Raw genomic sequence first — 144179 nt, 5'->3', positions numbered from 1 at the left:
GTATGCATACGTCATGAGTCCCGGTCCTGCGATATAACGCGGGGTCACACGGTGACCCCGCATCATATCGCGGCGGGCCCGGCGTCATAGTGAAGCCGGGACCCGCCTCTAATAGCGCGCGGCACTGATCGCTGTGCCGCGCGCTATTAACCCTTTAGCCGCGCGCTCAAAGCTGAGCCGCGCGGCTAAAAACGAAAGTAAAAGTGCCCGGCTAGCTCAGGGAGCTGTTCGGGATCGCCACGGTATAATCGCGGCATCCCGAACAGCTGTAGCACAGGAGGAGGTCTTCTTACCTTCTCCTGTGCTGTCCAATCGCCGAATGAATGCTTCAAGCCTGAGATCCAGGCTTGAGCATTCAATCGCCGAAAACCCTGATTGATCCATTCCTATGGGGATGGATCAATCAGAGTAAAAGATCAGTACATGCAATGTTATAGCCCCCTATAGGAGCTATAATATTGCATAAGAAAAGTGTAAAAAAATCATTAACCCTTTCAATTATCCCTTCCCCTAATAAAAGTTTGAATCACCCGGCATTTCCAAAAATAAAAAAACATTATGTAAATAATAATAAACATATGTGGTATCGCCGCGTGCGGAAATGTCCGAATTATAAAAATATACCACTTTTTAAACCGCTCGTTCAATGGCGTACGCGCAAAAAAATTCCAAAGTCCAAAATAGTGCATTTTTGATCACTTTTTATACCACAAAAAAGTGAATAAAAAGTGATCAAAACGTCTGATCAGAACAAAAATCATACCGCTAAAAACTTCAGATGACGACGCAAAAAATGAGTCCTCAAAGTGCCCTGAACACAGAAAAATAAAAAAGTTATAGGGGTCAAAAGATTACCATTTTAAACGTATAAATTTTCCTGCATGTATTCATGATTTTTTTCGGAAGTGATACAAATTCAAACCTATATAAGTAGGGAATCATTTTAACCGTATGGACCTACAGAATAAAGATAAGGTATCATTTTTGACAAAAAAATGTACTGCGTAAAAACAGAAGCCCCCAAAACTTACAAAATAGTGTTTTTTCATCAATTTTGTCGCACATTGATTTTTTCCCGTTTCACCGTAGATTTTTGGGTAAAATGACTAATGTCATTACAAAGTAGAATTAGTGACGCAAAAATTAAGCCATTATATATAATTTTAGGTGAAAATTTTTAAGAGTTATGATTTTTTAAAGTTAAGGAGGAAAAATTGAAAATGAAAAAACGGAAAAAGCCCGGGTCCTTAAGGGGTTAAATGGGCACTGTCACCAACTTTATTTTTTGATATGTTGTAGTACTTATGTACTAGAACATATCTCTAATATACTTTTATTATTTTTTTATTTTATTTAAATTGCTTAATTTACATTTGAAAACCGGCCACTAGGGGTCTCCCTCCTAGGGGCCCGGCTGCAGCCTGGCGTGACGTCACGCCTGAAAAAGGACCGATGCAGCCGGGCATCAGTCCTTTTTCATTCAGCCTGCGCTGGCAACCTGCCGGTCAATCAGACAGGCAGGGAGCGAGCGCATTGGCTCCCTGGCCACTGGCTGGGAGGCCACTCCTCCCGCACATCGCCGCCACCGCCTCCGCCCCGTCGTCTCCTCCACCTCGTCGCCGCCGCTGTCCCTGCATGCCCGCTGCCGGACTCTGCAGTAAGTGTAATGGGGGGGGGGGGGATGGTGTGATGGAGGGAACGGGGTATGGCGCGCGGGGGGGGGGGGGAGACGGAGGGGACGGGCGCCGCATGTAACTAATAGTTTATCTACACAGGGTGCCTCCAGCTGTTTCAATACTACAACTCCCAGCATGCCCTGACAGCCAATAGATGTCAGGGCAAGCTGGGAGTTGTAGTGATGAAACAGCTGGAGGCACCCTGTGTAGATGAACTAAGGGCGGAAGTCCCCCCCCCAGCAGGCATCAGTGACGTGGTGCCTGCTGGGGAAGTCTGCCTGGTAGTGAGTATTAAAAGCAGGGAGGGTGTTAGGGATAGATGGGCAATAGGCAGGGACAGAAAAAAAAATAGGATGGTGGGAGCTACCCTTTAAATACACATACAAACATCACAAAACGAAAGAAGGAAATGGTGACTAGGGGCTATCCCACCAGGAGGATGCTACTGGAATGAAGTAACTCTGGGTTTGGGGACCACCATACAAGGTACGGTATACTATATGGTACCGGGACACCTCAGGTTAATTTCCCATTTGCTCAGAGGTTTCAGAACAGCTGATGTTTAATCTCACTAATGGAAAGGGGGAGTTTTTCCTTACATTGTATGTCTATTTATTCAGGGTTTCATTACTGTCTTGTATGCCTTGATAAAGGGTGTTTCTGTGATTTCATTCCTTTTCCCCCTTTTTTTGTGATGATTTTAAAAACATGAATATAAAGCTTGCTATTTTTACCATATCCTGACTGGAATCTGGAGTGCTGGTTTCCTTCCCTTGGGAGTCACTTCCTACTGTTTTACTTTAAAATTCAAATATGGACTACAGACTTGTTAAAGTTTTTTTTCTGTTTAATAAAGTTTTAGCATACCAATATGATCGGTAGGGCTCTGACCTCTGGTTCCCAATTGTTCGTGAGAAAGAAGTGGATGCGATGCTGATTTAGGGCTGTGTTCCCATCTTCTCCCTGCACAGCAGAGTTATCACCCACCTGGCTGTGCAGAGAACTACCGCTGACCCCATTTAAGTGCATTCAATTCCATGAACAGTCCTTAACAGGTTAAAAAAGTACTCTGCCCCTAGACATCTTATCCCCTCTCCTTTGGAAAGGGGATAAGATGTCTGATCGCGGGAGGTCCAGCCGTTTGGACCCACCACGATCTCCGGCCCATTTATATTCAGGGGATGAGATGTTGAGGGACGGCGTACCTTTTTAGGACCAAACTGCTTCTAATACACAGAATAAATGCTTATTTCCACACACACTGGAACTGCTATCTTATAAATTGGATAGTAAGACGCTATTCAAATGAAAGAATGATTGATGAACTAGAGGTAAGGAATTCATATTCAGTATAAGCTATGTTATTCCTAAAATCATGGTATTCACTCTTCTTCTAAGAACGTCTCATTTTACTTATGAATAGAGAAATATGAATAGAGAAATATAAAAAAAACTTAAACAAGTATAATTCATTAGTACATTATTATGCACAAAAACAGATAGTAAGTTGTAGGTATTATGAAAAAAGCCAAAGCTGACTACAACTAGTTAATTTTACAGGATTTATGCAATAATGGATGATTGCAGATTTGTCTTTAATCTGTTCAAGCATCTGAAAGCAACATATTAACCATAAACCTAGAACACAGTAAAGCTCCCAGCAGAAGAGTGTAAATAACAAGCAAGCGGCCTAATATATCCTGTGTCCTCTTAAGAGTCCCAATCAACATCCCGCTGAGGCTGAATCTCTTACACATGGCTATAAATGTCCTCAGCTCGTTCTTCATTTATTTATGCAGAGAGAGTGTGTAAGGGCTTTCCATGTTGACAAACGTTGCATTTTGAAGGTCACTTGTAGTCAAGTGTTTACCGTCTGTATTCAGTCTTTCCTTACTGATGGAGATCGCATTACCTAAGGTAAAAAAGAAATACACATATAACCGTGAATAATATAAGAGATATTATAAACATATAACTATCCTCATATAAGGCTCCTTTCACACTATGACTGTTGCTCCGTTACAAGAGGACGTTAATGGCTCTTTTTTTTTTCTACTTTGGCTGCCACTAACGCCTATTGTAACGTAGCAAAATGGGAGTTATAACAGGCAAAGAGGATCCCGTATGTCCGTTATAAGTCCCATTATGATAGCGGGAGGAAAAGACGTGACATGCACAAATTTTTCTCCCACTATCTTCCTTACGGACGTCACCTACCGGATGAAAACGATAGTGTGAAAGGAGCCTAAAACTATTATACACAAATGATTGCTATTTAGAATGTATATAGTCCAGGTTTTTACTTGGATTGGATTGTTTTCTCCAATAGTTGTAATAATAATTTTTAAAGGGAACCCGTCACCAAGGAAATGCTGTTAAATCCCAAGACACAAGCTGGTGAGCTGTTAGAGTGACTGAGAGACTTTGGGAGCCATGGCTTAGTTGGTGTGGACTGTGGGTGCACTAACCCAGAGTAGAGCATTTGGTTAGAGACTGGCTGACCTGAGGCCAAGTCTAGCAGAGTGAGGGAACTGGGGTTGAGAGAGGGCAGTAATAAGCCAATTGTATTATTAGAGGACAAGTACGACTAAAAGTTAGATATCCTTCCTCCATGTATATGTTGAATATTAGGGGGGAAATGCATTAAAGTCTGCACCATATGCAGATTTGGGAACAGTTCTACATTTTTGTGCAACACTTGGCTGGCATAGATTTCTAAAGCTGTCGCACTCGGCAGATCAAGAAGTTGGTGTCTTTTGAGAAATCCCCTACAATCCTACACTGGCGGAAGTTTACTTTAGACCAGCATATGAAATGGTTTAGTAAACCTCCCCTATGTGTAGCACTGTTATCTTCAAGCAACATATTTAGAGGGGTATTCAGGAGGAAATTTTATTTTTTTCTTTCAAATCAACTGGTTTCAGAAAGTTAAAACAGATTTGCAAATTACTTCTATAAAAAAAGAAATCTTGCTACAGAGGAAGTTCTTTCCAGTCTGACCACAGTGCTCTCTGCTGACACCTCTGTTTGTGTCAGGAAATGTCCAGAGTAGGAGCAAATCCCCATAGCAAACATTTGACATAGACAGAGGTGTCAGCAGAAAGCTCTGTGGTCAGACTGAAAAAAATATATACAACTTCCTGTGGAGCATACAGCAGCTAATAAGTACTGGAAGGATTAAAAAAAATGTACTAGAATTTATAAATCTGTTTAACTTTCTGGAGCCAGTTGATTTGAAAAAAATATATTTAAAAAAATTGTACATTGTTATGCAACCTGCATGCTTGTACCTGAGAGTAATTAGCCTTTGAGTAAAAGGTAGAGATGTGGCAGCAACAAGAAGCAGGGTGGTACTGGTGCAATCCTGTGGGCAAGCTAGGGCAGAGAGTAATATCTAAGAGACCCATAGAAGCAGAGAAGGATGGGCTGATAGCGGGTAGTGCTTTTGGCACAACCACACTTGACCATACTTTGTAGGCACACTGTGAGGTTTCATACGTTGTATAAAGACCACTCAGTAAAGTCATTAAATTGTAGAGAGAACGTTATTTGTTCAAATACAATGGTCTATGGCATTCCGCGAGGAGCCGCTTTTACATTGATAAACATATCACAGTATTTTTTTTTTGCCTTATCCAAATTCAGGAGATTTTCCAGGTAGATATGTCAACATTGAACCCCAGATGTACATTTGACACACTTTAAGATTTCATTCTATAGAAATTTTGTTGTTTTTTTTGTGTTGAGCGCGAATATTCGAAATGTGAATTTTTATGTGAATATATATTCTTAATGACGAATATTAGTTTTTTTTTTGTTTTTTTGCGAATATATGCAATGTGCAAATATGTGAATATGCCAATATTCACGAATATCGGCACTTCCAGTCAGAGGACCCCTCCCTTCTTTTAAATGATAGATATAATCGCGCATGCGCACTATGTGAATTTCATTACGAATTTTCGTATGAAAAGACTAAAAGAGAACGAACATAGATAATATGCGACTTTCGTGAACATAGGACGAATATTCGTCCATATATTCGTGAAATATTGTGAATTCGAATAGGGCCTCTGCCGCTCATCACAATTTTTTTTTTCCATAAGAAATTGTTAAGGGAAAACTGATTCTTCTAATAAAGAAAATCTGAAACAATATTCTAATATTAAATACACAGAAAACCTTTCTGCTCAGCCCACATGGTCACTGCATGTGAAATCTAAGTGATTTACTGAGGAATCATTTGAGCGAAGCCTAAACGACACCACTATTCTGTGTGCATTTTACACAGGATGACAGTACTTTTCTATTTCTGCAGAAAATAATCTTGGATGGAACAGAAAATCAGAAAAGATTGATGGGATAAATTGTGGCAGTAATGTTAATTATACCAGAGTAGAAGACTGAAAATCTATTTCTTTCAAGTGGAAATAAAATGTTCCAAGCACTGACTCATCCCACCAGGGGTGAACCTAGAGAGACTGCTGTATGTCTGTTTGACATTCTGTTGGGTTACCGCACCTTGATTCAACAGCATGAGTTACGCTTAAAGGGGTATTCCCTCAATGAAAATCAAGATATAATCTACATAAAAAATTACTAATATATGGAACTAGTATCAATTTAGCAAATAACATCATTTTTAATAATATATAACATGAAAGAAAAAGATGAGAACTGTCCTGTACTCCACGGAGCTGGTCTTTGGAGCTTGGTGTGGATAGCTAGCAGGTGATACTTGATCCTGATGCTCAGCGTCCAAAATTAAACACAGGTTAAGTCCACAAGTTCCAAATAATAGATGTAGGACACACTACTCGGTATATGGTATGAAACACTTTATTTCTTCATATAATAGTAAAAAAACATACTTTAAAAGTAGTAAAGCATAGCGGGGAAAGAAAAACACAAGTGAAGCTAGGGAGCCAGTGGTTCTAACAGGCGTTTCATGCCCATAATGCACTTCAAACCGCCTCTGTCATACTCACAATACAGGTCCTTTTCCAAATATCTCAAATGGCTTCTGCGCCCCCCTACTAGTAGAATCTCTCACTTACACAAAGGACTAAGGTGACTTGATCAGGATTCTGAATGATTTTGAATGGCAGCAGGAATTTAAACTAGCATCCGTTGACGCTGAGAGCCTTTATACTCGCATCCCTTGGGATGCGGGTATAAAGGCCATTTGTAATTTTCTCACATACACGGACAAGTCAGTCCAGTTTATTGATTTGTTTGCGATGCCTTATATTTTGTTTTGTTCCATAATGCTTTTAGACTCGGTGAGGAGTGGTGTAAACAAACAGTCGGTACCCCAATGAGGACTCCAGTGTCATGCATGTTCGCAAACCTATTCCTGGCTGTTTTTGAGAGCATTTTTTGTTTTTTTCTAGTCGTAATCTATTTGTATCTAATCTCAAACTGTTTATATGTGGATGATGTCATTGTCGTTTGGGAGGGAACGGAGGAGCAGTTTTCTGCCTTAATTTCCTACCTGAATGACAATGACCAGTGGAACATGAGGTTCCCATATGTTTTTAGTGACCATAGCTTGGAATTTCTTGACATCAAGATAACTATTGAGAAAGATGAGATATTGATGGAAGGACATTGTAGAAGTATAGATAGGAACACGTTATTGCATTACACTAGCTCTCAACCATCTACGGTAAAAAAAAAAAAAAAAAAGCCATTTCATACAGCCAGTACTGAAATGGGTAAAAAGTAGCAATACAGTATATCAGAAACAGGTTTATGCTGGAAGATGACCCAGAGGTTGTTAGTGTGGCACAAAATAGACCCATAATCACATTCCGCAAGAACAAAATGACTGCAGATTTTTTGAAGAGAAGAATGAGTCTTAAAGGAAATAAGAATGGTAGTAGCTGGCTCAATAGAGCCACGCCCCTTGGAAATTTTAGCTGTGGGCAGAGCTTATTCTGCCATTTGAAATTGGGCACTAAGGTAATAAATCTGGGAGGCACTGTTATTACAGTTAGAAGTATGGTCACTTGTAAAACGGATTATGTTGTGTACTGTCTGCTATGCCCATGCGAGTACTACTATGTTGGCAAGACCATTCTCAAACTTTTTATTCGCATAAAAGAGCATTAACCCCCTAGATGCCGTGATCAATCCTGATCACAGCATCCATGGTGTTGACAGGGGGAGCGCTCTCCCCCTGTTCTCCAATGGTGGCGCCGCGATATGATCGCCGTTGGTTGCTATGGCAGCAGGAGGTCAGATCATGACCTCCCGTCTGCCTGCTACAGAAGGCTGTGAGATCCAGCCAGAGGCTGGATCGCACAGGCTGTAGTGTGTGCAGCTCATCAGGTCATACTGTGCTGCAGTAGAAATGTATTGCAGCATAGAATAACCTGCAAAAAGTGTAAAAACTAAAATAAAAAGCTCTTCAATAAATGTATGAAGTGTAAAAAAAAAAAAAAAAAAAAAAAAAAGACCCTTTCCCAATAAAAGCCCTGTATTATCACCAAAAAAGATCAAAAACACAAATCATATACAAAATAGGTATTGTCATGTCCGTAATGATGTGTACTATAAAACTATAATGTAAATTATCCGGCACGGTGAACGGCGTAAAAAAAAAAAAGCGCCAAATTCGCCAATTTTGGTACAAATAGCAGAATAAAATAGACCTTTCCCAATAAAAGCCCTGTATTATCACCAAAAAAGATCAAAAACACAAATCATATACAAAATAGGCATTGTCATGTCCGTAATGATGTGTACTATAAAACTATAATGTAAATTATCCGGCACGGTGAACGGCGTAAAAAAAAAAAGCGCAAAATTCGCCAATTTTGGTACAAATAGTAGAATAAAATAGACCTTTCCCAATAAAAGCCCTGTATTATCACCAAAAAAGATCAAAAACACAAATCATATACAAAATAGGTATTGTCATGTCCGTAATGATGTGTACTATAAAACTATAATGTAAATTATCCGGCACGGTGAACAGCGTAAAAAAAAAAGCGCAAAATTCGCCAATTTTGGTACAGATAGCAGAATAAAATAGATCAAAAGGTAGCATGTAGCACAAAAAGGATACCAATAAAAAGCACAGCTCATCCCGCAAAAAATAAGCCCTTACTCAATGGCGTCGGACAAAACATTAAAAAGTTACGGCTGTTGGAAAATGAATGGCAGAAAAATAATTTTGCTCAGAAAAGGAAAAAGAACATAGAAAGCTATATAAAATGGTTATCGCCATAATTGTACTGACCCACAGAATAAATATAACATCACTTTTACCGCACAGTGTATGCCATTAAAAAAAACGCCAGAAATTTTCAAGTTTTTCACAAAAAAATTTGCATGTGTCAACAAAAATGCACTACTTAGATAACATACAATATGTCACGAAAAAACTATCTCAGAATCGCTCTGCTGAGAAAAAGCGCTCTAAAGTTATTACCATTTAAAGAGATACATGTCAAATAATAAAAAAAAAGAGCCTGGTCATTGAGGTAAAAAATGGGTCTGTCCTTAAGGGGTTAATATATTCTGACGTCATCACTGTGGGTTGGTTTCCACTCCCCCTCCATTGTTAAATTGCACCTGTATTGTAAGACTAAGGCGGTCTGAAGAAGTGCATTATGGGCATGAAACGGCTGTTAGAACCACTGGCTCCCTAGCTTCACTTGTGTTTGTCTCTCCCCGCTATGCTTCACTACTTTCAAAGTATGTTTTTTACTATCACATGAAGAAATAAAGTGTTTGATACCATATACCGAGTAGCCGTGTCCTTCATCTACTATTTGGAGCTCGGGGATCATTTGTAATAAATTCTTGGCCTAGGTACCCCAAATCCTGCCATTGCTGTCATAGAGTTGCCACTGGATATGTACTGCTGCAGTTTTATGCAGTCCAGATATTCTAAGGGTGCGTTCATACTACGCAATTCCCGCTGAATTACGCGCAGGGAACTTTTACATCAGTGTGAATGTTTCTGCAAGACCCGTTCACACTGAGCAATTACAGAGTCGGAAAATTCTGTCGCTGAAATTGTCCCGCAGAGGGAATGAACATGTTCATTCTTTGTACGGAATTCCGCGAGCACTGCATAGCCGTCAATGGTGACTGCACAGTGCCGCAGGGTCCTATCACTGACGGCGGCTGCCAGGCTGAATCTCTGCTCTCTGAATTCTGTGAACGGAGATTCAGCGTTCACTCAGCAGTGTGAACATACCCTAAGTGGGCAACGGTAGCTTTCAATACCATGTGTACATACTAGCTCAGTGGTTCTTAACCTTGTTGGAGGTACTGAACCCCACCAGTTTCATATGCGCATTCACCGAACCCCTTTTAATTGGAAAAATAAAATATGATTTTTTCAAATTCAAAACATAGGAGGTATATATTTATACATAGGTGCACAAAATGAACAAAACCATTAAGAACAAAGAACAAAACCATGAAAACATGATTTTCACACAAAATCATAATGAATATTTACTGCAAATCAGTGTGACTTCTGCTGTTGTCTTTCAGAGACCAGTTCAGAAATGCGCGGCTTTACCTTGGCAAGTGCCACTCTCATGTAATTTTCGCAACAATGGCAGTGTTCCCCCACATTAGGCATGCAGTGTTCCCCCACATTAGGCAGGCAGTGTTCCCCCACATTAGGCAGGCAGTGTTCCCCCACATTAGGCAGGCAGTGTTCCCCCACATTAGGCAGGCAGTGTTCCCCCACATTAGGCAGACAGTGTTCCCCCACATTAGGCAGGCAGTGTTCCCCCACATTACGCAGACAGAGTTCCCCCACATTAGGCAGGCAGTGTTCCCCCAGATTAGGCAGGCAGTGTTCCCCCACATTAGGCAGGCAGTGTTTCCCCCCCATTAGGCAGACAGTGTTCCCCCACATTAGGCAGACAGTGTTCCCCCACATTAGGCAGGCAGTGTTCCCCCACATTAGGCAGGCAGTGTTCCCCCACATTAGGCAGGCAGTGTTCCTCCAAATTAGGCAGACACAGTTCCGCCACATTAGGCAGACAGAGTTCCCCCACATTAGGCAGGCAATGTTCCCCAACATTAGGCAGGCAGTGTTCCCCCACATCAGGCAGGCAGTGTTCCCCCACATTAGGCAGACAGTTCCTCCACATTAGGCAGGTAGTGTTCCCCCACATTAGGCAGGCAGTGTTCCCCCACATTAGGCAGACAGAGTTCCCCCACATTAGGCAGACAGAGTTCCCCCACATTAGGCAGACAGAGTTCCCCCACATTAGGCAGACAGAGTTCCCCCACATTAGGCAGGCAATGTCCCCCCACAATAAGCAGGCAGTGTTCCCCCACATTAGGCAGGCAGTGTTCCCCCACATTAGGCAGGCAGTTTTCCCCACATTAGGCAGACAGAGTTCCCCCACATTAGGCAGGCAGTGTTCCCCCACATTAGGCAGACAGTGTTCCCCCACATTAGGCAGACAGTGTTCCCCCACATTAGGCAGACAGAGTTCCCCCACATTAGGCTGGCAGTGTTCCCCCACATTAGGCAGGCAGTGTTCCCCCCACATTAGGCAGGCAGTGTTCCCCCACATTAGGCAGGCAGTGTTCCCCCCACATTAGGCAGACAGTGTTCCCCCATATTAGGCAGGCAATGTCCCCCCACATTAAGCAGGCAGTGTTCCCCCACATTAGGCAGGCAGTGTTCCCCCACATTAGGCAGGCAGTGTTCCCCTACATTAGGCAGGCAGTGTTCCCCCACATTAGGCAGGCAGTGTTCCCCCACATTAGGCAGGCAGTGTTCCCCCACATTAGGCAGGCAGTGTTCCTCCAAATTAGGCAGACATAGTTCCGCCACATTAGGCAGACAGAGTTCCCCCACATTAGGCAGGCAATGTTCCCCAACATTAGGCAGGCAGTGTTCCCCCACATCAGGCAGGCAGTGTTCCCCCACATTAGGCAGACAGTTCCTCCACATTAGGCAGGTAGTGTTCCCCCACATTAGGCAGGCAGTGTTCCCCCACATTAGGCAGACAGAGTTCCCCCACATTAGGCAGACAGAGTTCCCCCACATTAGGCAGACAGAGTTCCACCACATTAGGCAGACAGAGTTCCCCCACATTAGGCAGGCAATGTCCCCCCACAATAAGCAGGCAGTGTTCCCCCACATTAGGCAGGCAGTGTTCCCCCACATTAGGCAGGCAGTTTTCCCCACATTAGGCAGACAGAATTCCCCCACATTAGGCAGGCAGTGTTCCCCCACATTAGGCAGACAGTGTTCCCCCACATTAGGCAGACAGTGTTCCCCCACATTAGGCAGACAGAGTTCCCCCACATTAGGCTGGCAGTGTTCCCCCACATTAGGCAGGCAGTGTTCCCCCCACATTAGGCAGGCAGTGTTCCCCCACATTAGGCAGGCAGTGTTCCCCCCACATTAGGCAGACAGTGTTCCCCCATATTAGGCAGGCAATGTCCCCCCACATTAAGCAGGCAGTGTTCCCCCACATTAGGCAGGCAGTGTTCCCCCACATTAGGCAGGCAGTGTTCCCCTACATTAGGCAGGCAGTGTTCCCCCACATTAGGCAGGCAGTGTTCCCCACATTAGGCAGGCAGTGTTCCCCCACATTAGGCAGGCAGAGTTCCCCCACATTAGGCAGGCAGTTTTCCCCACATTAGGCAGGCAGTGTTTCCCCACATTAGGCAGGCAGTGTTTCCCCACATTAGGCAGGCAGTGTTTCCCCACATTAGGCGGCAGTGTTCCCCCACATTAGGCAGACAGAGTTCCCCCTTATTAGGCAGACAGAGTTCCCCCACATTAGGCAGGCAGTGTTTCCCCACATTAGGCAGGCAGTGTTCCCCCACATTAGGCAGGCAGTGTTCCCCACATTAGGCAGGCAGTGTTCCCCCACATTAGGCAGGCAGTGTTCCCCCACATTATGTAGGCCAGTGGTCTTCAACCTGCGGACCTCCAGATGTTGCAAAACTACAACTCCCAGCATGCCCGGACAGCCGGCGATGGAACTCTCTGTACGCCAGTGGCCTCCAACGACAGTCCGGGCATGCTGGGAGTTGTAGTTTTGCAACATCTGGAGGTTCGCAGGTTGAAGACCACTTATGTAGGCAGTGTTCCCCCACAGACAAACAGCCTCCAGCCATATACAGTGTATGGCTGGAGGCTGTATGCCTGTGTACTGCCCACTTCAGTGCTCCGACCATCGCTCCGGCTATAGCAGTAGACCTCAGGACCGGTGGTTGGAGCACCGAAGATGAAGTGCCGCTGATCACTTACCAAGCTGGCCACACGCGTTTTCCTCCTTCTCTATCCTCCGGTCCTCGGCGCCTTCATTTCCATGGGCGCACACACGGGCGTGCACACGTCCCGGCGTGGGCTATGTCCTGGCGCCCCTGCGTTTTTAAACTTAATGTGGGGCCGCAGGGAGTTAATAGTGATGGGGGAATTGCCCTGTCGCTACAGGATGGGCAAACACTGGCTCTGCTTGGGGCCCCAAGCAATTGCTTGGTTTGCCTGTCCTGTTGCGACCTCCCCTGCAGAACCCCCAGGACTGACTCTCCGAACCCAGGTTAAGAACCATTGTACGAGCTACATCCTGTGTAAGTTTAGGACATGGGCAGAACAATGTATGAAAGTGATGCATCCATTTTTTGAATGCTGGCTTCACACAGTGTGTTTATGGTATTTTTGCAGACGTTTTTGCTGGTCACAAAAGTTTAGTTTATTATGCATTATATAAGAATTCTTTTCAGTATCAGTTTAACTACCTAATATGTAATTGTACATTTTGGAAGGAATAAATAAAAACTGACTCAAAACTGGATTGCTTTCCCACAGCAATCAATCAGAGCTAAGCTTTCATTTTACCACAGCTTGTTAAATGGGCAAAAACTTTATATGTTGTACATCTTGGCAAAACATTAACTTTTCTAATATACAGTCATGGCCGTAAATGTTGGCACCCCTGAAGTAGTTCTCACAGAAAAGGATACCAGTAACACATGTTTTGCTATACACATGTTTATTCCCTTTGTGTGTATTGGAAATAAACCAAAAAAGGGAGGAAAAAAAGCAAATTGTAAATAATGTCACAACAAACTACAAAAATGGGCTGGAAAAAAATTATTGTCACCCTTAACTTAATATTTGGTTGCACACCCTTTGGAAAAAATAACTGAAATCAGTCGCTTCCTATACCCATCAATAAGCTTCTTACACCTCTCAGCCGGAATGTTGGACACTCTTCCTTTGCAAACTGCTCCAGGTCTCTCTTATTAGAAGGGCGCCTTTTCCCAACAGCAATTTTAAGATCTCTCCACAGGTGCTAATGGGATTTAGATCTGGACTCACTGTTGGCCACTTTAGAACTCTCCAGCGCTTTGTTGCCATCCATTTCTGGGTGCTTTTTGATGCATGTTTGGGGTCATTGTCCTTCTGGAAGACCCAATATCTCGGATGCAAACCCAGCTTTCTGACACTGAACTGTACAGTGCGACCCAAAATCCGTTGGTAATCCTCAGATTTCATGATGCCTTGCACACATTCAAGGCAGCCAGTGCCAGAGGCAGCAAAACAACCCCAAAACATCATTGAACCTCCACCGTATTTCACTGTAGGTACTGTGTTCTTTTCTTTTTATGCCTCATTCTATTTTCAGTAAACAGTAGAGTGATGTGCTTTACCAAAAAGCTCTATCTTGGTCTCATCTGTCCACAAGACGTTTTCCCAGAAGGATTTTGGCTTACGCAAGTTCATTTTGGCAAAATGTCGTCTTGCTTTTTTATGTCTCTGTGTCAGCAGTGGGGTCCTCCTGGTTCTCCTGCCATAGCGTTTCATTTCATTTAAATGTCGACAGATAGTTTGCGCTGACACTGATGCTCCCTGAGCCTGTAGGACAGCTTGAATATCTTTGGAACTTGTTTGGGGCTGCTTATCCACCATCCGGACTATCCTGTGTTGACACCTTTCATCAATTTTTATCTTCCGTCCACGCCCAGGGAGATTAGCTACAGTGCCATGGGTTGCAAACTTCTTGATAATGTTGCACACTGTGGACAAAGGCAAATCTAGATCTCTGGAGATGGACTTGTAACCTTGAGATTGTTGATATTTTTCCACAATTTTGGTTCCACAGTTCTCTTCTCCTCTTTCTGTTGTCCATGCTTAGTGTGGCACACACAGACACACAATGCAAAGACTAAGTGAACTTCTCTCCTTTTTATCTGCTTTCAGATGTGATTTTTATATTGCCCACACATGTTACTTGCCCCAGGTGAGTTTAAAGGGGCATCACATGCTTGAAACAATCTTATTTATCCACAATTTTGAAAGGGTGCCAATAATTTTGTCCAGACCATTTTTGGAGTTTGGTGTGACATTATGTCCAATTAGCTTTGTTTCCTCCCTTAATTCCAATACACACAAAGGGAATAATCATGTGTATAGCAAAATGTGTTACTGCAATCCTTTTCTGTGAGAAATACTTCATTTTCTTGAAAAATTTCAGGGGTGCCAACATTTACGGTCATGACTGTACTTCATAAGAAATGTGTAGATTTATAGAGAAGTCATAGCTTAAAAAAGACAACTACTGATCCCCATACAATCCAGACCATAATCCTGTCTGGCTGCAGCATCATCTTTGTCCTAGCTGAAGCACAGGCCAGGACAAAGTCCAAAGTGAGGACAGAACTAGAACTCCTCTGTGCTTACTCCTGTGCAGACTGCAGCATGAAAACATATAGAACTTGGTTAGAGAGTAGCCTGCAGTGATTGGATTAAGAGACCCAGCACAGTAGACTCAGGAAGAAAGTAAATGCATGGTGAGTGAAGGCAGGCTCAGTGCTTGTTTCAGATACGCCCCTTCCAGAGCAGAGGATGTCAGAATGAGTGAGCAGCAGAACAGAGTGATTTGTGAGCCAAATACAGAAGCTAAGCACATAGAAAAACATGTAAAGCATCTGCATGACCTATTGTGTAACATATATAAAAGCATTTTATTCTGTGATATGACAGGTACTCTTTATTTAAGTATGAAAGCAGGCTGTGATTGGTTGCTGGTGGAAAGCAAGAACATTGTGCTGCTAGTCAGTTTTTATTAATTTTTTGTACCACTTTGTTCCTTAGTCTAAGTGCAGAACATTACATTCTTCTACATTAAATGTCAATTACCATTTCTCTGCTAAGCCTTCACATCCCTCTTTAGTGTGATATTATCCTACTCTGTTCATTCTCTTACAGGGCTTAGTATCGTCTGCAAATATTGAAATACTACTCTGTAAACTGTCTACCAGATCATTATTAAATATATTAAAAAGAACAAATTAACAATGACCCAATTAGATTATGTTCCATTGATAACCACCCTCTGCTTCCTATGACTAAGCCAGTTGATAAGCCATTTACATGTATCCTCCTAGTCCTGTTATCCTCATTTTATGTACTAACCTTTTATGTGGCTCTGTAAGAAATTCCTTTGAAAAGTCCAGATACACAATAAACTAATTTAGAACTAATCTCCTGATAGAAGCTGATCAGATTAGTCAGGACTAATTCCCTCATAAACCTATGCTGGTTCTGTGTGTATTTTCATTGGTAAATAGCATCTCTAGGATAGCATCATTAGAAAATCTATACATGTTCTAATGGAAGTTAAATTATACATTTATTCGAGTTAACCCCTTAAGGACCAAGGACGTACCGGTACGTCCTTGGTCCTGCTCTCGTGATATAACGCGGGGTTACACGGTAACCCCGCATCATATCACGGCGGGCCCAGCGTCATAGTGAAGCCGGGACCCGCCGCTAATAGCGTGCAGCGCTGATCGCGGCGCCGCGCGCTATTAACCCTTTAGCCGCGCGCTCAGAGCTGAGCCACGCGGTTAAAAGTGAAAGTAAAAACTGCCGGTTAGCTCAGTGGGCTGTTCGGGATAGCTGCTGCGAAATCGCGGCATCCTGAACAGCTTGCAGGACATCCGGAGGGTCCCTACCTGCCTCCTCGCTGTCCGATCGCCGAATGACTGCTCAGTGCCAGAGATCCAGGCATGAGCAGTCAAGCGGTAGAATCATCGATCACTGGTTTCCTATGAGAAACCATTGATCAATGTAAAAGATCAGTGTGTGCAGTGTTATAGGTCCCTATGGGAGCTATAACACTGCAAAAAAAAAGTGAAAAAAAAAGTAAATAAAGATCATTTAACCCCTCCCCTATTAAAAGTTTGAATCACCCCCCTTTTCCCATAAAAAAAAACACAGTGTAAATAAAAATAAACATATATGGTATCACCGCGTGCGGAAATGTCCGAATTATAAAAATATATCGTTAATTGAACCGCTCGGTCAATGGCGTACGCGCAAAAAAATTCCAAAGTCCAAAATAGTGCATTTTTGGTCACTTTTTATATCATTTAGATCAATAAGTCCTATCAATGCAAAAATGGTACCGTTAAAAACTTCAGATCACGGCGCAAAAAATGAGCCCTCACACCGCCCCAAACACGGAAAAATAAAGAAGTTATAGGGGTCAGAAGATGACAATTTTAAACGTATTAATTTTCCTGCATGTAGTTATGATTTTTTCCAGAAGTACGACAAAATCAAACCTATATAAGTAGAGTATCATTTTAATCTTATGGACCTACAGAATAAAGATAAGGTGTCATTTTTACCGAAAAATGTACTACGTAGAAACGGAAGCCCCCAAAAGTTGCAAAACGGCGTTTTTTTTTTCTCAATTTTGTCGCGCAATGATTTTTTTTTCCGTTTCACCATAGATTTTTGGGCAAAATGACTGAGGTCATTACAAAGTAGAATTGGTGGCGCAAAAAATAAGCAATCATATGGATTTTTAGGTGCAAAATTGTGAGTTATGATTTTTTAAAGGCAAGGAGCAGAAAACGAAAATGCAAAAACGGAAAAAACCCCGGTCCTTAAGGGGTTAATTTTTTTTTTTTTTTAAAACTAACGCTCACTCTTGGTCCAACACCATCACTGCTTCAGAGTCCCTAGCAGAAGTGCTCCAGAGACATCACTGTCTACGCTGGGCTGTGGCCAATCACTGGTCATATGCAAGAAGAAGTGCACGTGACAGCGATATCATACATAATGTATGGCGACGTCGCCAGGGCACATCTGGAGTGAACTCTGGAGCAACAGCAGCACTCGAATGGTAGTGACAGCAGGGGGTGAGTATTTTTCTGTTTAAACAGTTTTTTATTGATTTCAAGAATGCAGTTACATGTAAGATTATCATTGTCATAATCAAAGAATGTTATCTAATAAAATGAGGAAATAAAACAAGTGTTAATAAGAAGAACTAAGAGTTACATTTGTTATCTCATATCCAAAATAATTGTTACATAAAGATATCGCCTCAACAAGTGAGTCTAAATAACGTCCAGCGGGATATATTGTAACATTACCTTTTGTCTTATGGTAAACCTATATTATACAAACTTAAATAGAGGAAATATTCCAACTTCATACTTAACCCTTAACTATATATCTGCCTCCTGACATGTTTTTTTTTTTTGTGGTGGCCCAGTAAAGGAGTTGCACCCCTGTACCCTAGCTGTCCTGTCTAGCAGACTCCATTCTGTGACCCCTGCGCTCCCCTTCACCTGTCTCCTATGTACATTCCCTTAAGTGCCTATGTTATCCAGTGTATTGTACATAAAATGTGTTATGCCTTTAAGTACTGTTGTCATGTGATTGTAACCAGGGAAAGTACTCAGTGACCATGTGACCTACAGGGTGACCTATGGGACTCCTCAGGAGTCTCCCCCATATAAGCCCTGGGTGGAGCTAGCTCACTCTTTCTTTTGCTCTTAGTTCCTGCTTAGCTGAGTGCAGCAGGGTAAAGTCCTAGGTGTGTGTCTGGAATCTAGAGGAGGCCTAAAGTCTACCACGCAGCCACGGATCCACGAGTCCACTACTCCCCAGGTCCAAGTAAAAGCCTGGTAAGCTATAAACGGGGTAAAAGTCTGTCATAGTCAGTCTCAGTCAAGTCAGTCCAAGTCAAGTCTATCTCAAGTCAGCATGACCCTGTATCAAATTGCCCAAGTCCACTATAAATCCCAACAAGCTCTGTGGTCTCTGAAGTCACTGGTCACCTCCTTAGGCCTAGACAAGCTGTATAGACTGTCTGTCTGACTCAGTAAAGCTGCTGTTGTTCTGTAACTTGGCGTCGGAGTAATTTTTTGCCCCCGTGCCTAACCCAGGATTCAGTGGCCTACCTTTAGGTGGTGAAGCCGTCAAACCACGCCCTGGCGTCATGAATACAAGGGGTTAATGCCATCTGCCCCTAGGGTAAGTCCATCTGCCCTCATCACACCCTAACCACAACTTTTGGCATCATGAACAGGATATGCAGGATATGCGTTATGCAAAAAGTACCACCCAAGTCTGAACTGTGTCCAGTGTTGCCGAAAATTTGCACGCAGATGCAAACAAAAATTGTGCCAGAAAGTGTACGGTACTTTGTCAGTGACAGATGTTTATTGCGAGGCGGTTGTGAAATAGAGGGGGAGTTGAAGAAAATACTGTAATCTGCCATTGTGAACTGTATAGAGTCTGTACCTGAAAGAGTTAATCTGGTCCGCGCGAGAGTGGTTGCAGCTCCGCCCACATCAGTCCGCCTCTTCAATCAAGTGAGGAGGAACCAAAGAGCCGCCCTGTGTTGCACAGGGGAATATTTTGCTGACCGGACCTAGACAGGAAGTTCCCTGGTCGCAGCCATCTTTGAGGTTCTGGCTGCTGCTCCCGTCTCCGGCAGTCAACTGCAAAGCCACGCTGAATCACAGGCTCTGCAACCATCACCGATCACCAGTATCAACTCTCCGGTGCCCGAATCTGTCATTACTGTCACGTTACTGTCTGTTCGCAAGACTGTTCATCACAGGGTACCTGCAAAATAGAGGGGGAGTGTCCACTGTAGTACCCACATCAGTCAAACCGGGCTCCACAGCACTTCATTAGTTCTCTTAAAGGAGAATGCACCTTATTCTTCTTAAAGCGACAGCGCACTCAAAAATCTACGGAATGTCTGAACCCAGCACCACAGATCAACCGGGCGCCAATGCCCCTTCATGTCCAGTGGTGAGGTCATCACCTCCTCCAGTAGCCAAGGTACTGTCCCCCTGCCTCCAGCAAGTATCAACAGTCCTGATATTTCCATGTCTGCACCTGTATTCATGGGGAACCCTGTCCTTCCTACTTACTATGGAGACCCCTTCACCCTGAAGGATTTCAAACAGAGGATCCAGAGTTTATTTTGTCTTTTACTCTTTCCCTCCAAACCAACAGGGGCAACTGTTAACAGGACAACTCCAGGGACCGGCACTAGAGTAAGTCTGCACCTGGCAAGCATCTGAAAAGGCGACGGTGTAGCAGATCTTAGAAGGACTGTACCAGGTATTTGAGTCACATTCTCCCTCAGAGGTACGTCTCCAGCTGTATGAAAGGCGACAAATGCCAGGTGAGACCTTGAGAGCGTATGCTGTAGCCCTACAGAATGCCCTAGAGACTGTCCAAAAGTTAGATGGCATAACTCCCGAACAGGGCAATAAAGTGTTAATGGACAGATTCATTGATGGAGCACAACAAGTGGGACAAGGCCCAATTGAGAATGTTAGCAGTCCAAAACCCTAACATGTCTTTCCCTGCTTTTAAAAGACTGGCTATCCAAGTGATCGAGTCCGGGACTGAGTTAGAGGAAGTTTGTACTCCCTTTACACCTGTTCAAGAGCCACTAGGGGTGGTAGCCAGGCCTATACCATCACAGTCCCCTGTCCCCGACCCAGTGCAACCTACCTTGCCAGCCACCACAGCCTTAGATCTACAGAGTGTTAGACAGGACCGACAGCGTACAGCTCAAGTTTCTGATGGATCCAGTGCTAACCCCCAGAGCCCTAGTGGCCACAGCTACAGGTCAGGGACGACACTACTCCAAGAGACCAGGTTAATGGAGTCATCAATGTCGACAAAAGCTATCACAAAGCTTTCAGCAAACATCCCACAGATTTCGTGAAGACTTTGATGATTCATCACCGTATGCTCACAGGCGACAGCCCGCCTATCAAGGAAAGACACCACCCTGTCGTGCCAGGCATGTACCAGACTGTCAAGAAGATGCTGACCGACATGAAACAGGCGGATGTAATACAAGAAAGTCAGAGTCCCTGGGCGACACCACTTGTTCTGGTCAAAAAGAAAGATGAAACCATCCGCTTCTGTGTCGACTACAGGAAGCTGAACAATGTCACACATGAGGGCGCTTATTCTTTGCCAAGGATCGAAGAGTCGCTTATGGCCCTCAGGTCTGCTGCTTACTTCTCCAGACTTTATTTGAACAGTGGATACTGGCAAGTGCCCATGGCCGTGGAGGATCGGGAGAAGACTGCCTTTGTGACCCCCATGGGGTTGTTTGAGTTTAAAAGTATGCTGTTCGGGCTATGTAATGCCCCTGCTACATTCCAGTATCTGATGGAAAGGTGCCTGGATCATTTAAATTTCCAAAGGGTCTTGTTGTACCTGGACAATGTCATTGTGTATTGCAAGTCTTACCAGGAACACCTCAGTCATCTGTCAGACGTCTTTCAAGTCTTGATCAAGCATGGGTTGAAGATCAAACCATCAAAGTGTCACTTGCTCAAACCTCAAGTCCATTGCTTGGGACATGTAGTCAGCGCAGAGGGAGTCCAGCCAAACCCTGAAAAGGTGGATGCTGTCAAGAACTGGCCTACCCCGCACATGGTGAAAGATGTCAGGAGCTTCCTAGGATTCTACTGCCACTTCATCCCACACTTGGCCCAAATTTCAGAACCTCTCACAGCTCTCCTACGGGGTACGGCGAAGAAGAATTACAGTGGAAGACTACCTATTGAATGGGCCGAAGAGCAAGAGACGGTGCTCCAAGCTCTTAAACGTCTGCTGACAGAACCACCCATCTTGACGTATCCAGACTGCAGTCAGCCGTTCCGGGTATATACTTATGCCAGTTTTGAAGGTCTGGGAGCTGTTCTGTCCCAAGTCCAGGAAGAACAAGAAAGAGTGCTTGCCTATGCCAGTCGTAACCTGTGAGGAGCAGAGATGAACGATGCCAATTACAGTTCATTGAGATTGGAACTTCTTAGAAAGTCTTTTTGGATATTTAAGTTATCCACTTTCGAACCGCATGGTCTGAACGAGGCCATTGAGAATGTCCGTTAGTTCCTATAGTGGGCGATGCGGTATATTGCCCCCAGATCTAACTCTTACTTTTTTTTGGGTTTGCGCTGGATCTTTGGCCATTTCCGTACACCAGTGCACTATATCTTTTCTATTTTATCGCTTCCCCTGTTCTTTTTTCTCTTTTTTTTTTTAATGTTGATTAATATTCAGTTTGTTTTATATACATATGTGGATGTCATATATTTGTTAAATGTGTATTTTTGTATGTGCATATGCGCTAATGCGTGTATTTATATATTTTACTACATGTATTTAGTTTTTTGTTATGTAATGTTTTGCATTTAATTCTCCATATATATTTTTTATGTGATATATTTAATATTTTTTCTTTTCAATTCACTAGTGTGATATATGGAATATATTGTATATCTCCTTCCCATCCCCTCATTACACTCACAGGGTTAATTGTTATCCCTATAAAGCTGTAAACCTTATGCTTCTTGTTATGCCCAATGAAGCTAAGAATCTGCAGTGAAACGTGCTGCATCTTGGGAATTAAAGTACCTGTGATTTTACTTTTCCTTCTCTGAGTATATCCTGCGCCTCGTGGAGCCAGCATCCACTTCGAAGCCCCACCGATCCTCCATTACCTTATAGCCAGAGAGCAGCGGATATCTCCACTATTTTATGTGTCTACCATTCTTGTGTATGCTGTTACACAACTTCTTGAGGTGAGCGGCTTTCATGCCTCCCTATTTTACTTACATATATCTCTTTTATGACACCAAGGAGCACTCTCCTTTCTCACTTTTAGATTCCCCGGATGTCTGACTTGCAAGGGAGTATGTTCCTGGCGAGGGGATCCACCCATCCATGGATTTCCCCAATGTTTTCTCCAAATCAGCCAGCATTCTTGTATGTGTCTCCAACCCCGGGACTAAGTCAACCAACGTTAGTCAACATGCCAGTCCCTGCTCTATCACCATTGGGTCCAGATTATACACCTGTCTCCAGAGCGCCAACAATGTCTCCGGTGCCAATGCCAGCGATCCTGAGTCCAGCAAGTTCTGAACCAATTCCAGCTCCTGAGTTCACTGAGGAAGAGCTGGCTGAAACTCCAGAAGCTCAGAGGGTTCCTGATTCTCCAGAGGTGGTCCTGCGCAGATCCCAAAGGTCTACACAGGGACAGTTACCAACCAGGCACAGAGAATAATAGTACCTTTGCACAAAAGTTATTTGTCCATAGTATACTCATATTCAGTATAGAATAACTAATTCTAGTGTACATAGTGTTTTATGTATATCAACTAGTTAAATGTCATGTCAAGTTAGGACTGTAACTAACCAGTTTATATTCCCAGTCCATAGCAGTCATCAATTGCCTATTTTCCTGTCCATTGTGTACAGGCAGGGCTGCCATCAGAAATTTTGGGGCCCCTTACACAGCTCAGGCCTGGGCCCCCTGGACACCCCTCACAGTACCGCCAATTGCACATATCGTGTTGCATGTCCTACGACGTATAACATGATACCAGTATCAGCATTACAAATTGGGCTGCTATCCCCATGCATTCTCCCCCTTGATCAACCTCCTGTGCCATTTCAACCACTCCCCACTGTGCTATATCATTTGCCACCTTCCTGATCCTCCCCATGCCACTTTACTTCCACTCTCTGATCCCCCCTGCCACTTTATTCCCCCCCTCTGATCCCACCCCCTGCCACTTTATCCCCCCCTCTGATCCCCCCTGCCACTTTATCCCCCCTCTGATCCCCTGCCACTTTATTCCCCCCCGATCCCCCCTGCCACTTTATCCCCCCCTGCCACTTTATTCTCCCCCCGACCCCCCCCCCTGCCACTTTATTCCCCCCGACTGATCCCCCCCCCCCCTGCCACTTTATTCAGAGATAATGGGGAAGAATTATCAGATCCTTTGCAGAGGGAAAGTGGAGCAGTTGTAGATCGCTTCTTTAATTTTTCAGATGCCTTTGAAAAAAATTATAATAATTGAACGATCTGGTTGCTATGGGCAACTGCTCCACTTTCCCTCTGCACAGGATTTGATAAATCTCCCCCATTATCTTTGAATTTCATGTGTGTTGTGTGCCTCTGCCTCTGTGCTTACTTGTGGTTTTCTCCTGATGCCTCATATACATGTTTTTAATTTGGTTGGTGTTAACAAAATAAACTTTTAGCGATATGTGGACACTTTTATTGTTTTGTGTAGGTACTTTGTTTTGGAGTTTTACCCTTACAGTTACAGTCGCCGGCAGATCAGCCAGGTATTGTGGCAGCAGTGGTGGCCGGTCACAGGGGGCTCAGTCATGATTGTGACAGCTGCGACCATGATATTTATACCACTTGTGTATTAGAGCCATAATACTTTTCATTTTCAACTTTCAGACCTATATGAGGCTTGTTGCTTTTTGTGCCACCAATTTTACTTTGTAATGGCATCAATCATACTACCATGAAATACACAGTAAAAAAAAACGCCATTTTGCAACTTTTGGGGGATTCAGTTTATACAAAAAGTAGTATACTTAAAATCATCCTCTTCTGACCCCTATAACTTTAGCTTTTTTTCATATACTGGGATGTGGGAGGGCTCATCTTTTGCGCTTTGATCTGTAGTTTTTACTGGTACCATTTTTGTTTTGATGCAACTTTTCGATCGCTTTTTTTTATTTATTTTTTTATGGTATATGAAATTACTAAAAATTAGCAATTGTGGACTTTGGTATTTTTTAACAATTATGCCATTGACCGTGTGGGATAATTAACATTATATTGGAATAGTTTGGACATTTATTTATTGATTCTTAAATCAATAAATGTGGTGGGTTTGTTAAATGCAGTGTGTGGGAATTATATAGTGCAGTGTTTTCCAAACAATGTATCTCACTCTGTTGCAAAACTATGACTCCCAGCATGCCCAGACAGCTGTTGGCTTTCTGGGCATACTGGGAGTTGTAGTTTTGTAACAGCTGGAGGCACACTGTTTGGAAAACACAGACATAGTAATTTGTGTGTGAGTATGAAGTATAGGTTACCATCACATGATACACATTCCCCTATACAGGAACTTCTTCCTGGGCCTCCATTGCATAGTAGTCAGGCTCCTCCCACCCATGTGACTGATCACATGGTAATGACATCACCAAAGGTCCTCTGCCTCCCATACACGGCCCGATGTTCGGCAGTTATCACTCCATTGTGCTTCTGTCATCTATAAGAGCCGTATCCAGGGAGGAGAGGACAGATGGCAGGAAGTATTTTGCAGCTGCCAGTGAAAGCAGGAGGCTGCTGCTTAAACAGCAGTATTCTGTGCTGGGGCTGCTGCAGGGGGGTGCAGCAGGGGCCCGGCCCCCCCCCTGGGAGATGGGGCCCCTTACTGGAGTACTGGCTGTACCCCTCTGATGGCGGCCCTGTGTGCAGGGTACTTTACTGGCCAGAGAGTTCTCCTGGAAGCCTAGGTAAACATGTGCAGTGACAGAGCTACTATGTGTGTAAGTAAAAATTGTTATATATTGTCAGAAAATGTGTATCTGTTTATATAATGTTCTGGGGAGAAGGAGCTATTGCCGAAGGGCCCCAGCAGCAAAAGGCATTCGGGTAGAAAGGCTCCGGCAGCCCAATCCGAATTTATCCTTATTTCTCCAGCAAGCAGTTACGAGTTCTAAAAACCTCACATGTCTAATTCCTGTTATTTTTCCCTTACCAAAACTGAGCATGTATGGACATTAACCTCATAAGGACGTAGGGCGTACCTGTACGCCCTGCGCCCAGTCCTGGTATATAACGCTGGTCACGCCATGACCCCCTGTCATACCGGGTCGGTCACGGCTGCTAATGATGGCCGGGACCCTGGGCTAATAGCGTGCAGCACCGATCGTTGTGCCGTGCGCTATTAACCCTTTATACGTGGTGTTCAAAGTTGATCGCTGCATCTAAAAAGAAAGTGAAAGCTTCCCAGCAGCTCAGTCGGGCTGATTGGGACCATCGCGGTGAAATCACGATGTCCCGATCAGCCAGAACGTGATCAGAGGTCTCCTTATCTGCCTCCGTTGCATCCGATCGGCGATTGATTGCTCCAAGCCTGAAATCCAGGCTTGAGTAATCGACCGCCGATAAAACTGACTTTTGCCGTGTCAATGCACGGCAATGATCTGTGTATGAGATCGGTATGTGCAGTGTAATAGCCACTAGGGGGGTCTGCAAAAAAAAAGTGTGAAAAAATAGTTAATAAAAATCATTTAACCCCTTCCCTAATAAAAGTAAGAATCACCCCTCTTTTCCCATAAAAACAAAAAAACTGTGTAAATAAAAATAAACATATGTGGTATCGCCGCATGCGGAAATATCCAAACTATAAAAATATATTGTTAATTAAACCGCACGGTCAATGACATACGCCCAAAAAATTCGAAATATCATGAAAAAATTAATAAAAAGCGATCAAAAAGTCTGATCAATATAAAAATGTTACCGATAAAAACTTCAGATTACGGCGCAAAAAATTTACCCCATACTGGCCCGTACGCAGAAAAGTAAAAAAGTTATAGGGGTCAGAAGATTACTATTTTAAACGCATAAATTTTCCTGCATGTAGTTATGATTTTTTTTTTTAAGTAATACAAAATCAAACCTACATAAGTAGGGTATAATTTTAACTGTATGGACCTACAGAATAAAGATAAGATGTAATTTTTACCGAAAATTGCACTGCGTAGAAACGGAAGCACAATCAATTTTGTCGCACAATGAATTTTGTGCGCTTCACCGTGGATATTTTGGTAAAATGACTAATGTCACAGCAAAGTAGAATTGGTGGCACAAAAAATAAGCCATAATATGGAATTTTAGGTGCAAAATTGAAAGCGTTATGATTTTTAGAAAGTGATGAGAAAAAAATAAAAATGCAAAAACGGAAAAACCCTGCATCCTTAAGGGATTAAAAGCAATGCCACATGGACTCTTCCGCAGTTTATTTGTTCATCAGCCCTGAGAAGAACATTCGCCAAATGCCCCAGGAACTGTTCATGTTTTCTCTAGGCCTCAGTGGCCACCTTCATGTCATCCGCCCTCCAGGACTGGGCACCGAGGATGGCTGTTCTTAAGAGGGGGAGTTTGTGGTGGTCCAATACAGGAGTTGCACCCCTGTACCCTAGCTGCCCTGTCCAGAAGACTCCTTTCTGTGACCCCTGGGTCACCTGTCTTCTATGTACATTCCCTAAAGTGCCTATGGTATCCAGTATATTGTACATAAAATGTGTTATGCCTTTAAGTACTGTTGTCATGTGATTGTAACCAGGGAAGGTACCAGTAACCGTGTGACCTACAGGGTTACCTATGGGACCCCTCCAGGGTCTCCTCCATATAAGCCCTGGGTGGAGCTAGCTCACTCTTTCTTTTGCTCTTAGTTCCTGCTTAGCTGAGTGCAGCAGGGTCAAGTCCTAGGTGTGTGTCTGGAGTCTAGAGGAGGCCTAAAGTCTACCACGCAGGCAAGGATCCACAAGTCGACTACCCCCCAGGTCCAAGTCAAAGCCTGGTAACTACAGTCAGCCCCAGTCAAGTCAGTCCAAGTCAAGTCTGTCTCAAGTCAGCGTGGCCCTGCATCAAATTGTCCAATATAAGTCCCAGAAAGCTCTGTGGTCTCTGAAGTCACAGGTCACCTCCTTCTATTTAAAAATCTTTATCCTTCAGTACTTATCAGCTGCTCTATTCTGGAGAGGAAGTTGTATTTCTTTCTGGAGTTCTTTTAAGTCTGACCACATTGCTCTCTACTGACACCTCTGTTCGTATCAGGAATTGTCCAGAGTAGGAGAGGTTTGCTATGGGGATTTGCTTGTACTCTGGACAGTTCCTGACATCGACATAGGTGTCAGCAGAGGGCACTGTGGTCAGACTGGAAAGAAATACAACTTCCTCTGGGGCATACAGCAGCTGATAAGTACTGGAAGGATAAGGATTTTTAAATAGAAGTAATTTTTTATGTTTTCCACTAGAGTAACCCTTTAATTAGTAAAATTTGTCTCTCCTAAAAGATCCATCTATAACCATAACTGTCTGGTTTTTCTCATAACAACCAATCACAGCTCAGCTTTTATATCTTAACGAGTTCTTGTAAAAAAATAAAAAAATAAAAAAAGCTGAGCTGTGATTGGTTGTTATGGGAAAACCAGATAGTTTTGGTTTCAGACAGATTGATAATCTTTTTGTAGTTCCACTACTGTAAATAATGATAGCACTCTATTCATTGTTCTTACAGCACAGGACTGTACAGCAGGACCTTAGGCCAGAGCGGTCACTTCACAATCCTACCACATTTATGTCCTTATTATGTAAATAGTAAAGACAGACCAGTATAGGGTTAGTGGAACATTTTATGATATTATTAACAGCCTGAATATGTACATCATTATCTTGTGTGACTTTTAAAAAGGGTTTTTCAAGATATTGAAAAAAAATTTGTCCAACACTAGAAGCACCTTTTTTTTTTATATATAGAGCCTTTCCTTCCAGGGTGCTGTACATATGATAAGGGCATAGGCGTGCGCAGCCTATTGCATTAGGGTGTGCACCCTAAAGCACAAACTCACTCTGCGCACGCGTGTGTGTGTGTGTATACATACATATACACACACACACTGCTGCTTGCATAGTGTAGGAGGATTGGATCCAGGGCCAGTTTTAGGCTTAGCATGGCCCTGGGCAAAATCAGAAGTGGGGTCCCAAATGTCGTAATAGTGCACTAATCAGATTAGCACATTTTTGTTCACTTCGAATACCATAAAAAATATCTAAAAAGCAAAAAAAAAAAAAAATGGTACCGATAAAAACTACAAATCACAGCGCTAAAAATGACCCTCATACATCCCCATATACAGAAAAATAAAGTGCTATAGGGATCAGAATAGTACAATTTTATATTTTTGTATTCACATTAGGTTGGCAGCATAAATCTCCCACATTAGGATGGAAATATATTTCCCCCACATTAGGTTGGCAGTATAGTTCCCCCACATTAGGTGCAGTATAGTTCCCCCACATTAGGTTAGTAGTACAGTTCCTCCACATTAGGTGCAGTATAGTTCCCCCACATTAGGTTGGCAGTATAGTTCCCCCACATTAGGTTAGTAGTACAGTTCCTCCACATTAGGTGCAGTATAGTTCCCCCACATTAGGTGCAGTATAGTTCCCCCACATTAGGTGCAGTATAGTTCCCCCACATTAGGTGCAGTATAGTTCCCCCACATTAGGTGCAGTATAGTTCCCCCACATTAGGTGCAGTACAGTTCCCCCACATTAGGTGCAGTACAGTTCCCCCACATTAGGTGCAATATAGTTCCCCTCATTAGGTGCAGTATAGTTCCCCCACATTAGGTACAGTATAGTTCCCCCACATTAGGTTGGCAGTATAGTTCCTCCACATTAGGTTGGCAGTATAGTTCCTCCACATTAGGTTGGCAGTATAGTTCCTCCACATTAGGTTGGCAGTATAGTTCCCCCACATTAGGTACAGTATAGTTCCTCCACATTAGGTGCAGTATAGTTCCTCCACATTAGGTGCAGTATAGTTCCCCCACATTAGGTGCAGTACAGTTCCCCCACATTAGGTGCAGTACAGTTCCCCCACATTAGGTGCAGTATAGTTATAATTGTAGGGAGAAGGACAAGTCTAGAATTTACCATGAGGCTTACGGGACTAATTCTACCCCTGATCTTATATTTGCCAAGGGGTTCAATGGGCGGAGCCAAAGGGTTGTCAAAATTAGCTTTTGCCTAGAGTGTCAAAAATCCATGCACCAGCCCTGACTAGACCTCCCACTTGTGTATATGTTTGCTGGTGTTTATAGGGAGGCATTTGATGTGGATTTGAAAAAAAATAGTAAGTTGAATGGTAAAACTCATGTTTTTCTTTACTTGGCAAACAGAAGAACGCTTTTACTATAAGATGGAGGCACAGAGGGGGAAATATTCCAAATAGAATTTTTTTTTTCACCAGATTGGTTGAAAAAGTGATGCGGCACCCAGCAAGCGTGGAGCAGCATGTACGTTGTAGTTTTGGGTCTGCAGCTGACCCAAAACTAGGACTCCCAGCATGTTGCACCATAATCTAAATTGTACTCCTATATAGTGCAAGATGTGTGGAGTTGTAGTTTTGGTCATCATAGATTGTATCAGGGCATGCTGGGAATTGTAGTTGGTAAATGCACCTCCCAGCATTGCATTCCTTCAAGGAATGCAATGCTGGGATTTGCAGTTACCAACTACAATTCCCAGCATGCCCTGATACAATATATGGTGACCAAAACTACAACTCCCATTATGTTGCACTATACTATAATATAGGTTATATGGTGCTACATGCTGGGGGGAGCTGTAGTTTCGGTTCAGCTACCGAGATATAGGCTGGAATCTGGATCACAGAAATTTCTTGATCCAGATTCCAGCCTATATCTCTGCAGCTGAACCGAAACTACAGCTCCCCCCAGCATGTAGCACCATATAACCTATATTATAGTATAGTGCAACATAATGGGAGTTGTAGTTTTGGGTCAGCTGAAAAACATAAGCTGCATCAGGGCATGCTGGGCATTACAAATAGTAACTGCAACTCCCAGCATGCCCTGATACATTCTTGGTCTGCTCTGCAGCTTTCCCAAAATTAATGCATTGCTTCCCCAGGACTCAGGAGTATAGTGCAACATAATGGGAGTTGTAGTTTTGGGTCAGCTACAAAACCATAGACTGTATCAGGCTGATACAGCCTATGGTTTTGCTGCTGACCCAAAACTAATTTTGGGACAGCTGCAGAGCAGACCGAGATTGTGTCAGGGCATGCTGGGAGTTGCAGTTAATACTAACTGTAATGCCCAGCATACCCTGATACTATCAGGGCATGCTGGGCGTTACAGTAGTAACTGCAACTCCCAGCATGCAACTCCCAGTATGCCCTGACCACACCACACATGCCCAGGCTCACAGCTCAGGACTACATCCCCATCATGTATGATTGTGACTATTATATGTAGCCTACATATAATAGACAATCACACATGATGGGGATGTAGTCCTTAGCTGTGAGCCTACATATAATAGACAGTCACAATCATACATGATGGGGATATAGTCCTGAGCTGTGAGCCTACATAATGTAGGCTCACAGTTCAGAACTACATCGCCATCATGTATGGCAGCAGGTCAGAAGCCACTTACCGTCACTTGCTGCTGCTGCAGGCCTCTCTCTCCTTAGCCGCCCTCTCCAGAAGCCCAGACTCCAGAGCTGGGGGCCCGGGCTTCTCCTGTCCTTGCCATGGCAGCGGGCCTCTCCTGTGCGGGCTCTCCAGAAACAGTGCGCACTGACGCCGGACCCATCAGCCCTCGCGCTCTTAAAGCGGCCCCGGGCGGCATGTAAGGTCAGTCAGTGTAGGGATAATGTGTGTAGTAGTGGTTGCGGCGCCGAGCGGGGGGTGGTGTGTGGGTGGGGGGTCGGGCTGGTGATGTCGGCGAAAAAAAAAAAGAGTCCTGCAGCAGCGGGCCGCGGCCGCGGTGATTAGGGTGTGCCTGTGCACACCCGGCACACCCCGTGCGCACGCCTATGGATAAGGGGTTATAAGTGGACATGAAACAGAGTAGGAGAAAGAGGGCACTGAAAGAGGTTAAGGGAGAAATACAATAGGTGTGGGTGACAGCTGAACATCTGTGGGCACCTGTCAGTAAGTGCCCCCCTATTAATTCCCCACTCCCTGCTAACCACCCTTCCCCCCACCTTAATTTTTAAGTGGTTGATGTTTTTTTCACACTTGTCTTCAGCTTACTGTCTGTGAGCTCCTGTGCTCCTGAGGGGGCGTTCCCAGGTGATCTGAAGCCCTGCTAGGGAGAACTTCCACCCTCTCTCATCTATGCTGCGCTCACACTCGGAAGCACAACATAGTAGAGGCAACCAATCCCAGCAGGCTGCTCCTCAATCCCCTCCTCTTTGCACATGCAATAAAGAGAGGGGGGGATCGGAGCAGACCTGCCACACTGCTGCACACAGAGCTCCCTCTCCCCTGCATGATTGACAGGGCAGAGAATGAGTGTTGTTCTGAGATCAGGTCCCATCCACATTTCCTGATTTTGGTCTCCTTCCAGGCCTGCAGGAGACCAAAACCCCAGCGTGAGAAGACAGGGAATGTGTCAGGACCTGAAAGGGAGACACCTAGTGGCCAAAAGTTTAGGGTTGTTTTCAACCTAAAAATATTAATAATTTTTAAAAGAAGTATATAAAAAAGTTTATTATTACAGTAAAATCTACAGCATATTAAAAATCTTTTTAATGACAGTGCCATTTAAATGGAATGTGTTCCCATATGATATGTTTTAAATATTTTTGGAAATCTTAAAAATCTTATTAACCCCTTAAGGACTCATGACGTACCGCTACGTCATGAGTCCGCTCCCGATCTATAACGCGGGGCCACGGCGGGTCGGGCCATAGCGGGTCGGGCCCGGCCTCTAACAACCGGGACCCGTGGCTAATAGCGCGCGGCATTGATCGCGCTGTCACGCGCTATTAACCCTTTAGACGCGGAGTTCAAAGTTGAACGCTGCGTCTAAAGTGAAAGTGAAAGCATGCCGGTTAGCTCAGGGAGCTGTTTGGGATAGCCGCGGTCAAATCGCGGCATCCCGACAGCTTACAGGACAGCAGAAGGGTCCCCACCTGCTTCCTCGCTGTCCGATCGCCGAATGACTGCTCACTGCCTGAGATCCAGGCATGAGCAGTCAAGTGGCAGAATCATCGATCACTGGTTTCCTATGAGAAACCGATGATCAATGTGAAAGATCAGTGTGTGCAGTGTTATAGGTCCCTATGGGAGCTATAACACTGCAAAAAAAAAGTGAATAAAGATCATTAACCCCTTCCCTATTAAAAGTTTGAATCACCCCCCTTTTCCGATAAAAAAACTGTGTAAATAAAAATAAAAATAAACATATGTAATGTGAATTTAAAAAAAATATCATTAGTTAAAGCGCACGGTCAATGGCGTGCGCGCAAAAAAATTCCAAAGTCCAAAATAGTGCATTTTTGGTCACTTTTTATATCAAGAAAAAATTAATAAAAAGCGATCAAAACGTCCGATCAATGCAAAAATGGTACTGCCCCATATGCAGAAAAATAAAAAAGTTATAGGGGTCAGAAGAGGACAATTTTAAACATATAAATTTTCCTGCATGTAGTTATGATTTTTTCCAGAAGTGCGACAAAATCAAACCTATAAAAGTAGGGTATCATTTTAATCGTATGGACCTACAGAATAAAGATAATGTGTCATTTCTACCGAAAAATGTACTGTGTAGAAACGGAAGCCCCCAAAAGTTACAAAATGACGTTTTATTTTAAATTTTGTCTCACAATGATTTTTTTTATGGTTTCGCCGTAGATTTTTGGGTAAAATGATTGATGTAATTACAAAGTAGAATTGGTGGTGCAAAAAATAAGCCAGCATATGGATTTTTAGGTGCAAAATTGAAAGAGTTATGATTTTTAAAGGTAAGGAGGGAAAAACGAAAATGCAAAAACGGAAAAACGCTGAGTCCTTAAGGGGTTAATCTTATTAAATTTTTCTTATATCCCACTGGTGACCAGTAGAGGGAGCTAAAATGAGAATGTGAAGAAGAAGTAACTTGAAACTTGGCTGCTACAAATTTGACCCACCCCTCTCCCTGCTGATGACTTCACACCTCCCTTCCTCACGTGTATATTAATTATATATATATATATATATATATATATTTATAGATAGATAGGAAGAATCTGCCGTGGATGCAGCATATTACGATATCAGTGGATGACATTTTAACAGATCTATTCTATGGTTCACAGTCTAGTGTAAACATCTCCCCCTGCAGTCAGTCTGCAGTGACCCAGTAAGGGACAGACATAGTCAGTGACGCACGCAAGCTCAGTACAGAGACACATGCAGACTTTGTACTGAGCATAGCTCTCACACACGGCTTTCCCAGGCTCCTGAAGGGCACGTGATATGCTTTGTACTGAAACATTTATAATAATTAAGGAACCTGGTAAAACTGTGTGTTACAGTTATGTCCTGTAATAACTCATGGCCCTGTAATGATAACAAAGCCTGACTGTCTCACACAGCTTTCCCAGGCTCCTTAATGGCCAGAAATGTTTCAGTACTAAGCAGATCAGGAGCCTTTTAACCCCTTAACGACGCAGGACGTATATTTACGTCCTGCGCCGGCTCCCGCGATATGAAGCGGGATCGCGCCGCGATCCCGCATCATATCGCGTCGGTCCCGGCGCTAATCAACGGCCGGGACCCGCGGCTAATACCACACATCGCCGATCGCGGCGATGTGCGGTATTAACCCTTTAGAAGCGGCGGCCAAAGCTGACCGCCGCTTCTAAAGTGAAACTGAAAGTATCCCGGCTGCTCAGTCGGGCTGTTCGGGACCGCCGCGGTGAAATCGCGGCGTCCCGAACAGCTGATCGGACACCGGGAGGGCTCTTACCTGCCTCCTCGGTGTCCGATCGACGAATGACTGCTCCGTGCCTGAGATCCAGGCAGGAGCAGTCAAGCGCCGATAATGCTGATCACAGGTGTGTTAATACACGCCTGTGATCAGGATGAGAGATCAGTGTGTGCAGTGTTATAGGTCCCTATGGGACCTATAACACTGCAAAAAAAAAGTTAAAAAAAAGTGTTAATAAAGGTCATTTAACCCCTTCTCTAATAAAAGTTTGAATCACCCCCCTTTTCCCATAAAAAAAATAAAATAGTGTAAAAAAAAAAAAAAAATAAACATATGTGGTATCGCCGCGTGCGTAAATGTCCGAACTATAAAAATATATCATTAATTAAGCCGTACGGTCAATGGCGTACGCGCAAAAAAAATTCCAAAGTCCAAAAAAGCGTATTTTGGTCACTTTGTATAACATTAAAAAATGAATAAAAAGTGATCAAAAAGTTCGATCAAAACAAAAATCATACCGATAAAAACTTCAGATCACGGCGCAAAAAATTAGTCCTCATACCGCCCCGTACATGGAAAAATAAAAAAGTTATAGGGGTCAGAAAATGACATTTTTAAACTTATAAATTTTCCTGCATGTAGTTATGATTTTTTCCAGAAGTGCGACAAAATCAAACCTATATAAGTAGGGTATCATTTTAACCGTATGGACCTACAGAATAATAATAAGGTGTAATTTTTACCGAAATTCACTGCGTAGAAACGGAAGCCCCCAAAAGTTACAAAATGGCGTTTTTTTTTCGATTTTGTCGCACAATGATTTTTTTTTCCGTTTCGCCGTGCATTTTTGGGTAAAATGACTAATGTCACTGCAAAGTAGAATTGGCGACGCAAAAAATAAGCCATAATATGGATTTTTAGGTGGAAAATTGAAAGGGTTATGATTTTTAAAAGGTAAGGAGGAAAAAACGAAAGTGCAAAAACGGAAAAACCCTGAGTCCTTAAGGGGTTAAAGCTGTGTGTGACAATCGGTGAGGAGGTCTACACATTGAGAAGGTCAGGGATGTGCATGGAGCTGAGCAGAGTGAGCTGAGAGGAGACCAGGGCAGGACTGTGTAATGTGTGTGACTGTGTGCTGCCCATCCCCATTCACCTCTGATGCTCTCTGCTCCATTGATAGGTCACTGTTCCAAAGGGACTTCAAGAAAATGGCTCTGGCTGTCCCTTTCATTTCACCAGCCTGTACTTTGCACATGTGCAGTAAGCAGTCAATGCTTTTCTATGACACACTCTCAGTCTTAACTTTGCTATGCCCTTGTGCCTGCCATAAAGCAACTGTGTAAGTGTTGTGAAGTGACACACCACAAAGAGGCTACAATATGGCAGTCCCCAGTACACACTTTATTAATAAACAACATTAAAACTACATTGTCCTAAAACGATATACATAAATGAAATGCTTTATCTTGATAGAACAATTATATACATATTAAAAAAATAAATTGGTGACACATTCCCTCTAAGGAAGCAGCCATACATAGGACAATACAGTAGCAGCAGGGTTATTCTAGGTTGTAGGCTTTCCTAAATAGATTTTTTTTAGGTGGCTTTTAAATCCCCAATAATGCCCAACAGGTTCTCTGATCAAAACCTTTTAAATCTACCAGTAATGTTCTGAGAAATTATTGTTTGCTGTGCGTTATCTGGTGGTTTGTATCATACCACTTGCTGCAGGCGTATGTGAATTTAAGTCTTGAATGTTAATATGAATGTTTTCTTGCTTTGGTTTATATGTGATATACAAATGGTGGAGGTAAGGACCCCTATCCAATAATGAATAAGAGCCCTTCCAATTGGAGACAAAACCAAACTTTAAATGCAAAGTCAAACATAACTTTGTTTAGCTATCAACGTGAATGAGCGTGCAACGATTAACACAGTGGCTTAGTAAAAACCCTTTTAATTTAGGACAATATTGCCATCTAGTGAAAGATTCATAGTAGAAACAGAGTTATCAGTGTGTTGTAAAGGTGTATTCAGTGTTCACTATACAAAATATTTTCTGCCAGATGACTTTGTATTGTAGCAGACTGTACTATTCCATACAACAGGGAAAAAAATACACCACTTTTGCCCTCCATTGGTTAAATTGCTAGCAGTGTATGATTTCCGACCAGTGGTGTAGCATGCGTTGCCAGCCCACAGAGCGAGACAAGAATTTGTGCCCCCATAACCAGCAGACCATTACCACCAATTGAGTTCCTACCATGGTAAAAGGGACTCAGGAGTGCTTTTTTCTATATTCATTCTGCAAAAAACAAATGTATATAAAATTCACAGTAATTTATATGTCCCCCAAAATCCAACATTGCACATTTTCTGCCCCTTATCCTTATTTAAGTATAACAATTAAAATTACATTTGTGGCTGCTTAAATGCAGAGAGGCAAACATAGAAAAAGTTAAGAGTAATACTACTTCTACTTTTACATGTGCCAGCATGTGCAGGTGATAGAGTTATTTGTATTTTGTGTTGCATATTATGTGTGACACATGTATACTGAGTACCAACCCATAGCAATAGTATTTTTTTTTTATTTTTTATTGTGGGCCCATACCACTTTCACAAGCCAATAATTTCTTTGTATATGAGGTGCCAGCCTGCAACAGTGGTACACCATGCGATAGACTAAGTCAATGAAATAAAAGTGTTGACTGTATGTCAGCCAGTGCTCTACTTGGCATGGCACATACGTGTGGTCTAGCATGCCATGGAAAATTATTTCCACTCTAATAATCAAATATACCAATTGTAAAGGCAGGTTATGTGAATCTACAACTCCCAGTATAAGCAATGCTTCAGACCTTACAAATGAGCATAGTACTGACAGAACACAGGCACAATACACAGATAAGTGACTCACATCTGGTCCAGACCACTATCACTCCTTCCAAGTACATCTTGCCTCTGGGAAGTTTTATGCCTGGACATCATTGGTTGCTTACTTTTGGTAGCACAACTTCATTCTGTATATGAAAACTAGCTCCTTATAGTGTCACAAACGGTGTCCTTTAAAAACAACAGCTCTGCAACACCAGATAACACTTGTGACATACTATATAATATACACTTTTAGTTGGCAATAATCAAGAAGCCAACAACTAATATACCCTTGCAGGCCACGGACCGTCATGCCGATGAAGCCCATGGGGCGTGATACGGTCCGTTGCCTGATGTCTGAACTCCCCCAGATCCACCTGCCGCCTCCCTGCTCAGGACCGATCCGGTCTATGGATTAGTCTCCTTGCCTGTCTGAAAACTACATTGGTGAGTGCTCCGTTTTTCTTTCCTTTTTTTGTTGCATAACTAATATACCCTTTTGTCTAATAGCTATATATACCATCAATTTTATAGCACATACTGTATATGTGGTGCATAATACGAGCATATGCTCCACTACCAACCCTATACAGGAGATATTACTAATATACATTTCTTTTATATATAATGATTGTCTAGAATTCATGGTGATGAGTCTTGAATAATTTATATCTACACTGTGGATCTTGTTTAGTTAGACACTTATTTAAATATTAATATTATTAAAAGTTATGTTTTCCACTTACCCATAAATTGAGGGTTAAATTAATGGGTAACAATATTGGTTCCTTTATTGTTGATTTCTTGATCTAATTGTGCTCTGCCCCAGGATTAATTTGGGTCTTACTTTTGAGTATTTTTTTATATTAATTATTATATTAATACGCAACATACCCCCATAAATTATTATAATATACAACATACCCCCTGATATTACTTATAATACACACTGTACACCCTTAAATTTATTATATTAAACACAAGAGCCACATATAAAATTGTTACATTAAATATGCATATAAGTCTCATGTAAAATTGTGTCATGTATAGTGCCCGATGTATGGTGCTCCATGTAAACCTGTGCCAATATAGAGTGCCCCCTAAAAAAAAGTGGCCTGTAAATACAATGAAAGTGGCTACAGACAGCAAGGGGCTGCAAATCCAATGGGATTTATAGCACAAGCCAGGTCCCCAAAGAAATAGGAAGATGACTGGAGATGGAGACTGGAGTCTCTACGTTCCTTGCTCCTTCACACCAGTTAGCGTGCAGCAAGGCAGTGCATCACATAGGCTGTCAGACAGAAGATATTTGCAGCCTGTGCTGTAAAAAAAAATGTACAGGGAGAAAGCATAGTACTGTACTCTATACACTCACTAGGGGACATGTATCATTATTTGTGTATGGTAGAAGCAGTTTACCCCTTTTGCTGAATTCTAAATTATGCGCAGAAGCGTTAAATTTATCAATCAAGACCAATGAGTTTCATAAATTGCAGGCAAATATAGTAATCTCCTCATACCTCCAATCTTGGCTTATATTTGCGTTAAAAATATGGTCATTGCGGAAGATTTCTGCGGGTAAATGAAATGTACGCAGTTAATAAATTCATGCGCTATAAATATGTCACTCCAAGGTACACCAAAACCTACACATCTGGAGGAAATGCTCCACCAGAATATACGCAAAAAAAGACGCGAAAAAACTGCGGGCGCAAAATTTTGCGCAAAAATTTTAACACAAAACAGGGGTAATATCTTTGATACATGTCCCCCACTGAGTACATGATCTTGTGATCTTATCACTTCACATTAGGCGGATGGGATGCAAGGCACAGTCAGCGTACTGTACCTAATTAAGAGCAGAGAAACTGACAGAGTTTGCCCAATAAGATTTTTACACCCAGGGCAACTCATAGTCCCACCCTCATGTTATGCCCCTGATTCACAGAAGTGTGTCTTGTAATTTTTGACTCTAATTCTGTATGAAAAATCTATGTGAAATCCACAATACATTCTTCAAAAATCTTTAAAATCTGCATCATGAATTGGCATATTAATTCTTGATGAGGTTTTTGCCATTGAAGTCAAAACAGGGTCAAAACCACAATATTTTTAGGATCCCACATTTAAATAGAATTTTATGGTATTTAGAGGGGAATTTTATTACCAAAAACATCAGAAATGTTATTCTTCAAAAAAGTGTGAAATTACCCCAAGAGGTTCCTGAAAACTGTGGTAAGTAGTGTGAGACATATTTTTAAAAATGTTGTGACTACTTATGAATTTTGTCTTCCAAAAAGGGATTGCAGAGGCCTACCAGAGGTATGGCTTTACTCATACAAGGCAAGTAATAAAAGTAAAATGAATGCTTGTAGCTTGTGTCTGCTTTAAAATAATAAACAAATAAAGGGGTACTCCAGTGGGAAAAAAAAATTCCCAAATAAACTGGTGCCAGAAATGTAAACAGATTTGTAAATTACTTATATTTAAAAATCTTAATCCTTCCAGTACTTATCAGCTGCTGTATACTACAGAGGAAGTGGTATAGTTCTTTCAGCCTGACCACAGTGCTCTCTGCTGACGCTCTTTTTATTATAAATATATAAAAACTTAACAAAACAGAAAAACAGGCTTAACTAGCATTAACAAAACACAACACAACAAAACCTGCCTAACTGGCCAGCCCAACTTAACTAAAACTAACTAAACACATAACATTATACCTACATATAAATTATCAAAAATACTATCACACACACATACCCACACATTCTTTACATAAACATAAAAATAGCTTTACTTAGCTTTAACTAAAAACAACCAGACTTGGTAAAACTCAACCACACATTACATTCACAACTAACCCACCCCAAAACCCCCACCACCACCACCCCCCCCTTTTTTTTTTTTATATATATGTTTTTTTATATATATATATTTTTTTTATTATTTATTTTTTTACTAAAATTACATTTTTTCCCTCACATATATACATATATATATATATACATATACATACATACATAAACATACACACCCTTTTTTTAATCTACACTACCATAATACAACCAATATTAAATTAAAGTAATATAAAAATGCTAACTAAATCTGATCCGACTGCCTATCCCCATCCCCTCAAATAAGATAACCAATCCATACTATATAATAATATATACAATACGAATATAAAAACACAAATACATAACCTAAATGCAAATACATACATAAACTATATACACCAACAAACCAAAATATACACCTACAAAACACATGACATCCTACACTAGACTAACCCATTACCCACACAACCACCCACATTGACATGGGTCAGAGTCCATAGTCCATGGATATCGAGTACAGTCCACAACTGACCCATGCCAGCCCCTCCAAACATCCACCAACCCACCAATTCCCCCACCCAACCTAATCTATACCCAAAACCAACTATACAAATACAACTTTATAACATAACATATACAAAACAATACAACCCACCTTAGGCCCAAGTTCGGTCGCCTGTAAGCCCTTTACGCAATCCATATTCTGAAAACAAAACAAAAAGACTAGGGTGTACATGCATAGCCCACCACCAGGAAGAAGGATGGCAATCCTGATGTTACTTTATAAACTCTCTCCACTAACTTTTCCCTACGACTCACCCTACTGTTATCCCTTCAACAAACTGACCCTGCACTCACCCTCTCTCTGTCCCTACATTGCTATCCCTAACCAGAAAAAAGGGGTACTCTACCCAAGAGGTCTAGTACCTAGGGCACATCAAATGAAAAACCTCTCCACAGGAGGGAAGCCCTGCTGGTACCAAGACTGCCATACTCCAAAGACCTGATCTTCCCGAGGTCACCGGTGATGTTCCTACAGACCTCCACCTCGGAGAGGACTTTCCGCTGTGTAGATACTAGACACCGTGCGTTCCACGTGTAGTACCTAACTACTAAGCTGACTACAAATAAAGTGCCCCGGTCTCGGCCACCCAGGTTCCTGAATGCCCCATAAGCCCACTCCGGATAGGTAAGGCCGGCAAGTTGACTCCAGCCAATGGAAGCACCCACCCGGTTGTAGACCCCTATATTAAAGGGACAATGAAGCAGGAAGTGGTCCATGCTTTCCAGCATGTCCTCGCACTCTTCTCTGGGACATCCCCGGTCATCAGAGCTCCTACACTTCAAATTGTCCCTCACATATAGCTTCCCCTGAAAGCAGCGCCAAGCCAAGTCCCAAAACTTCTGGGGGATCCTTTTCATGTTTAAAAGGTACAACCCCACCCTCAGATCCCGACCTGGGCAGTCCCTGAGCGCCAGAGGCTTCTGGAAGTGGGTCAACAGAACCCGTTTGTCAAGGAACTGCCTTGACTGGGTCCTGATCTCCCACACTCCCAGACCCCACCGACGTATCGCCTTCAGAGTTGGGGTAGCATAAGCCGGAAGATATCCGTGTGGCGTACGGAGGTCCTTCACTTGCCCTCCTGTCTCCCATTCCTGGAAGAAAGGCCGAAACCATTCGCTGCAGGAGATTACCCACGGAGGAGCCCTCTCTGACCAGAGGTTTGAGATGTTAGCTTTCAAGAAGGTGTTTGTTAAGAACACCACAGGATTTACCATAGATAAACCCCCTAGTCTCCTCGTGCGGTACGTAACCTCCCTCTTGACTAGGTTCATCCTGTTCCCCCATAACAGTTGGAAAAACAGGCTGTAGATCCTAGTGTAGTAAGCCTCTGGCAAGATACATACACTGCCCAGATAGATAAACAAGGGGAGCAGGTACGATTTGATCAGGTGTACCCTTTCCCTGAGGGTCATAGACCAACCCTTCCATTGGTCCACCTTCTGAGCGGCATCCTGGAGCTTACCATCCCAGTTTTTGGTGGGATAATCATCCTGGCCGAAAGTGATGCCCAAAACTTTTGCTGACTCTTGGGGCCCTGGAAGGGTGTCCGGGAGATCAAACGTGGGATCTCCCCCTCCCAGCCAGAGACTCTCACACTTATCCCGGTTGATCTTAGACCCGGATGCCTCAGAGTAGCGGTCCACTTCCGACATCACCACATCGACCTCCTCTCTCGAGGACACGAAAATGGTGACATCATCAGCGTATGCCACCACTCTCTGGGCGACATCCAGCTCCGCCAGACTCATCCCGACTCCCGCCAACGGCCCACAATCTACCCTCCGGACGAAGGGATCGATCGCAAACACGTATAAAAGCGGGCTCAAAGGACAACCCTGACGGACTCCGGACCCCACCTCAAAAGAGCGGCCAGACCAACCGTTCACAAGCGGGAAACTCTCTGCCCCTGCATACAAGATCTTAAGCCAATTAACAAAAGTACTTGGTAAGCCATATCTCAGTAGGACGGACCAGAGGTAGTCATGGTTCACCCGATCAAATGCTTTGGCCTGATCCAAGGACAGCATGTACCCCTTCCAGAGACCCGCACTACTCCGCTCCACTGCCTCCCTGACACTGAGGACAGCACTTAAGGTGCCTCGGCCTGGAACAGAGCAGTGCTGGGCCCCCGAAAGGAGCCGGGGTGCAAACTTCACCAGCCGATTAAACAGTATCTTGGCCAGAAGCTTCCTGTCCGTATTGAGAAGAGCTATGGGCCTCCAATTCTCAATCCGGCTAGGATCTTTACCCTTTGACAGGAGAATCAGGGCTGACCTCCTCATTGACTTCGGCAGAGTGCCCGAGGAGAGACACTCATTGAATACCTCAGTCAAGAGGGGAGCTAAAGACTCCTTAAAGGTCCTGTACCACTCGGATGTTAAGCCATCCGGACCTGGCGACTTCTTAGGGGCAAGCCCCTCGATCGCCAGTCTCACTTCCTCTTCCCTGATTTCTTCTGCCAAAACATGAAGAGAGGGGTCTACCCCTGGCTCAGGAAAGGTTTCAGCCAGGAAAACCGACATCCCGTCTCGATCTAGATCCTTCCTTCCCAAGAGGTGCGAGTAGAAGGATCTGACGACCTCCAAGATCCCCGATCTGGACCGATTCAGAGATCCTGTACTATCGATCAGTCCTGAAATGACTTTACTACTCACTGACATCTTACAGTTTCTGTAAGGGTCGGGCGAGCGGTACTTCCCGAAATCCCTCTCAAAAACCAAAAATGCGTGCCTATCGTACTGACACCTCATCAGCAAGGATTTCACTCTGGAGATATCCTCTCGGCTACCTCCAGTCGAGACAAGAAGCTCGAGTTTCCTCCTCAGACCCTGATACAAGCGATACCTGTTCAGGGACCTGAGGCTCGAGAGCTGGCGGAAGAACCCCGCAACCCGCTTCTTGAATATCTCCCACCACTCCAGCTTATTACTACAAAGATCCAGTAAAGGTACCTGACTCTGAAGAAAATCCTCAAAGGACTATCTTACCTCTGCTTCCACCAGGAGGGACGAATTCAGCTTCCAATAACCTTTACCCATCCGGGGGGTCTCTGAAACATTCAGGGAAAACAAAATCATACAGTGATCGGAGAACTCCACCTCAACCACGGACACTGCGGAAGAGACAGCTTCCTCCTTTAAATAAAACCTGTCTATTCTAGACCTGCGGCTACCTTGATGATAGGTGAAACCCGCGTGGCCCGAGGGGCTCCGGATGTGGGCGTCCTCTAGGCGAGCTTCTCTAGTTATGCTAATTAGTGCCACACTATCGCAAGTCAGTGGACCATTGGAGCCTCTCCTATCCTGGGACCTCGTGACATTATTGAAGTCCCCTCCAAAGATCACTTGCCGACTCGTAAAAAGAAAGGGCTTAATCCTCATAAAGAGATCTTTACGGCCCCGCTTAGTTTGCGGGGCGTAGATGTTAATGAGCCGGAGCTCTTGTCCCTTCATGAAGACATCAATGATCAGGCACCTCCCCATTTCTAGCTCAATAACCCGTCTGCATTCAACAGGAGCGGAAAAAAAGACCGCCACCCCACTATACGGCTCAGCCGCAAGAGACCAGTGGGAGGGACCGCGCCTCCACTCTCTCCTGGCTTTTACCAGGGAGGCAAGATCTGACAACCTGGTCTCTTGTAAAAAGAAAATGTCGGCTTCAACACGGCCGAGAAAATCAAAGGCTGCAAATCTAGCCGTATCCGACTTTATACTGGCTCAGTTAATAGATGCCAGCGTCAGTGGGGTGAGTGCCGCCATCATGGGTGATTGAGTTAGATGGCCTCACCCCTTAAACCTTCTTCCTCTCCTTCCCTCCACCCCCATCGGAATCAGAGGAAGACCCTTTACTTCTTTTTAAACTCTGGGACATATCCATCCCAGGATCTTTACCTCCGGCACCTGGTGTTACCTCTCCCCCTGAGGAAACTACCCCAGAGGAAGGAGGCTCGGTACCTCCTGGAGGCCGCACTGCCTCCTGACCCTCGAGAAGAGGAGGGGAGATGGTATCCCCGAGGGCCTCATATCGATTCGAAAGGACGATCAGAGGGTCAGAGACCGAGTTGTTCCTTCTATGGTCTGAGGCTACAATTGAAGAGGAGGACGGCGCCACCTTACTCTTACACTTCTTCCTCCTCTTCTTTTTCTGGCCACCATTTACTGTCTGCCCCTCCTCCTCCTCCTCATCCACAGTTTCGGATTCAGAGGTATGACTGGAGGAAGGAGCATCTTGACCTTCTTCCCTACGCAGTCTCCCTATCTCCTCGTCCAGTTTGGCCTCACCCAAAGCCTCAGAGTTATTCTGATCTCCTTCTGAGCCAGTGTCTGGAGTGGGACCCCGAGCTACCCCTGGCACCTGGGCATTCTCAAGGGCCCTCTCCAACCTGCGCTTCTCCTCTCGCCTCCGCATAGAGGGGGTCTTATGTTTTTCCTTCACTGGCTTTGGTGCCCCCTCTCCTCCACTGGTCCCCTCCCCCGCCGGGGCAACTGTTAGGCTTTCCCCAGACGGGGCGGTCACAGCATTAGAGAACGAGCGCGGACACCGGCTGAACGGGTGACCTAAGTCACCACACAAGTTACACCGAATCTGCCCACAGGTGGCCGCCAGGTGACCCACCCCACAGCAGAGGGCGCATATCTGCTGAGTGCAGTTGGCACTAAAGTGGTTTGGGTCACCACACCTGTGACACAGCTTCGGCTGCCCCTGGTAGAAGATCTGAATTCTGTCGCGTCCCAGGAAGGCGGCCGAAGGAATGTGGGTGACAGTGTTCCCGGAACGCCTGAGACGGACGGAAAACGTCCAGGCCCCAGACCATATATTGTGCTCATCAAAGTTTTTCCGGGGGATGTCCGTCACCTCCCCGTACCTGCCCAGCCAGGTCATAATGTCATAACAAGAAAGTGACTCGTTACGGGTCAAAACGGTCACTTTCTTTACCATACTCTGGCGAGATACCGCTTTTACAGCAAAATCTCGCCATCCGGGCTCGTTTTTCACCAGCTCATAATTAGACCAGAAGAGATCTAGTCCCTCCGGCCTAACAAAGCTGACGTCAAACTCAGAGGAGCCGAAAGGGTGGATCAGGGCAAAGATGTCCCTAGCCCTGAAACCCATCTGGAAGAGAAGCTCCACCACTTTGCTCCTTTGGGGGCACGCATCTTCGCCTTTCCAGACCAGACGGGCCACATTCCTGCGACCTACCTCCTGCCCGGGTGTCTGGAGGGACCATACAGTCTCCCCATTTCTCTGTCGGAATGCTCCCAGACCATGTCTCTCCACCCAGAAAGATAGGTCCATCTCCTTTCCCTCTACCTGGAGCGTCCTTTCTCCTCTCTTTAGTGCCTCCAGGAGGCGCCGTTGCAACTGACCGTCACCAGATACAGGAGGTAAAGATCCCACTGAACCCCCGGCCGCCACGCTGGCATAACTCCTGGCGACCGAGGGGGCAGCCGGACCAGACCCTGTCCCTACGGCCCCACCTAAACCACCTGCACTGCCACAAACGTCACTATTATACACACCACTACTACTCCTCTCATTCACTCCACTATCACCCCTCCCATCTGCACCACTCCCACTCATTCCACTACCACCCCGCCCATTCACTCCACTACCACTCCTCCCATCCGCACCACCACCACCACTCCTCCCATTCAATCCACCACCACCACTCACTCCACTACCACTCCTCCCATCTGCATCACTGCCACCCCGCCCATTCACTCCACTACCACTCCTCCCATCTGCACCACTACCACTCCTCCTATTCACTCCATTACCACTCCTCACATTCACTCCACCATCACTCCCACATACACTCCTTTCATCCACAGCACTACTACTCCCATCATTCACACACCTTGTAGTGACATTGCTTTTGGTTTTATTAGCAGTGTTTTTGGGATCAGCCGCTGCTTCACCCACTACCTCTGGGCTGGCCAGGACATGCTTTAGCTGGATCTCTGTCGGCGATGCTGATTCCTCCTCCATGTGGGATGTCACCGCAGACATCACATCCCGAGGCCGAGGCTGCCCCTCCAAGCGCACCTCTGCCCCTCCACCTGCCACTGACTTGCAGGGACCCTCCTCCCTCACAGGGGAAATCCCTACAGCGTCCATGCCACACACTGCGCCTGACTGCACGGGATCAGCAGCGGGTCCCGGTGCCTGGACACTCCCCCCCCTCTCAGGGGAGTGCCCTGCAGAGCTGATAACAATGCCAGGGACACCCACCATTAACCCATCCTGCTCTTCCCTACCAGCAGGATGCGTGACTGTAGCACCCACGGCCATGTTGGATGCAGCACTGTACCCCCCGTGCTGGTCCCGTTCCACAGCAGAAACTGGATCTGGCAGGGTGGGGGGCCCAGCAGTCTGAACCAACTTCTCAGGTGGCCCAGACTGCTGGATAGGGGAGAAAACAAACATGACTTGCTCCTCAGCCTTTTTCTTCCTCCTGTTCTTTTTCTTCTTCTGGCTCTCCTCAGGGCCCAGGTCCTGGCCAAAACTGAAATTTTCCAGACGGGTGGGTGACTCCTGCATCACTATGGCCCGCAGGAGCCCCCCACCGACTGGGCCGCTGTCACCACCATCACTACTGTCGCTTTCCTCTGAGGTGGTTGGTAAGGCGACTTGGGCAGGGTTAATATATTCTGCACTTGGGGTGACAGAGGTCTTAGGGGTACACGGGGTATCACACACATCCCCCTCACTCTCATCACCCTCACTGCCGCCATCTCCCTCACCACCTTCCTCCATCTTCTCCTCTGTATCACACAGGTGTTCTTCCTCCCCCTGGCTATCCTCTTCCTCCTTCACAGGGGTCCGCATGATTTTATAGCGGTCCTCGTTTTTTAATTTTTCTTTAAACATACCCGCTCCCTCTATGATCTGCATTCGGGCTCTCACCACCTCCTGCTCCTCTGCCTTCAGCTCGCACACTCTAGCAGCAAACTTAGCCCTCATGGCCTTGGCAGAGTTATCTGTCTGGTAGCGGGCAAACTTCAGATCCTCCCTTAACACTTTCAGCTTCTTTCCCAGCTGTTCGTATTCCACCAACTTTGCCTGCATGCGGGATCCAAACGTGGCAAGCGACTCCCTGGGTCCCTTCACCCCCCATTGCTGGGGTTCCGTAACATTAGAAACAGTCCCTGAAGACACAACAGTTATCTTCCTACCGTATGCCTTGCGGTTTCCAGCGATGGACGGGGGAGTGGGCTCCACATTACTGCGGAGCCTGCTGGATCTTCTGACCCCGTCCTTGGAATCGGCCGTAACTCTCTCACTCCCACCCCCCGCCGGCCTAGTACGGGAGGTGGAAGGCCGTGGGTCCATAGCAGGAGGCTCTTCCCAGGAGTCTGCCACCCTCCTGGGGAAAAGGTTGCTGGAAAAAACTCCTTCTCTCCTCTCTCTCTGGACAACTCTGGAAGTGAGACACACCCAACAGCTGCTGTGTTCCACAGGAAGTGCTCTGTGCTGACACCTCTGTCCATGTCAGGAACTGTCCTGTAAAGGAGATGCTTGCTATGGGGATTTACTTCATCTCTTGACAGTTCTTGACACGGACAGAGGTGGCAGCAGAGAGCACTGTGGTCAGACTGGAAAGAATTACACAACTTTCTCTGTAGTATACAGCAGCTGATAAGTACTGGAAGGCTTAGGCTTTTTAAACCAAAGTAATTTCCAAATCTAGGAACTTGTAGCTAAAAATGTCCAGCACAAACACAATACACAGGACATACAAAGTGATACGTTTCAGTGGATAACCTCCACCTTAGTCATAATTTACAAATCTGTTGAACTTTCTGGCACCTGTTGATTTGAAAACATTTGTTTTCCACTAGAGTACCCCTTTAAGGAATAGCAACTCTGTAGAATTTAAAATAATGCATTAAATATCTGCTATATTTGGGATATAGATACATTTATAGAGATAGAGAGAGAGAGAGAGAGAGAGAGAGATTATATCATAATATAATATTATATAATAAAATAAATGTATCATATATAATGTTGCACAAAAAAGAATCACTGGGACCGAATGTTCATTACACCATACCAGTGTTTTCCAAACAGTGTGTCTCCAGCTGATGCAAAAATGACAGTCATGTCGGGAGTTTTAGTTGTGCAAGAGCTGGAGACTCACTGAAAGACACTTCACTATACACATATATTAATGTCTTCTGGATTAGTAGGTCTTGTGGATTATTAAGGTTGTGTGTATTAGTATGGAATATGTGTGTGTGTGTATATAGATATATATATATATATATATATCCACTCGACTGTATCACATACATTTCTATGTCATATTTAACTGACCTGTATTTTTAATGCTGTGGTTGTCTCCTTCCTTCCTACTTGCACTCTTCGGTCATTGCCATTACTTACATATCTGCTAGTCGTATATATAGGACCCTCCATCAGTCAAGGAGTGGTCCGGTCATCAGATTTGGAATTGGTAGATTTATGTTGCAGGGTAAACACATACTAACTATCTCTGTTTTTCAGAGAAAGCGGCTTATTATTAAACTGTAATAAATCTACAGACTGTATAGATACTAATGGTTTACAAGACACTAGTCATTACGGGCATGGAACACAATGTTATCAGCAGCAGACCAGCGGCTGTGGAGGCAGTGTGGCATGATTGAGGTGACCATTTTGAAAACCAAATAATAGCAACCAAATAAAGCACACTGTGCCCATGGTTGTGTAGCCTCATTTAGCCATTTAATCGCTTTGAATATTAAATTTTAGCATGCCTCTTGTGCCCCAGCATCTGCCTTTAGGGGAGAACCATATACATGTTGGATTATCTAATGGCTAATGTAAGGGGTTCTCCATTTTGGAGAATCTCTACCTTTTTAAGGTCCCTTTTCTTTAACTGCTGACTGGCTGCTGAAAGTAATGTAGAAAGCTTCTGCTAAGACATAATCTCAGGCAAACAGCCGGGACCAGTCAAGGCCCTAATGATTTGATGACTAGGACCTCCGTAGGGTGATCAGAGAGTCCTGATCAGCTAATGTCGACACTGACGTGATTACCAATGTTCTGCATTAGCGGTAAATCCTGGCTGCTGACGGCCTAAAGAGATACCCGGAAAATTCCCGACAAGTCACTGAATCAATCTGTCAGGATCTGTGTGCACGGCAGCTGCAGCATCACACACAGGTCCTGAGACTCCTGACAGGCTGACACAGTGAATGGAGGTCTGGAGGCTACAGAAGCTGTACTTGGAGCTGTACAGACAGGCCACTCACCTTGGCCTCTACTCTCTGCCTTCTCACTGATCCTGGCTCCTCCTCCTGTCTACAGTCACTGCAGCTGCTTGGGGGAAGATCTTCTATACTGGGTGAGAGGAGAGGGGACCTAATGCTATTACTGTGTCAGGGAGGGGGGTTGAGGTCCTGTTATGTGGAGTGTGTGTGGGGGGGAGACCTGTTATGTGGGGGGCTGGAGAGGGGAGACCTGTGATGTGGGGGGCTGTAGAGGGGAGACCTGTGATGTGGGGGGAGGGCTGGAGAGGGGAGACCTGTGATGTGGGGAGCTGTAGAGGGGAGACCTGTGATGTGGAGGGCTGTAGAGGGAGACCTGTGGTGTGGGGTGCTGGAGAGGGGAGACCTGTGATGTGGGGGGCTGAAGAGGGGAAACCTGTGATGTGGAGGGCTGGAGAGGGGAGACCTGTGATGTGGGGAGACCTGTGATGTGGGGGGGGGGGCTGTAGAGGGGAGACCTGTGATTTGGGGAGCTGTAGAGGCGAGGACTGTGATGATGGGGGGCTGGAGAGGGGAGACCTGTGATGAGGGGGGGCTGTAGAGGGGAGATCTGTGATATGGGGGGGGGGGGGAATGTAGAGGGGAGACCTGTGATGTGGGGAGCTGTAGAGGGGGAGACCTGTGATGTTGGGGGGCTGGAAAGGAAAGACCTGTGATGTGGGGGGTTGTAGAGGGAAGACCTGTGATGTGGGGGCTGGAGAGGGGAGACCTGTGATGTGGGGGGCTGGAGAGGGGAGACCTGTGATGTGGGGGGCTGGAGAGGGAATACATGTGATGTGGGGGGCTGGAGAGGGGAGACCTGTGATGAGGGGGGCTGGAGAGGGGAGCCTGTGGTGTGGGGGGCTGCTGAGGGGAGACCTATGATGTGGGGGGCTGGAGAGGGGAGACCTGTGATGTGGGGGGCTGGAGACGGGAGACCTGTGATGTGGGAGGGCTGTAGAGTGGAGACCTGTGATGTGGGGGGCTGTAGAGGGGAGACCTATGATGAGGGGGTCTGGAGAGGGGAGACCTGTGATGTGGTGAGCTGTAGAGGGGAGACCTGTGATGTGGGGGGCTGGAGAGGGGAGACCTGTGATGTGGCGAGCTGTAGAGGCGAGACCTGTGATGTGGAGAGCTGTAGAGGCGAGACCTGTGATGAGGGGGGCTGGAGAGGGAAGACCTGTGATGTGGGGGGCTGTAGAGAGAAGACCTGTGATGTGGGGGGCTGGAGAGGGGAGACCTGTGATGAGGGGGGGCTGTAGAGGGGAGATCTGTGATATGGGGGGGGAATGTAGAGGGGAGACCTGTGATGTGGGGAGCTGTAGAGGCGAGGACTGTGATGTTGGGGGGGCTGGAGAGGGGAGACCTGTGATGTGGGGGGGGCTGTAGAGGCCAGACCTGTGATGTGGGGGGCTGTAGAGGGGAGACCTGTGGTGTGGGGGGCTGGAGAGGGGAGACCTGTGATGTGGGGGGCTGGAGAGGGGAGACCTGTGATGTGGGGGGGCTGGAGAGGGGAGACCTGTGATGTGAAGGGGCTGTAGAGGGGAGACCTGTGATGTGGGGGGCTGGAGAGGGGAGACCTGTGATGTGGGGGGGGGGCTGGAGAGGGGAGACCTGTGATGTGGGGAGCTTTAGAGGCGAGACCTGTGATGAGGGGGGCTGGAGAGGGAAGACCTGTGATATGGGGGGCTGTAGAGGGGAGACCTGTGATGTGGGGGGCTGTGGAAGGGAAGACCTGTGATGTGGGGGCTGTAGAGGGGAGACCTGTGATGTGGGGGGGGGGGGGCTGTAGAGGGGAGACCTGTGATGTGGGGAGCTGTAGAGGAGAGACCTGTGATGTGGGGGGCTGTAGAGGGGAGACCTGCGATGAGGGGGGCTGGAGTGGGGGAGACCTGTGATGAGGGGGGCTGGAGTGGGGGAGACCTGTGATGTGGGAGCTGTAGAGGGGAGACCTGTGATGTGGGGAGCTGTAGAGGGAGTGTAGAGAGAGGGGGGGAGAGAGAGAGAGAGAGAGGGGGGGGAGAGAGAGAGAGGGGGGAGAGAGAGAGAGAGAGAGGGAGAGAGAGAGAGAGAGAGAAGGAGAAGAAAAAAAAAAACAACACCCTGCAACATTGTAGGACTACCCCAGCATTCCAGCATTGTAGGCTGGAATATGCTTTGGCCCAGAGGCCTAGCGTGGGGGGTGCAGGGGGGCCGGCCGCACCAGGCGCAACATCTGGGGGGGCGCTCGCACTCGGAGCTCTCTGCCCCTGCCTGGCTCACACTCTCTCTGCAGTGCTGGCTGTGCGAATCCGATCCGAGCCGCCGGGTCGCCGCCCACTGTGGAGGCAGTGGCGGATCCAGGGGGGAAGGGGCCCCCGAGATTGTTGCCCCTCTTCCTGAACTATCGCATGGTGGAGCGGGAGCGGTCGGCTGTCCCGCTCCACCACCCCTTTCTCACGCCCGTCACCTTGCTATCACACGCCGCGGCTGCTCCATTACTGCAGTCAGTGAGAGCCAATCACGGCAGGCCGGTGCGGTGACATCACATCATCGCGCCGGCGCACGGAGATCACGTCCCCGCGGCTCTCACTGACTGCAGAAATGGAGCAGCCACAGCGTGGGAGAAAGGTGATGGGCGTGAGAGAGGGGAGGGGGGAGCAAATTATAAGTGAGAGGGGCAAATTATGAGTAAGGGGCACATGTCACGGGGGGCATTATATGTGGGGGCACATGACAGGACCCCCCCCTGTCCTGTGCCCCTCAGATATAATACCCCATGTCCTGTGCCCCTCACATATAGTGCCCTAATGCCCCCCCTGACATGTGCCCTTCACATATAATGCCCCCTGTCCTGCCCTCTCAGGGGGCATTATATGTGAGGGGCACATGTCAGGGGGGCATTATATGTGAGGGGCACAGGCCATGGGGCATTATATGTGAGGGGCACAGGACATTATAAGTCAGGGTCACATGTCAGGGGGGCATTATATGTGGGAGCACATGAAAGGGGGGGCATTATATGTGAGGGGCACATGTCAGGGGGCAATATATGTGGGGGCACATGACAGGGTCCCCCTGTCATGTGCCCATATAATGCACATATAATGCCCCCCTGACATTTGCCGCTTACTTATAATACCCAAAGTCATGTGCCTTGGATCATCTCCAGGGTATGGTTCCATTTTGATGTTTAGTTTTTGTTCTTGATATTTTTTGTCGTTTACGATGGTTGTGAGACGACATATAATAGCATGGCCCATGCTAGGTTACTACATTTGTAGATTTGTATTCATAGACCTGCTGAAAATGTGGAGAATGTGTCATGGATGTTCGCACTCAATAGAGTGTTTGAAAATAAACTTGTATTTAGATGCATTTTACTTTAATTACATCAGTATTTTCATAACAAACAATACATGTGCTTAGGGGGTAAGGGTTTCTTTAACTAATCTAGGGGAAGAGACTCCAGTGCTAAAATCCACGGGTTAGGGGGCGCAAATTACTTGCCTTGCCTCGGGTGCTGACAACCCACACTACGCCACTGCTTTGGCCCCTGATTAAATGAGCAGCCGTGTAACATCACTTCACCTAATCCAGAAGCGCTGGACACCAGGAACTGAGTTTTATGATTCTGGTGGCAGCGCAAGAGCAAGGGAGAGAGGGTTTTCTTTTTTTCTTACTGTCTTCCCCAAGTGGGTTTTACATAACATTAATACCAAATTTCTGTCTTGCGTGTTGCGGCTTTGCCCTTTGACTTCAGGGCGCTCCCACAACAAAGTTCTCTTATGGAGGCCTGGCAAATCAAATGCCAGGCTTCACTGTCCCTTCCCGGCAGCTGTCACAATGACACAATGCTCTGGGGCTGGTATGATCATTTTTCCAGGGCTGGTTTTTAGCCCCAGTCCGGCCATTACTCCCTGGCTTCGAGGCAAGCACAGATCCTGAGCTTGCCTCATAGTCCTGTAAGGGACGCAGGGTGTAAATGTTGGCCCTGCATCCTTAAGGTGTTAAGATATAATATTAAGGGGGGCATATATCATTGTTTGTTATGGTAAGCAAGTTCATAATTTGTTATTGTTGCTTAAAGGGGTACTCCGGTGGAAAACTTTTTTTTTTTTTTTTTTATGAACTGGTGCCAGAAAGTTAAACAGATTTGTAAATTACTTCTATTAAAAAATCTTAATCCTTCCAGTATTTATTAGCTGCTGAATACTACAGAAGAAATTATTTTCTTTTTGGAACACAGTGCTCTCTGCTGACATCTCGAGCACAGTGCTCTCTGCTGACATCTCTGTCCATTTTAGGAACTGTCCAGAGCAGCATATGTTTGCTATCGGGATTTTCTCCTACTCTGGACAGTTCTTAAAATGGCAGAGGTGTCAGCAGAGAGCACTGTGGTCATGTTGTCAGCAGAGAGCTCAGTGTTCCAAAAAGAAAATAATTTAATCTGTAGTATTCAGCAGCTAATAAATATTGGAAGGATTAAGATTTTTTTAATAGAAGTAATTTACAAATCTGTTTAACTTTCTGGCACCAATTGATAAAAAAAAGTTTTCCAAGGGAGTACCCCTTTAAGTTTTGCTTATGTGCTACATATTTATCATACTAGCACAGGGGGTTGATAAATTTGGAGCAGATAAGCAAAACACATAGGTCTCTATCACATATAACTTACTAATGTAATGTCATCACAGATTGTACTGATTTCAGTATGTTTTTGAATGAAATAAGCCTTACAGGAAGTTGTGTAGTTCTTTAATTTTCAAAGTGGTATTGTCTCCAGCTCCCTGGCTCCCCCTTTCTCCCAAGACAATGCATCATCCTCTGCTGTCTCAAGAAGCTTGGCTGAATCTTGTCTCTGAAATCAGACTCTGCCTCCTAAGTGATGTCATCTACTATGACTAGCCCCTCCAGCCTACATATACTGTACATATAAATCTTTATTGGGACATTTAACAAGAATGAGGTATGTTTAAGCATGTCTTGCACTGAACAATGTCACAGGCAGAGGAGCAGATAGGCAATGAATAGCAGATTCTAGGCAGGTGATTGGTGGGGAGTCTACATATGGCACCCCATAATGAGTTAGCGCTCGCAATACACAGTGAATGGAGCCAGAAGCAGTTGGCTTCATTAACTGGCTAGTGGTGGGGCTGTGAAACTGTAACTTAGCTCCTGAGGATAAGCCATCAATGGTACTAGCCCCCCCCCCCCCCCCCCCCCAAAAAAAAAAAAAAAAAAACAACTTTAATACATCAAATAAAAAACTTAGTTCCATCAAGTTTTTGAATGAGAAAAACACTCTTAACACCATTTTGTATGTGTTTAGTCCATTAATTTACAGTGCCATAACTACATGCTATAAATGTACAAAGAAATCATTAAGACATAGTTTAAGCTTCAGATTAAAGTATATTCATGCTACAATTGTACCTGATTTCAGGAAAACTTAGCTAATTGTGTGTGTATTACAAGATTATTACAGACCATAATTGTGTTACAAGACAGAGTTTTTAACTGTGCTGTTTATTATAGACATTGTTTACATTTTTTCAACATTGTAGTCCAGTGTTCCACAACCAGTGGCTTTTCCCCTTTTTGGGATGTCCACACCTATTGTATCTGCTGCTGCGCATGTATGGGAAGTAAATGTACATTCTGGTGCGCGAAGTACCGCCGCACCAGGACGTACTTTATGTTTGTGGTCGTTAAGGGGTTAAAGTAGGGTTATATGGGCCAGAATGATTGTCCAGCTGGTGTACTAAGTATTCACTAATACTTAGTGAATAAGATGACCTGTTAAAGTGACTTATCGCCTACAAAAGTTTTTTTGGACCAGAATTAATAACCAAAATATGCGCCAGTTATGCAGTTTTATTAAGCTAATACACACACATATATAAATATATATATATAAATATATATATATATATATATGTATGTCTATATAATTTTAAAGCAAGAGTGGATTTAGCAAAGATATCACATATATATAAATAATAGATGAAATACGTAGATCTCCGATGCTGCATGCTCCAGAACTTTTATTCTTATTCAGGACTCCTGACATTTCTTGGGTGTGAAAACCCGGCAACAGCAACTTAATAAGGAAGAGAAAATATTTGTAATAAAAATTCATGTTCACTTTTAAATATTTGAAAATATAAAAGATTATATAAGGCAATCAGGTGCTTTTACTTCTATCTAGTTCCATTATGCCTTGTTTGTTACTACAGTATTGTTCAGCATAATACAAATGGGCAACAGCACATATTACAGAATATTATATTAGCTGATTCCATTTCTTTTATAGTAGAGGGGAAGAAAACATAGAATATTTTAAAGGGAACCTGTCTCATTGAAAATGCAGCCCAGTCTGCAGGCATCATGTCATAGAACCGGAGGAGCTCAGCAGATTGACATATAGTTTTTTGGGAAAACTTACAGGGTAACTTGACATTCTGTGCTCATTCTGGGCTAAGTAGTCAAGTGGGCGGTCCTACCCAGTGATTGACAACTCTCTATATGCATGCTTATACACAGATAACTGTAAATCCCTAAGAAGAAACTCCCACGTGGCTACTTAGCCCAATTAACAGATGTTTACATGAATAAATATCCTTTTCCACAAAACTATATATATATCTCAGTCTGCTCAGCTCCTCCTGCTCTATTACATGGTGAATGCAGATTTTACATCATTTTACATCTGTTTTAGTTTAAAGGGGTTATACAGCAGCTGGAAGAGGGTTTCAAAAGTATGTCTATTGTTTGGGTATAACAAAATATACCTGTACTTACCTTCAGTGATCGTCTTTCTGTGCTGCAGCATGATTGTCGGGTCTAGGAAGCACCCGGGCGCAGTGTGTCAGTGACTCGCTGTCCAAGGTGGCACATTTTTGTGTCCAGCTATTCGCTGAAAAGCAGTATGACACACTGGGCCAGGGTGCTTCCCTGGCCCGACACTTCACGCTGCATCTCGGGAAGACGAAAGGTGCTGGATAAACCCTTTCCGGCCCTAATACAACTTACCCCCTAGCCAAAGGATAGGGGATAAGATGTCTGATCGCATGGGTCCCGATGATGTCACAATACTCCGATACTTCACACTTGGAGCCTCCAATGCTGCGGAGAGCTCCCAGAGGTGGGTGTGGAATGACAGATTGTGGGGACCAGCAGCGGGACCCCCCCAATCAGACATCTTATCCCCTAACCTTTGGATAAGGGATAAGATGTATTAGGGCCGGAGTACCCCTTTAAATAGGTTTTCTGACAAAACACATTAGTCACAAATCCTTGTGATAATCTCTAATACAGCTGTCTACAGTTGGGTGACTTGACTCCAGTCATGTTCTAAGGCTTCTTATAGGAGTCAAACACTGACTTAAAGGGAAAGCAACTGTCCAAATGACAAACTTCACACCTTTCATCATAGGATAAGTCATCAATGTGTGATTGGAGGGTGTTCAACCCCAAGTACACCTATTGATCAACAGAATTAAGTTTTTTTTTTTATTGTTTCTTTAGTCACAGAAGCTAACCTTATGTGTGTCATGGTTTGAAATATTTTATGTATTTTTATGTATAAATACGGTCCCTAAACACAAGAGCATTCAGAAGTTTTAGCACTTACCAGCTCATGAATAGCATACTAGTAAAGAGGGCCAACAGCAAAGCAAAGAGAATGGGCAGGATGGTGGTAATGACAATCATGGTAGCGCTGCGATTCTTTACTGAGGTATCAATTGAACGAAAATCTCTAGCTGCAAAAGACAAATGGTCACTATTAGAAGCACTGTATAAACTGACATATAAATACACATTAATACCCCTCTGGGGTTAGCTGTGGAGGACAAAATAGAAGCTATGCATAAGTTTACATTTTTGATTAGGTCTACTTGGTTTACTTTACATTTTTCCAGATACCTTTACTGTCCAGACCTGCAAATCCTTTCTACAGATGTCAGATATAACGTAATAGAGGTGAGATGGGGAAACCCCAATCCTTGAAGTATCACACATAGCTATGATATATTTTTATAGTTTGGACATTTATGCACGCGGCAATACCAATTATGTTTATTTATTTTTTTTACACAGTTTTTTTTAAATGGGAAAAGGGGGGTGATTCAGACTTTAATTAGGAAAGGGGTTAAATCACATTTATTAACTCTTTTTTACACTTATTTTTTTTGCAATATTATAGCATAGCATTGATCAGTGTTATCTGCGGTGATTGCTCAAGCCCCTGGATCTCAGGCTTGGAGCAATCAAACACCGACAGCCTCCTGCTGTTTGTTACGTCTGTGGTTGTTAAAGGGATTCTGCTGTCTCATTCACACTGCAGAATCTTGTAACCCTAGCCTATTATGCATATTTAACAGAGAAACAATGGGGGAGAAATAAATAAATTAAACGTTTCCAGACATGAAAACAGGTTGGAAAACCTACAAAATGGCTGTGAGTTTTGCTTCCAGTGAATTAATTAAAAGATTCCTCAATTAGGACCCTTTACATATATCAGTTGTCCGGCAGTGTTTCCCTCCAGTGTGCTCTGGACGGAAACTGATGCTAGAACTTATTTCTTTAATTTTAATGAGACATTTTACAATCATCCAGCATCTCAATTTTGACGCCGGATGGTTGGACACGCCGGATCGTCATCGTCAGGGGAATGCGTTCGCCCGTCCGTCATTCAGCAATAATGGATACCGGATATAACTGATGACAACTGATGCACGTTGTCATCAGTTGTAGCATCCGTTGCATTAAGATTGAGGCTGGGTTTACGCCGGAAACATGTGAACCTAGCCTTACAATTAGATTTTCCTAATGAACCTGACATAAATGAAAAGAGGCACGACTTAATGCATAAAAGCTTTATCCTAGGCATAAACAAACACAGTTCACCCAATTTATGGCACAAATTTTGAAAACTATTTGCTTTACACATTTACAGATTCATGCTGTTTCATTCATACACACACGTACCCTCCTTATCGGTGAATAGGCTGGTCCCTTCAGTCTCACTATCAATGAGGGTCTTGGCAGTTGAAGTCCCCACTAATGATACACCATCACTTTTAATGGTGTGAAAAGCTCCTAAACTAGCTCTATGAAATGCTCAGGTACATTTACCTATATGTAAGCTTTCAGGCTTTACAGAAAAGTGGTGTTGTCCGATTGCACATAGAAGGTTAGTTTGATGTCTGTGCTTATGGAGAGACAGATGATAGACACAAGATGTTAGGAACTAGTTAATAAAGGTTATTTACACTTTTTTTAAGTTGTGTTGCATTTTTGTATTCTTTTATTAGTTCCTTCGATGTAAAATGTCTAGGTATAAAAACAATTCTACTGAAAAAAAATGAAAAAAACACCTTTCTGATAAAGTCAATTTATTAATACTACAGATCACACAACCATAAAATAACAGCGTGATAAACATATGAGAGTGTGTAAATAAATTGTAGTGATAGTCAAAACAAAACAATAGTTAAATGACATTGAGAGGACATACATGCAGATACATACTTCAAGCTGGGTACCATTGTAGTAAAGATAACATCAATATTGGGTGATACCACCATCCAGATGGGGGTCCTATCTTTCCTTATCTGTCCCTTATCACCCTACCTGAGATAAGCAGGACTCTTGTCCTTGTGACAGAAGCCTGCACTGGAACCTACGGACTAGACCTAGGTTCTAGTGACTGTACACCGTGGTGTGCTCTATGGTGTGATAACCAAACTTAGAGCCAGTACTAGTCACAGCAGACAAGATAAGTATGTAGCAATGCAAAAAAGTAACTCCTACAATACTGGGATAAATCACCTGCAATGTATATATGTCAATCTAGCATCACACAGTGAGAGTGCAGTAACAACATAACTAAATACATTTTGGGTATAAATAGCCTTTCACAGGTGGGTTATAACAATCTCTGAGGGTGTCCCCCCCCCCCCCCCCCCCCCCCAACAGATCCATAAGAGCATCCATTTAAAGGATACATATCCAACGCGTTTCGCTGTTCTGTACACAGACCAGCCAGTTCCTCAGGGATTATTGGAAACTCAGGGGGTATAGTCACCCCTACAATATGATATCTACAATACAAAGATTGCACTGTCAGTGGCGGGAAGATAGGTCACAAAGGACGTCCTGGCCTATAGAGACCACTTGGTAAAGAAATGTCAGCCTTGTAGCCAAGATATTGTCCACTAGTGTACAGTATCCCCAGGGGGTATGTATATTTGGAATGATAGCGAATATTTTAATAGTCCGGCATTAATGCACCCAGATAGGTTGCATCATTCCAAATATATGTGTATACAGTCTCTGGAACCTAGGTCTAGTCAGGAGGTACCAGTGCAGGCTTCCGTCACAAGGACAAGAGTGATAAGGGACAGATAAGGAAAGCTAGGACCCCCTCTGGATGGTGATATCACCCAGTATTGATGTTAATTTTAATGAAGTATGCATCTGCATGTGTGTCCTCTCAATGTCATTTAACAATTGTTATGTTTTGACTATCACTACGATTTATTTACATACTCTTATATGTTTTTCATGCTGTTATTTTATGGTCGTGTGATCTGTAATATTAATAAATTGATTTTATTAGAAAGGTGTTATTTTCTTGATTTTACGTCATTGGGACACCTATCTATTCTCACTGGTCTTGTAACATTTATGTCCGTTACACCTATATGCACATTATAGAGATGGTCTGATTTATCTTGGTAAGAAATGACACCAGTATGCACTATAAGAAGAAGGCAGTGAGAACCTTTGGTTCTGGTACTCTTTGGGATCTTACTTTAACACATACTACTTACCAAAACATTGTCCCAGAGGAAGTACACCCTTTCATGCTAATAGCATTCCCTACTAACAGTGGCCTCTTTCAGTAGGATAATGCACCCTGTCACACTGCAAAAAATGTTCAGGAATGGCTTGAGGAACAAGAAAAAGAGGGAGATTTATCAAAACCTGTCCAGAGGAAAAGTTGCTGAGTTGCCCATAGTAACCAATCAGATGGCTTCTTTCATTTTTCAGAGGCCTTTTCAAAAATGAAAGAAGAGATCTGATTGGTTGCTATGGGCGACTCAGCAACATTTCCTCTGGACAGGTTTTGATAAATCTCTCCCAAAGATTTCAAGGTTGACCTGTCCTTCAAATTCCCCAGAGCATCTGTAGAATGTGCTAGGAAACAAGGAGGCGTCGGCTCACAACATGTATTGCTAATGGCTTTGTGCCAGAAACAACAAGAGGGTTTTATAGAGTCCACGCCTCAATGGGGTCAGGGCTGTTTTGATAGCATGAGGAGGATAAACACAATATTAGGAACATGTTTTTTTTTTCTCTCTGCTATGGCTGATGAACGTATATAACTTTAATAAAACTTCTCTGTACTCACGGTTTCGAAGTAAGATATTGGTTGATACTGTTGTTCTGCCTATTAATGTGCCATTACGATAAACTAATTGTATTACCCTATAGAAGATAAAAAAAATTATGAGGACAGGGTTAAAGTTCTAAGATGTGTTAGTACAACATATACACATAGGCCCAGATATAACTGAGAGAAAAAGTGGAGTGATTTTTCCACAGCGACCAATCACAGCTCAGCTAACAAGCTCTGGTAAAGTGAAAGCTGAGCTGTGATTGGTCGCTGTGGTAAGATTCCTCCACTTTTTCTCTCACACAGTTTCATAAATCTGGGCCATAGAGAATATAGTTACATAGTTACATAGTTAGTACGGTCTAAAAAAGACATACGTCCATCAAGTTCAACCAGGGAATTGAAGGGTAGGGGTGTGTCGCGATATTGGGGAAGGGATGGGATTTTATATTTCTTCATAAGCATTAATGTTATTTTGTTCCAGGAATGTATCTAATCCTGTTTTAAAGCTGTTAATTTTTCCTGCTGTGACCAGTTCCTGAGGTAGACTGTTCTATAAGTTCACAGTTCTAATAGTTAGAATGTTTGTGTCAAGATATTTCTTAAAAGCAAATCAATAGATTAAAGAAAAAAAAAATATATATATAATATGTATATATATAGAGAGAGAGAGAGAGATATATAGAGATATATACCGTATATATCAACCAGTTGAAAATCTCTCCTTTTGTTTAATTCTGCTCTTATAGATCTATATTTTTGCAAGGTCTTCACTGGTTATCTGTTTTCCCTATCAAGTGGACTCTGATGGGCACTTGTGATATCCCGGTGCAGAACACATCTGTCTTCCTGACCTGTCAGGTGGACATCACCTAGCGTGTTTGCTCCTGTACAACTACGCATGTCGAAATGTGTTATTTATTACCTTGCAATGTAATGTCAATGCACTTTTCTGCTGTTGTGTCCTAAGGGGTTAACCTGTCTGTGCAGGAGGATGGTAAGAGAATCACATGCTTGCGTTAGCCAACCAGGGCTGCGGTCCTGACTCCCCCCAAGTCTGCTAGACTGGGAAGAGCTAATCAGTGTAGTGTGAGGAGAAGAGAGTGGAGGCCACCTCAAGACCTCTGCTGTGGACCTGTATCTCACAACATAAGGACAGGCCTAAGAAAATCCAGTTGCTGCATTAAATTGTTCCAGAGCTACAGCACCCTTCACAGGATCCTGTCGACTAGGATTTCCACTCCAGCCAGGAGCAAGTCTGCAGTGGGGAGAAGAACCAAGAGAGCCCGCTGACGCCATTAGCAAAGAAGAGGATTACCGGAGCTAGAAAGCCTCTAGCACCTCCGGTCCATAAATTTAGAATTTTCACCTGGCATTAAGCCCTAATTCCTGATACCTATGTGGAGAGTAGAGTCAGGGTCTGTCCCAAATTTCCTATACGGTAAACACCCAAATCCAGAACAGCCTAAACATAATTAAGCAAGCAAGAAGCCAGTTAGTCAGCAAGGACTACAAGTCATATAGTGCCCTGAAGCAGCTATGATCCCTGAAGACAACTCCAGAGAACTTTGCACTACTGTTAAACTGTTCCAGATTTGCTGAGGGTGTTTGTCTTTATTTTGAAATATTGGAGAGTCTGCATTCTGTAATCTGTTGTTCATCACCCCTAGAGGGACTGTAGAAGTTGAGGAAAATATGGATGCTTTCTTCTGTAAACAGTGCCACACCTTTCTACAGGTTGAATGTAGTATTGCAGCTCAGTCCCATTCACCTTAAAAAGCATTTTTTATTTTGCTTTATAGTGCTGCATAGGCTATTTTAAGAGAATAATATAAAGGTTCTTGTTTATGCATTGTGCTTTCCTGTTTTAGCTGATGTGGCAGGCATGAGTTTAAAGCCATGTTGATTTCTGATTTAGAACAAAACTGAAATTGTAATGCTTCCTACATTTCACATTAACCCTTTAGCTTTGCAAAGAGAGGTAGTGGTTCAATTCACATAATATGACCAACCTTATCATCTTGTTACTCCAGCAACCAGTAGACAAGACAGCTGAGGCTTAGAAGTCGGCTGGTGTCAGTTCACACTGCATTCTGTTTGAATGCATTTTTTTTATTTAAAGTGCAATTTTTAAGAGAAATATTGCCATGAAGTGGTGATCAAGGTGTTATATGAAGAGTTAAAACCCTTAGGTTGTGTTACACTGATTTCATAAAATCTGACAAATGTCTTTCAATTGTATTTTATCACACTTATTTCACAGGGATATTCTCAATTTTAAAATAGACAAATAGGAAAATAATCAGTATAGGATTGACATTTCCATACATCATTTATGACTATTTACCTGTAAGGCCCTACGAAGGGAAGGGGGGCATTGCAATATGGTATGTTTCCATTAATCAGGCAAAAAACATTATCTCCAATTCGTAGTCCTGCGGGTAGATTTCCAGTTAAAGGACAAAGGTCCCTAACAGATCCACTTGTAGCAGCAAAAAAACCAGTGTTATTAAAATTGGAGAATAATGGTGGATTGATTGCATTGAACGTTAAACCATTAAGACTGTTTATACCTGAAAAACAGGAAGAAATAAAGACACATTACACATTAATAAGTAAGTTCTAGTCAGTTGAACAGTGAAGTATGGCAGCTAGGTTTGGTTATTACTTTCTATAATCCAAAAAGAAAAAAGGTACAGAAACAACACTTTCCTTGTGTATGGGCTGTGTCTAGTATTGTAGGTTTGCCCTAGTCACTTGAGACATTAGCTGCAGTACAATGCAGAGCTAATGGATAGTGATGAGTTGCATAGGCCATATTCGAATTTGCAATATTTTGCGAATATTTGGACGAATATTTGTCCTATATTCGCGAGTATTTGCATGCGTGATTATATCTTTCAACTACTTTCCTATTGGTTGCTAGGGATGTTGCTAACCTCTAACAACTGTATTTGCATCCTTCTCATTGGCCCACAAGCTTAAAGAAGGGAGGGATCAGTGTCCTCTGGAAGTGCCGATATTCGCATAATTTTCGCATAAAATTTGCATTCGCATATTCGCCTTCTTTGGACCACAAGCTGGAAGCAGGGAGGGATGATCACTTTTTATTTACACAGTACACATCATTGTGATGTGTACTGTGAAAAAAAAAAACGAAAAATAAAAAAAAGAATATTCATCATGACGATAATAATAAGTGATATTCTAAATATTCGCGAAATCGCGAAGTGACGATATTGGCGAAAAAATTTCGCAATTCGAATATTCGTGATCAACACTACTAATGGATAGAGGTGCCACTGTCAGTGTTTTCTAATTCTTCACAGCAATTAGCATTTTATACTATTTATGACATCACCTTACACATGTCAGTGTAATACAGGGACAGACTTGTGGTGCCATTTGTATGATAAGGGAAGATAATTAAATGGACTAATAAGGGTTTTAGTTAGATTAGAAAATTGGCTCTAAAAAATAATACTGTAATTGCACTGTAAATTTGTGTAATGTGTATATTGTATGTATCTTAGCACTTGGGCTGTGTATTTCTTATACGCAATAGTGTGATGCATAGTGTGATTACTGTTATTAAGTTGTTTAGGACAGGGAAATAACAACAATTTACATAGCAAAGTTACGAACAGGTCTCATTTTGAGGCATTAAACATCAGTTTTATATGTCAAAAAAAATAAAAAATCGACAGACTTTTTTGCCCCCCATTAAACTGTTCTTTAATTGTATGGCTGTAACTATAACAGCCATAAAATAAAGTGCAAGTGACTTGTCTGGGGCTGTATATGTTTCAAAAAACAGATAAAGCTTGGGCCATTTTTGGTCAGTTTTAGTTCATTTATAGCCCCAAACCATATGCTTTTGCTTTATCTCCACACATGCAAGTGTTAAATTGGGCAGCAGCTTAATTAGCCAAAAACAGGTGAAAAAAAGTCTCAAAAAATATTCAAATATAAAAACAATACCTGAAAATTTGAGACCCAGTTTTGCTTGTAAAATGATCCGTTTTTTGGATCATCACAGTATACTCTGTACAATGACTTATAATGAAAACAGAAGAACAACTATGGCTTAAACAACCAAGTAGTGTCCTATATTCAGTGTAAACTATTCTACATTACTATATATGTCCAATTTGAGGTTTGGGTCTAAATCCCACAAGCATCTTAATACTAATACCATAAAATTGTTTAGTCACTTTACTTACCATTGCCGAAACCCACTACGGTCACAATAGTGTCAGTTGGTAAAATTCTACTATCCTGGGCAATACAGCATGGGTTTTGTAATGTGAACGTAGAAAGCGTGGTTCTTCCAATTAGATTAGGTGCAGCAAGGTTTGGAACACAGTTGATTGTAAAAACATCTACTGGATGTACAAAGACAGATATTCATTGGTTTACAAATGAATTAAATAATACATGTATAGCTGCCATAATATATTCATAATATACTGTTTATTATTGAAGTTTTCGGTTAGTGGATCTAGGTACTGAATACTCATACTGTGTATTATATCTATCATAGTTACTTGTTCCCTAATTTTAGAGAGAGTTGGTCACAATACTGATGTACTGATGTGACATCAATAACAGTCTGCATCCTAACAAAACATACAAAAAAAAACACGAAAAACACATTTGTGGGATTTGTCTACATTTGTGGCAACAATCCAAAAAGTTAATACAGGCAGAAAAATAGTGAATTTGATGGGGACTTTTTAAATGCAGCCAAAAAGTCATTAATTTTATCTTTCTACGAAACATTTTATGCCAAAACATGATGTAAGCATAATAATAAATTATTTACACATAAACCATACTACACGCCACTCAATTCACATACATTGGTCCAGATTTATTTCATTTAGTCCCATCAGAGAACTTGAACATGTGACATGTAGATTGCTTCTATAATATACTGCAATACTTCTGTATTATAACACCGAAAAGCATCCTAAGAGACCCTGACCAAGTCTCCTAGATGTATTAAAGGGGTTTGGTATTAGGTTTGCTATTAGGATATGCTTCTACTCTGGACAGTTTCTGACATGGACAGAGGTGGCAGCAGAGAGCACTGTGGTCAGACAGAAAATAACTATACAACTTCCTCTGTAGTATACAGCAGCTGTTAAGTACTGGAAGGGTCAAGATTTTTAAATAGAAGTCATTTACAAATCTGTTTAACTTTCTGGTACCGGGTGATTAGAATTTTTTTTCCAACGGAGTACCCCTTTATGTTCCTCCATATGGGAAAAGAAGCATTACACAGTTCACTTTGAAATCAATATGCTGTTTATGTAATGCATAAACAAACTTTGTCTTTTCTAGTGAGAATCACTCTTTCTAGCCATTCTCTGGGCTGGCTTAAAGGAAAACTGTTAGATATTTTCTACCGCACTATCCACAGGTACTGGTGGATAGTGCGGGAGATGCTGATTAAAACGAGCCCTACCTTACCCGGATCCGCCCGGCCGCTTGACCGCAATTGTAGTTTAATTCTATGTGTATATCTTGCTGTAACTGGCACGGGCGGGGCTTCTGCAGGTTAACTGGAACTGACGTCAACGCCGCTTATGAATATTCATCCCCCCTCCCTCCAGTTCTCCCTCTCTTCGCCGCTCCTAACTGGAGGGAGGGGGGATGAATATTCATAAGCGGCACTGACGTCAGTGCCAATTAACCTGCAGAAGCCCCGCCCGTGCCAGTTACAGCAAGATATATACATAGAATAAAACTATAATTGCGGGCGAACGGCCGGGCGGATCCGGGCAAGGAAGGGCTCATTTAAATAAGCGTCTCCTGCACTATCCATCAGTATCTGTGGATAGTGCGGGAGAAAATATCTGACAGTTTTACTTTAATATATGCTTATTTTTAAAGTATATATTTCTTTATGAATATGTAAGTTTGGAATGACTGCTTATTTAGAATAATTACCAAAAATAGGTATTACTAACAAATGTATAAATCTGCATATATCATACTTCCAGGCTTGTATGTTCCTGGTCAGATTGCACAAAAGTCAAGTCTGTGACACCAGAAACAGGGTTGGGTATGTAGACTAACGTGTATGTCGAGGGTTGTAGCATTAAGGCTAAATTTCCACTTGGTTTTTTTTCTGTCAGTTTTTGGAATACTGCCACTGCAGTTTCTGAGCCAAAGTCAGAAGTGGATCCATAAGGGAGGAGAAGTGTAAGTCCTTCCTTTATATGTCCTATTCCTTTTGAATACACTTCTGGCTCTAGCTCAAAAACTGCAGTGGCAGTATTCCAAAAACTGCCAGAAAGAAAACCAAGTGGAAATTTAGCCTAAAGGGGTATTCCAGGATTTTTTTCTATTTGACTATGCTACAGGGGCTGTAAAGTTAGTGTAGATCATAATATAGTGTCTGTACCTGTGTGTGACGATTTTCTCACAATTCTTATCTGATTTTCGCCCCAATATTTATTTTTAACAGCATAAAAAATGTCTCATGTCACAGAGTTTCCCAGGTTGCAATGAGTTGAGACCTGACATCATTAGTCAGTTGTGCAAAGGAAGCTAGTCCTGCTTCAAGGGGTAGAGCGACAGAGAGATAATTTTGCAACAGCTGTAGGCACCCTGATTAGAAAACACTGGGTGGGGTGGCTGATGTGTGGGAGGGAGGAATGTAACTTCACACTTACAAACATGGAACTATGGGATGTGTAGTTTAAGAGACCATACTCCAACAGGAAATACCCAGATAGCCTGGCAGGTATGTACTAAAATCACCTTATGGTGATTAACCCCTTTAAGGAGCTTGGAAGGTGAAGGTGTCCCTAAATATATTTCTTTGTATACATGCAAAAAGAAACATCAAAAGTTTTATATTAGAAAAAGAAAAAATTGGTGTTTCGTAAATTTATTTGACATGAAATTCTAGTATGATGTTACTATTTTATTTAAAAATGCAATAATTCCAGGGAACACAGGACCTTCTGTAATACTTTAAGTTCTAACCTAAATGGAGAGATCCATTAGGACTACGGTACATTATTTTAAAAGGATGTCAGGTGGAATTTATGAAGGGTGGCATTGGTGAATGATTTTCTATACCTTAAAAGGTTATTCCAGTAAAAAAAACTAATGTTTTCTAATCAACTGGTGCCAGAAAGTTAAACAGATTTGTAAATTACTATTTAAAAATCTTAACCATTCCAGTATTTATCAGCTGCTGTATGCTTCAGAGGAAGTTGTGTAGTTATTTTCGGTCTGACCACAGTGCTCTCTGCTGACACCTCTGTCCATGTCAGGAACTGTCCAGAGCAGGAGAGGTTTACTATAGGAATTTTCTTCTGCTCTGGACAGTTCCTGACATGTACAGAGGTGTCAGCAGAGAGCACTGTAGGCAGATAAAAAAGAGCTACACAGCAGCTAAGTACTGGAAGGATAAAGGTTTTTATATAGAAGTAATTTACAAATCTGTATAACTTTTTTAGTTGATTTTAACAAATTTGTTTTCACTGGAGTACCCCTTACAATTTGCGTGGTGCTAATGTGTATGTGTGCTAAATGTATTAAATGGTTGCATGGTATGTAATAAATATGTTTTTTTTTAGTACATATGTATTTAAAATTACATATCAATACACCTTGGCAACCCGTAGCGACAAATTGTAAGACTTTTTAATAATGCTTGTCAGTTTTGGTAGCCAGGTCTGGGCTGGTGTAGATTTGAGACAAGTTGAGGGCTTTGTGACTTTCTTCCCGACCTTTCACCAAAAGTCGCACAAGATAAATTCATGACCACTGCAGAGAAACAACTTCATTTTGACATACCTACCCAATAATGAGAAAATTGTCTACTCTAAAAGTTGCAAAAAAGTCATAAAAAAAGCAACTGACAACAGATTTAAAGCAAAAATATAGTCTGCATGCAATAATTAATTCCCCCAATACTCTATATACAAAATTTATTGAGATCATTAAAATATTTCACAAACTATATTTTTTAATGTTGTTCCACATAATTTCTTGTAGAGGTAGAAAAGTACATTATACAATATATTAAATATAATGGAAACAGTATTGTTTGTATTTGTTGTGTTATAACTATGGTGAAAAGAGAGTTTTCTATAAATTGTCTATGGTAATGCATATTATACAATCTACAATAAAAAACTTGTGGGAACTAAAGGACATACATCAAAACATCCCCTAGGTTTAAAAGTATAAAATAATACAACAAACAATTAGTAAATAAATACAAAATAAACTTACCCTGGCCATTTACTGTGGAGACACAAAAAGCTACAAGTATCGCCAGGTACCACATTGTCGTACAGGATTACGTCTTTCTCTTTCACCAGTGCTACCTTCCGCCTCCCGTACCCTTTCCTCAGTTAAATAAAATATTGGTTCTATTCTCAGTTGATATAAACACCCAAAAACAAATAAAATATTAATTGCTGCACATTCAGGTCAAGTCTCTGCCCTCAGGAAATGGTGGAGTCATTAAAATGACTTCATAAAACTAAATGGTGAACGTGTTTGTACCAGTCGTACCTGTGTGATACATAGCAATCTGATAATTATTTTTTTACTACACACTTGAATGGAAATGAGCTATCTCCAAGGATATGTTGACCTACCTCTAGTCCCATAGGTGTGCTGAAGGATGCATGCATGTGCTGTAATAGGGCTTCCATAGAGGTGCATAAGTCCTCTACAATACCTCTGCATGCCTTAGATTTTAAACAGAGGCAGATGGTTTTTTATGTTGCATTTTGTACCAGTCCAACAGAAAGGAAATCTCATCCAACACTGTTCGTACTGTTGTTTTCTCACTAAGGGTGGGTTCTTATCACGATTTTACCATTCTACTTCTTCTCCCGATTTTTTTACCTTCAAATCGTACAAACTGTATCCATTGACTTCCATTGAGTAATTGTATCCAACACATACATAACTTATGATCCGCATCCGATTTTGCACGATTTTATGTCAGGGGTAAAATTGTGGTTGACCACGATTGTTTGCCCGGATTCAAAATTTGATTAAAATCGTGTGTGATTTTTAGATTACTATTGTCTGTACTATTACTATGATGTAAATCGCACTGAATTGTGTGACTGTGCGATTTCATAAGATTTATCACACTTTTTTTTTTTTTTCTTTTTTACTCATGCGCAGGATCATTAGAATACTCTGGAAAGTGCTAGAAACTTCTAGATTCTTCCTCCGAAAAGACACTGCCCTATATATAATGCATAACAGCAGCCTTGCCTCCACCCACCCCACACACACACACACACACACACAGAACCAGTCTTTGGAGCCTGGTTGCCATTTTGGTACACCAGCTACAAGGAGTGTAAAAATTGGATGAAAATGCTTTACATTTTCTACCATACAATTTTTGGTTCCGATTTTAAATCAGATGTCAAACAATTACCGTACTTAGAATATGATTGTATATGATTTCAGGAAATCAGTTTTGGTCCTATTTTACTGTCTGTTAATCGGACTGTAAAATTGTTATGTGAACCAAGCCATACAATAATATCTATGAAAATATGGCACCTGACAGAACCTGTAAGGCAGCACTGTAGGTCTATAATAAGGACCAATATGGCTTCCATGCACTTCTACACAATCTGTAAGCACTTGGCATGTTCATAAGCAATAAATTGCTCTTCTTTCATTTTTACCACCAATAATCCTTGACTTGGTATTGTGATCTGTGTAACACAATCTTAACTTTTTCTTATAGCATAATATTAAATAAGATAACCTATGGCTCAGTTTAAACTGAAAGTAAGAAGATGACTATTTCATTAATATTTAATGAAATTCAATTATTTATTTTTATAACGAAATTCTGGTGATGCTTTTGCTGCTTTATATCTCTATTTTAAAATAATTCTGAAATCTTGCAATTTTTTTTCTGGCCACTAAGCCTAATAATAACCTGACACTTACTTCCTGTTGTGTAGACAACCTTTCAACAAGCACCTCACTATCATCATAGACAGGATTACAATAAAAGGTAATACCTGTAATTAAACAAACCAAATCAAGCCATTCAAAATAGGTGATGGTCAAAGCGCCCCCTCTCCTCTGCAGGGTCGCCATCAGGGGGTACAACCCATACACTTGTATGGGGCCCGGAGCTTCAGGGGGGCCCTGTCGTCCCTGGACCATTTTTTTTTTTTAGTCGGTGAGGGCCACCCACTCCTGACAACTTACAGTCATCATGGGTCACACACACTCTGGTGGTGCCGCGACAATGCTGCTTCTGCACATGGGATACCTCCGGGGCCGGCCTGTCTCTTTAAATTTGCAGTGGCTGGCGGGAGGTACTACTTACTCCCGCACGGCGGCGCATTGATACAGCCGCCGCCTCACAGTAGCGCTGTGGCAGAGGCTGAGCAGAGGAGAGTCTCTCTCTCTCTCTGCTGCCTGCCTGCTGAGAAAATCAGGTGCGGCTCGCAGCTCCGCTCCGCTGGCTCTGGCAGTAAGGTGACTAGGTGAGTGGTGGGGTGGCAGTCCTAAATAAGCATAGTGCCGGTGTCATAATAAATGTACATAAAAATATATGATCATTTGGGGCTGGGGGGGGGGGGGCCCAGAGGCGAGCAGTCGCATAGCGCAGCAGGTGGCATTGGCAGCTGAGCTGAGCTGGGGAATGCTGCCAGTGCTTGGGCAAAAGATTTGATGAGGACTCGGAGGCATTCAGCCTCAGGCATTAACTAATGGGGGCAACAATTTGCAGCAAAAAGGGGTGTACAACAACTATATAGTGGAAGTTGTGCCCCGGCCCATATAGTTGATGTAGGCCCCTCTTTGCTAATAGTTCCCCCCCCATATAGTTGTATTCCTCTCTAAGAGGGGCATACCACAACTATGGGGGCAACTATTAACAGAGGGGCCTACCCAAATTATTTGGGGCCCCCTATATAGTTTGGGTAGGCCTCTCTGTTCATAGTTGCTTCTTGCTTCCATATAGTTTGGGTAGGCTCCTCTGTTAAAGGAGTAGTCTGGTGAAAAATAACATCCCCTATCCAAGGATAGAGATAAGTTATAGATCTCCTGCACTGGGCCCCGACAGTTTGCTGGAAGCTGATGTCTGTACCCCGCATGAAGCCGCTGCCGCCACATCCCCTCCATGTATCTCTAAGGGGGAAATGGAGGGGTGTCTTGGACGGCACTCCGTGTGTGGTACGGCACGCCCCCCTTCCAGCCAACTTCCGGGACCCCTTGCAGGAGATAGCGGGGGGGGCCCCAGTGCTTGGACCCCCCGCGATCTATAACTTATCCCCTATCCTTGGATAGGGGATAAGTTATTTTTTACCAGACAACTCCTTTAATAGTTGCTCCCATTTAGTTGTTGTAGGCCCGGGCCCCTCTCAGAGGCGCCGACAACTATATAGGAGTAAAACTACTAACAAAGGGGCCTACCCCAACTATATGAAACACATACCCTTAAACCCCTCTATATAGCTATTATTGCATAACTCCTTAAAGGGGTAGTCCAGTGCTGAAAAAACGTATCCCCTATCCTTAGGATAGGGGATAAGTTTCAGATTGTGGGGGGTCCCACCGCTGGGGCCCCCCTCGATCTCCTGAAGCAGTGGCTGACACACCCGCTCAATACAACTCTATGGCAGAGCCGGAGCGCTGCCTTCGGCAATCTCCGGCTCTGCCATAGAGTTGTAAGACCTATCACTTTTTCATTTTTCCGTATAAGCGGAGGTATGAGGGCTCATTTTTTGCGCCATGATCTGTACTTTTTATCGATACCATATTTGCTTATATAAAACTTTTAATTCATTTTTGCTAAAAAAATTTGGGAATACAATGCTATAAAAAAGCAGCTATTTTGGACTTCTTTTTTTTTTTTTTTAACGTTCACAACGTTGACCGTACAGTATCATTAACATTTTATTTTAATAGTTGGAATATTTACACACGCGGCGATACCAAATATGTAGATAAAAAAATGTTTACATTTTTTGGGGGTGAAATTGGGAAAATGGGACAATTTACGTTTTTATTGGGGGAGGGTTTTTTCTAATTTTTTTCCTTTTTACACTTTACACTTTAATAGTCCCCATAGGGGACTATTGATAGCAACTATTCGATTGCTAAACTGTTCAGTGCTATTCATTGGACATAGCACTCAGTGTTATCGGTCATCTTCTGCTCTGGTCTGCTCGATCACAGACCAGAGCAGAAGACCCGTGGAAGGCAGCGGAGGCAGGTGAAGGCACCTCCAGCTGCCATGCTGGATGATAGGATCGGCCGCGGCAGCGCTGCGGGCGATCCGATCATCCTTTTTAGTGTCCGCAATGCTGCAGATGCGGTGATCTGTATTGATCACGGCATCTGAGGGGTTAATGGCGGACATCCGCGCGATCGCAGATGTCTGCCATTACGGGCGGGTCCCTGACTGCTATCAGCAGCCGGGACCTGCCGCACATGACGCGAGCATCGCTCCGATGCTCGCAGTTATGCATAGAACGTAAATGTACATCCTGGTGCATTAAGTTCCAGCTCACCAGGACGTACATTTACGTCCTGCGTCGTTAAGGAGTTAATGAGCTTTATAAAAAAAAATGTTTTACTTTTTTTGTTTTGTTTTTTTTTAGACCCCATAAGGGGCTAAAACATGCAATCTTCTGATTGCATACACTGATCAGTACTATGCTATTGCATAGCATTGATTAGTGTTACCGGCGCTCTGCTACTCAGGCATGGAGCAGTAGCATCGCTGTTCGGACAACGGAGAGGCAGGTGAGGACCCTCCCATCATCTGCTATGTGGGAATTTTATGTAGTTAGTGTTAGTGTAGGGTCCTGCTCAAAAGAGTCTACCTTGTCGTGGGGGCAGGATTCATATTCTTTGGTCAAAAAATAATCCCTTACTGAAATCACTAATGAGGGTCTGTCTCACTTTTTACTGTCTTTGTAGTACTAAGTAGAAATAAAAAAAAAAATTGGCTGTGGGTCGTAGGGGAGGTCTAGGTGCCTATGGGCAGAGTTGGGGGGGGGGCAGCTGCGTGCGGGGGGGGGGGGGGGGGGGAGGTGTTAGGCCTTTAGCTGTCTAAGGGGCCCCAAAATTCCTGATTGCAGCCCTGCTCCTTTGTCTTGAACAACAATCATTATTATTATTAATAACATCTGAATGCTGTGCATTACATTCAGGCAATGTGTCTGCCCCCACATTAACGTAAACATTTTTAAAAAAATTACAATCGCACAGACACAGATTTATTTTACAGTCAGAATTTTTATAGCTTTAGCAAGACAATTCAATTTTTACAAGGCAGAAAATAGGGCCAAAATGTGTTCCCACACCATGTTTTCATCAAACAAAATGGACCAAAACAAGGAGCCATTTGATTTGTTTTTTTTCAGAAGATTTTTCTTTTTGTCCGTTTTTCCAGCGATTTCTGTTTATGTCCCAAAATATTGTGTGAACATAGCTGTAGGGCACATTCACCCACTTCTAACTGCTAAACCATTTCCATAATTAGAAAAACTGTGGCAAAAAAATTGGATAACTTGATTTATTTGCCACAGTTTTGTCATGGTCTAAACAGTACCTTTTTCAATAATAACCATATTTCGACTCTGTGGGATATCTGTGACAAAATTGCCGAGTGTATTATACCCTGAAAACTGAACTGTATGTGCTGACAAACTGGGTACCACAAAAGTAATAAAATAAGTAAATGAAAATAACATAAAATGATGATTTAGAGAACTGAAAATACTGGTACTGATAACTAATTAATCACTTCCATCAAATATTACTGCCACTTCTATGATTACGATCATTGATACATATTCATATCCATGTTACATTTATGAGATGTATTTATTGGTTTTGATGCAGAATTTCTCAGAACAAGAAGGTTTAATAATAGAAGCAATGACTACTAATAAAAAACAAATTACACTGTAGTCATCGCAATACAATTAGCTAATGATAGAAATATATTCATAATGTATGAGCTAAAGAATGTAGTCCATCAAGACTTGGAAATGCTGATATCAGCCTCAGCAGACAGAAATAAATAAGAAGGGTATTCCACATATTCTCCTCTCACATGAATCAGTGTGTTTCCCAAAATCTTATTGGTGCACATTTGCTATCATGTCATTTCACGTTGTATTACAGTAAGTGCTCTAGTGTTTGACAACTAATATCTGGTGAAGCCACCCAGAGGTAATGCAGAAGGTGGAATACCTTGGTTAGCTCTGTCACGAAAGGGTTAAACAAGGTTATCCCACACTCTGGCCCTCATTTACTTAGAAAATCGGGTTGTAAGTCTATGTTACTTTCTTACCCGACTGCTTTTTTCCCCTGATATTTATTATTATGTCGCATCCTGTTTGTCGCACGTGGGTTTTGTTGGTTTTGGTTTCCAACTCCTCTGAGTTGTCGGGAAAAAATCCACAACAATTCAACAAATTCGGTTTGGAAACCTTTATAAATACGTGGGAAAACTCAGAAATGTCGGGTTACGCCCCTTTTTCGGGTTTGGGAGAATCCACATCGGGTCCGTCGGGAAAAAATGTTCCATTGTGTCGCAGACTGGCGCACGATGTCTGCGACATGTCACAGACAAAGATGCGCCAAAAAAACCCGACAAAACAAGTCGGGTTTAGAATAGTAAATGAGGGCCTCTGTGGGCTGGCGCAGTAGAGGGTGCTGCACGGCAAGTGGGAGCAGTGCCAGCTCTGCCTATAGGCAAAAAAAGGCAGCCACCTAGAGAGCCCTCTTGCTGGGGGGTGCCGCTCTGCGCAATGCAAGAAAGTTAGACAACAAGCATCCAAACAACTTGTTCAGCCAGCAGCATGAGGAGGAGGTTTGTTACAGTGTGTCATGCCATTAGTAAGGAGATTACATGGGGAGGAGGTTTGTTACAGTGTGTCACCCCAGTAGTAAGGAGATTATATGAAGAGGAGGTTTGTTACAGTGTGTCACCCCAGTACTAAGGAGATTACATGAGGAGGAGGTTTGTTACAGTGTGTCACCCTAGAAGTAAGGTGATTACATGAGAAGGAGGTTTGTTACAGTGTGTCACTTCAGTAGTAAGGAGATTATATGAGGAGGAGGTTTGTTACAGTGTGTCACCCCAGTAGTAAGGTGATTACATGAGAAGGAGGTTTGTTAGTGTGTCACCCCAGTAGTAAGGAGATTGCATGAGGAGGGGGTTTGTTACAGTGTGTCACCCCAGTAGTAAGGAGATTACATGAGGAGGAGGTGTGTTACAGTGTGTCACCCCAGTAGTAAGGAGATTACACGAGGAGGGGTTTTGTTACAGTGTGTCACCCCAGTAGTAAGGATATTACATGAGGAGGTTTGTTTCAGTGTGTCACCCCAGTAATAAGGAGATTACATGAGGAGGGGGTTCGTTACAGTGTGTCACCACAGTAGTAGGGAGATTACATGTGGTGGGGGTTTGTTACAGTGTGTCACCCCAGTAATAAGGAGATTACATGAGGAGGACGTTTGTTACAGTGTGTCACCCCAGTAGTAAGGAGATTAAATGAGGAGGAGGTTTGTTACAGTGTGTCACCCTAGTAATAAGGAGATTACATGTGGAGGGGGTTTGTTACAGTGTGTCACCACAGTAGTAGGGAGATTACATGTGGTGTTTTTTTTTTTTTTTTTTCTACAGTGTGTCACCCCAGTAGTAAGGAGATTACATGAGGAGGAGGTTTGTTACAGTGTCTAACCCCAGTAGTAAGGAGATTACATGAGGAGGTTTGTTACAGTGTGTCCCCCCAGTAATAAGGAGATTACATGAGGAGGAGGTTTGTTACAGTGTGTCACCCCAGTAGTAAGATGACATGGGGAGAAGGTTTGTTACAGTGTGTCACCGCAGTAGTAGGAAGATTACATGCGGTGGGGATTTGTTACAGTGTGTCACCCCAGTTGAAAGGAGCTTACATAAGGAGGAGGTTTGATACAGTGTGTCACCCCAGTACTAAAGAGATAACATGAGGAGGGGTTTTGTTACAGTGTGTCACCCCAGTAGTAAGGCTATTACATGAGGAGGTTTGTTTCAGTGTGTCACCCCAGTAATAAAGAGATTACATGAGGAGGGGGTTTGTTACAGTGTGTCACCCTAATAGTAAGGAAATTACATGGGGAGGAGGTTTGTTACAGTGTGTCACCCCAGTAGTAGGGAGATTATATGAGGAGGAGGTTTGTTACAGTGTGCGACTCCAGTAGTAAGGAGTTTGCATGAGTAGGAGGGCCAATGGGTGCAGTCAAGTGGGTGGCAAAATTAGCTTTTGCCTAGGGTGACAAAAATCCTTGCACCAGCCCTGAGCGTGAGTGGTAATAGTTACCCTAGGGAAAACTATGTGCAGTGTCTGGTCTGATGGTATGTGTGGTGCCTGTGATGATGAGGTGCAGAAATAAGGCCATACACTGGTCATTAAGGTGCTGGAGTAACAGTGAACAAATATGTTTTGGAGCAGGAGGGTCACTTTTCTGGAAGTGAGGTAGACTGAGGTGCCAGAAACTGAGGCTTTTGCCTCAACTAGAAAACTATCTTTGTGTACATTTCTGTGTACCTACACAGTAGTTAGGCCCACCTCTCTGCCCCCATATAGTAGTTAGGCCCCCTCTTTGCCCATCATATAGTAAAGCCCACCTCTGTGCCTATATCATAGTTATGCCAACAATTGTGTTGCCATATAGTAGCTAGGCCTACCTCTGTGCCCCCATATAGTAGTTAGGCCCCCTTTGTGCCTCCATATAGTACGTAGGCCCAGCTCTGTGTTCCCATATAGTAGTTAGGCCCACCTCTGTGCTCGCATATAGTTAGGCCAACTTCTGTGCCCCCATACAGTAGACAAACCCACTTCTGTGCCTCCATATAGTAATTAGCCCCCATGTGATAATCAAGCCCACCCTTGGCCCCCATGTAGTACTAGGCCCCCATACTGACCCCTCTGTTCTCTTGGCATATCGAGCCTGCAGCATCTTTTCCCTCTAACTTCTAAAATCTCGTTTGCCAACTCCTGGATTGCCAGGAGGGCCCTAAATATTAACTGGGGGACTGACCTGGCCCTCCTAAACCACCCCCCCAACCCATATCCCCAGCCCACCATACCGTCTTAGAACTGTACTGGTCCCTAAAAAGAAATCTAATTTTAACATTTTCTTAACAATTGGGAAAATTGCTAATAAATTTAACAGCTCCATAACGTTCTAAAATAATCAAATAGATAAGTCAATAAATGAATAAATAAATAAGTGTGTTAAATAAATCATGTCATCATGAAGTAGAGCTATTGTAATTAATAACTAATTTATGTGGTATGACTTTCTATAATTCACACAGAGAATTTCAAATTTAGAAAAATGCTAATTATTCCAATTTTCACAACATTCTGGAGTTTTTCACAAACAACACTGAATGTATCCACCAAAATGTAACAAAGTACAGTATGTATGAAAAAAAGTATTTCAGAATGATTTAGGTTGTAAATGTCTAAGGAAGCAAAATCCCTGTTAATCTGGGTAATCTGTTTCTATGGATAGGGGGTAAGATGTCTCATCGCAGGGGTCCTGCTGGTGACGGACCCTCCCATAGACATGAATGGAGGGGGCGTGTCGTGGTCGTGTCGTCATGCTACCAACCCCCCCCCCCCCCCTCACCTCGTGATGTTACGACCACGGCCGCCCGAACCCAGCATCCAGAACACTGCGGTGCCTGCACAGAGATCGCAGGGGTACTTCACAGGAAATCATTTTTTTTAAGTTAACTGGTGCAAGAAAATTAAACAGAATTGTAAATTACTTCTATTAAAAAATCTTAATCCTTACAGTACTTATCAGCTGCTGTATGATCCACAGGAAGTTTTTCTTTTATGAATTTCCTTTCTGTCTGACCACAGTGCTCTCTGCTGACACCTCTGTCCATGGCAGGAACTGTCCAGAGTAGGTTAGGTTTGCTATTGCTCTGGACAGTTCCTGACATGGACAGAGGTGTCAGCAGAGAGCACTGTGGTCAGGCAGAAAGGAAATTCAAAAAGAAAAGAACTTCCTGTGGATCATACGGCAGCTGATAAGTACTAGAAAGATAATTTTTTTTTTAATAGAAGTAATTTACAAATCTGTTTAACTTTCTGGCACCAGTTGATTTAAAAAGAAATGTTTTCCAGTGGAGTACCCCTTTAAGGGTAAATGTTTTTTCTTCTTTATAGAGACAATTTTAGAAACATTTGCTTTTGAAACTCAGTAGTGTTCCAAGATCAAAGACTCCCCCAATGCGATTGTCTCACATGTATCTATGACACATACAGGTCTAGAGATCTTCCCCATATATGGCCTAATTCTTGTTCAGATGTAAACCAAGTTCTACAACCTACACCTAAAATTCATAAAATCTACTTCTGTTGCTAATTTTCCTAGTCATTTTTGGAGACAATCCACTGTGTCCTCTACAGCTTTGTGATAAATAAGGGGTTAACTTATACACTTGTATGCAGTACATTCCTCACAAGTGAACATCAATCAATAATTATACAGTCTCACGGAACATTGTCACGACAGCAATTACTTTTGTTAATGCTATTTTGATAATGGCATCACTAGATTTATTGTTGCAGTTTATAAAGCTAAACTATGACTAATAGTTTATTCTGTATTTTACATATTATTATCCTCAGGTGGCAGTGATTATTTAATATGATAGGCATGAGGTTATCCCCTGTACAGTGCGGCTGTAGCAAACACATCACAAGAATAATATGCATCATGCCTTCATAGACACATACAGTTGGAATCTGGCAATTTTTGTGTGGGTTACTAAAAAAGGCTTATGGTGACTCTTTTATCTCTTTGTAGCTTGTATGACCATTTTTTTTTTTTTTTTGTAGTGTCCCAGTACAACTCTTCCAGCTACTATACCACGAAAGTTGGCAGGTGCCTGAGAGTCAAAAGGTTTTGCGTAATGTATAAATATGTATACGGTACCTGAGAGTTAATGGGAATGTATTCATTACCCCTTATTTATTGCACACACAGAGGTCTCAGAGTGTAAAGGGTTAACATTCTTTCATTTACAGAATACAGAAGAATGAATCTTTGGTTTAAACAAACCTCCCACCAGTGGTTGCTAGTACAGTTTCTAGTACAACCACTTTTCCAGTAGAAGGGGTGTACCTAACCCTAGTAGAGCCAGTTGAGGCCTGACTATTGACAGAGCCACATGTCTCTCCGCTAAGTTCCTGCTGTGAAGACAAGTATGTGGTGTCCTGGTACCGTATTGCATCCAGTACCTAGTGTAGAGGTCCCCAAAGTCAGAGTAACTACGTTCAGGTAGGGTTCCTCAGGTGGGACAGCCCCTGGTCGCCTCTCCTTAAATCTAACTTTAATATTAATAAATGTATATATTTAATAATTATATCTATATTCTATAGAAATGTATAGTACTTCCCTTGTTCAGTGTCGCAGGACCTTCGGTCATGTGACCATGCTAGTAACCTCTATGGTATGTTGCAGGCAGGACCTTAGGAGGTCCTTGGACCACGTGTTACCCAGAAATCTCTGTAAAGGTGATTGACATCCGTTTGGACCAATTAGCGTTAGTCCAGCCCCTGCCCATATAAGGGAGCTGCGTCCAATTATCGCTCTCTTGGGTTGCTGCTCTCGTGGATGCCGGACTAACAGGACGGTGTGCTACGCAACTTTCAAAGACACACTAGGCCTCAAAACCTACAGCCTCAGCAGAACCAAAATCGTGAGTTCTAATCTAATTCCTGCTAATACTAGCGTGACTACTGGACCGCAACTAATTCCCCTAAATCCAGTGGAACAGCGCAATAGACTAAAAGACTCTTAAAGCTAAAGTCTCAACCATTGTAAATCTCCAAAGGAAGCTGTTGTTATGATAAGAGACTGTTGTGTTGATGAAGTGTACAGAAAATCTTCAGTAAAAGTTAACGCTGTTTACAGAAGCTTTCCGGTTGTGAACAATCCATTATTATCTATCCCAAACCTATTATCATCTACCTCCCTATCGTTCCTGGGAAGGGCGGCGGTAGGAAAAGCTTTATTGAGGAGCCCACACCCTGGCATCACGAATAGCAAGGGTTAACAAGCACCCTTTAATTACCGCACAGCTACACTCCCCATACCCTACTTCCCCCACAAGCTTACCACAAGTACTGTAAAGTAGTCTGGGCCTGGTACCTTGCCAGATCAATATCAACTAGCCTTGCACTTGCTGTGTATTTCTGTCAGACAGCAAAGTGTGCGTATTTCCTAGTCCTGCTATCGCTAGGCATTACCTACATCTAGACCACATGTCTAGGTCACAGGACCACTATTGAACAAAGAGAACACCGGGTTAGTGACACCACCCTGGCACATGATACACATAGAGAACTACAACTCCTAACAGCCTGCACCAATACCCCTATGACTTTTATACTATATTTGTACTTTTAGTAAAATAGTAAAACTTTAAAAAAGATATCCATATACATGTTTAATGTTAGAGTATGACTGATCACCACGTTTTTGCAATACAGTTTTGATTAAAAAAACAGATTCCTCAAAACTGGACTAAACCTTTTCAAAATGTGTGTACAAATTTTTTTCTGTATACTGTGGAAAACGGTATACAGTTTGAAAAATGATGTCCGGTTGCATCCGTTTTTTAAGAAAAAACCTTATACGTTTTAACTTTTCACTCCATTATGAATAAAGTTTGATTGAAATTCCCCCAAAAAAACTGAGCAAAGCCAAAAACCGTATCGTGAAAACCGGATGGAACCGTACAGTTCTGTAAGGTTCTCATTGACTTCCATGTTAAAAAAAACAAAAAACGTATACGGTTTAATACAGTTTTTCACCTGGACCAAAAACCGTGGTAGGCCACGGTTTTCTGTCCGGAAAAAAAAAAAAGTAAAAAACCGTATGGTTTGAAAAACGGAGATAACCATATACATTATGGTGCATACGGTTTTGAATGGGAAGTCTATGGGCACGGTTTTCTGCACGGTTGCATACGTTTTATGAAACCGTATAGTAAAATCGTGGTGTGAACACACCCTTACACTGTGTCTTGCAGCATCTGTCAGAAGCCTGCATTACAACATCCAACAAATCCTGACCAATACCACTGGAAAGGAGACCAAAATGACACCCTTATGGCCTCTGTTGGACAGTAGAAGTCTATGGATATGTTTTAAATCTATGCCAGGACCTTTCCGGAAACAAGGTAAATGTCCACTAAGAGTGTGCAAACACCTGCTGTTCTCCCTACTTCCAGAGGTTTAAAAGATTAAAGCGGTACTCCCGTGGAAAACTTTTTTTTTATGGTGCCAGAAAGTTAAACAGATTTGTAAATTATATAAAGTATATAATCACTGGCGCAGGGATGGTTCCCTTTTAGGCAGCCAAGATACAACAATAAGGGTCCTGCTGGGGCCCAAAAAAATGGAATGAACTCAAGGATAAATTATATTTGTGTATCGGCGCACATAAAAGGAACACACATATGGGAACAAACTTACTAATGCAGTTGATTTATTAGCATCTGTATAGGATAAGAAGATTCTGAGGAGTGAGCTGGTATTGGTTTCGTTCACTAGGCAGAGAAAATAAAAAACTGCTTTTGAGTAAACAATCCAGGTACTGTGTCTGTCATAGGATTGTATCGATTTTGTACTGCTAAGTACTGTAGCAAGAGAACTTACTTTTATCTTGTTAGAGTTGATCTATGATGAAAATAGGTGCCGTCCCCCCACCTCAATGACCGTAGTTGACGTAAAAATTCTGTCTCACTCACTACATATGTTTGTAAAATAAATATGATTAAGTGATTTGTATATAATACAATGTGCTTACATGCAAACAGTAATAGTAAGGTGTAAATCTGTATATGGTACCATGTATTAGGCGCTGTAAGTGGTCAAAGGTACCTGTGGTCTGAATGCTGGTTTGCACAGATTGATCCACGGAGCGTTGTTTGTCGTGAGTTGCGGTGAAGGATGCCAGTATGCACGATACAATCCACGGAGCGTTGTTCGTCCAAAGGTATGGTGTGGGTGCTAAACACAGTCCCCTCCAGGAGCCCCCAGAGAGACGATATGAAGGACAGTCCAGGTGAACAGCGGGTGAAGGCACCGGGAGATCTGCTCCGGCCATGAGCGTCTCACCGGTGCGACCACGCTGTGATAGTTTGCACGGAGATCTGATTACTGAACGTGACGTCACGATTGCAGCTACAGCAAGGCGCAGGAGCCAAAGAATCAGCTAACTCGTTTCGGTCAGTACGCTGACCTGTCATCTCTGACGAAGGTCAGCGTACTGACCGAAACGCGTTAGATGATTCTTTGGCTCCTGCGCCTTGCTGTAGCTGCAATCGTGACGTCACGTTCAATAATCAGATCTCCGTGCAAACTATCACAGCGTGGTCGCACCGGTGAGACGCTCACGGCCGGAGCAGATCTCCCGGCGCCTTCACCCGTTGTTCACCTGGACTGTCCTTCATATCGTCTCTCTGGGGGCTCCTGGAGGGACTGTGTTTAGCACCCACAGCATACCTTTGGACGAACAACGCTCCGTGGATTGTATCGTGCATACTGGCATCCTTCACCGCAACTCAGGACAAACAACGCTCCGTGGATCAATCTGTGCAAACCAGCATTCAGACCACAGGTACCTTTGACCACTTACAGCGCCTAATACATGGTACCATATACAGATTTACACCTTACTATTACTGTTTGCATGTAAGCACATTGTATTATATACAAATCACTTAATCATATTTATTTTACAAACATATGTAGTGAGTGAGACAGAATTTTTACGTCAACTACGGTCATTGAGGTGGGGGGACGGCACCTATTTTCATCATAGATCATAGGCGTGCGCCGGCCTATTGCATTAGGGTGTGCACCCTAAAGCACAAACTCCCCACATTAGGTGCAGTATAGTTCCCCCACATTAGGTGCAGTATAGTTCCCCCACATTAGGCGCAGTATAGTTCCCCCACATTAGGCGCAGTATAGTTCCCCCACATTAGGCGCAGTATAGTTCCCCCACATTAGGCGCAGTATAGTTCCCCCACATTAGGTGCAGTATAGCTCCCCACATTAGGTGCAGTATAGCTCCCCACATTAGGTGCAGTATAGCTCCCCACATTAGGTGCAGTATAGCTCCCCACATTAGGTGCAGTACAGTTTCCCCACAGACATACAGCCTTCAGCCATATACAGTGTATGGCTGGAGGCTGTATGTCTGTGTACTGCCCCACTTCATTTACAAACATATGTAGTGAGTGAGACAGAATTTTTACGTCAACTACGGTCATTGAGGTGGGGGGACGGCACCTATTTTCATCATAGATCATAGGCGTGCGCCGGCCTATTGCATTAGGGTGTGCACCCTAAAGCACAAACTCACGCCCCTCGCGTGCATGTGTATATATATATATATATATATATATATATATATATATACGCATACACACAGTTAGTATAGTTCCCCACATTAGGTGCAGTATAGTTCCCCACATTAGGTGCAGTATAGTTCCCCACATTAGGTGCAGTATAGTTCTCCCACATTAGGTAAAGTATAGTTCCCCCACATTAGGTGCAGTACAGTTCCCCCACATTAGGAGCAGTATAGTTCCCCCACATTAGGTGCAGTATAGCTCCCCACATTAGGTGCAGTATAGTTCTCCCACATTAGGTAAAGTATAGTTCCCCCACATTAGGTGCAGTATAGCTCCCCACATTAGGTGCCGTATAGTTTCCCACATTAGGTGCCGTATAGTTTCCCACATTAGGTGCAGTATAAGTCCCCCCACATTAGGTGCAGTATAAGTTCCCCCACATTAGGTGCAGTATAAGTCCCCCCACATTAGGTGCAGTATAAGTTCCCCCACATTGGAAGTATAAGTCCCCGCACATTAGGTTGGCAGTACAGTTCCCCCACATTAGGTTAGCAGTACAGTTCCCCCACATTAGGTTAGCAGTACAGTTCCCCCACATTAGGTTGGCAGTACAGTTCCCCCACATTAGGTGCCACCTAATGTGGGGGAACTGTACTGCACCTAATGTGGGCGAACTGTACTGCACCTAATGAAGGGAAACTGTAGTGCACCTAATGAAGGGAAACTGTAGTGCACCTAATGAAGGGAAACTGTAGTGCACCTAATGTGGGGGAACTATACTGCACCTTATGAAGGGAAACTATACTGCACCTAATGTGGGGGAACTGTAGTGCACCTAATGTGGGGGAACTGTAGTGCACCTAATGTGGGGGAACTGTACTGCACCTAATGTGGGGGAACTGTACTGCACCTAATGTGGGGGAACTGTACTGCACCAGTACAGTTCCCCCACATTAGGTGTAGTATAGTTCCCCACATTAGGTGCAGTATAGGTTCCCCACATTAGGTGCAGTATAGTTCCCCACATTAGGTGCAGTATAGCTCCCCACATTAGGTGCAGTATAGCTCCCCACATTAGGTGCAGTATAGTTCCCCACATTAGGTGCAGTATAGTTCCCCCACATAAGGTGCAGTATAGTTCCCCCACATTAGGTGCAGTATATTTCCCCCACATTAGGTGCAGTATAGTTCCCCCACATTAGGTGCAGTATAGTTCCCCCACATTAGGTGCAGTATAGTTCCCCCACATTAGATGCAGTATAGTTCCCCACATTAGGTGCAGTATAGTTCCCCCCACATTAGGTGCAGTATAGTTCCCCACATTAGGTGCAGTACAGTTCCCCCACATTAGGTGCAGTATAGCTCCCCACATTAGGTGCAGTATAGCTCCCCACATTAGGTGCAGTATAGTTCCCCCACATTAGGTGCAGTATAGTTCCCCCACATTAGGTGCAGTATATCTCTCCACATTAGGTGCAGTATATTTCCCACACATTAGGTGCAGTATAGCTCTCCACATTAGGTTGGCAGTATAGCTGCCTCACATTAGGTTCAGTATAGTTCCCCCACATTAGGTGCAGTATAGTTACCCCACATTAGGCGCAGTATAGTTCCCCCACATTAGATGCAGTATAGTTCCCCACATTAGGTGCAGTATAGTTCCCCCCACATTAGGTGCAGTATAGTTCCCCCACATTAGGTGCAGTATAGTTCCCCCACATTAGGCGCAGTATAGTTCCCCCACATTAGGCGCAGTATAGTTCCCCCACATTAGGCGCAGTATAGTTCCCCCACATTAGGCGCAGTATAGTTCCCCCACATTAGGTGCAGTATAGCTCCCCACATTAGGTGCAGTATAGCTCCCCACATTAGGTGCAGTATAGCTCCCCACATTAGGTGCAGTATAGCTCCCCACATTAGGTGCAGTACAGTTTCCCCACAGACATACAGCCTTCAGCCATATACAGTGTATGGCTGGAGGCTGTATGTCTGTGTACTGCCCCACTTCATTTTTCCGACCACCGGTCCTCCGGTCCGGGGTCACGATCTACTGCTATGGCCTATAGACCATAGCAGTAGGTCCCGGGACTGGAGGACCGGTAGTCGGAAGACTGAAGACGACGTGCTGCCAGATCGTGTTGGTCACTTACCATTCCGGCCAGCGCGCGCATAGTCTTCCTTGAATCTCAGCGCCTCCGTTGCTATGGGCGCACGCACTGGACGTCAATGACGTCCCTGCATGCGCTACTTCCCGGTGGCCCCTGTGTTTTTAAAGTTAACGCGGGGGCCGCTGTAGAAAGGTAACCGGGACATCGTTGTGTCCCGAAAAGATCTTTCGGGACACAGGGATGTCCCTAATGTGACGGGGGGTGTTCTCTGCGGGCTGCTCAGTGGTGGCCTCGGATGCCCCCCTGGGCTTGATTAGGGTGTGCCTGGGCACACCCGGCACACCCCGTGCGCACGCCTATGTCATAGATCAACTCTAACAAGATAAAAGTAAGTTCTCTTGCTACAGTACTTAGCAGTACAAAATCGATACAATCCTATGACAGACACAGTACCTGGATTGTTTACTCAAAAGCCGTTTTTTATTTTCTCTGCCTAGTGAACGAAACCAATACCAGCTCACTCCTCAGAATCTCCTTATCCTATACAGATGCTAATAAATCAACTGCATTAATAAGTTTGTTCCCATATGTGTGTTCCTTTTATGTGCGCCGATACACAAATATAATTTATCCTTGAGATTTGTAAATTACTTCTATTAAAACATCTTAATCCTTCCTGTACTTATTAGCTGTTGAATACTACAGAGGAAATGTTTTTTTTTTCTTTTGGAACACTGAGCTCTCTGCTGACATCATGACCACAGTGCTCTCTGCTGACATCTCTGTCCATTTTAAGAACTGTCTAGAGCAGCATATGTTTGCTATGGGGATTTTCTCCTACTCTGGACAGTTCTTAAAAGGGACAGAGGTGTCAGCAGAGAGCACTGTGGTCATGATGTCAGCAGAGAGCTCTGTGTTCTGAATACTACATAGGAAATTCTTTTCTTTTTGGAACACAGAGCTCTCTGCTGACATCACGATCACAGTGCTCTCTGCTGACATCTCTGTCCATTTTAAGAACTGTCCAGAGTAGGAGAAAATCCCCATAGCAAACATATGCTGCTCTGGACAGTTCTTAAAAAGGACAGAGATGTCAGCAGAGAGCACTGTACTCGTGATGTCAGCAGAGAGCTCTTTGTTCCAAAAAAGAAAACCGTTTCATCTGTAGTATTCAGCAGCTAATAAATACTGGAAGGATTAAGATTTTTTAATAGAAGAAATTTACAAATCTGTTTAACTTTCTGGCACCAGTTGATTTAAAAAAAGATACATTTTTTCCACTGGGGTACCCCTTTAAACCTGCTCAAATAGATCCATGTATAAACTGGAGTAACAGGTTAGATTGTTGGAGCATTCTTGCTACTATTATCTATTTTTTCTGGCCAAGTTAGTTTATATTATATACATATTTATTCATTTATGTTTTTTGCTGATGGGCCAACTTTGAACCAGCCTTGTCCATGACCCTTTTGAAATTCACATATTGAGATATCACACTGAACTGTGTACAAATGACAAACACTGTTCTATTACCATCATAAACATAGCTCTGTAATACCTGTATAAGACATTATTACTCAATATATCCATATGTCAGGCGCTGTGCTTAATTTTATTTACAGTTAATGGATTCTTGAAGAAAGAAAAAACTATGGTACAATTTTATTATCAGGACTTGTTATTGGTCATGGGAAATTCTTTTTAAAGGGGTACTCCAGTGGAAAACTTATTATTATTTTTTTTTTTTTATGAACAGGTGCCAGAAAGTTAAACAGATTTGTAAATTATTTCTATTAAAAAATCTTAATACTTTTGGTACTTTTTAGAAGCCGTTTGCTACAGTGGAAAATCTTTAATTTTTTTTGTCTTGTCCACAGTGCTCTCTGCTGACACCTGATGCCCGTATCAGGAACTGTCCAGAGCAGGAGAAAATCCCCATTGCAAACCTATGCTGCTCTGGACAGTTCCTGACACGGACAGAGGTGTCAGCAGAGAGCACGGTGGATAAGACAAAAAAGTAATTCAAAAAGTAAAGAATTTCCTCTGTAGCATACAGCTGCAAAAGGTACTAAAAGGATTAAGATTTTTTTTAATAGAAGTAAGTTATAAATCTGTTTAACTTTCTGGCACCAGTTCATTTAAAAAAAAAAAGCTTTCCACCGGAGTACCCCTTTAAAGTGTCTCTCCCATTATAAAAACACAGAGACATGTCAAAAGTTTTGATTGGTGTGGGTCTAAATGTTCAGACCCCCACCAATCTCTAGACATATCCAGAACCACGTGACTGCATGCCACTCTCCATAGCTTCCTGCTATCTCCGTCACACTGCGTAGACTTATAATACAGCGTGTGCACTTTTACCATATTTGTAGAGATCAGTAGGGGTCTGAACACTGGGATAACACTTTATCTTCCCAAATTGACAAGAAAATGAACAAATCATATCTGCAGTTTTTACAATGTGTACCCACATTAATGTCATACAGTAATACTTCCAAGTTATACAATAAAATCCTAAATAAAATGATAAGTGAAAAAGAATATATTGTTTTTACTTTACAAATCATCTTTCACAAATTCAAACCATTGTATGACATGTAGAATCATAACAAGCAAGAAGAAATGACATTAAACAGAGGCTTACTATTTGGAAACAGGAGGTGGTAATTGTAGCACTCCAGGAGTATAGTAGTGATGCCCATTACTAGTTTATTACATTTTCTTCTAATAATATTAACCCCTTAAGGACCAGGCGTTTTTTGGTTTTTGCTCTTTCGTTTTTTCCTCCATGTCTTTAAAAAATCATAACTCTTAAAATTTTGCACCTAAAAATCTGTATTATGGCTAATATTTTGGCGCCACTAATTCTACTTTATAATGATATCAGTCATTTTACCCAAAAATTTACGGCGAAACGGGAAAAAAAATCATTGTGCGACAAAATTGAAAAAATACAGCCATTTTGTAACTTTTGGGGGCTTCCGTTTCTACGTAGTACATTTTCCGGTAAAAATGACACCTTATCTTTATTCTGGAGGTCCATACGGTTAAAATGGTACCCTACTTGTATAGGTTTGATTTTGTATTGCTTCAGAAAAAAATCATAACTACATGCAGGAAAATGTATATGTTTAAAATTGTTATCTTCTGACCCCTATAACTTTTTTATTTTCCGTATTCAGGGAGCTATGAGGGTTAATTTTTTGCGCCGTGACCTGAAGTTTTTGACGGCCCATTTTTGCATTGATCTGACTTTTTGATCGCTTTTTATTCATCATTTCATGATATAAAAAGTGACTAAAAATACGCTATTTTGGACTTTGGAATTTTTTGCGCGTACGCCATTGACCGTGCGGTTTAATTAGCGGTATATTTTTTTAAATCTGACATTTCCGCACGCGGCGATACCACATATGTTTATTTTTATATTTATTTACACTCTTTTTTTTATTATTGGAAATGCCGGGTGATTCAAACTTTTATTAGGGGAAGGGATAATTCAAAGGGTTAATGATTTTTTTACACTTTTCTTTTGCAATATTATAGCCCCCATAGGGGGCTATAACATTGCATTTACTGATCTTTAACTGTGTTCAATGCATCTCCATAGGGATGCATTGAGCAGGGTTTTCGGCGATTGATTGCTCAAGCCTGGATCTCAGGCTTGAAGCATTCAATCGGCGATCGGACTGCAGGAAGGAAGGTAAGAGACCTTCCTCCTGTAGTACAGCTGTTCGGGATGCCGCGATTATACCGCGGCGATCCCGAACAGCTCCCTGAGCTAGCCGGGCACTTTTACTTTCACTTTTAGCCGCGTGGCTCAGCTTTGAGCGCGCGGCTAAAGGGTTAATAGTTATTAAAGGGTTAAATAATCATTAAATGCTTGATAAAGGCTTTACGCCGAAACGTTGCACATTCACTTTGTGGAATAAACTCAGAAGCCATTCTTTAATATCTTGGATCTCTGACGCCTCATTTGCTGTGTCTCATTGCTGCTAAAGGGTTAATAGCGTGCGGCACCGCGATCAGTGCCGCACGCTATTACAGGCGGGTCCCGTCTTCACTATGACGCCGGGCCCGCCGTGATATGATGCGGGGTCACCGTGGGACCCCGCGTTATATCACGGGAGCAGGACCAAGGATGTACTCATACGTCCTTGGTCCTTAAGGGGTTAAAGGGGTATTCCAGGAATTTTTTTTGTGTGACGATGCTACAGGGGCTGTAAAGTTAGTGTAGTTCATAATATAGTGTCTTTGCCTGTGTGTGACGGTTTTCTCACAATTCTTCTGTGATTTTCACCTCAATATTTATTTTTAACAGCATACAAAATGACAGTTGTCTCTGAATTTTTCCCAGCTTGCAATGGGGCCGAGACCTGACTCACTAGTCAGCTGATGACAGGGACCTATCTGCTACAATGGGTGGAGGATTCAATCTGCAACTAATGTAACAGCTGTAGGCATCCTGATTGAAGACCACAGGTCTGCAGCTCATTTGTTTCAATGGGTGGGGTAGCTGATGTGTGGGAAGGAGGAAAATGGTATCATGGGATTTGTAGGCAAACAAGAAAACTGAAAACAGGAAATACAAGTTCACAGAAAGCTAGCCACAGTGTTCTGGTAATCTCACAGCATAGCCATTTAGCCCAAGACAAGCGCAGATCCTTCCTAAGCATGTCCATTACTGCCTGCCAGGTACGTACTAAAATCACCTTATGCTGGATAACCCATTTAAAGAAATCTATGTCACTAAGACCTGTGATACAGGTGAAATATCTCCTAATGAATGAACATTCACCAATAAATCATTCACCAGTATTTAGTGCCCAAGTCCTGCAGGAACGCATGGGGATGGAGTTCCTGCACTTTTTCCACAGCAGAGACACTGCTCCCATTAGCAGGAGTCTGAAGGACCAGCCCTTAAAGGGGTAATCCCCTGGAAAACTTTTTTTTTTTTTTTTAATCAACTGGTGCAGATTTGTAAATTTCTTATATTTAAAAATCTTAATCCTTCTACTACTTATCAGCATCTATTTGCTCCACAGGAAGTTATTCTCTTTTTGAATTTCCTTTTCTGTTACTACAGTGCTCTCTGCTGACACCTCTGTCCATTTTAGGAACTGTCTGGAGCAGGATAGGTTTGCTATGGGGATTTGCTCCTACTTTGGACAGTTCCTGACCTGGACAGAGGTATCAGCAGAGAGCACTGTGGTCAGACATAAAAGAAATTCCAAAAGAAAAGAACTTCCTGTGGAGCAAATAGAAGCTGATAAGTACTAGAAGGATTCAGATTTTTAAATAGAAGTAATTTACAAATCTGTTTAACTTTCTGGCACCAGTTGTTTTAAAAAAATGTTTTCCAAGGGAGTACCCCTCAAAGTGTAAATATTGGGTGAGTTTCCACACTTTTGTACAAGGACTTGACCCCTGCCCGTATCACAGAGCAGTCCCCTGAGCTGCATGCTGGGTAACATATGATTGGAACAATTTGCATATGACCTGACATAGTGCCATGGAAGTTTCTTTATATTATTACTATTAGGAAACAAACATAGGAAAAGGAATCATCAGTATAGCTGACAATTAGGCTTTAGGACTAGCGTATAGTTCAAGATCAGGATTTCCAGGTACAACATGTGTTTTATAATCCTTTATATTCAAAGCTGGAGGAACTTCAAAAACAGGGGTTTCCATGTTTTCATTCTTTTTGCAACAAATTATGTTTTTCCTAAAAAAAAAAATAATAATAATAATAATACATTTTTTATATATTATGCAAAATAATTAGAGAATTTAAATACTTTTCAAATGTTATTAATTTACTTGTAATAAAATAGTTTTTTTTTGTTTTTTTAATGAAATCAAGTGAATTAAATAAAGCCTTATATAATATTTCCCAAATGAAAACCTTAACACTTTACACTTTAAAGTCACAGTTTTATTGTAGATCCGTCATGCAAGACCATGGCTATCACATTGCCTAAATTGTCCCTTTATATTATTGAGTTCAATTAAACCCAATAGTAAATCGACTTATGACACATGTATTAACCCCTTAAGGAATCAGACCGTTTTCACCTTAAGGACCTTAAAGAATTTACATTTTTTCCTCCTCATCTTCTAAAAAATCAAAATGTGTTCAATTTTGAACCTACAGACCCATATAAGGGCTTGTTTTTTGGGTCACCAATTGTCCATTGTAATGACATTACTTATTTTATAACATAATCTGCGGCAAAACAAAAAAACAATTATTTGTGGCTTGAAATGAAAAAAAAACACACAATTTTTCGAATTTTTAGGGCTTCCGTTACTACGCAGTGCACTTTTCGGTAAAAATGACACATTATCTTTATTCTGTAGGTCCATACGGTTACAGGGATACCCAATTTATCTAGGTTTTATTTATTTATTTATTTTACTACTTAAAAAAAATGATAACTACATGCACCAAAATTTGTAGGTTTAAAATTGTCATCTTCTGACCCCTATAACTTTTTTATTTTTCACATATGGGGCTATATGAGGGCTAATTGTTTGCGCCGTGGTCTTTAATTTTTATTGGTACCATTTTTGTTTCAATGGGACTTTTTGATTGCTATTTTTATGGTATTTAAAGGGACCAAAAATTCACGATTCTGGACTTTGGTATTTTTTTACATGTACGCCATCGACTGTGCGGTTTAGCTAACCTTATATTTTAATAGTTCGGGCATTCACGCAAATGGTGGTACCACATATGATAATTTTTTTTCTTTATTACATTATTTTATTTAAAAAATAGGAAAAGGAGGTGATTAAAAATTTTTTTTTTTTGCGGGGGGGGGGGGGGGGGGGGCTAGGGGGGTTATTCACATTTACCGTAATCTCTTATTTTTTTTACCCCCTACCATGTAATCTACTTAGGGGGGCTATACCATGCAGTAGATGGAGCAGTAGATCGCCGATCGGACGGTGAGGAGGCAGGTGAGGACCATCCCGTCGTCCAGTAAGCTGATCGGGACATCGCGATTCCGTCGCAATAGTCCCTATCAGCTCCGCTGAGCTGCCGGGATAGTTTCACTTTCAGTTTAAAGGCTGAAATCAACTTTGATCGCGGCGTCTAAAGGGTTAATGCGGTGCCCGGCATTAGCCGTGGGTCCTGGCTGACCGTAGCAATTGGGACCCACGGGATTTAACCCATTCTCCGCAGGTACGCCCTGAGTCCTTAAGGACTCGGGAACAGGGGGCACTGCATCCTTAAGGGGGCATACAGGAGGAAAAAAATGTTTTAATCAACTGGTGCCAGAAAGTCAAACAGATTTGTAAATTGCTTCTATTAAAAAATCTTAATCCTTCCAGTACTTATCAGCTGCTGTATACTACAGAGGAGGTTGTGTTGTTCTTTTCTGTCTGACAACAGTGCTTTCTGCGGACCCCTCTGTCCATGTCATGAACTGTCCGGAGCAGGAGTGGTTTGTTATGGGGATTTGCTCCTAATCTGGACAATTCCTGACACAGACAGAGGTGTCAACAGAGAGCACTGTGGTCAGAAACAATCAACTTAACTTCCTCTGGAGCATAAGGGTATGTTCACACTACAGATTTAGCACGGAATTCTGCACCCTGAATTGCGCGTCAGAATTTTGAGGTGTGAACTCCTACCATTAGTCTGAATGGGTCTTCCGCGAACCTGTTCACACTGCGGAATTTCAGCGGCGGACAATTCTGCCGCTGAAATTGATCTGCGCAAAAAAAAAACATGTTCTTTCTTTGCGCGGAAATCCGCGAGCACTGCATACATAGCTGTCAAAGGTGACGATGCAGTGCCGGGTGGCTGCCAGGATGGAACTGCTCGCGGAATTCTGCGAGTGGAGATTCCGTTCGAAATCCATAGTCTGAACATACCCTAAAACAGCAGCTGATAAGTACTGGAAAGACTAAGATTTTTTAACTTTAATTTTTTAACTTTCTGGAACCAGTTAATATGAAAAAAAAATAAAAATTCCATCGGAGTACCCCTTTAATTTTATGGCCATAATTGTTACAGCCATAAAAATAAAGTGTACGTCAACTTTTGTCAAAATTTTGACATGTTGTGATTGGAGGGGATCCAGCTGATCACTAAAGTGAAAGGACCCCCACTGATCACTATATGATCTGTATATCACTTGTATCCCCATTCCCTGTCCACACGTATTGTAGTGAGGGCAAGGGGTTAGACCAACGCAGGTAGGGTTGGTCAGGTTACCAACCTGTATCCTACACCCCTCCCCTGGATTTGTGTTCTTTATTTAGTGTTATATATGATTTGACACTTTTTGAGCACTTTTTTGTGAGGCATTGTCTTTCTTTTATTGTAATCTTTAATAAAAGTAAACATTTTAGCCTAGTGTGTATATATTTGTGGCCTCATTGGTAGATTCCAGTTGATTTACTACTTTGCTAATTATCTCCAAGGGCGTGTATATTATTGGTTGAAGGACCATATATTTTCTCTTCTTGGCTTTTTGTTCCCACTGATCACTAGTGTTGCTCGCGAATATTCGCAAATCGAATATTATTCGCGAATATCGCATATTCGCGAATTCGCGAATTTTGCGAATATAGCGCTATATATTCGTAATTACGAATATTCGTTTTTTTTTTTTTTTTTTTTCTTCACAGTACACATCACAGTGATCATCCCTCTCTGCTTCCAGCTTGTGTGGTGTAAAGAAGGCTGTAATACTACTGTGTGAGACTGGCGCACGAAAATTCACATATGCGAACATTAGCATATGCGAAAATAAAACGAGGATATAACGAATATGCGAATATTCGCGAATATATGACGAATATTCGTCCATATATTCGCGAATATTCGCGAATTCGAATATGGCCTATGCCGCTCAACACTACTGATCACTAGAATGAAAGGACATAAGAGCTCGGCTCAAAGTGTCTCTTCTTTTTCTGCTCTTCTTTCCTAAGAAAGCGGAGAACTCAGACTGGATGCCACAACAGTCTCTATGCAGCTCTATGAGTCTGTCATGCTGTTCAAGGAAAACTGAGCAGAAACAAAGGTTCACAGCACCGAGCCAGACCGCCACCAATAACCACATCTGACATGTCTCTAATACACTGCTCAAAAAAAGAAGGAACACTTAAACAACACAATGTAACTCCAAGTCAATCGCACTTCTGTGAAATCACCCTGTCCACTCAGGAAGCAACACTGATTGACAATCAATTTCACATGCTATTGTGCAAATGGAACAGACAACAGGTGGAAATTATAGGCAATTAGCAAGACTCCCCCATTAAAGGAGTGGATCTTCAGGTGGTGACCACAGACAACTTCTCAGTTCCTATGCTTCCTGGCTGATGTTTTGGTAACTTTTGAATGCTGGCGGTGCTTTCACTCTAGTGGTAGCATGAGATGGAGTCTACAACCTACTCAAGTGGCTCAGGTAGTGCAGCTCATCCAGGATGGCACATCAATGCGAGCTGTGGCAAGAAGGTTTGCTGTGTCTGTCAGCGTAGTGGCCTGAGCATGGAGGCGGTACCAGGAGACAGGCCAGTACATCAGGAGATGTGGAAGAGGCTGTAGGAGGGCAACAACCCACCAGCAGTACCGCTACCTCCACCTTTGTGCAAGGAGGAGCAGGAGGAGCACTGCCAGAGCCCTGCAATATGACCTCCAGCAGGCCACAAATGTGCATGTATCCACTCAAACTCACCCTGTGCTCTTCACAAATGAAAGCAGGTTAACAATGAGCACGTGACAGACGTAACCGAGTCTGGAGATGCCGTGGAGATCTTTCTGCTGCCAGCAACATCCTCCAGCATGACCGGTTTGGCGATGGGTCAGTAATGGTGTGGGGTGGCATTTCTTTGGGGGGGGGCCGCACAACCCTCCATGTGCTTGCCAGAGGTAGCCTGACTGCCATTAGGTACAGAGATGAGATTCTCAGACCCATTGTGAAACCATATGCTGGTGTGGTTGGCCCTGGGTTCCTCCTAATGCAAGACAATGCTAGACCTCATGTGGCTGGAGTGTGTCAGCACATCTGGGACATCATGTCACACTCCATCCACCAATGCCACTTTGCACCACAGACTGTCCAAAGTTGGCGGATGCTTTAGTCCAGGTCTGGGATGACATCCCTCAGGAGACTCATCAGGTCATACGGGCACGTGGAGGCCACACACACTACTGAACCTCATTTTGATTTGTTTTAAGGACATTACATCAAAGGTGGATCACCCTGTAGTGTGGTTTTCCACTTTGATTTTGAGTGTGACCCCATATCCAGACCTCCATGGGTTGATAAATTTGACTTCCATTGATCATTTTAGTGTGATTTTGTTGTCAGCACATTCAACTATGTAAAGAGGAAAGTATTTAATATGATTAGTTCAGATCTAGAATGTGTTATATTAGTGTTCCCTTTATTTTTTGGAGCAGTGTATATCACAAGCTGTATAAAAGTTAAGGCGTCAAGCCTTTAACATGCCAAAATTTGCCTGTAAATTTACCTTTGAGGCACAGATAGGTCGGAAAACTGTCACCATCACATGCCGACGTATCCATGCTCGGACAGGCATGGGCCCTATAAATTTCAATGGCCTGAGCGGACTCAGCTAGTGACTACATTTGGGTGATTTTCTAAACATATCCAAGCTTTGTTTCGGACTGAAAAGTGCTTCAAGCCATGCTTCTCATTCCAAGCCAACACTTTTATATACTCTGGAAATAACTCTAATGTAATCAATAGATGACTTGCCCGGGCCATAAAAATGAATGGGGCTTGTGCCTGTCCTACCATGGATATGTTGGCATGTCATTTTCACCAAAAAAGAAGTTTAACTATTAACAGTTTAATGTTATTGTGCAGGTAGGTACAATTACAACAGTACCCAATTTAAATAGCTTTTGTTATGTAATCTACACGATTTTTATGTTTGATGGAACATTGTGTTCTGCTGTACAGCCTTTGTTGGGTGCTATGTGGCCCTATGTACTAGAATCGGAGCCCAGTTTGACTTCATATAAAATGCTTGAGTACATGAAGTCTAATTTGCTTTAAAAAAAATAAAAAATAAAGTGTTGCCTTCATTTATTTTTCCTGCCCTTGCTTTATTCGTATAAAATAATGAAATGTGTTTTGCCTTGTGAGCCCTGTATTACAGTTTCTATTTATGAAAGATCAATATAAATAGAGTACAGTGAGGCATATTTAGTATTGCAAATGCCCCAAAATTCTGCCAAAATTTGTTCCAGCAGCTATGAAAGGTTTGTAGGTACCTTAACACAAGTAAAATAATACTTTCATGAGTGTTAGAGGCTGTTCCACCACATGGAATAGTGATATGTAGTCATTCATTACCTTCCCACAATAAATGTCCCAATGAGACAAAGCAAAAAGGTAGCCAGCAGGACTGAAAGGATGGAGGTGATGACGATCATCCCCCCGCTACGTCTCCCAGGCCATGTATCAATTACTGATGACGTCTTTCCTGTTCAGTGGAAAAAAAGAATAAATCAATACAAAAATAAATGTGAATTAAAATATGTTTTCATTAAAAATCACATGAAGAAACAAAAGAGAAATATTCAGAAAACAAAAGTTATTAGCACTGTTTATCCTATTTACTGGTATTCATGCCTTACTATTGCTATTGATTGCTATATATGTGGACTGTGAGCCATTATCACCCATTATAGCCTGTTATGAACAACAAACGTTATTTGTGACGGGAGAAAAAACATTACTTGCACTAATTTTTCTCCCATCACAAATGACGTCGTTATTCATAACAGGCTATAACGGCTGATAACGGATAATCAAAAAATCCCATAGACTTGAATGGGATTTTGTAACGGCCGTTTAACAGCCGTTTTTAAGGGTTTTCTTAACGGGGCATTATAACGGGTCTTTAAAACGGAGCAACATATTGCGTGAAAGGAGCCTTACTGGCAGGTGTTTTTCCACCACAGAATTCAGTCTTTTTTCACTGGAGTCTTGCTGTGAATATCTATAGATAGATAGATAGATAGATAGATGGATATATATATATATAGATAGATATATAGTGTGTGTGTAAATACATATTTTATATGATTTTATCATGTTTGTAATTTATGCTACTTAAATAAAGATTATTACACTTCTTGGTTTACCTATGCGTTAGTGGATATTTCTTTAGAATTATAAGAAAAAGATTGTGTTCTTTCTTTCCAGGGGCACCATAGCAGACACATGGGCTGCTTTTAGGCTAAGCATGCTATTCACTCCAATTTGTACTATACCTTTTTTAGCATTACTGATCACACTTAAATGGACTTTGCCATTGGTCATTTTAGAAAACATTTGAGATATATATATACATATATATATATATATATAGAACAGAAAAGCAGCACTCCAGGGTAAAAAGTGCACGGGTGCCTACTGTGCCAGGTCCAGGTTGGGGACCCCTCCAAAATACAGAAAAATAGAATAAACAGTGGCACACCAAGTGTCAGCAAAAAAAAAAGCTGATTTATTCAAAAAAACGTGTAAGGCAACGTTTCAGCTGGCTCACCCAGCCATTTTCAAAATGGCTGGGGGAAAATGGCTGGGTGAGCCAGCTGAAATGTTGCCTTACACGTTTTTTTGAATAAATCACCTTTTTTTTTGCTGACACTTGGTGTGCCACTGTTTAGTCTATATTATATATATATATATATATATATATATCTATATATATATATACACATATATATTATAGAGACATTTCAAAAGTTGTGATCAGTTGGGGGCTGAGTGTTCAGACCAGACCAATTACAGTGACCCCCCCCCCCGACCTACGATGGCCCCGATATAGTATATTTCCAACATGCGATGGCCTCTCAGAGGCCATCGCATGTTGAAGGCAGCAACAACATATGATGCTTTTGTATGTCGGGGCCATCGCATAAACGGCTATCCGGCAGCGCTGACTACTTCAGCTGCCGCCGGATAGCCGTTTACGGTGCCCCGTGTGCTCCGATGATGGTCTCCTACCTGTCCTTGGGACTCCAGAGTGTCCTCTTCGGGATCGCATCCATCGTCGGCGTTCTCCATCATTGTCATCACGTCGCTGCGCACGCCGCCCCGTTATCCAATAGGAGCGGCGTGCGTAGTGACGTGATGACGGCGACGTGAGAGCGATGATCCCGGGCAGCAGAGATGTTCCGGAGCGGCGGGGACATCATGGGGACTCAGCGACAGAGATGGAGCGCAACATCCAGGGCAGCGGTGACGGTCCGGAGCGGCGGGGACAGGTGAATACAACTTCCTATACTTTGCATTGCACGGATCCCTCAACACACGATGGTTTCAACAAACGATGGTTCATTTGGAACGGATTACCATCATATGATGAGGGATTACTGTACTAAAACGAGCCAGGAGAAGTATGCGCTTAAAGCGTTCTCTCCCAGCTCTTTGTCACATGACCAAGATAGTCTCATAATAGAAGTCTGTAGGACCATTTTGCTCACTATTGAGATTCTCGTATTCTAGCCAATACAGGTTAGAAAATCTATTTACTTAGTGCTCATAGTATGTGGTGGATCCCATATTATATAAGTCTCCATTTGCATCATTGCATTCATAGGCATACAGGAGCATACTCTACCCATAAGCTACCAAAAAAAATAAAAAAAATTTTTTATAGCATAACTATGAAAGGTAGTGCTCAAACTTTATATATGAATATAACATATTCTTTGCTAATGGTTATGATGTATTACCTTGGCGGAGTGTGATTGGGGCAGACCAGCCAGTCTGATCCAGTAGAACATTTGCAGAATTCAGAACAACAAATTTAACTCTGAAAAAAAATAACACATCACAAAACATTATAATTTTTTATTTTCAATTTTTTTTTATATAAATAAAGCTGTAATATGTAATATTAAAGGATAAGTATCATGAATAAAAACTTAGCCCCTCTCCGTAGGAGAGGGGATACTTTTTAGATCGTGGGGGTCCAAGCACTGGGGCGCCCCGCGATCTCCTGTTTGGAGCCTCGGGTCTCCATCACAGGAGCATGTCACGACCCCCGCCCGAAGCGGGAGCCACCATGCCCCTCCATAAAGCTCTATGGGAGAGCCGAAGATTGCCAAACGGCTCTCCCATCATCTTCGGCTCTCCCATAGAGCTTTATGGAGGGGCGTGGTGGCTCCCGCTTCGGATGGGGGTCATGACACGCTCCTGTGCTGGAGACCTGGGGCTCAAAACAGGAGATCGTGGGGGTTCCAAGCACTCTGACCCCCCCGTGATCTAAAACTTATCCCCTATTCTTTGGATAGGGGATACGTTTTTAATCATGATACTTGTCCTTTAAGTTATCTGCTGTCTTAATATAAAAAAAATGTAGAGGTGCAGTAAAACACTTTTATACTGTAAATGTAAATATATAAAAACCACCAGAAGTGAAACGTGAATTTCAAAACAAACAGGAATAAATAATATAAACAAATAATAACCCAAATACAGGGCCTAAAAATAAAATGCTAGCTACAGTACTACTGATTCCTACAGTCTAAAGACATGGAGGGGAAATAACCTCCTAAATAGCATGGAGAAATTGCATCCTATGCTGTAAAGCCATAGTAATTATTGTCAACCTTTAGGACTTGTTCCTTATGTATAATTACTACAAGTTAGATCCCCCTTTTAGATGGACTCCGCTTTAACTCCTTACATGTTTTGAATTTAGTCCCTTATCAACTGGCCTGTTGGGAACCTAAAGGTGCTGGTTAGGTAGACAGGGGAGGCCCCAGTGGGCTTTTAACTCTAGGACCACCTTATATAAAAGGACACTTAGGGTCTATAAGTTGGTACCCTGTATTACATTTACCCTTTTAGATTGTCATGGTTCCCTTCATTATATGCAATGAGAGGGAGTAGGCAATTGAAATAGGATCTTAGGGACAACTATAGAAAATACAACTTCTTGGGGAATTACCCCCTCAGAGATAACTCTGAATAAAGAACTCCCTAATTAATATTTTAAACTTAACCTTTATTTCAATAGTAAAAAGTTGAAAAAATGTGCTCAGTGGCCACTAGATAGCAGTGGTGCTTTAAAATTACAATTACTATGTACTTTTTACATTCCTCTAATCAATTTCTTTTGAGTCTGTTACACAGACTATTAGGAATGGACTGCTTGGTATGTATTATACAGTCTACAGACTAGTATAATGAGCAGACCATTTGTTGTGGAACAAAGACAGAGTTGCGCTAAAAACATATTCCTCCCTGCTCTCCTAACCTTTCTCCAGCTGAGCCAGCTTGTTGAAATGTATGAGGCAACACACAGCTCTCTGCCCCTCTCTGCAATACAATGCTGTAGACAGTCACTGGGAGGTTAATGGCTGCAGTAAAATATATTTTCTGTTCAAAAACGCATTGCTCTCTGTCCACCAGAACACTCACGTGGCTAGGAGGTGAAACGCAGCTGGAAAAAGCTTTTCTTTGGAACACACAGCGCTGCCTTTCCTATCTCTCTGCAGTGAAAGGATGAAGTGACTAGCCGGGTCAGACAGAAAAGAATACACAACTTCCTCTGGAGCATAAGATTTTTATGTAGAAGTAATTTACAAATCTGTTTAACTTTTTGGCACCAGTTTATTTAAAAAAAAAAAAATTCCACTGGAGTACCCCTTTAACCCCTTTAACCCCTTAAGGACCTAGGGCATATGGATACGCCCTGGCTTTCTGGTACTTAAGGACCCAGGACGTATCCATACGCCCGTTGGAATTTCTGTCCCCGCTGCGCGCCGGGCGGGGACCGGACCGGGGTGCCTGCTGATATCGATCAGCAGGCACCCCGCGCAAATGCCCAGGGGGGTCATCAGACCCCCCCCCGTGTCAGCGATCGGAGCAAATCGCAAGTGAATTCACACTTGCGATTTGCGCCGATTCGGGTCTATGGTGACCCGATGACCCGGAATAGAAGGGGGATCGCGGGTGTCCAAGACACCCACGATCCCCCTGAAGCGATAGGAGTGAGGTGGCAGGGGTGCCACCCCTCCTATCCCTGCTATTGGTCATCAAGACGCGATGACCAATAGCATATCGGGGGCGGGGGGCTTTACTTTCGGTTTCCCCGTCCTGCCCACCCACAATAGGCGGGGCAGAACGGGGAAACGACACAGGACCGGCGCCGAAGTCCACTCACCCATCGGCGACAGCGGCGGGCGACGATCGGCGGCGGCAGCGGGCGACGATCGATGGAAGAAGAGGACGGCGACGCAGCTCCGTGGATCTTACGGAAGCCGGTGAGTTGCTTAGCAACATGTGGAGGGCTACAGTCTGAGACCACTATAGAGTGGTCTCTAAACTGTAACCCTCCAGATGTTGCAAAACTACAACTCCCAGCATGCCCAGAGAGCTATTTAGGCATGCTGGGATTTGTAGTTTTGCAACAGCTGGAGAGCTACAGTTTGAGACCACTGCACAATGATCTCTATACTGTCGCTCTCCAGATCTTGCAAAACTACAATTCCCAGCATGCCCACATAGCAGTTTGCTGTCTGAGCATGCTGGGATTTGTAGTTTTGCAACATCTGGAGGTCCACAGTTTGGAGATCACTGTGCAGTGGTCTCTAAACTATAGCTCTCCAGATGTTGCAAAACTGCAAATCCCAAAACTGCAAAACAGCTGTCTTGGCATGCTAGGAGTTGTAGTTGTGTACCTCCAGCTGTTGCATAACTACATCTCCCAGCATGCCCTTCGGCGATCAATACATGCTGGGAGTTGTAGTTTTGCAAAAGCTGGAGGCACACTGGTTGGAAAATACTGAGTTAGGTAACTGAAGGTTTTCCAACCAGTGTGCCTCCAGCTGTTGCAAAAGTACAACTCCCAGCATGCGCGGTCTGTCAGTACATGCTGGGGGTTGTAGTTTTGAAACAGCTGGAGGTTTGTCCCCCCATGTGAATGTACAGGGTACATTCACACAGGCAGGTTTACAGTTAGTTTTCTGCTTCAAGTTTGGGCTGCGGCAAATTTGTCGCCGCAGCACAAACTCCTAGCGGTAAACTCACTGTAAACTAGAGGTGCACCGAAATGGAAATTTCAGAACCGAAACGAAACCGAAATAAAAAAAAATGTCCGGCCGAAACCGATACCGAAAATTACTTCTCCCCGTTTTCTGGTAAAATGCAGCGCTCCGCTCATTAGATTGGATTCCCCCACATTAGATTGCCAGCTCCCCCACATTAGGTCTGGAGTTCCCCCACATTAGGTCAGCAGTTCCCCCACAATAGTAGGCAGCTCCCCCACAATAGTAGGCAGCTCCCCCACAACAGTAGGCAGGTTCCCCACATTAGGTCAGCATTTCCCCCACAATAGTAGGCAGGTTCCCCACAATAGTAGGCAGCTCCCCCCAACAATAGTAGGCAGTTCCCACACAATAGTAGGCAGCTCCCCCACATTAGGTCAGCATTTCCCCCACAATAGTAGGCAGGTTCCCCACAATAGTAGGCAGTTCCTCCACAATATTAGGCAGCTCCCCCACATTTGTAGGCAGCTCCCCCCCACAATATTAGGCAGCTCCCCCCAACAATATTAGGCAGCTCCTCCCAACAATATTAGGCAGCTCCCCCCCACAATATTAGGCAGCTCCCCCCACAATAATAGGCAGCTCCCCCCACAATATCAGGCAGCTCCCCCCAACAATATTAGGCAGCTCCACCCCAACAATATTAGGCAGCTCCCCCCACATTTGTAGGCAGCTCCCCCCCCCAACAATATTAGGCAGCTCCCCCCACATTTGTAGGCAGCTCCCTCCCACATTAGGTCAGCAGTTCCCCCACAATAGTAGGCAGCTCCCCCCCCACATTAGGTCAGCAGTCCCCCCCCCCACAATAGTAGGCAGCTCCCCCCACAATAGTAGGCAGCTCCCCCCCACCCCACAGACATACAGCTTCCAGCCATATACAGTGTATGGCTGGAGGCTGTATGTCTGTACTGCTGCCCCCACAGTGTTCCGGTCACCGCTCCTCCGGCCCGGGGTCACATCTACTGCTATGGCCTATGGACCATAGCAGTAGGTGCCGGGACCGGAGGAGCGGTGACCGGAACACTGAAGAAGATGACGCGGTCACTTACCAGGCCCCGGCCAGCGCGCATTCTTCTGCGACGATCCTGCGGTCCTCCTGCGTCTCTATGGTTGTACGCACGGGACGTCAGAGAGGTGGAGAAGCGAGGGACCGAAGGAGGATCACAGGAGGACGCCGGGGAATGGTGAGTGACCGTCGGACATCCTTATGTCCCGAAAAGATTTTTCGGGACACAGGGATGTCCGGGATAGGATTAGGAATACTTCTTTTTATGTGCCCGGGCCGACTCCCGTGTGTGGCTGCAGGCGGGGGCCGGCCAGAGCATATAAAAACTAATACTGTATACTAAAAACCAGGGGGCCTCCAGCTGTTGTGAAACTACAACTCCCAGCATGCCCGGACAGACTTTGCCGGTCCGGGCATGCTGGGAGTTGTAGTTTCACAACAGCTGGAGGCCCCTTGGTTTTTAGTATACAGTATTAGGTTTTATATGCTCTGGCCGGCCCCCGCCTGCAGCCACACTGACTGTCCAGGCATGCTGGGAGTTTAGCAACAGCTGGAGGCACCCTGTTTGGGAATCACTGGCGTAGAATACCCCTATGTCCACCCCAATGCAATCCCTATGAAGTCCTCAAATGCGCATGGCGCTCTCTCACTTCAGAGCCCTGTCGTATTTCAAGGAAACAGTTTAGGGCCACATATGGGGTATTTCCGTACTCGAGAGAAATTGCACTACAAATTTGGGGGGCATTTTTCCTTTTACCCCTTATGAAAAGGAAAAGTTGGGGTCTACACCAGCCTGTTAGTGTAAATTTTTTTTTATTTTTTAAACTAACATGCTGGTGTTGCCCCATACTTTTTATTTTCATAAGCGGTAAAAGCAAAAAAAGACCCCCAAAATTTGTAACGCAATTTCTCCTGAGTACGGAAATACCCCATATGTTGGCGTAAAATGTTCTGCGGACGCACAACAAGGCTCAGGAGTGAGAGTGCACTATGTACATTTGAGGCCTAAATTGGTGATTTGCACAGGGGTGGCTGATTTTACAGTGGTTCTGCCATAAACACAAAAAAATAAATACCCAGATGTGACCCCATTTTGGAAACTACACCCCTCATGGAACGTAAAAAGGGGTATAGTGCACCTTAACACCCCACAGGTGTTTGACAAAATAGTTGGATGGGAAAATGAGAAAAAAAATTTTTTCGCTAAAATGCTGGTGGGGAAAATAGGAAAAAAGTCCCCCAAAATTTGTAACCCCATTTCTTCTGAGTAAGAACATACCCCATATGTGGATGTAAAGTGCTCTGCGGGTACACTACAATGCTCAGAAGTGGAGCGCCATTGGGATTTTGAAGAGAAAATTTGTCCAGAATTGAAGGCCACGTGTGTTTACAAAGCCCCCATAGTGCCAGAACAATGGACCCCCCCACATGTGACCCCATTTTGGAAAATACACCCCTCACGTAATGTAATAAGGGGTACAGTGAGCATTTATGCCCCACAGGTGTCTGACAGATTTTTGGAACAGTGATCCGTGAAAATTAAAAATTACATTTTTCATTTGCACAGCCCACTGTTCCAAAGATCTGTCAAACGCCAGTGGGGTGTAAATACTCACTGCTTTACTTATTAAATTCTGTGAGGGGTGTAGTTTCCAAAATGGGGTCACATGTGGGGGGGGGGGTCGACTGTTCTGGCACCACGGGGGGCTTTGTAAATGCACATGGTCCCCGACTTCCATTCCAAACAAATTCTCTTTCAAAAAGCTCAATGGCGCTCCTTCTCTTCTGAGCATTGTAGTGCGCCAGCAGAGCACTTAACATCCACACATGGGGTATTTCCATGCTCAGAAGAAATGGGGTTACAAATTTTGGTGGTCATTTTCTCCTATTACCCCTTGTGAAAATGTAAAATTTGGGGAAAACACAGCATTTTTGTGAAAAAATAATTTTTTTCATTTACACATCCAACTTTCCCAAAAAGTCGTGAAATACCTGTGAGGTGTTAAGGCTCACCGTACCCCTTGTTACATTCCTTGAGGGGTGTAGTTTCCAAAATAGTATGCCATGTGTTTTTTTTTTTTTTGCTGTTCTGGCACCCTAGGTGCTTCCTAAATGCGACATGCCCCCCAAACACCATTTCAGCAAAATTTGCTTTTCAAAAGCTAAATGTGACTCCTTCTCTTCTGAGCATTGTAGTTCACTCGCAGAGCATTTTACGTCCTAACATGGGGTATTTATATACTCAGAAGAGATGGGGTTACAAATTTTGGGGGGCATTTCCTCCCATTACCCTTTGTAAAAATGATAAATTTGGGGAAAAAACTGCACTTTAATGAAAAATTATTTTTTTTCATTTACACATCCGACTTTAACGAAAAGTCGTCAAACACCTGTGGGGTGTTAAGGCTCACTGGACCCCTTGTTACGTGCCTTGAGGGGTGTAGTTTCCAAAATGGTATGCCATGTGGGAGTTTTCTGCTGTTCTGGCACCATAGGGGCTTCCTAAATGTGACATGCCCCCCAAAAACCATTTCAGCAAAATTCCCTCTCCAAAATCCCATTGTTGCTCCTTCCCTTCTGAGCCCTCTAGTGCACCCGCCGAACACTTGACATACACATATGAGGTATTTCCTTACTCGAGAGAAATTTGGTTACAAATTTTGGGGGGATTTTTCATCTATTACCCCTTGTAAAAATGCAAAAACTGGGTCTACAAGAACATGCAAGTGTAAAAAATGAAGATTTAGAATTTTCTCCTTCACTTTGCTGCTATTCCTGTGAAACACCTAAAGGGTTAACAAATTTTCTGAATGTCATTTTGAATACTTTGAGGGTGCAGTTTTTATAATGGAGTCATTTATGGGGTATTTTTGATAAGAAAGCCCTTCAAATCCACTTCAAAACTGAAGTGGTCCCTGAAAAATTCCGATTTTGAAAATTTTGTGAAAAATTGGAAAATTGCTGCTATACTTTGAAGCTCTCTGGTGTCTTCCAAAAGTAAAAACATGTCAACTTTATGATGCAAACATAAAGTACACATATTGTTTATGTGAATCAATATAACATTTATTTGGAATATCCATTTTCCTTATAAGCAGAGAGCTTCAAATTAAAAAAAAATGCAAAATTTTCTATTTTTTCATAAAATTTTAGAATTTTTCACCAAGAAATGATGCAAGTATCGACAAAATTTTACCACTAACATAAACTAGAATATGTCACGAAAAAACAATCTCGGAATCAGAATGAAAGGTAAAAGCATCCCAGAGTTAATAATGCTTAAACTGACAGTGGTCAGATGTTCAAAAAATGGCCGGGTCCTTAAGGTATATTTGGGCTGGGTCCTTAAGGTATATTTGGGCTGGGTCCTTAAGGGGTTGAGGTTGTATTTACACATGCAGTATCCTGCACATATTTGATGCCCAGGATTTGAAGCTGTGTTTCGTCTTTTAGTTTACAATGAACTTTGCAGCATACAATCTGCAGCTTAAATTCTGCGCATCAAATAAGCACAATATACTGTACATGTAAATACACCATTAAGGTAAGGTCACACATTACGTATATACAGCATATTTTAAGCTGCGCAAAATCTGCTGCACAGCGAGAAATACATTCTGTATTCTCCTATGAGCAGACACAAAGGGCTAGCGGCCACGTCCCTGTGTGTGCAGTAAGGTTTGAAGACTGGCCCGCGCATCACAGTATACTGCACACACAGAGCTGCCGTCGGTAGCCTTGTGTGTCTCCTCATTGGAAAAGATGCAGCTTATCTCCTGCTGTGCAGCAGGTCTTTCGCAGCTTGAAATATGCAGCATACACTCAATGTGTGACTCCACTCTTAAGCAATAAAAGTGTATATGTGGACACAGCCTTAATAAATTGGTGGGGTTACTAGGGAAAAGGTCACAGTTTCCTTGTGTCTGGTCAGACCTTCACGATTCAGCAATACCAGACAGGACCCATGGACAAGAGTGTCACTGTTCTAGTGATAAAAAACTGACCCTTATTTATAATATTAGCGAAAACCTTTAAGTTCTGCATTTTAGTCAAGTAACCCAAAGATAGGTTCTGTACTTACCGGTATGGGCCAGAAGAAGGTAAAGGTCCATTGCAGTTGTTAGGGTCAGAGCAGGAGGCATCATTGCCTACTCGAATGTAGTCAGCTACATTGTTACATGGGTAAGTATCTGCAGTGGTGCGAAGGGTGCGATAGTATCCCGAGGATGGAAATAAATAATAAGGAGCATTTTGTGACAACTTAGTGTTATCCAATTGTACTGCAAGGAAAGAATGACAATTATAAAAATACAACAAAAATAAGAAAACAATTGAACTTTTTAACTCCTATGGGAGCTATAGCATTGAAAAAAAAAAGTGGAAAAAAAGTTAATAAAGATCATTAACCCCTTCCTTAATAAAAGTTTAAATCACCCCCCTTTTCAAAATAAAAAAAACTGTGTAAATAAACATATGTGGTATCGCCGCATTCGTAAATGTCAGTACTCTAAAAATATATAATTAATTAAACCACATGGTCAATGGCGTACGCGCAAAAAAAATTCCAAAATAGTGTATCTTTGGTAACGTTTTAAACCATAAAAAAGGAATAAAAAGCAATCAAATGTCAGATCAAAACTAAAATGGTACTGATAAAAACTTCACTGCGCAAAAAATGAGCCCTCATACTGCCCTGTACTTGGTAAAATAAAAAAGTTATAGGGGTCAGAATAGGACAATTTTAAACGTATACATTTTCCTGCATGTAGTTATGATTTTTTCCAGAAGTACGACAAAATCAAACCTATATAAGTAGGATATAATTTTAATCGTATGGACCTACAGAATAAAGAGAAGGTGTAATTTTTACCGAAAAATGTACTGCGTAGAAACGGAAGCCCCCTAAAGTCACAAAATTACATTTTTTCTTCCATTTTGTCGCACAATAATTTTTTTTTCTGTTTCGCTGTAGATTTTGGGGTAAAATGACTGATGTCATTAAAGTACAATTGATGGTGCAAAAAATAAGCCATCATATGGATTTTTAGGTGCAAAATCTAAAGGGTTATGATTTTTTAAAAGGTAAGGAGGAAAAAAGAGTGCAAAAACTGAAAAACACTTGGGGGGAGATTTATCAAAACCTGTGCAGAGGAAAACTTGCCCAGTTGCCCATAGCAACCAATCAGATCGCTTCTTTCATTTTTAGGAAGGCCTGTGAAAAATTTAACAAGCGATCTGATTGGATGCTATGGGCAACTGGACAACTTTCCCTCTGCACAGGTTTTGATGAATCTCCCCCTTGGTCCTTAAGGGGTTAATATTAGTTCCAATTAGGAATTGCAAGAATTCTTTACCTGTCTGGTTAGCTACGATTAACCACACAGTAAGAGTTGAGTCCTGGCTGAAGAGGCACTGTGGTTTGTCCAGGATAAATGTTGTAGCTGTCACCCTTCCTTGAAAAGATTTGCCAGTCAGTTGTGGGATATAAGAGGTATAATCTAAAATAAACAAAAAAAAAAACACAGAGATGCATCTTTATACATCAGGTTGAAAATGGTGCCCATTTGTTAAATGTATAGGGAAATCTCCAGACGCATGTAGCAAATGTACCCATAGACTCTGCTACTGAAACATTCCATCAGATAAGCACTCATTCATAGACTTTGTATGGTATAGCACAGCATGTAGTACTATGTTGTCTTGTAAAATGCTGAACACCGTGACTAAAACTTGATTGGCCTCATTAAAGTCAAAGAGGGTCTGTCGGGCACCATTGGCAGGGGATCCAGCACCATGGAAAAAGTAATGAATGCAGCCTTACAGACAGGGATCTCCTTATCAAAATAATTATCACAAATGTCCCCTTTAGCTGTATGCCAGCCAAAACATCCAGTTTCAAAACTCTTCATCTATGAAATGTATAATGGTTTCTACTAATGTTATCTAAAAATGTCAATGCCACCCATAGTGTTCCCTAAAAATCTTAGTGCCACCAATAATAAAAAGCCACATACATTCCTCTCTAGTGAAAATATTGCCACATATAGTGTTCTCTGAATGTCTTATCACTAGACAGGGCCCCATTAGAATATTTCTTAGTTACAAAGTACAATTGAAAAACACACATGTCCATCAAGTTCAACCAAGGAGATGAAGGTAAGGGGTATTGGTAAATATGCTGTATTCAAGGGGTATTCCAGGATTTTGTTTTATGTGACTATGCTACAGGGGCTGTAAAGTTAGTGTAGTTCATAATATAGTGTCTGTACCTGTGTGTGACAGTTTTCTAACAATTCTTATGTGATTTTCACCCCAATATTTATTTTTAACAGCAAACAAAATGACTGTTGTCTCCGATTTTTCCCAGCTTGCAATGCGGCCGAGACCTGACTCACTAGTCAGCTGATGACAGGGAGCATGTCTGCTTCAATGGGTGGAGCAGTATATAGCGGAAAAAAGCGGAGGTAGCGCCGGGTGCAGTGCAGGTCTCTAGCCGGTGTAGGTAGGTACCCGGGTGGAGGGTAGCGTGTCCCTTGCCGGTGATGGTAGCTTGGTATGCAGGCCTGCAGCGTGAGGACGGAGCCCAGGGGTGGGTCCGTATGTAGAATGCAGAAAATGTAGAAAAATGCTGCGGTGGCGCTTCCAAGGAATTAACCCAAAGTCGTGGGTATTGATATAAAGTAAATCATTTATTTTTACAGCATAAAAGAAATCAAAGAAAATAACTAAATAAATAAATAAAGCAAGATGCGTTTCGGGAGTCACAGCTCCCTTTTTCAATTGCAGGTGGTTGCTGTATCCACCTGCAATTGAAAAAGGGAGCTGCGACTTCCGAAACACGTCTTGCTTTATTTATTTATTTTCTTTGATTTCTTTTATGCTGTAAAAATAAATTATTTACTCAATGGGTGGAGGGATCGCTTGGTGGGAGAGAGATCAATCTGCAACTAAATCAACAGCTGTAGGCACCCTGAAAACCACAGGTCTTTTGAATGGATGCAGCTCATTTATGTTTCTATGGGTGGGGTGGCTGATGTGTGGGAGGGAGGAAAATGGAATTATGGTATTTGTAGGCAAAGAATGAAACTCAAACAGGAAATACTAGTTCATAAAAAGCTAGCCACAGTGTTACGGTAATCTCACAACATAGCCATTTAGCCCCAAGACAAGCGCAGATCCTTCCTAAGCATGTCCATTACTGTCTGCCAGGTACGTACTAAAATCACCTTATGGTGGATAACCCCTTTAATAGCATATGTTGGGCCCCTGACAATTGTGACACATTTGCTGTCATTGCTCTACCTACTGTGGTGAGGTTGTGATGCAGGGCAGATGGAATTATCCTAGGGGCAGATGGCATTAACCCCTTGTGATAGTGACACCAGGGTGTGGTTTAACCGCTTCACCACCCAAAGGTAGGCCGCTGGATCCTGGGCTAGACATGGGGGCAAATAATGACTCTGATGCCAAGTTACGGAACAACAGCAGCTTTACTGAGTCAGACAGGTGTAACAGTCTATACAGCTTGGCTAGGCCCAAAGTGGTGACCAGTGACTTTAAGACCACAGGGCTTGCTGGGACTTTTTGATGCACGGCCACGCTGACTTGAGACAGATTGACTTGGACTGACTTGACTGAGACTGACTATACCCCATTTGTAGCTTAGCAGGTTTTGACTTAGACCTGGGGGGTAGTGGACTTGTCGATCCATGGCTGCGTGTTAGACTTTAGGCCTCCTCTGGACTCCAGACACACTCTTACAGGACTTGACCTTACTGCGACTCAGCTAAGCAGAAAGAGAGCGAACAGAGGCTCCACCCAGGGCTTATATGAGGGAGACTCTGGAGGGGTCTCATAGATCACCCTGTAGGTGACATGGTCACTGGCACCTTCCCTGGTTACAATCACATGACAACATCTCTTAAAGATATAACACATATGTACAGTACATTACATAACATAGGCACTGGTGGTGATATATACAAGACATAGGTGAGGAAAGGCCCAGGGGTCACAGGATGGAGTTTGCCGGACAGGGCAGCTAGGGTACAGGGGTGCAACTCCTGTACTGGACCACCACACTGCTATATTAGACTATTTGGCTTAAACATTGAACATTTTAAGAAGTAGACTTCTCTACCACCCTTCTTGGCTGTCCAACCTGTTTCTTTATAATTTAATGTGGAAGATGAATAGACAAGCCCTTAAAAATGTTTGTGGATTTTGTCAGATCTCATGTTAGACCCTCTTGTCTGGCTCTCAGAGTAAATACTTCACTTTGTACCTGCACCATTTTCAAGCAATAAAGGCTAGGCAGGAAACCAAACAGGGATTCCTTGCACCCATCTGCCCTATTATTAAACTCAATTGTATCCACATCCTAAAGATATGAATATAGTTAAATGTGGGGGGCTTCTGGGTAAGCATACCGCTTCTTTCCAGTTCTGTAATTCCGCTCTTATTCTTCAATAGTGGAATTTTAACCCAGGCAGCAACCAATTGATAGCTGGTAGTGTAATATATCTAATAGAATCACAAGTAAAGAAGAGACGGAGCAACTCACCCAGGTAACCGGAGACTGTGCGGCTTGTCAGATCGCGATCAAGCGAAGCTTGATCGCGATCTGACAAGCCGCACAGTCTCCGGTTACCTGGGTGAGTTACTCCGTCCCTTCTTTACTTGAGATTCCATTGCCATTTGTACTGTTCAACGTGCAGCACCACCCATTGAAAACTATGTCTGTTAACACAGATTCCACCATTGAACATACCTATTGCTTGGTTTAAAGGGACAGTGCCGGATTTTTTCTTTTTTTAGTGGTTGCGTAATATATCTAATCTTCTGTACAAAACCACATAGCAAATGTCACGATGCCGGCTGGCAGGAGGTGGATCCTCTGTGCCAGAGAGGGATTGGCGAGGACCGCGCTAGTGGACCGGTTCTAAGCCACTACAGGTTTTCACCAGAGCCCGCCGCAAAGCGGGATGGTCTTGCTGCGGCGGTAGTGACCAGGTCGTATCCACTAGCAACGGCTCACCTCTCTGACTGCTGAAGATACTGAAGATAGGCGAGGTACAAGGGAGTAGGCAGAAGCAAGGTCGGACGTAGCAGAAGGTCGAGGCAGGCAGCAAGGATCGTAGTCAGGGGCAACGGCAGGAGGTCAGGAACACGGGCTAGGAACAGACAAGGGAACGCTTTCACTAGGCACTAAGGCAACAAGATCCGGCAAGGGAGTGCAGGGGAAGTGAGGTAATATAGGGAAGTACACAGGTGATCACACTAATTGGTAATTGGGAAGATTGGGCCAGGCACCAACATTGGTGCACTGGCCCTTTAAATTGCAGAGACCCGGCGCGCGCGCGCCCTAGGGAGCGGGGCCGCGCGCGCCGGGACAGGACCGACGGAGAGCGAGTCAGGTACGGGGACCGGGGTGCGCATCGCGAGCGGGCGCCACCCGCATCGCGAATCGCATCCCGGCTGGAGGCGGTACCGCAGCGCACCCGGTCAGTGGATCTGACCGGGGCGCTGCAGCAACGAGGATGAGGCGAGCGCTCCGGGGAGGAACGGGGACCCGGAGCGCTCGGCGTAACAGTACCCCCCCCCTTGGGTCTCCCCCTCTTCTTGGGGCCAAAGAACCTGAGGAAAAAAAAGTCAATTTTTCCGTGATGAGGTCCGATGCACATTAGGAGGGGTTCTGTGCGGAAACGCATGAGACAGTCCAATCTTTTATTGTTAATACAATAGATGTAGAGGGGTCTGGCGAGACTGGTCACAGGGACATAGAACCTGTTGATAAGAGAGGCCAAAAAAAATTTTCCTGCAGATCCGGAATCCAAGGAGACCATAGTAGAGAAGGAGAAGGTAGAGGCAGATATCCGCACAGGCACAGTAAGGCGTGGAGAAGCAGAGTTGACATCAAGAACTGTGTCACCTTTGTGCGGAGTCAGCGTACGTCTTTCCAGGCGGGGAGGACGGATAGGACAATCCTTCAGGAAGTGTTCGGTACCGGCATAGTACAGGCAAAGATTCTCCATGCGGCGTCGTGTCCTCTCTTGAGGTGTCAAGCGAGACCGGTCAACTTGCATAGCCTCCGCGGCGGGAAGCACAGGAACGGATTGCAGAGGACCAGAGGAGAGAGGAGCCGGGGAGAAAAAACGCTTCGTGCGAACAAAGTCCATATCCAGGCGGAGCTCCAGACGCCATCCGGAAGAACGCATGTCAATGCGAGTGGCAAGATGAATGAGTTCATGTAGGTCAGCAGGAGTCTCTCGTGCGGCCAGAACATCTTTAATGTTGCTGGATAGGCCTTTTTTAAAGGTCGCGCAGAGAACCTCACTATTCCAGGACAACTCGTAAGCAAGAGCACGGAACTGAATGGCGTACTCGCCAATGGAAGAAACACCCTGTTCCAGGTTCAGCAGGGCAATCTCGGCAGAAGAAGCTCGGGCAGGCTCCTCGAAGACACCACGGACCTCAGCGAAGAAGGACTGGACTGTGGCTGTGGCAGAATCATTGCGGTCCCCATCAAACTTGTCCGGCAGGGACAAGCAGGGGTTAAGAACGGCCGGTTGCTGCGGAGGAGTTGCAGGAGCCGGCGGAGGAGATGGTTGTTGCAGCTGTAGCTGTGACTGAAGTTGCTGTATCTGCGGCAGCAGCTGCTGTGACTGAAGTTGCTGTATCTGCGGCAGCAGCTGCTGTAACTGTGACTGAAGACGCTGTGTCTCGGAGATCAAGTATGCCAGCTGTTGATCTCGTTGGGCGATCTTTACGCCAAATTTGTCCGGCAGGGACAAGCAGGGGTTAGGAACGGCCGGTTGCTGCGGAGGAGTTGCAGGAGCCGGCGGAGGAGATGGTAGTTGCAGCTGTAGCTGTTGCTGTATCTGCAGCTGCTGTATCTGTGACTGAATACGCAGTGCCTCGGAGGTCAAGTATGCCAGCTGTTGATCTCGTTGGGCGATCTTTAGGGCTAGCTGGGCGACCAGTGTAGGATCTTCAGCGGGATCCATGGCCGGATCTACTGTCACGATGCCGGCTGGCAGGAGGTGGATCCTCTGTGCCAGAGAGGGATTGGCGAGGACCGCGCTAGTGGACCGGTTCTAAGCCACTACAGGTTTTCACCAGAGCCCGCCGCAAAGCGGGATGGTCTTGCTGCGGCGGTAGTGACCAGGTCGTATCCACTAGCAACGGCTCACCTCTCTGACTGCTGAAGATACTGAAGATAGGCGAGGTACAAGGGAGTAGGCAGAAGCAAGGTCGGACGTAGCAGAAGGTCGAGGCAGGCAGCAAGGATCGTAGTCAGGGGCAACGGCAGGAGGTCAGGAACACGGGCTAGGAACAGACAAGGGAACGCTTTCACTAGGCACTAAGGCAACAAGATCCGGCAAGGGAGTGCAGGGGAAGTGAGGTAATATAGGGAAGTACACAGGTGATCACACTAATTGGTAATTGGGAAGATTGGGCCAGGCACCAACATTGGTGCACTGGCCCTTTAAATTGCAGAGACCCGGCGCGCGCGCGCCCTAGGGAGCGGGGCCGCGCGCGCCGGGACAGGACCGACGGAGAGCGAGTCAGGTACGGGGACCGGGGTGCGCATCGCGAGCGGGCGCCACCCGCATCGCGAATCGCATCCCGGCTGGAGGCGGTACCGCAGCGCACCCGGTCAGTGGATCTGACCGGGGCGCTGCAGCAACGAGGATGAGGCGAGCGCTCCGGGGAGGAACGGGGACCCGGAGCGCTCGGCGTAACAGCAAAGCTAGAAAGCAGAAAGTTGTCGCCAGGATTTTTCTCTTAAAAAGGAACAATGTTCCTGCACCCGAGTGAGCCCCTCAGCTTCTGTATTATGGCTTTTATCATAATATACTGTATGCATTGCACTTCATTTACTAGTATATAAAAAACAGCTTTACATCTAATACAATTGGCAATGCAGAAGGTAAGCAGCACATGCCCGTGGAAGCAGGATTCAGCAACAGTAAAATTCCAACATAAAGCTTAAAACGAAATAATATCAATAATCATGCTTCCGGAATGTACAATAACACAATACAATAACATTTACATTGATGCTAGGGATGAGTAAGCGCTCGTGTTGAATTTTCTGCTCTAATGACAGAAGCAGAAGGCAGACTCCATTATTGGGGTGGGTTCGCTAACCAAATTATCGGTGCCCTCTGCCAATGTATCAGGCTTGCAGACTAAGCTGTTTTTAGGATTTGAATCCAATGCTTCTGCACTAGAACACTGAAACAAAGATGTTGCACACATCAAGTAGCCAAGAATAAACAAACACATATACTTACCTGCTACCACAGCAGATATCGTAACAAGCAGCCACAATTGGATGGGGAGAGACATAGTAATGGAGTTCCTTCAGAGCCTGAAGTGATGGTGATCACGGCCACTAAAGTAACTGAGTGAAGTAAGGAAAGCATGCCAACACCTTTCTCTGTAGAAGATCCCCAAATAGCTAGTAAGATGCCTCAAATATCTGAATTCTTCACATTCATGCTGTTAGTAAACATGTTCTTCTTGTTTCTTACTCTTTAAGCCATTGTATTAGTGTTCCTTTAGCTTTGGCTCATTCTTCTGTTTTCTTTTCTTTGAAATGTCACCAAACCTGTCTGGTCATCTAAAACACCCCTAAAGAAAAAAGTTTCAACTTTTTTTTTTCCTTTTATCAAAAACTTTTGCAAATACATATTTCTTCCTACCTGTAAGTCAGTGTTATCTGTTTACAATATTACCATACAACTGTAAAATGACTGTAGAATATATAGGTTGGCCAGTGGTGTAGGCTCAGTATCAGGGATATGTTGTTCAACCAGCTGCAAATTATGGGTCTGGCCTGACCGTGGGTTGAGACATGATCTTACTAGGAATTTATAGAGGCATAAAATTACAGTTTTTTTTATATATACTCTAAAATCTCATTAGATTTGGCAGCTGATGCTTGATATTTAAAGAGTATCTGTCATTTGCAAATACTTTTTATACAATCTGGATAATAACATTATTTGTAAATTTGTAATATACATTAGTTATAAAATGTGTATTTTTTTGGGTGAAAAAATGCTGTCTTGTCCCTGCAGCTATTGCTGGGACAAAATACAAGAAGTGTGGGTGGGGCAAGCAGGGCTTTGTGCAGGCTCCTGGCTTGTCAATCAGCCTGCTGTGTGAGCCTGTGCTTGTGCTTGTCCTCAGTGCACAGAGCTCTGCTTGTCCTGCCCAGACTAACTGTATTTTGTCTCTGCACAGAGACACACAGGCAATAACTGCAGGGACAAGACATCATTTTTTTCACCCAAAAATATACAAATTTTTTTACCATTGTATATTACAAACATACATATATTGTTGTTATCTACATTGTTTTAAATTTTTTTTTCTTTGCAAATGACAGTGCCCATTTAATACTTCTGATTAGCTTTCCTGTAAATACTATACCCTAACTTCTTCTGTTCCATTAACCACAGTTTTATTCCATATTATCTCCAGTATACACATTAACATCATTACTGCAGCTTAGGTGTGTTACTATACATTTATCAACAGGATCTTTTGTATATTTTCTGCAGCCGATTTTGCTACGCATAATAGGTAGCCAAACCAGCTGCACAAAATATGCAGCGAAGACATGCAGCAGATCCTTTACGTGTGAATGCACCCTTAAAGTTCATCTGTCATGTTATTGCCCCTGCTGACAGCTTATCTGATTCTGTGTTTTACTTACCCTACAAAGCTTTGTATCATGTGCAAAAACTGACACTTTTAGTTCCATCCATAAAACCATTAATAAAAAGGGTAAAAAGAATTGGGCCAAACACAGATCCTTGTGGTATTCAACTGTTAACTTAAAGGGGTACTCCGGTGAAATTTTTTTTTAAATCAACTGGTGCCAGAAAGTTAAACAGATTTGTAAATTACTTCTATTAAAAAATCTTAATCCTTCCTGTACTTCTTAGCTGCTGAATACTACAGTGGAAATTATTTTCCGTTTGAAACACAGAGCTGTCTGCTGACATCATGAGCACAGTGCTCTCTGCTGACATCTCTGTCCATTTTAGGAACTGTCCAGAGTAAAAGGAAATCCCCATAGCAAATATATGCTGTTCTGGACAGTTCCTAAAATGGACAGAGATGTCAGCAGAGAGCACTGTGCTCATGATGTCAGCAGACAGCTCTGTGTTTCAAAAAGAAAATAATTTCCGCTGTAATATTCAGCAGCTAATAAGTACAGGAAGGATTAAGATTTTTTAATAGAAGTAATTTACAAATCTGTTTAACTTTCTGGCACCAGTTGATTAAAAAAAAAAAAAAAAAAAAAAAGCTTTTCACCGGAGTACCCCTTTAACCCCTTAAGGACTCAGCCCATTTTGGCCTTAAGGACTCAGACAATTTAATTTTTACGTTTTCATTTTTTCCTCCTCGCCTTCTAAAAATCATAACTCTTTTATATTTTCATCCACAGACTAGTATGAGGGCTTGTTTTTTGCGCGACCAGTTGTCCTTTGTAATGACATCACTCATTATATCATAAAATGTATGCCGCAACCAAAAAACACTATTTTTGTGGGGAAATTAAAACGAAAAACGCAATTTTGCTAATTTTGGAAGGTTTTGTTTTCACGCCATACAATTTATGGTAAAAATGACATGTGTTCTTTATTCTGAGGGTCAATACGATTAAAATGATACCCATTATTATATATATTTATATTATTGTTGCGCTAAAAAAAAATCACAAACTTTTAAACCAAATTAGTACGTTTATAATCCCTTTATTTTGATGACCTCTAACTTTTTTATTTTTCCGTATAAGTGGCGGTATGGGGGCTCATTTTTTGCGCCATGATCTGTACTTTTTTTTTGATACCACATTTGCATATAAAAAAACTTTTAATACATTTTTTATAATTTTTTTTTAATAAAATGTATTAAAAAAGTAGGAATTTTGGACTTTTTTTTTTTTCATTCACGCCGTTCACCGTACGGGATCATTAACATTTTATTTTAATAGTTCGGACATTTACGCACGCGGCGATACCAAATATGTCTATAAAAATGTTTTTTACGCTTTTTGGGGGTAAAATAGGAAAAAACGGACGTTTTACTTTTTTATTGGGGGAGGGGATTTTTCACTTCTTTTTAACTTTAACATTTTTTTACATTTTTTTTTTACACTTGAATAGTCCCCATAGGGGACTATTCATAGCAATACCATGATTGCTAATACTGATCTGTTCTATGTATAGGACATAGAACAGATCAGTATTATCGGTCATCTCCTGCTCTGGTCTGCTCGATCACAGACCAGAGCAGGAGACACCAGGAGCCGCACGGAGGAAGGAGAGGGGACCTCCGTGCGGCGTTATGAATGATCGGATCCCCGCAGCAGCGCTGCGGGCGATCCGATCGTTCATTTAAATCGCGAACTGCCGCAGATGCCGGGATCTGTATTGATCCCGGCACCTGAGGGGTTAATGGCGGACGCCCGCGAGATCGCGGGCGTCGGCCATTGCCGGCGGGTCCCTGGCTGCGATCAGCAGCCGGGATCAGCCGCGCATGACACGGGCATCGCTCCGATGCCCGCGGTTATGCTTAGGACGTAAATGTACGTCCTGGTGCGTTAAGTACCACCTCACCAGGACGTACATTTACGTCCTGCGTCCTTAAGGGGTTAAGCATATTTTGAGTTTCTACTATTGACAACAACTTTTTGTTTTCTCAACTAATCCTTTACAAATTTAACGCCTGCGATCTTGAACTTAACACAACATCATGTTAGCTCTCGCTATTGGGTAGGTGTGATGTAGACTTGCACCCCTTACTGTGACTTTACTAGGGTGGATGTGAGATGTGATGTATGTAACTTTGTGTGCTTTGCTGCTCACCACAGGGACACAAGGGGAGGGGGCTAACTACAATGAAGGGATACAAGGGAGGCCTAACTACAATACTGGGACACAAGGGGAGCCTAACTACAATAAGAGGGCACAATGAGGGGATTAAAGGGGTTCTCCGGTGCTTACACAATCTTATTCCAGCTATCACGCCCCCTCCCGTAGGCTTGCATTGAGGGGCGAAAGCGGGACGTCACACGCCGCCGGCCCGGTGGTCGCCGGTAATCAGACCCTGAGTGAACACGTTCCGGGGACTGATTACAAACGGGGTGCTGCGTGCAAGATCACGGGCGTCCCCAGCGGCGGGACTCCCACAATCAGGCATCTTATCCCCTATCCAAAGATGTGTAAGCACCGGAGAACCCCTTTAATATGTACCTGTCACCATGAAAATGCTATGTAATCTATCAGCACCATATATATATATTTGTGGGGAAAATGTAACTTCATGATTGAAATCCCTGCTCCTTGGTTAACGAGTGATCCTATCATTATGTGGCACTGTCCACTGGAATTCTGTCCTTTACACATGTTTATATTTTTCTATTATGGTAAAATTCAATAAAAAACAATTGAAAGTAGAATAGTAAGAGCATGGATTTCAATTAATACAGTAAGTTACAGGTTATACTGAATCTTATCCCAAAGAGATATATATTAATCTGCTCATCTCCTTCTGCTCTGTTGTTGGGTTATGGATATCTGCCTTTTACTGAGGAGGGTGCAGATGTTATAACACGCAGACAGTATGGAGCAGAGTGGAGTAGATGCAGTGTAACCCTTTGGGAGCCCTGTTGCCTTGCTGGGAGTTATGGTGCTTTTCACAAAATTGATTAATACTGGCTTGATATAAGACTGAAGATTCTCAAGGCCGGCTAGAGTTCTGACAAGGTCCTGTTACTTTCTCTGCCAGGGCTTGAATTTCGGCTGTACGGGGGATCACTTGCAGAATGGCTGGATAGGATTGGGAATTGATTCATTCTTGGGCCTCCTTTAGGATTTCTCCAGACAAAACTTCACTTCTTTACCACACTTGTGCTCAATACAAAACTGGGGAAGAACTTAGGCAACTCCTCCCCCACTACACTTTATACTACAGAATTTAGGGGTTCCCATTGAGCAGGCAGGGTCACATGGATTACACTTCTCTGCTCTTAAAGGTATAAGACACATAACATATTTTACAGTGCATATAGGAAACATTACACCCTGTTCCAAATTATTATGCAAATTATATTTAAGTGTCACAAAGATTAAATATTTTGTTTTTCAGTTTAACTCATGGATGGCATTGTGTTCAGGGCTCTTTTGATCACTTAAAACAATCTCGGACACCTGTGATAATTAGATTGCCAGGTGAGCCTAAATTAAGGAAAAACTACTAAAGGTGGGTGCTCCACATTTTCAAGCAATATGGGGAAGAAAAAGGATCTCTCTGCTGCCGAAAGAGTAAAATAGTTCAATGCCTTGGGCAAGGTATGAAAACATTAGATATTTCACGAACACCTAAGCATGATCATCACACTGTTAAGAGATTTGTGGATGATTCAGAGCACAGGCGGGTTTGTGCAGATAAAGGCACATTGAAGATTTCTGCCAGATCCATGCATCGGATCAAGAGAGCAGCTGCTAAAATACCATTACATAGCAGCAAACAGATATTTGAAGCTGCTGGTGCCTCTGGAGTGCCACGAACATCAAGGTGTAGAGTCCTCCAGAGTCTTGCAACTGCATAACAAGTGCATAAACCTTCTATTCGGCCACCAATAACCAATGCTCAGAAGCAGAAACGGCTGCATTGGGCAGAAAAATACATGAAGACTAATTTTCAAACAGTCTTGTTCACTGATGAATGTCGTGCAACCCTAAATGGTCTAGATGGATGGAGTAGCGGATGGTTGGTGGACGGCCACCCTTCCAACAAGGGTGCGACATCAGGAAGGCGGTGGTGGAGTCATTTTTTGGGCCCCTTTAGGGTCCCCTAAGGTGTAAAGATGACCTCTGCAAAGTATGTGGAATTTCTGACTGACCACTTGGCCACCGACCACCTGGTACAGCATCTCATGCTGCAAAAAATACCTCTGCATCAATGGCTGCTATGGGGATGAAAGGAGAAAAAGTCATGGTGTGGCCTCCATCCCTGACCTCAATCCAATTGAGAACCTTTGGAGAATCCTCAAGCAGAAGATCTATGAGGGTGGGAGGCAGTTTACATCCAAACAGCAGCTCTGGGAGGCTATTCTGACATCTTTCAAACAAATTCAAGCAGAAACTGTCCAAAAACTCAATGGATGCAAGATTTGTGAAGCTGCTATCAAATAAGGGGTCCTATGTTAAAATGTAACGAGACCTGTTAAAATGTTTAAAAAGTTAAAATGTTGTTAAAAGTTTGATTGACATAGCTTTTGATTTCAGTAAATATGCTGCAAACACAACAAATAACAATTTTCAGTTCTTTGCAACCTATAAAGTGTTTTGAAACTTACTGTACGTGAGAAATTTGGAACAGTGCATTGTAAATTTTTTATGTAAAAAAAAATCCTGTTATCATTAGGAGGTTTGTTCAATAAAATTTGAATTGTACTCTTGATAGTTGATAACATGAGAATTATGCTGACTGTTATTTACATCAATTATTTAGGTAAATGAGAAAAATATAATTTGCATAATAATTTAGAACAGGGTATACAGTGGTCCCTCAACATACGATGGTAATTAATTCCAAACCAGCCACCGTTTGTCGAATCCATCGTATGTTGAGGGATTCGTGCAATGTAAAGTATAGGAAGCTGTACTCACCTGTCCCCGCCACTCCGGACCTCGTCCCGCCGCTCCCGATGGTGTCCCTGGGCCTCCGCTGGGCTCTCCTGGTCTTCTCCGGTCCTCTGCTGGGCTCTCCTGGTCTTCTCCGGTCCTCCGCTGTCTTCTCCGATCCTCCACTGTCTTCCGCAAGGCCTTACTGGGCCTACGTAGCGACATCATTACGCTGCTGCGTACGCCGTTCCTATTGGATGACGGGACGGCGTACGCAGCTTCGTACTGACGTCACCGGAGAGGGCCGAGAAGACACCAGAGGACCAATGCTGGACCAAAAGGGCCCCACGGATCATCGTGGAGGGGTAAGTAATACTTACTGCACCACACGGGGAACATTAAGCTGCTATCCGGCGGCAGCTTAAGCATTTTGCGCTGCCGGATAGCACTTAATGCGGTGCCCCGACATAAAAAAGCATCGTATGTCGATGCTGACATCGAGATGCGATGGCCTCTGAGAGGCCATTGTATGTCAATTTGATCATATGTCGGGGCCATCGCGTGTCGGGGGGTCACTGTACAAACATATGATAATGCGGTGTCCCAGCACCAAAGGCTATACTGTGGGCTTCGGACTTCCTCGGGCAGACCTGCGGCACAGGTGTTGAGCCCACTAAAGGACTGGTTGCTATAGATATTATGTTCAAGCACTTTATCAAATGGTTATTATATTTTTCATAAGCACTATGTTATCTGTTATTTATATATGTGTTGTATCTTTAAGAGTTGGAGAGCAGCATAGGCCATGTGACCCTGGTTGTCAATAGGAACCCCTAAAATGTTAGCTATATAGAATAGTGGTGGAGGAGTTACTTCAGATCAGTTCTGAGCTCAAGTGTGGTAAAGGTGTGAGTTGTTATGTGGAGAAGCTCTGAGGGAAGGCCCAGCACAAAATCTGATCTCAAGTCTTATCCAGTGATTCTGCAAGGAATCCCCCGCACAGAGGAAATTCTAGCCTTGGCAGAGAAAGTCACAGGACCTTGTCAGAAACCTAGCGACCTGGAACAATTTTCAGTCTCATATCAAGTCATTATTAATTCAGTGGGTGAAAAGTACCATAAGTCCCAGCAAGGCAACAGCTCTCCCAAGGGGTTACATTGCATCCTCTCCACTCTGCACCATACTGTTGGTATGTAATAACATATGCACCCTGCTCAGTAAAAGGCAGTTATCCGTAACCTTAAGTCAGTGTGTTTCTTTACTCCCCGTGTCTGGCCCAGGAGAAGCTGTCTCCAACCTCGGACCGTGTATAGGCTAACGGTGCCCTGGCATCACAAAGTGATCAGGTATTCCTTGCACCCCTGTGGCACCACAATAAAGTGCTCAAACATATCAAATAGAACGGACAGTCACTCAGTGGACTCAACACCTGTGCAACAGGTCTGCCTGCGTAAATCCGCTGTCCAGTTTCCTTTAACTACAAAGAGGGATCACAAAGGAGGCCTGGTTACAATATGGGGTCCTAACTATAATGCGGGGGCATGAAGGGAGTTGGTTACGGTATGGGGGCACAAGGGGTGCAACTACAAGAAAGGGGCATAAGGGGGCTTATTACAGTATAGAAATGAGATGAGTCATGGATGGACGAAGTCTTCATGATGGGCTGGGCTGAGTGAAGAAGGAGAGGGAAAGTGAATCACTCCAATCAGAGAAAATGTCACATGTCAGTCCCCGGACGTCACTGTAATTACATTTCCAGTCTTCATGACACAGAGCTGATATTTACTAGTATATGGTCACTATATAGAGGCAATATCGATCAATGAATTACCGTATACTTTTTTTCAGTAACAGTATGGGGCTATTAATCAGGCATTGGGCCTCATTTACTTAGGCTTTTTTAATGGTGATTTTTGTGTCGCATGTGTCGTGCGACAGAATTTCCAACAAAAAAAATTGCAAAAAAACCAATAACTCTCCAATTTACAAGGGAAAAAAGGATGTACCTCCAATAAAACCTACAATTTAGAAATTTACAGATCCCCAAGTACAGGAATTACAGTAAGCTGTTGTGAGATGTGTATGCCAACAGCATTAAAGTCATATTTGCAGATAAAGTTCACAGTACAGTATCAAATGATTTCTATGAAATCTAGATATATTGAGGTGGCCCAGTAGGTATTACCCCGTGCTCCTGCTGTCCTGTCAGGCAGCGACCTTCAATGTCCCCATGGCCCCCTGCACTTGTTTCCCCATTGTAAATATGTTTTACCATGTAAAGTGTTACAAAATGTAATGTTGCTTTAAGGCTACGTTCAGACTACGGAATTTCCGCCTGCAATTTTGCTTTGAAATTGCAGGCGGAAATTCCGCTTTCTAAAATGTATAGTTTAGTGAATGATTTTCCGTTCACAAATTCACACTTGGGAATTTGTGAAGCGGAAAATCCGCTTTGAAAATCTGCTTAGAAATTTCCGCCTGAAGAAAGGCGGTGCTCTTTCTTCAGGCGGAAACCCGCGCGGAACACATTGCAGTCCATTGGAGACTGCAGTGTCCGCGCGGTCCTAGCGCCGACTGATTCAGCCGGCGCTGGCCGCACTCGGAATCACCGGGCGGAAATTTTCTGCCTGGATATTCCGTAGTCTGAACCTAGCCTTAGAGTTATACCATGTGATGTCATGTAATTGTTATCCAGGAGGTACAAGTGACCAGGTGATCCCAAGAGTGACCTATGGGCTCCCTGCTAGTCTCCCCCATATAAGCCCTGGGTGGAGCTAGCTTTTCTCTCTTTGAGCTCTGCTCTTCTGCTAAGCTGAAGTCCAGTGCAGTCATGCCTAGTGTGTGTGTCCAGATTGTAGGAGACCTCAAAGTCCAGTCCTGCAGCCACAATCAAATCAAGTAAGCTAAAGTCACAGCTTTATGAGTCAAGTCGAGTCAGTCCCTGTCATCTGTCAAGTCAGCGTGGTCTGCATTCAATTGTCCAGTCCTACTACAAGTACCAGCAAGCACTTAAGGTCTCTGTGTCACTGGTCCCCTCCTTGGGCCCTGGCTGAACTGTATAGACTTTACCAACTGTCTACCCTCAGTAAAGCTACCGTTGTCCGAAACTTGGCATCGGAGTCTTTATTGCCCCCCGTGACTAGCCCAGGATCCAGCGGTATACCTTCGGGTGATTATAGGCTAATCCACGCCCTGGCATCACGAATACAAGGGGTTGATGCCATCTGCTCCTAGGTTAACAACATCTGCCCTGCACCACACACCCTGCCACCACATATCATATTAGACTCATGATCAACATCCAGATTTGCAGTTATCTTCTTATAGAAACCAATTCTGCTGTTTTGTCACAACCTGTTTTCTTTAATTAAAACTTTTGCAGTTCATATCTTCAAATATTTTACATACCACAGATGTCACACTTACTAGAATGTACGGGCTCAGTTTCCCCTACAGTTGCCGGGGGAAAAAATAAGTGAACACTTTGATATTACCAGGATTTTTACATTTACTATGAATAAAAAGAGGCCTGATTATTATCTACATTAAGTCACAATTATAGACCAACATAATCTAACTATATTAATAACACACAGTCAGTTGTACTGTTCATGTCTTTTGTTGAGCACAGTATGTAAACATCCACAATGCAGAGAGAAAAAGTAACTGAACTCTTTAATTAAATAAGCAGTAGATCCCTCTTTTGCAGCAGTCACCTTCAACAAATGCCTCCTGGATAATTCTTCCCTGCAAATGTCAATTTCATAAAAACCTATAGCTTATGCCTCTAGGACCTCACCAATGGTGCATAATGGTATGGACAAAGATAGATGTAACAGCGTTTAATCAAAAATTGCTTTTAATTCAGATATAAAATGTAATATATTTATAAATAAAATAGTAGCAAAATATCAAAATAGTGGTAAAATATCACATTACACTGGCATTGATCTAATGAAAATCTCACTGGGCCCTAGTGAGGTATCAAAAAATGTGTGAATTAATATTTAAATAAGTCCATGAATCTGCAGATAAAAAAAATATAAAAATAAAAATACCAATATAAAAATGAGTCCGTAAAAAACGTATGGATATTGTAACAAAGTCAATGAAGAAATTAATAAAAAAGTTGATGACTGAATGATACGGAGTATCTCTCACCACTGCTTCTGGCTTGGTCTGTTGTAGTGGATGGATCGCAGCCTCATAATCCTTATGTGCCCCAATGAGTGGAAGGGGGGCACAGATTGATAGATCTCCCTTAGCAGCCCCGTTGGCAAGGGGGCGCAGATGTTGCGTGTCGTGGGCTCCGATGGCAGGGGAGCAAGCGGCAGTTGTATATAATATATACACATTTCTACTGAAGAAGGGGTCGGAGGTCTTTGTTTCCCAGTACCCCGAAACGCGTTTAGAAATCTGGCACTATTCACACAGTTATCATCAGCGTCCATCTGCAAATACCTCGGCAACCGAGGAGTTAAATCTGTTCTACTCCGCCCTGCCTGGCTGTAACCTTACCATCCATTGCATCTCATAGCCTCATCTTCTGCCTCCACGTGGGACGCCAATCCCAGACCTTCCATTGCTCCCGGAATACCATCACCAGCAGACCCGTTGTCGCACCCGAGCCGACTGACACTCCTGCCGGAGTGCCAAACTAGTGCCGTCTGTGCTAAGCCGGTAAGCGAACGAGGTCCAGAGCGCTGCAACTGCCGCTTGCTCCCCTGCCATCGGAGCCCACGGCACGCAACATCTGCGCCCCCTTGCCAACGGGGCTGCTAAGGGAGATATATCAATCTGTGCCCCCCTTCCACTCATTGGGGCACATGAGGATTATGAGGCTGCGATCCATCCACTACAACAGACCAAGCCAGAAGCAGTGGTGAGAGATACTCCGTATCATTCATTCATCAACTTTTTTATTAATTTCTTCATTGACTTTATGTTACAATATCCATACGTTTCTTACGAACTCATTTTTATATTGGTATTTTTATTTTTATATTTTTTTTATCTGCAGATTCATGGACTTATTTAAATATTAATTCACACATTTTTTGATACCTCACTAGGGCCCAGTGAGATTTTCATTAGATCAATGCCAGTGTAATGTGATATCTTACCACTATTTTGATATTTTGCTACTATTTTATTTATATATATATATATTACATTTTATATCTGAATTAAAAGCAATTTTTGATTAAACGCTGTTACATCTATCTTTGTCCACACCATTATGCACCATTGGTGAGGTCCTAGAGGCATAAGCTATAGGTTTTTATTAATTTACATTATTGTTGCCGGTGGGGTCCGGCTTTAGCTTTAACTGCCTCGGTCCTTCTGTTGTGAGCTGCACCTTATTTTTTAGTTTTTTAAATGTCAATTTCAGTTCATGATTATTTCTAGAATTCCTTCCATACACAACCCTCTTTAGGTCATTTTACTTAATAGGGTTAAGGAAAAGATTGAATAAGAGTGCTTAGAGTTTTTTACTTATTGCATGACTTATTGTCAGCTTGAGGTCACTGACTGATGCCCTTACTCTCTCCTGTGAAATCAATGATGCTCCCTCCACTATGCATCCTAGTTAAAATGGATTTTTACTGTTAGTGTGCAGCATTGCACATCTCTGCAAAAAAAAATATATATATAGAATTTTTTTTTTGTCCCAACAACATAGAACCAGCTTGCCTCTTACAAACTTAAGATGAGCCGTGATGTTTTGTTTTGACAATGTTTTTTTTTATAGTATTTTTCATTAAAAAAAATAATTTGTAAGCTTTACTGTAGGCCCTCTGCTTTTCCCTTTAAAGGGGTTATCCAGGAAAAAACTTTGTATATATATAATATATATACCAACTGGCTCCAGAAAGTTAAACAGATTTGTAAATTACTTCTATTAAAAAATCTTATTCCTTTCAGTACTTATGAGCTTCTGAAGTTAAGGTTGTTCTTTTCTATCTAAGTGCTCTCTGATGACACGTGTCTCGGGAACCGCCCAGTTTTGAAGCAAATCCCCATAGCAAACCTCTTCTAAACAGGGCGGTTCCCGAGACACATGGCATCAGAAAGCACTTAGACAGAAAAGAACAACCTTAACTTCAGAAGCTCATAAGTACTGAAAGGATTACAATTTTTTAATAGAAGTAATTTACAAATCTGTTTAACTTTCTTTAGCCAGTTGATATATATATATATATATATATAAAAAAATTTTCCTGGATAACCCCTTTAACCCCTTAACGACGCAGGACGTATATTTACGTCCTGCGCCGGCTCCCGCATCATATCGCGTCGGTCCCGGCGCTAATCAACGGCCGGGACCCGCGGCTAATACCACACATCGCCGATCGCGGCGATGTGCGGTATTAACCCTTTAGAAGCGGCGGTCAAAGCTGACCGCCGCTTCTAAAGTGAAACTGAAAGTTTTCCGGCTGCTCAGTCGGGCTGTTCGGGACCGCCGCGGTGAAATCCCATACTTCCCATCTCATCTTCTTCAGGTTTAGTTTCCACTTTCTTTTTATACCAGAAAAACTCCCAAAAATTGCCACAGTTTTTTCCTGCATTTTGGCAGTTTTTCTGGTTCGTAGAAACAGCCATTTTGTACCCTGTGGCAGTTTTTCACTGTCTTAAGGGTACCACTCCATGGGTTGGATGCAGTCTAAACGAGGTAAGGAGTAATGCACAGCATCACTACCCATCTCCACCGGCCATACAGTATGCATAGGTGCATAGTGCACCGATTTACACTGCACAGGAGCTGGAAATCCCATCACTATATGGACAGGACTTCCTGCTCCTAGCCTGCCCAGAAACAATATACACTAAAAGCAGTGATATGTAGAGATCGCTGCTCTTGACATGAGCAGTTGTTGGCCATAGTGCCAGCAAGGAAAGAGTTAACCAGCACTACAGAGGGCTGCACAGCAACCCTTTGAGGCTATACAGTATACCCAGCTATCTATAGATAGCTGGATATACTGGATACAGAGGCCGACTTCCACTTATCTCCCTGGCTGCTGCTCCAGTGCAGCTCTGCCCCTAGTGATGACATCAAAGCCCAGGAGCCCATTTGGTGGTACAGACAAGGCTCTGTTCACATTGTTCGTTTTGTGTAACGTGAATAACAAGAATAAACCCTTCTGGCAGTTCTTTCCTAAACAGGGAGACTCCGATTGCTACTAAACTACAACCCCCATCATTCCCAGACAGCCAAAAGCTGTCTGGGAATGATTAGGGCTGTAGTTTAGGAACAATTGGAGGCTCCCTGTTTGGGAAGCCACAGTATTATAGGCGTTCTCCCCTACCATTTTTCGTGCATTTATTTTCTTGTCATTTCAGAAGTATGAAGTGGATGGCTTCAATTCCTGCTCTACATTGCTCACATTGCTGGTAAATAGCTGTTAGGGTGCTTTCCCACTGCGGTCACTGCCGAAAATACTTTGACGGCTGTGCAGTGCTAGCGAAATCCGCGCAAAGAATTCTTTCTTTGCACGGAACAATTTCAGCAGCGGAATTGTCCGCCGCTGAAATTCCACAGAGACCCATTCACACTAATGTAAAGTTCACACTGTGGAATTCCGCGGGGATTCCGTAGTGTGAACGTACCCTTAGGCTGAGAAGGCACATGGTACCTTTTATATATCTGTCTGTGCTTTCATAGCGTAAAATATGCTTTAATTTTCCTATGCAAAGGGTCAAAAAGGAGTTCACATGTCCCTAAAGTGTTAATGTAATTTACATTGAGTGTTATTTATTCAGTGTTGTCACTTAAAAGATACAATAAAATATTTACAAAAATGTTAAGGGAATGTTCCCACTTTTCTCTGGTTACAGACAAAGGTTCCCGAAACGCATAGTTCTAAGGCAAAAAGTCTTGGAGTATCTGAACCTTGTATGTTTAGACAGCACTTTGGAGTGAGGGTACCAGCACAGCTTCTGGGATACTGTTTATCATGGTATATACTGTATCTCTACATTCCCAACTGAGCAACCTAATATTGTACAACCTAATGTTGGCTGACTTGATAACATGATAACAGTTTGATTGGAGGATCTCTGCGGCCTATGCAGTGAATAAAGTTACATGGAGCCAATTGTTCCATAATGCCTCAATACATTGTATATGTATGACAGCCGGCCAGTCACTTAAAGGAAAACGGTCAGATATTTTCTCCCGCACTATCCACAGGTACTGGTGGATAGTGTGGGAGACGCTGATTAAAATGAGCCCTACCTTGTCCGGATCTGCGCCGCCATTCTCCCGCAATTGTAGTTTAATTATCTGTTCCTGTAACTGGCACTGGAGGGGCTTCGGCGCATAACTGGCACTGACGTTAGCGCTGCTTATGAATATTCATCCCCGCTCCCCCCAGTTACGAGTGGCAAAGAGAGGGAGAACTGGAGGGAGGGGAGATGAATATTCATAAGCGGCACTGACGTCAGTGCCAGTTAAGCGCCGAAGCCCCGCCCGTGTCAGTTACAGGAAGATTTCAACAGATAATAAAACTACAATTGCGGGAGAACGGCGGCGCAGATCCGGACAAGGTAGGGTTCATTTTAATCAGCGTCTCCCGCACTATCCACTAGTACCTGTGGATAGTGTGGGAGAAAACAAGTGACAGTTTTCCTTTAACATTCTCCAGACAAAATGCCAGGCACCCAGCCTGGCAAATATGCTGTGTACTTTAGATTCCAAGGGTTCCAAAATCTGTCAGAGTTTGTGCCCCTAAGAATTTTGCACCCAAGGCAATATATCTTGAAGCAGGGATGTAGTCTTAATATAATAATAAGTAATGCCTGGATCCTTAAAGGGGTACTCCAGTGGAATTTTATTTTTATTTTTTAAATCAACTGGTGCCAGAAAGTTAAGCATTTTTGTAAATTACTTCTATTAAAAAAAATCTTAATCCTTCCAGTACTTATCAGCTGCTGTATACTACAGAGGAAGTTCTTTTCTTTTTTAATTTCTTTTCTGTCTGACCGCAGTGCTCTCTGCTGACACCCCTGTACATGTCAGGAACTGTCCAGAGTACAAGCAAATCCCCATAACAAACCTATCCTGCTCTGTATAGTTCCTGACATGGAGAGAGGTGTAAGCAGAGAGCACTGTGGTCAGATGGAAAAGAACTCCAGAAAGAAATACAACTTCTTCTGTAGTATACAGCAGCTGATAAGTACTGGAAGGATTAAGATTTTTAAATAGAAGTAATTTACAAATCTCAAGGAGAAGATGTGATATTCGGCACTGCTCCTACTGGCTAGACTGGATTGTACGGTGGGCGTGTGACTAGGACAAACCAATAGAGATGTGGTGGTGCTCTGACGTAGTAGCAAAGTTCAAATCTTCAATACAGTAGAGAATAGAATAACATCGGCACTCACCGGTCTTCTCTTTAAAAAGGCATCTTTATTAATACATACTCACAACATGAAATGCAGTAAGGGAGAGGGACCCATGCAGGGGGGGTAAGTAGTAGGCAACAGACTCTGTTTCACTCGTTACACGAGCTTCATCTGGCCATATCTACCTGGAATTCTGTGCTGCTTCTTATACAGGTGGGCGGCCAATCGCAAGCGCTCCGGACCGCCCTCCTCTCCTGACACACCTGGCGAGTTCTCGTTAGAGTCTCACCATTGGCTAACCATCGCCATTTTTGGAAGTGCGTCAGTATAAGAAAGCATATAGAAAGACATGTGCGTATTAAAAACTGAAAATTTAAAAACATGGTGCATAATCAATTTTATCATTCAATCCGAGAGGACCTGCTGCTGCTGTTTGTACGATCCAATATGTTTCTCTTTGCAATAGGTATTGATCCAAACTTATCCCCGGTTTGGGTTTAACTCTTTCTATCCCAGAAAATTTTAGATGATCCAATTGTCCTTTGTGGGCTTCCATCATATGGGCAATAAGACGCGGTGCTCCTTTCAAGGTACGGAACGAATATAGATGTTCCCTAATACGAGCACATAATTGTCTTATAGTTTTGCCGATATAATAGAACCCACAGGGGCAATAGATGACATATACCACAAATTTAGTTCTACAAGTAATAAGGTCGGTTACTGTGTGCGTAATTGCACCCAATCTCATAGTTTTTAACTCTGCATTATACTTACAGAAACTACATGACTTACATGCAAAATTCCCTTTTGGGGTACATTTCTCTAGCCATGTATTCTCTGTATTTTTCTTTGTTTTTACTTGTTTTTTCAAAATGTCACCTATAGTTTTGTTCTTTCTGTATGAAATCAATGGTTTTTTACTAGCTACTTCTTTCAATTCTGCATCACTTTCTATTATATGCCAATTGCGTCTAACTGCCTGTTCGATAGTTCTATTCAAGGATGTATTCTGGAAGGTGAAAGTGAAACGTTTCTGTTCCAATGTGTGTGTCTTATTCTTGTTTTTATTCTTTAATAGATTAACTCGTTGCATTTCTGTTGTTCTTTCTCTACCTTCTTTTATTAATTGTATTGGATACTGCCTTTCTATGAGTCTTTTTTGTAAATCATCGGCTTGTATGTTAAATGTCTCCTCTTGTACATTATTCCGCCTTAGACGAATAAATTGTCCATAGGGAATACCCTTCTTCACTGATGCTGGGTGAGAGCTGTGATAGTGAAGAAGGGTGTTCCTGGACATATCCTTTCTAAGTCCTTCGCTCACAATTCTATTTCCATTAATAATCAATTTAACATCTAAAAATTCTATGGATAGTCCTCCAAATTGAGATGTGAAGGCAAGATTCATTGTATTCACTTCATTTAGATGTCTAACAAAACTGTCAAATTGTGACTCGGTCCCTGCCCAAGCTATTAATATGTCGTCCACATAGCGGGCATAAAATTTCAAATGCCCGATATATGGATTCGTGGAGGAGTAAATATACTGCCTCTCAAATTCAGCCAAAAAGAGGTTAGCGTATGTACAGGACACCGGGGTACCCATGTTTGGGGATAGTTGGTATATACAGGACACCGGGACCCCGGTGTCCTGTACATACGCTAACCTCTTTTTGGCTGAATTTGAGAGGCAGTATATTTACTCCTCCACGAATCCATATATCGGGCATTTGAAATGTTATGCCCGCTATGTGGTATATGTCATCTATTGCCCCTGTGGGTTATATTATATCGGCAAAACTATAAGACAATTATGTGCTCGTATTAGGGAACATCTATATTCGTTCCGTACCTTGAAAGGAGCACCGCGTCTTATTGCCCATATGATGGAAGCCCACAAAGGACAATTGGATGATCTAAAATTTTCTGGGATAGAAAGAGTTAAACCCAAACCGGGGATAAGTTTGGATCAATACCTATTGCAAAGAGAAACATATTGGATCGTACAAACAGCAGCAGCAGGTCCTCTCGGATTGAATGATAAAATTGATAATGCATCATGTTTTTAAATTTTCAGTTTTTAATACGCACATGTCTTTCTATATGCTTTCTTATACTGACGCACTTCCAAAAATATAGAAGCAGCACAGAATTCCAGGTAGATATGGCCAGATGAAGCTCGTGTAACGAGTGAAACAGAGTCTGTTGCCTACTACTTACCCCCCCTGCACGGGTCCCTCTCCCTTACTGCATTTCATGTTGTGAGTATGTATTAATAAAGAAGCCTTTTTAAAGAGAAGACCGGTGAGTGCCGATGTTATTCTATTCTCTACTGTATTGATAATTTACAAATCTGTAGAAGAAAAAAGGGGGTTACTCAGTCCTCGGCAAACTAACCCAAAATTAAGAAATATGATGGATGGATGGTTCAAAAGATGAAAAAAGTGCAGATTTCCAGATCTAATATAAATATAATTTATTGTATACATAAAATCAATATAACAAATATAGAAATAAAATATATATGTATAACAGCCGCAGGGCCCTACGGCTGTATAGGTAATAAATTGTATGCCTAGAGAGAGAGTAAAACATATATAATATAACCAGATTTTTTGTAAACGGATTATAGCTATAAAAATTATAACAAAAAGCAATATATGAAATTGACAATTCCTGATTGTATCAGGAAATATTGAGACCGGTCCTGTAAATAAGAATATAGCACAAGTTCTGTAAAAAAAAATGTAGCACAAGTCCTATTGAAAAAATGCAACAAAGTAACAGTTCCCAGTTATTTCAAGAAATTGTAACTAGTCCTATGGAGTCCTATATAACCAGTAACCAGTCCTATATAAACTTTATATAAAGCTCTTAATAAATCCCAGTAAACTGCTTTAGGCATGCTAGGGTAAGAATGGCATTTCATAAAACTGTGCTCCCAATCTTACAACAGTTTTTATGCAATGTATTTTCAACTAGATGGCATACATTTATAGTAAAATAGCTATTATTTGCCAACACTTAATAGAAATCTCTAGAAAAATTCTGTCTGAGGCTGGGTTCACATTTTGGTCAGTAATTTTTTATTTTTTTTTGCCATAACCAAGAATGGAACTGACACAGAGAAAAATGCTACTGGTAAATTTTGCACCTTCTTCTATGTTTTGGACCCACTCCTTATTTTTACTAAAATACTGACCAACTAGTGTCCAGAATACAACGTGAGCCCAGTCTAAAGTGCAGTTAAAGGGGTTATCAAGAAAATATTTTTTTTTTTATATATCAACTGGCTCCAGAAAGTTAAACAGATTTGTAAATTACTTCTATTAATAAATCTTAACCCTTTCTGTTCTTATAAACTTCATAAGTTAAGGTTCTTTTCTGTCTAAGTGTTCTCTGATGACACCTGTCTCGGGAACCGCCCAGTTTAGAAGAGGTTTGCTATGGGGATTTGCTTCTAAACTGGGCGGTTCCCGAGACACGTGTCATCAGAGAGCACTTAAACAGAAAAGAACAACCTTAAAGGGGTACTCCGGTGCTTAGACATCTTATCCCCTAACCAAAGGATAGGGGATAAGATGCCTGATCGCGGGAGTCCCGCCGCTGGGGACCCCCGTGATCTTGCACGCGGCACCCAGTTTGTAATCAGTCCCCGGAGCGTGTTCGCTCCGGGACTGATTACCGGCAACTACAGGGCGGGCAGCGTGTGACGTCACGCCCCCGTGTGATGTCACGCTCCGCCCCTCAATGCAAGCCTACGGGAGGGGGCGTGATAGCTGTCACGCCCCCTCCCGTAGGCTTGCATTGAGGGGCGGAGCGTGACATCACACGCCACCCGCCCTGTAGTCACCGGTAATCAGTCCCGGAGCAAACACGCTCCGGGGACTGATTACAAACGGGGTGCCGCGTGCAAGATCACGGGGGTCCCCAGCGGCGGGACTCCCTCGATCAGGCATCTTATCCCCTATCCTTTGGATAGGGGATAAGATGTCTAAGCACCGGAATACCCCTTTAACTTCAGAAGCTCATAAGTACTGGAAGGATTACGATTTTTTAATAGAAGTAATTTACAAATCTGTTAAACTTTCTGGAGCCAGTTGATATATAAAAAAAAAAAAAAAGTTTTTTCCTGGATAACCCCTTTAAGGTGCCTCATTCTTTAGTAACTATTTGAGTAGGTTGTTGAACCTGTTTAACGAAACTTATTTAATCTGTTATCGCACAGCCATGGTATGTTAGCAGCAGGGAAAGGTTCACAGTGGTCACACCCTTTACTGCTGGACTGTACAGTAATTCTTTATTGAAGCTTCCCTAAACTCACTCATCGAGCAACATTAGCACATTTTGCAGTAACATTTACTGTTGTTACATTGCTATTTAAAGATGTATTTTGTTTTAGGTATATAAGGCTAATCATTATAGAAATGACAAATTTTACAGCTATCCTTTCAGTTTTTAATTCTTCACTATTTTCTTACGCTAAAATCTCCCTTAGCAGACACCTCCCAAAAGGGAACACTTCCCATATTACATAATGTATTTGCACCCTCTGAATAGGGGACACTCCCAATAGCAGGCACGGACACACCAATAGGGAACAAAACACTCCCAATAGGGAACAAAACCCAGCAAATAGCGGAAAAACACACCCAATAGGGGACAACCAGGCTTATGTTCCGACCCTATAGCCAATACCGTAGTAAAGGGCCCAGGCAACCCCCCTGCAGCAGCCCCAGCACTGAAGTAGAAGAACATGGTCACATGCTTCTTTACATCTGCCGACCACATCATTTACCCCCCCTCTGATCCCCCGTGCCACTTTATTCCCACGATACCAATTCATCCCCCTCTTTATTACCCCGTTTCACATAATTTCCCCTTAATCTCCCCCATGCTATTTCATTCCCCTTTTATTACCCTCTGTGCAAATTCATCACCCATTCTTTACCACTCTCGTGCCATTTCATCCCCCTGTGTGATTTCTTTCCCCCTTTATCCCATCTGTGCCATTTCACTCTTCCTTTATACCCCTGTGCCAAATCATCCCCCTCTCACCCCTTGTGTCACATCACTTTTCCCCTTCCTTCCTCCCCCTTTTATTTTTCTTATCTGGCAAGCAGGCTCAGGTGCAGGGGCTCTTAGCGGGTTTGACGTTCTTCTGACATCTTTCAGTGAGTACAGCGCAGAGGACATCAAACCCGCTAAGAGCCCCTGCACCGGAGCCAGTTGGCCAGGTAGAAAAACAACAGGGGGAGTAGAGAAGGGGAAAAGTGATGTGTCACAAGGGGTTAGGAGGGATGATTTGGCACACGGGGAATAAAGTGGCACAGGGAGATTAGGGGGGAATTAAATGGCACAGGGGGATAAAATGGTACAGGGGATAAGGGGGGAAAAATAACACAGAGGGTGGTAGTGGGGGGGAGAATGAAGTGGCATTGGAGGGATCAAGAAGGGGAATAAAATGGCACTGGGGAAATGGTGAAATAGTACAGGGGGTGTTTAAACGTCGTAGGTAGATTCTACTATAATATTGCTTTTTATCGTGTTTTATAGGTAATTACACTCTGGGGTAAGTACAGTACAGTATTCTTTCATTTAGAAAGATTTGTGAGCCTTTTTTCCCAATAGGGGACATCTCTCAATAGCGGACACTTTTTTTCCCCCCGTGAGTGTCCACTATTGGGAGATTCTACTGTATTTGTTTTCTGTCAGTGAATGAAAGCACTGTTTATTTTTAAGGCAGCAAACTCTTACATACCAGGTCCTACTGATATGATTAGTTAAGACAATGCGCTGTCTCTCAATATGCATTTGTGGTGAGCACAAGGTATAATGTTCTAGGTTATTATGAGGGTATACAGTGGTCCCTATACTTACATGGGCCTCAGGTTACAATATTTTCAACATAAAATGGTCTTTTTTGGACCACTGTAACTTAAAATCATACTAAGCAGCTCCTTCTATGTAGTAGACAGTTGATGAATGTCTTGACTGCCGAAACGCATCTTGCGTACCTTTATTCCACGTAAATAAACACTTCTAAGATTTTATCTAACTTGATGAGTGCTGAGATTTTAATTTCAGCCTCAGATGAGGATAACATACATTCAAATGGTAGCCGCATTGATTATGGTGAGGATCAGACTCTAGTAATAAGCATTATTATTGTTCTTACATATGTAATAACGTATTGGTTCCTACCCAGGAAATTTAACATAAATTATGCCTATATATTTTTTTTCAACTGCCTTTTAACCCTGTTGTCCTGTTGCAGGCTCTGTAAAGCTTCCCGGTTTGGCTGTAAGAGTAGGTGGTGCTACAGAGTTCAGGCAAGGGGCACATACACATACAATCACATACATCGTACACAAACTGACATACACAAACAGAGACACATTAATCCCCTAAAGCCCTAATTTTCCCCACATGAGCTCAGGACAGAGGCTCAGATATAATATTCTGTGTTGGAGAGCTCCCCTCTCCCAGTAGTCTGGCAGCTGTCACTAGTAAAGTAAACTTACAGATAAGGGCTTCAGCACTCACAGCAGGTAAGCAACAAACCTGCAAAATGTAACAGAGCAAATCCAGCTCCTCACTCATTTGGGGTTTCCATCTCTGCATGGATAGAGCCTGACTTTGGCTTAGCAGACTGTAGAACAAACAAAGTAAAAGATTCAGCCAAGGAGTAAACTTCTTCTGATAGACTTTTTGGCACACTTCCTTTTTGAGCACAGGTGCACACAAAGAGCAGCCCCCCTCACGACGTGTTTCCAGTGTTGAGGAACTCCCTTAGTCATGGGTATTCTGTGGAACAAAGGTTTCTTACTTTGGAAACATAAGCCAAATTTATCAGCACCAGAGCAAAAGCATCAGGGATAATAAACCAGAGACCACATAGTAGCCAGTACACACATACAGAAAAGTAGATAACATAAGCATACACAATCTGTAAAATGCCATCCCCATGGTAAAGCACAGATATAAAACAAAAACAAGTACTGTTTAAATGCATACACCAAGCAGAAACTGCTTATCATCATAGAAAAATGTCATATCGGTGGCAATTATTACAATGATGAATTAGGCAAAGTTGTATTGTGATTTGTTCTTTTCAGTCTGACCACAGAGCTCAATGCTGCCACCTCTGTCCATGTCATAAAATGTCCAGGCAGAAGAAGAGGTTTGCTATGGGGATTTGCTCCTACTCTGGACAGTTCCTGACATGGAAAGAGGTGTACTGGAATTGTTAAGATTTTAAATAGAAGTAATTTACAAATCTAATTATTGAATTGGCAAGCGCTGTATCAGACACAAATCTATTATGGCTAGGTGGTGGGGACTAACCTGATGCTGCTGTAGGAGGAGGGAAGGATCCTGATGGTATGGAAAAGACTATAGATGGTGTGAGGAAGTGCTCACCTTTAAATGATCGGTCACGCTGGTGCGAGCGATGGTGGTTGGAATGGCTGATGTGGTAAGCTGAAGGAGTGATATTCCTGTAGAGGGCGCAGGTAGTGGCTGTTGCTCACTGATCCCCTCTCCTCTGTGATTGGGGGGGGGGGGGGGGGGGGGTCCCGTTCTAATGGTCGCCTCTCCGGTCTCCTCCTCTCTCCGGTCACAGGCCGCGGTGCCTCCACATCGGTTATTCGATTCTCCCCCCTCAGTTCTTATTACGAACTGAGGGGGGAGAATCGAATAACCGATGTGGAGGCACCGCGGCCTGTGACCGGAGAGAGGAGGAGACCGGAGAGGCGACCATTAGAACGGGACCCCCCCCCCCCCAATCACAGAGGAGAGGGGATCAGTGAGCAACAGCTACTACCTGCGCCCTCTACAGGAATATCACTCCTTCAGCTTACCACATCAGCCATTCCAACCACCATCGCTCGCACCAGCGTGACCGATCATTTAAAGGTGAGCACTTCCTCACACCATCTATAGTCTTTTCCATACCATCAGGATCCTTCCCTCCTCCTACAGCAGCATCAGGTTAGTCCCCACCACCTAGCCATAATAGATTTGTGTCTGATACAGCGCTTGCCAATTCAATAATTTGTTTTGTCATATCCATTATATATCGGTGTGCATTATCAGGAGAGCACATCTATTGGCCAAGCAGCAGTCCAGCCACTGATCACATCCAAATCCATTCAGCGCTAGTGAATCTTTCTAATTTACAAATCTGTTTATCTTTCTGTAGCCAGTTGATATGAAAAAAATAGTTTTCCACCGGAGTACCCCTTTAAGGGATTAAGAGTTAACTGTTTTCTTGCTGCCTAATATATTTAGAATGTATTGATATACATATAATCAATGCTGTTCTTTTAACATGGCGGTAGCTGATTTAATAGTGTGCGCATAATCAAGCACTGCTGCCCTCTAGTGATAGATTACAGTAATACACCCACATTTATGTATCATGTTCACGAACATGTATAGCTAAATGTTATCAGTCATGAGTTAAATAGATTATCAATAAATATCATTAAAAAAGTAGAAATTAATACTGTAGCAACAAGAGTAGTGCAGTTTAGAACTTCAAAAGTTGAGGTTAACTAAAACAACACAAAAACCCAGTGTGTCTAATAGTTAATATAGAAGAAAAAACAGGGTCATTAACCTCACAATGTACAAATTGGTGTTGATCAGTAAATATTTTTAACCAATATAGGATAATGAATGTTGGTTAATTCTATAATATTCTTTCATAAGTGAAAGAAACTAGACTTAAAAAAAAAATGTTGACTAATGGGACTTTACTGACAGATTCTGGCAGAAGGTTGAACAAGGAAAATCTTCTGACAGAATTCATAACCTCATTAGAAGTTCTGTCATGGATCTGTAGCTGGGAGCACACAGCCCAGAAAACCCATGGTAGTCGATGGGACTATGCTGCAAGGCAAATCCACATGGGATTCCACCTTAGAAATCTGCAGTTTGAAACATGTACTACGGCCAAGTCCCTTTAAATGGGTTGTCCAGGGCAAAATTTGGGAAAGGATTCAGGTAAGTAAGAAAATAACAACTGCCTTAATCCCCCACCATTCTTGTCCCTTCAGTCTTTTAGTATTCACTCATCCAATCATTTGCTGAAGCTGTGTTCACACTTTGTCTCACTTCAGTCAGCAAAACAAAGAGTGGGTCCAAAGCACAACATAAAAGGTGCATATTCACAATGAGCTCAAAAATGAAGGTGTGTCACTAGAGTACCCAGAGGCAGCACCTTAGACTGTTTCTCAAAATGTTTTCATCCACTTGTTTCAACAACTTGATTGAAAGAAAAATATTAGCTAACAGCAAGCAGAGATCCTGATAATAATATGGATGTAAAACACAAACAATATAAGAAATAGAAAGTTTGCACAATTTGTGGTGTCCAAAGGTAGGAGGTTTTGCTTTAGCACAGAGATTCCCAACTGGGATAACACTCTGGTGGGAAAGATGGTGCAGAGAGAATTTTCCACCCTGGACACTCATTGGAGTGCCTCATTGGACTCACTCACAGCGCCACAGGGGGAAGAGTCGTCTGTGTTATACAGTGCACACACTCTGGCATAGGGATGCCGCGGCTCCTTTCTCTAGGTATTCTCCTCCTCTGGGCGGTGTAGGGCAGCCCTGGCCTCTGGATCCTCCCCAGTATGAAGGTGCACAGTCCCCCAGCATGAATATGTGTATGGTGAGCCCCCTCTCCCCGTACTCCTCACACCCCTCCATCACCCATGTCCACCCCTCACTCTCTTTTCTACACCTATACATTCCCGTACTTCTCTACACCTAACAAACAGGTAAGACTGCGGCCAAGCTTTCTACCTACAGGAGATCCTGCATACAGGGGCAAGCCACCTCTATGTGAGTCCTACTTACAGGTGAAAAGCTACCTACCAGGGCTAAGCTACCTACAGGGGGGTTATACATACAGGGTGCAAGCTACCTACAGAGGGGCCTACATTCAGGGGACAAGCTACAATTATGTGATACATTGTGAATTTTGCAGGGTTTCCCCACTTACAAAGCATGTAGAGGTCTGTAATTTTTATCATAGGTGCTCTTCAACTGTTAGAGACGGAATCTGAAACAAAAATCCAGAAAATCACATTGTATGATTTTTTAAAACTGTATTTGCATTTTATTGCATTACATAAGTATTTGATACATCAGAAAAGCATAACTTAATATTTGGTACAGAAACCTTTGTTTGCTATTGCAGAGATCAAACGTTTCCTGTAGTTCTTGACCAAGTTTGCACACACTGCAGCAGGGATTTTGGCTCACTTCTCCATACAGACCTTTTAAAGATCCTTCAGGTTTCTGGGCTGTCACTGGGCAACACAGACTTTCAGCTCCCTGCAAAGATTTTCTATTGGGTTCAGGTCTGGAGACTGGCTGGGCCACTCCAGGGCCTTAAGATGCTTCTTACGGAGCCACTACTTAGTGGCCTTGGCTGTGTGTTTTGGGTTGTTGTCATGCTGGAAGACCCAGCCACGACCCATCTTCAATGCACTTACTGAGGAAAGGAGGTTGTTGGCCAAGATCTCACGATACATGGCCCCATCCATCCTCGTCCTGTCCCCCTTTGCAGAAAAGTAGCCCCAAAGAATGATGTTTCCACCTCTATGCTTCACGGGTGGGATGGTGTTCTTGGGGTTTTACTCATCCTTCTTCTTAATCCAAACACGGCGAGTGGAGTTTAGACCAAAAAGCTCAATTTTTGCTTTATCAGACCACATGACCTTCTCCCATTCCTCCTATGAATCATCCAGATGGTCATTGGCAAACTTCAGACAGGCCTGGACATGTACTGGCTTGAGCAGGGGAACCTTGCTGTGCTGGAGGATTTTGGTTTTCTAATGGTTTTCTTGGAGACTGTGGTCCCAGCTCTCCTTAGGTCATTGACCAGGTTATGCCTGTAGTTCTTGGCTTATCCCTCACCTTCCTCATGATAATTGATGCCCCACGAGGTGAGATCTTGCATGGAGCCCCAAACCGAGGGAGATTGACCTCCATCTTGAACTTCTTCCCTTTTCTAATAATTGCTCCAACAGTTGTTGCATTCTCACCAAGCTGCTTGCCTATTGTTCTGTAGCCCATCCCAGCCTTGTGCAGGTCTACAATTTTATCCCTGATGTCCTTACACAGCTCTCTGATCTTGATCCCACTTAAGTGGGAGTCTTGAAGCATTTGTAGAGGGTGGGCGGTAGTCTGGGAGGCATTTGGTTTGGGGAGGAGGCTGACGGCATTGTGTGCGTGGGAGACTGGAGTCATTTGGATGAGGCTGAAGGCATTGTGTGTGTGTGTGTGTGTGTGTATTCGGAAGTATTGTGTGTCATTCTTCAGTGGGAAATCTAC

General features: G+C 43.2%; 1 protein-coding gene and 1 long non-coding RNA gene across 4 annotated transcripts; both read right to left on the bottom strand.

Annotated features, from left to right (window-relative positions):
• Positions 1 to 55754: 55754 nt before the first annotated feature.
• On the bottom strand, positions 55755 to 60823 carry LOC130357824 (uncharacterized). Its single transcript, XR_008889287.1, has 3 exons — positions 60666 to 60823; positions 57461 to 57590; positions 55755 to 55927 (listed from the first exon to the last, which is right to left on the bottom strand). It is a non-coding gene; the product is annotated as an uncharacterized LOC130357824 (long non-coding RNA).
• Positions 60824 to 92110: 31287 nt separating this feature from the next.
• On the bottom strand, positions 92111 to 142903 carry UPK3B (uroplakin 3B). Of its 3 annotated transcripts, none has more exons than XM_056560555.1 (6): positions 142843 to 142903; positions 110181 to 110324; positions 108908 to 109106; positions 100500 to 100579; positions 98110 to 98239; positions 92111 to 92486 (listed from the first exon to the last, which is right to left on the bottom strand). In XM_056560555.1, exons 1-6 carry the CDS (start codon positions 142871 to 142873, stop codon positions 92342 to 92344), a joined length of 729 nt encoding a protein of 242 aa, XP_056416530.1. In that variant the 5' UTR covers positions 142874 to 142903; the 3' UTR covers positions 92111 to 92341. The 3 variants fall into 3 exon arrangements, with proteins under 3 accessions (XP_056416530.1, XP_056416532.1, XP_056416529.1); XM_056560557.1 differs by lacking the exon at positions 142843 to 142903 and adding an exon at positions 127998 to 128134; XM_056560554.1 differs by lacking the exon at positions 142843 to 142903 and adding an exon at positions 117126 to 117266.
• Positions 142904 to 144179: the final 1276 nt, after the last annotated feature.

This window comes from Hyla sarda, chromosome 2, assembly GCF_029499605.1.
Source record: "Hyla sarda isolate aHylSar1 chromosome 2, aHylSar1.hap1, whole genome shotgun sequence".
Taxonomy (NCBI): domain Eukaryota; kingdom Metazoa; phylum Chordata; class Amphibia; order Anura; family Hylidae; genus Hyla; species Hyla sarda.
The sequence above is the reverse complement of the archived record's forward strand: the minus strand, read 5'-3'. Positions and strand labels throughout refer to the sequence as shown.

Excerpts from the sequence above, each read along its gene's own strand:
- UPK3B (XM_056560554.1), bottom strand. The coding sequence starts at position 117,180 with ATGTCTCTCCCCATCCAATTGTGGCTGCTTGTTACGATATCTGCTGTG. Across the intron at positions 98,240-100,499 it reads CCCAATCACACTCCGCCAAG|GAAAGACGTCATCAGTAATT; the intron begins GTAATACATCAT and ends TCCACTGAACAG. Across the intron at positions 92,487-98,109 it reads GGGACATTTATTGTGGGAAG|GAAAAACATAATTTGTTGCA; the intron begins GTAATGAATGAC and ends TTTTTTTTTTAG.